Consider the following 144,179-nt stretch of genomic DNA (forward strand, 5'->3'; position numbering starts at 1 on the left):
GTGTGTCATTGCATGTGAGATGGTTCTCTTGAAGACAGCATACCAATGGGTCTTGGTTCTTTATTCAGCTTGCCACTTTGTGTCTTTTAATTGGGACATTTAACCCTTTTACATTTAAGGTTATTATTGATATGTGTGGATTTGAACCTGTCATAATGATATTAGCTGGTTATTTTTCAGACTTGTTTATGTGGTTGCTTTATAGTGTCACTGGTCTTTGTACTTCAATGTGTTTTTATAGTGGTCGGTAAAGGTCTTTCCTTTCCATGTTTAGTGCTTCCTTCATGAGCTCTTGCAAGGCAGGCCTGGTGATGAATTCCCTCAGCATTTGCTTGCCTGAAAAAGATCTTATTTCTTCTTCACTTATGAAGCTTAGCTTAGCCACATATAAAATTCTGGATTGGGATTTCTTTTCTTTAAGAATGTTGAATATTAGCTCCCAATCTCTTCTGGCTTGTAGGGTTTCAGCTGAGAGGTCAGTCTGACAGGCCTACCTTTGTAGGCAACCTGGCCTTTCTCTCTAGCTGCCTTTTAACATTTTTTCTTTCATTTTGATCTTGGAGAATCTGATGATTATGTGTCTTGGGGATGATCTTCTCATGGAGTATCTTACTGGGGATCTCTCCATTTCCTGAATTTGAATGTTGGTCTTTCTAGCTATGTTGGGGAAGATCTCATGGGTGATATCCTAAAATATGTTTTTCAAGTTGTTTCTATTCTCCCCATCTCTTTTAGGTACACCAATCAGTCATAGACTCAACCTCATTACATGATCTCATGTGTCTTGGAGGTTTTGTTCATTTTTTTTCACTCTTTTTCCCAATTTTTTTCTGCGTGTCTTATTTCAGAAGGACAGTCTTCCAGCTCTGAGATTCTTTCCTCTGCTTGTTCTATTCAGCTATTAATACTTGTGATTGTGTTATGAAATTCTTGTAGTGTGTTTTTTCTGCTCTATCAGACTGGTTATTTTCTTCTCTATACTGGCTATTTGTCTGTCAGCTCCTGCAATGTTTTATTATATTTTTCACTTCCTTGCACTGGGTTACAGGGTACTTCTGTAGCTCAGTGAACTTTGTTCCTATCCATGTTCTAAATTCTACTTCTGTCATTTCAGCCATCTCATCCTCAGCCCAATTTTGAACCCTTACTGGAAAGGTGATATAGTCATTTGGAGGAAAGAAGGCACTAACTAGCTTTATTAGTTTTCAGCATTCTTGTGCTGATTATTTCTCATCTCTGTGGGCTTATCTACCTTCAAACTTTGAGGTTGCTGACCTTTGGATGTTTTTTTTCTTTTATCTTATCTGATGACCTTGAGGGTTTTATTGTGATATAAGGTGGATTCAGCTAACTGGCTTCGTTTCTGGAGGATTTTAGGGAGTGAACTTTCAGCTCCCAACTCCTGGACTGCATGCTGTAATTCTGAGGGACTTGTATTGAGCCCTGACTTTCTTTTCTGGCTCCTTGAGGTTTGAAGGTAAATTTCAAACCTCATGCTGGGAGGATCAAGGTGCAGCAGCTACAACCAAGTACTAGTGGGTGTAGGAGTGCCTGCCTCCCTGTGGGCATTCACCACAGTGGTAGACGCAAGGCAGTTAGAGGGGGAGCAGGTGGTGCCCCTGATGGAGACTGTGCGTGCTGTTGCACAGGATGTGGTGTTAGTTTGGGATGAGGTGCTGGCCACATGTGTGGGAGGATCCCCTGTTCTCTGTGCACCATTGGCACAAAAGCAGGGTGCTGGCAGGGATGGGGCTTGCTGGCTCTATGCCCACCATGCTCCATTTGCAATGGTGGTCCACAGGGGTCAGAGGAAATATTGCACTTACACGTATTGGTGGGACAATTAAAGCAAAACCCACTTGTGCAAACTTGTGCCAACAAAGTGATGTGCGGAAATGCCATAGGCACAGGGGAAGCTGCAGTATGGGAAGAAAATGTGAGGGCTGGTGTGTGGCCTTAGGGGTTGCGTTACTGGAACTCTTCACTGGTCAGGCATGGTCCACTGGCACAGAAGCTATGGTATGGGCCCTCAGGCCACCTAAGACTTCCTTGTAAACAGGTGTGGCCAGGCTGGGGCACCAAGAGAGGCCAGCAGACTAAGGAGTTCTCAGGTCAGACCAGCCCTATCTGATGTGCAAGACTTCCCTGCAGAGATCAGGTTTGATAACTCCCCAAGGGCTAATGTCTTTTATTGAGCAAGTCAAGCCTAGGGGGATGGCCGTTCCTGGCCACTTCCCAACTACAGACTCTCCTGCACGAAACCCTCTGGGCACAACATGAGCTGGCTTGCTGATCCATCACTTTACTTGTCTCCTGGGGGCTCAACCCCAGAAAGATGCGGGTTAGCAATCACTCAGTGTAATCAGCCCTGGGTTGTGCTGTGGGCCCAAGCCAGGGGTTCCCTGTCTGGTGACAAGTATTGTGGGTATGTGGGACCCTACTGTGGGAGATGGACTTGCCCCATCTCCTTGGTTCGACTGCAGCCTATTGGAGGTGTAGACAAGGTACTTAGGATCTTTGCTCCTTTATTAGTTCAAGAGTAGCAAGAATGTTTCCACTGCAGAGGCAGTGGCAGAGAGGCTTTCACTTGCCCCTAAAGGCTCTGTGTCTGGGGAGTTGCTGAGTTGCTACTGGCTAGATCACTCTGGCAGGAAGTGGCTAGAGGCCCAGACCTGGAGGACCTGCCTGGTGAGGAGACAGGGGAACAGGTATCATGTAACAGTCTGGCCACTTCTCCTTAGGGCTGCTGTGCTATGCTGGGGGTCTACTCCCGTCCCTAGTCACCTCAGATTTTCTAGTACCTGGAGATATTACCAGTGAAGGCTGTGAAACAGGAAAGATGGCAGCCTGCCCTTCCCTCTGGGAGCTCTGTCCCAGGAAGGTATGGGCCTGTTGTCAGCCCAAACACACATGTAGGAGGTAGCTGGAGACCCGGGTTGGGAGGTCTCACCCATCAGGAGAAATGGGATCTGGGACCCACATTAAAAGGTAGCCTGGCCATGTTTTTGTAAAGCAGCTGAGTTGTGCTTAGGGTCCTCTTCAGCCCCCAGTCACCTCAGATACTCTGAAGCCTAAAGACTGGAACGGCTAATTCACCCAAACAGCAAAGATAGAGGCCCACCCTTCTCCCTGGGAGCTCTGTCCCAGGGGAGGCCTGAAACCTCTGTAAGCTGAAGACTGGTGGGGATAGCTGGAGACCCATTAGGAGGGTCCACCCAGTGATGAGGAATGGAATTGAGGCCTGCTTTAGAAAGCAGTCTGGCCACATTTTTGTAGGACAGCTGTGCTGTGCTAGGGTACCACTTCCAACCCTGGTCAACTTGGGCTCTCCAAAGCCTGAAGGCTGGAAAGGCTATGTTGCCCAAATAGCAAAGATGGTGGCCTGCCCCTCCCTCTGGGAGCTCTGTCCCAGGAGTTTTTAAATCTCTGTTGGCCAGAGAACACTGGTGGGGGTGGCTGGAGGCCCTGGTTGGGAGATCCCACCTAGTGAGGAGTAACGGGATTGGGGACCCACTTAAAGAAGCAGTCTGATCATGTTTTGGTAGAGCAGCTGTGCTGCGCTGGGGAAATCCCTTTTGTCCTCAGTTGGTTTGGACTGTCCAAAGCCCAAAGGCCATAATGGCTAAGTTACCCAAACAGCAGAGATGGTGGCCTGCCCCTGCCCCTGGGAGCTCAGTCCCAGGGAAGCACAAAGCTGTTGCCAGTGGCTGGCTGGAATTCCAAGCCAGCGTGTTATATATTGTGGAAGCAAAACCTACAAACCATCACTACTCAGCCCCTTGGATTCAGCCTCTTTCCTAGGGGTATGTACAGGGGTCTAACCACCCACTTTGCCAAAGTTGCAGCTAATTTTGCTGGGATGCCCAGAAAGCCAGATTATCTAAAGCTCCCAGGTCCCCATGCATGCATAAGTGGCTCCTTTGCTGAGACAGATAGCTCTGTGTGTCAAACTGAAGCCCCTGGTGGGCGGGTTCATGAGGGGCCCTCCTGACCTGAGGGTTGCAAAGATCCATGGGAGAAGCGTAGGTTTCCAGGGTTGCACATTCATTTACTGCTTCTCAGGGAAGGGGAGCTTCTCTTTGGCTCCCTGGGTGGGCCTTCACACGGCCTTGCCTTTCTCCATTCTCCTTGGGCTGAATTGTTTCCTTGATTAGTTCCAGTGTGAGTACCTGGATGTTTCAGTTGAAGGTGTTGTATTTACTTACCTCTTCCATTCCTCTCCATGACAGCCACACACATGAACTACTTCTAGTCGGCCTTCTTGGCCACTCTCCCCCAACCGCACTATTATGATGTTGCTATCTATCTCTTTTCTTAGGTCTAGCGAATTTTCAAGAAATCACCTCGTTAACATAAACTCAGATGTGGTTAAAAAGGGATTGTTATGAGTAATAGAAAATGCTCCTTTACCTTTATTGCTCTTATCACTTAGGAAATTCTAAGTGTTTTAGAAACTCTGTGTCAGAAATGGGACAAAGACCAAATGTATATTTTTTAATTATAAATCACAATATCACTGTGTCTAATTAGGCTTAGAATACTTGTGCTTTATACTTACCTCGTCCAATTTGCATAATGTTATATTCTCTTTCATTGTAGAAACAGACTGACATTCTCCAGAATGTAAAGATGATTATGCATCCTGTGTACTGTATTATGAAAGAGAGAGCAACCAATTTAATATAGCCTGGTTCATGACCATGAGTGGTTACTGCTTCCCATGTAAGAGCGTAATGATGTTTTTTATTGTCTTTATTGATGGGGATTGCCATATATATATAAATTTATGCCAGATCAATAGATAAAAACTAAGTACTATATGTTGTGTTGATGTGTTCAAATAAAACAACGCATTCACATTGCAGCTGCAATGGAGGCCACTTGGTTTAGTCTATAGTAGACCATTACCAGCCATAGAGTTTTTGCAAAAGCCATTCAAATGAATTTAATGGGAATGTCATGATAACCATCACACATAAATTATTGAGAAAGGTACTAATCCCTGCAATTCTACTCAGAATACGGTTTTGTTTCTGAAGTCTCAGAAGTGAGAAATTCTATGGGCATTCTCTTGTTTTTTCTTACCCTATGCTAATGACTCTTATTCCATAGGCGAAGAAACCAATACAAAAGTTTTGTCAGTTGCAAAACGTATCCACCCCCATTCAGCACTTAGAGATCAAGGAAACAACCACAGAGCGTTTTGGACTTGGGCTCTAGAGTCTTTTTATCACCTGGATCTACTTCAACCCACACCCTAACTGGGGAATCATCCTTCCTTTTATGTCTCCAGGGTATCCATGTCAAATTATATCTTGAGGCCCTAAAAAGGTCTAGGTATTTCCCCCACCTTTTGTACAACTATTCTGGTAAATGGCTTGTGGTCCCCTTGGGGAAAGATTGGTGGAGTATTTTATTGTACGTGCTTGCTGCAGCATTGCAGGCTCTCCCTTAAACACGGCCACCTCAGAAAAATGTGTCACCATGTTCAGCCCCCACACCCAGGAGGAAAGGAATTAAGATCCACCTCTTGAAGGTAGAAGTATCAAAAACTTGGTAGGCAAACTTTAAACAAACAAAATGTCTGATTTTAGTTGTTTCAGAAAATATCCCAAAGGTACTCTTTAATATATGTACTCTCTATTATCCTGTTTGTTGTTTTATTTCTGCTAGAATTTATGGGAACAGCACAAATAAAGTAAACTCCTGACTTTTTTCTTTTTCGCTGGATATTACACTTTTTGTATGTTTGGAATAGATATTATTTCCAGCAGGATCACCAGATTATTTCAGGTGGAAATCATCTATTTTAAAGTTAGGTACTCCAATAACCAGATCAATGTTTTAAAATTCTAGTTGTGAGGGTGTTTTTGTTATTGTTCATTTTATTTTTGTCAACCTCTCTGCAGCACACTTAGCCTACTAAACAGAGTCTCCAAGTAATGATCCAGCCATCTATATATATATATATATATATTTTAAAACTTCATAATTAATTTTTGCTGTACTTGTTTGAAAACTGTTGGAGTTTATTAATTTTCTCTTTATTTTAAACTATCACTTTCAAAGTGTTGTTTTGGTTATATTTTCCTGGTTCACTAAAACATGTGAAATATACATGGAGATGATGGCTTTGGGGCCATGTAAATAATACTAATTTCAATTTAAGTGATTATTGTTTGCATTACATAATTATCATCTCTGGGACTCTGTGGCCTTCACACGGTGAGGTCATCAATTCCTGGTGTTGATTGCTTTACATAATGAGCTTTTTTTTCTGTATTTTGTTCTTAGAATCTAAGTGTGTAGGGGAAAGGAGATAAATGTTACTGAGGGTCTGAATTGTATATACTCACTGTAATTTTAAGTTACGGCTTTTAAGGCCTAAGCTTTTCATCCTATGAACACTTTTAAATATTACCCAGTGTAGTCATAGAAATATTTGAAGCTTAAAAATATGAGTCTGTTGATTTGTGGAGAATCATTTTGTATGTCTGTAAAAGTTTTTGTAAAATTTTTGAAATTAATCTTTATGAACCTAGAGTAGAAACTATGAAAAAGAGAGAAAACTTTTCATGTATTCTACATTAGGCCAATCTGACTACATTAATATTACTCAGTATTATTCAATGCTTGTAATATCCTGGGTTGTTTTTCATTATATTTATTTAAGCCTAAGGAATATTTGCAAATGTTTAAAAAATAAGATAGCATAAATTAATTAATTAATTTTTTAAAAAAACAGCATAGACCCTTTAAAACAAAGGTGCAAACTATGTCTTATTTCTGCCTGCTCCTACTCCCATCTCCCATAGCCTCCTTTAACTATTCCTAGTTTTATTTATTATTATAGTTACCCTCACAATTATATGTACAGGTAGAATAATGCGATAGCTAATAGTGTGGAATCTGGAACTAAACTATTGGATTCAAATCCTGGCTTCCCCATTTATTAGCTTGACAACTCTGAGCATAACTTCTGGTGTCTCCATTTTGTCATCAAAAAATAGAGATGAAAGTATCAATCTTAAAAGTTCTAGTACTTTAAAATATTTTAGAATAGTATTTGACATGTAGAATAGGTATTAGCTAGTCTTATTACCTCCAGATTTCTAAATACTATAGTTATATCCCTATTTTTTGAATTATATATTTAGAATATTTTCTACTGATAAATGAAGATTTAACTCACATAACCCAGTTTGTCTGGCTGCTCCCTGCAGTTATTTCTGTGTATGGTCAGGGCATGGTTCCCCAGGTTCTCCTTTATTTTTCTGTCATTTCCTATCCCTTTACCGCTTTCCAGAAGTGTGTTGAAACCTTCCATAAACTGAAAGTTCTTCTTTTGTTCATTTTGTTAGCTTTTAAATAATATGAAATATTGATAGATTATCCAGTATCTTGAGTTTACAAGCCATACTTTTTTTTTTTAAAGAAATCAAGAGTAAGATAGAAGGGTAAACGATGTGCTTTAATTTTTTTATTGATATATAATATTCACACATTTTTATGCATTTGTATGATTTTTTTACATGCATAGAATTTGTAATGATCAAGTCAGGGTATTTAGGGTATCCATCTTCTAGAACATTTATCATTTCTATATGCTGGGAACATTTCAAGTTCTCTCTTCTAGTCATTTCAAAATTGTTCGAATCGTTGTTAACTATAGTCATCCTACTCTGCTATGGAATATTAGAACGTATTTTTTCTATCTAACTGTATTTTCGTCCCCATTAACCAACCCTTCTTCATCCCATCTCCTCCAAAGCCCTTCCCAGCTTCTGGTAATTATTATTCTACTCTCTACTATTGTGAGGTCAATATTTTTAGCTTTGACATATGAGTGAAAACATGCGATATTTGTCTTTCTCTGCTTGGCTTATTTCACTTAACATAAAAACCTCCAGTTCTATCCATGTTGCTGCAAATGACAGGATTTTATTCTTTTTTATGACTGATTAGCATTCCATTATGAATCTATATCATATTTCCTTTATCCGTTCATCTATGGATGGACATTTAGGTTGATTCCATATCTTTGCTACTGTGAATAGTGCTGCAATAAACAGAGGGAATGCAAGTATTTCTTTGATCTACTAATTACGTTTCCTTTGGATAAATACCCAGTAGTGGGATTGCTAGATCATATGGTAGTTCTATTTTTTCGTTTCGTGAGAAATATCTATACCTGTATCCATAATAGGGAACTAATTTACATTCCTACCAACAGTGTACAAGAGTTCCCTTTTCACTGCACCCTCTTCAGCATGTTATTTTTTGTCTTTTTAGTAATAGCCATTCTAACTGGGGTAAGATAATAGTTCATTGTGGTTTTGACCTGCATTTCCTTGATGATTAGTAATGTTGAGAATTTTTTCATATTCATGTTGTCCACTTGTATGATTTTTTATAAATGTCTATTCATGTTTTTTGTTCAATTTTTAAGGAGATTATTTATCTTTTTGTGTTGAGTTGTTTGAGTTTCTTGTATATTGTTTCTTTTGTTTGTTTGTTTGTTTTTGAGACGGACTTTTACTCTTGTTACCCAGGCTAGAATCTAATGGTGCAATCCTGGCTCACTGTAACCTGTGCCTCCTGGGTTCAAGAGATACTTCTGCCTCAGCCTCAGCTGGGATTACAGGTGCCCACCACCATGTCTGGCTACATTTTGTATTTTTACTAGAGATGGGATTTCACCATGTTGGCCAGGCTGGTCTCAAACTCCTGAACTCAGGTGATCCACCCTCCTTGGCCTCCCAACGTGCTGTGATTATAGGTGTGAGCCACCACTCCCAGCCAGTTTCTTATTTATCCTGGATGTGAGTCCCTTGTCATATGAATAGTTTGCAAATATTTTATTCCATTCAACTGGTTGTCTCTTTATTCTGTTGATTGTTTTCTTCGTCATGCAGAAGCTTTTAGTTTAATATAGTCCCATTTGTCTATTTTTTGTTTTTGTTACTTGTGATTTTGAAATCTTAGCCATAAGATCTGCCTAGATCAATGTTGTGTAGTGTGTTTTCCGTCTTTTCTTCTGGTAGTTTTATAGTTTTGCCCATTTCGGGTTAATTTTTTTATATGATGAGAGATAGGGTCTAGTTTAAATTTTCAGCAAATGAGTATTTAGTTTCCCCAGCACCACTTATTGAAGAGAGTATCCTTTCCCCAATGTATGTTCCTGGTGCCTTTGTTGAAAATCAGTTGACCACAAACATGTGGATTGTTTTCTGCATTCTCCATTCTATTCTATTGGTCTATGTGTCCATTTTCATACCAATACCATGCTCTTTGGGTTACTATGGAGTTGTAATGTATTTTGAAGTCAAGTAGTGTGATGTCTCCAGCTTTGTTCATTTTGCTTAGGCTTGCTTTGGCTCTTTGGGCTCTTTTTTGGTTCCTACAAATTTTAGGGTATTTTTTCCTGTTTTTGTGAAAAGTGTTCATTGGCATTTTGATAGAGATTCTATTGAATTTGTAGAACTCTTTGGGTAGTGTGATCATTTTAACAATATTAATTCCTTGGGTTCATGAGCACAAGATGCCTTTCCACTTGTTTGTATCCTCTTTAATTTCTTTCATCAGTGTTTTATAGTTTTCCTTGCAGAGATCTTTAACCTCTTTGGTCATATTTATTACTAGTTATTTTATTATTTTTTATAGCTATTGTAAATAGGATTGTCTTTTTATTTCTTTTTCAGTTTTATTATTACTAGTGTATAGAATGCTACAGATTTTTGTATATTGCTTTGTATCCTTAAACTTTACTAAATTTATCTGATTTAAGAGCTTTTTCATGGAGTCTTTAGCTTTTTCTAAATATAAGATTATCTCATATGCAAAGAGAGACAATTTGACTTCCTCTTTTCTAATTTGAATGCCTTTTATTTCTTTCTCTTTCTTGATTGTCCTGGCAAGAACTTCCAGTACTATGTTAAATAGGAGTAGTGGAAGTGGGCATCCTTGTCTTGGTCCAATTCTTAGAGGGAAAGCTTTCAGCTTTTGCCTATTCACTGTGATGTTAGCTGTGGGTTTTTCATGTATGGCTTTTATTATGTTAAGATATGTTCCATCTCGACCTGATCCTTTGAGAGTTTTTATTATGAAAGGATGTCAAATTTTATGAAATCCTGCTTCTGTGTCTATTTTGAGGTGATCATACGGTTTTTGTTCTTTATTCTGTTGATGTGATGTATTATATTTATTGATTGCATGTATTGAACCATCTTTGTACTCTTGGGATAGATCCCACTTGATGATGGTGTACCGTTATTTTTTATGGGCTGTTGGATTCAGTTTGTTAGTATTTAGTTGAGGAATTTTGCATATATGTTCATCAGAGATATTGGCCTGTAGTTTCCTTTTTGTGGGTGTGTGTATTTGTCTGGTTTGGGTATCAGGGTAATGCAGGCCTTATAGAATGAGTTAGGAAGAATTTCTTCCTCTTTAATTTTTTGGTATAGTTTGAGAACTGGTGTTAGTTCTTCTTTACAAGTTTGGTAGAATTTGAAAGGAATCTAGTCCTGGGATCTCCTTTGTTAGGAGACATTTTGTTACTGATTCAATCTTTTTACTTATTATTGATCTGTTTACTTTTATCTTTCTTCCAGATTCAAAACTGGTAAGTTGTACATATCAAGGAATTTATATGATTTCCCTAGGTTTTCCAATTTGTGAACATAGAGGTAGGTATTCAGAGTAGTTTTTGATGATCGCTTGTTTTTCTGTCATACCAGTTATAATGTCTCCTGTTTCATTTCTGATTTTGTTTATTTAGATCTCTCTGTCTCTTTTTTTCTTGGCTAGTCTAGTCAGTGGTTTATCCATTTTGTTTATCTTTTCAAAATCCTAACTTCTCATTTTTTTAGACTCCATTTTGTTTAGCTCTGACCTTGTTTCTTCCTTCGATTTCTGAGTATGGCTTTTCTAGTTCTTTGAGGTGCGCCATTAGGCTGTTTACTTGAAACTTCTCTATTTATTTGATGTGAGCATTTATTACCACGTACTTTCCTTTCATCGCTGCTTTTGCTGTATCCTATAGGTTTGGGTATGTTGTATTTCCATTTTCATTTGTTTCAAATTTTATTTATTTTTTTCTTTATTTCTTCATTGACCCAGTGGCCATTCAGGAACATGCTGTTTAATTTCCATGTATCTGTAATTTCCAAAGTTCCTGTTTTTTACTGATTTCTAGTTCTACTTCATTATGCTCTGAGAAGATTTGTGGTATAATTTTGATTTTTGAAAATTTGTCGAGACTTGCTCTGTGTTCTACCATATGGTCTACCCTGAAGAATGTTCCCTTTGCTGATGAAAATAATGTATATTCTGCAGATATTGAATAAAATGTTCTATAGATGTATTTTATCTTCATTTAGTCTAAAGTACAGTTTAAATATAATGTTTATTCATTAATTTTCTGTCTAGATAATCTACTGCTGAGAGATCTCTCCCTTTAGATCTAATAATTAATTTTCTGTCTAGATAATCTATCTACTGCTGAGAGATCTCTCCCTTTAGATCTAATAATATTTGCTTTATATATCTAGGTGCTCCAGTGTTGGGTACATGTGTAATTAGAATTTTTATATCCTCTTTCTGAGCTTATCCCTTTATCATTATATAATGATCTTCTTTGTCTCTTTTGACTCTTTTTAACCTGTAATCTGTTTTACTTGATGTAAATATAGCTACTCCTCCTTGCTGTTTGCATGGAATATCATTTTTTCAAATCCCTTTACTTTGTCTATATATATCTTTACAGTTGAAGTGAGTATATTGTAAGCAGCATATAGTTGGGCCATTTTAAAAAATACATTCAGCCTATCTATAACTTTTAAGTGGCAAATGTAATCTATTTACATTCATGGTTATAACTGATATGTGAGGACTTATTCCTGTCATTTTATTCATTGTTTTCTGGTTGTTTTGTGTATCTTTGTTCTTTTCTTTCTGTTTTGTTGTTTATGATTGTGATTTGATGGTTTTCTGCAGTGGTAACAATTGGACCTTTCTTTTCCTCATTTGTGTGTCGTCTGTTCCATAGGCAGCATGCTCAGGCGTTGTGGTAAGTAGTGCCAGGCTGGGAGGGCCAGTCTTCAGAACTCCCAGTGGTGTGCACAGGTGGAGGCTGTGATATGCAGGGTGAAGTGATTCCCAGGACCCCAGCAGAGTGCTCAGGTGGTGGCAGCAGTGGTGGCAGTGGGTAGGGAGAGCCTTTCCTCGGGGTACATACAAGTAAACTCTGGCCCTGCTGCTGGGGTAGTGGGGCAGGGTTGTTATTGGTGATAGCAACCATCAACAGGCAGTTCTCAAGTTTCAGGGAGCATGTGCTTCATCCTCTAGCAGTGGTGGAAATGGTGGCAACTGGGAGAGCAAGTTTCCAGGGTATATGCAAGTGCCCTGCAGCCCTGCTGATGGGGAGATAGGGTTTCCGTCAGGGGTATCAGTCCCGGGCAGGCAGCATACAGGCTCTGGAAGAGTATGCACTTCGGTTCCCTTTCTCTAAGGGTCAGTATCCCAGTGTACTACACTGTTCGTTACATGGAGTGCAGGACACTGTGTGTGCCAGAACACTAGAGACCCTGATGCTATGCTGGATCCAAACATCATTGCGCCACTGCATCCCTGTAGGTGGATGTGGGGAGGTGTTATTTGGGCTCCAGGGGAGTGGAGATGCAGAGGCTGTTGACCCCCATGGCAAGATGCAGCCTGGGGGAGGCTGGGCTTTCAAATGGTGTTGTGTTGCAGCTGCTTAAGACTCCAGAGGTGTGTGGGACCCAGCCTGTGCTCCCTCTCTGAAGCAATCCTGTTGCATGGTCTCCAGGAAGCTCCCTATGCTAGTCTCAGGGCCTGTGAGGGTCAGGGGCCTCTCTCACATCTAGGGTTGCAGAATTCTGCAATAGGAGTGTGGACTGCTGCAGATCTCTCACTTATACTTTCCCCATACTAGGGAGCCTCTTTGAGCTCCCAGCCAGTCACAGGTAAGCTGGCTGTCTCACTTCCATCTCCTTCCATGTCTGACATATTTCTTGTCACTTCTCTGTTGAATTCCAGTGTCGCTATTAAATGCTCTATTCAAAGTACAATTGTCTTGTTGTTTTGGTTCTTCTTTGTGGAGGAGATGAATGCTAGATGCCTCTCTTCAGCCATCTTGAGGCCCTTTCAATGTGTAATTTTAAGTGAATAGGGAAAGATAGAAAAAGCTGTGCAAAATTATATTAAAAGTAATTTAAAGTAATTTTGATGCTCAGCTTCCATATGTAAAATGAAGTGGTTGAACAAGATGACTTCTAAGATCCTTCAAACTGGAACATTCCATCATTAGAAAATGGGGGTTATTTTTCTTATAAACCTCTACTTTTTTTCCGTTAACTATGGTGGCCTAATCAGTTTCAATAAAGCACAGTCTATGCATACTGCTTTTCCTTTTGTTTCCTTACTAGTATTCATGTCTGTACACTAAATTTGAAAGATAACATAGCCTCCTACACTAGTATCTTAGCTGAGTCCCTTGCTTCCACTCTTTCTCTTATATTGTGCTACTTTGAAATTGCTTCCAAACACTCATTGGATAAAATCACAACTCTTACCATGGCCTACAAACCTTTTCTAATCTGACTTGTCTTTCTTCTATTTCATCTCCTATCAATCTCTTCTTCTTTACTACATCCTCATAATACTCATCGTCTTAGTATTTAATATCCAAAGCTTTTCCAAAGGTTTCCAAAAGCCTTCTCCTGCGTATTAACACTTGTAGTGTCCTCTGCCTAGAATGGTCTCCCAGATCTTTCTAATTGCCTTTTGAATCATGATGACTTACTAAGACAGATGATTTAGTTTGTATTAAAGAATATTCTTAAGATAATTCTAAAACCATGCTTAATGCTTTATATTATTCAGTAATGTTTATACAAATTAAATCAATTTGTATTTTAAATTAACAAACCATACCTTCAGTGATGGTCACCACCCAACCATATCCACTTATGTACTACATACATATTAATTATTCCAACTGTGTTTTTACTTTTCTAATACTTCTATTCTTCTAGCCATTTTTAGTGGTTTCTCCTGAATTAAGTTATCCAGATTTTATTTAGTATAGAAGAACCCAAATTTCAAAGGCAGGACAATGAATATGATTAATAGTGTCCATAAAGAAGTTCCTTTATAAGACATTAATTTTCTGCTCACTAGTATTTGTTGCAACCTAAGTTTTTTAAAAATAACAAAACACTGGTGATATATAGTATGAGTTTTACCAGAAGCTTATTGGTTGGCAGAAATAAATGTGATAGGTTCCATATTATACTTAGGGAGATACACTTTACATTAGAACAAAAGTTAATAACAATATATTCTATCCTTGGAAATGCAAAAGAGTGGATATTAAGTGTTCTCACCATAAAATAATCATGTGAGACATGGTGCATGTTAATTAGCTAGACTGAGCCATTCCACTGTGTGTGTGTGTGTGTGTGTGTGTGTGCGTGTGCATGTGTGTATATATATATGCAACTTGATGTGCATCATATGCAATGTGATGTTTTGAAGTATATTGATATATATGATATATCAATATATATATTCATGTTGCACATAATAAATATATATAATATCTGTCATTTTAAAACAAACAAAATTGAGAAAATATTTAAAAGTAAAACCAACAAAACCCAAAAACCTATGCCACTATTATTGTTTCCTTTATATCATTAAATTGTTTTGGTTTTATAGTGTCATCTGTTCAGTTTAAAATGCTTCTATGTCACATCAAATAATAGTATCAGAATATTAGGAGGAGTGTTTATTCTGTTTTAGTTTCAAAGCTTAGAACAGAAGACACGCATTGTACTGCAGGTCAGTATCAGGGAGATCAGGTTGAATCAAGAGGACAATAATAGAAAAGGCTGGTGGAATTAAGGATCCAAATTGTAGGGCTCTCTGTAGGCATAAGGCAAGACATGAAAATGGATATCGTGGAAGCAACTGAAATTTCAGGCTATCAATAATTGTAGAACGGACAGAAATGCACAAAGATTGAAGAAAATAGTGAAGCTCAGGAATGGGCAACGGGAGTTAGATCTTAATAAACATGACAGTGAGAAGTTTGGACCCCATTATCAAGAAAGAGGGGGACTCTTTATATTCATTGTGGAAAGGAGCCTGAGTTTACAAGGGGAAGAAAGAAGGAGCCCTTGAGTTATAGGTGATTGGTGAACATTGCATTACTCTCTGGGAGATTTACTAAGTCCTTATCTCCTAACCACCTGGCAGGAGTTAGCAGCAATAGGGCTCAGAGTAGGTGCCTTCAATGTCAGTGGGTATGTTTGTAGTAAATATGACCTTACAATCACAAAACAAAGAGTGCAAAGGAGGCCCCATTTCTTTATATTAACTCTAATTATATTCTGAGTACCCACGCCCCTGGGCTGGAGGTTAATTCAATCTCTGTGATCGTGAAGGTTCTCTTCCTTCCTGTCCAAGTCATGGACAAGTCCTGAAGTTTAATCTACACTTAAGCCCCTGGAGGCTGCTCTAGTCTACATTTCTCACTGATGGTTATTAAATGTTCAATGACCAAGTCTTCTTGGTGCTCTTGAGTTTATGGAATTCTGTCGCTTCAAAAATCCTTTATTGAAACCAAGAATTTTGATGCTTCTCAAGGCTCAGCTTGAAACCATTTTGATCCTACCACTTCCCCAAGGGTAATGAAGCTAGAGGAAGGTTTTCTTTTGGGGCCTTTTGGAGTCCTGCCCCTCCACCCTCCACCAAAGTCAACTTCTCCCCTTTCCTCTTCATGATATCAGGAATGTTTTCTCTTTGAGAGACGGCAGTGCTCTTTTCTTGCTGAAGACTTTCTCAACCAAGTTTCTCATCTGATCCACAAAACAATTCTCCAAAAGACAGTGTAGTAGAAATACCATTCTAGATGTATAAGAAAGAAATTATTGCACATAATGGATGAAAACAAAGGCTTGATTTTCTCGTGCAACCTCAGGACACTGTGTGTGCCAGAGCACTAGAGATAAAACCTAATAGTCTTTTTCAGGTGAAAAAAGACTATCAGAGATCTGGTGGTTTCTTCCTTTACATCACACTATCTGCGCACGTCACAGGGCCACACATTGTTGGAAGACCCAGGACTATGCTTTTCCATTTTAAATCAGTTTCCACCATCTTGGCAGCCTGCTTTCAGGGAGTCTGAAGTAGTGCCATCTCTCTGGCTTTCCAAAAGTCTTCAGCGACATTCAGAGACTTAACTGTCCAACTGATAGGCCTGAGGCTATGATTATAAAGTTGTTTCCATAAGTGCGAGACACCACTACCTGCTCCTGTGGTTCTTTTATCTTCTGTTCCTTCTGTAATGTGTCTCCCCTTATTAGCGGGAACCTGGGTCTTTGTCATCTTACCAGTCTCCTGTCTCCTTCCTAGAAGCTGGAGATTGTCCCCACAATTCTCACTCTTAAAAATATTCCATACTTTTAACATTTTTCTCCAGGTCATTAGCATCACTTTTTCAGTGAGCATTAGCTTTTACAAAAGACAGTGAGAGCAGTTGGCCTCAGGCAGCTTCTGTTTTTATCCCCTAAAAATGAATGTTTTTGACAAGAAATTTCAAAGCTCTTAGCATCTACTTGGAAGAGGGATAAAAGGAGATACAGAAGGGACAGATACAAACTAATATCTCAGAAAATTCTTTTTCTACAAAATTTGGAGCTTCATACAGGCAAGGAAAAGAGAATATGCTATTCTGTGACTTAGTGGGGGACCAGGCCAGTAATGGGCCAGGATTTTTGAGCCTGTAATGATAGCACAGAGAGTTCTTTGTCCTTCCGTCACTGTGCCTGATGCCAGAGGGCAAATGTTAGAAAATCAGCCAAGGTGATTTACAGGTCAAAGTATTATAGTGTGTCTGAGTCTAAGAATTAATGCTAGTGCTCCTAAGAGAAAAATTTGAGTTTAAGAACCAAGTAAAACAGATGTCAGAATATTAACAGTATGGTATAGTTGGTTGGAACAAAAAACTTCCAGAGATATAAGGTTAGAGCTGATGAGTGCAGCAATCCCATTTTCCGTTTTTATTAGGGAAAAATTTTTGAAAAGCCCAAGGAGAAGGGAGCCTACTGTGCATTTGTGTCTTGATTTCATAGGGTTCAGAAAAGCAAGTTACTCCATTTGGTTGCAATGTAGGCCCCTGATACCAGGTATATCACAGTAGGTATCAAACATGTAGGTGTGAATGGAGTTGTGAATCCCAGGATGGGATGTACCAAAGAGTAAGGAAGATCTGACTGGTAGATACCAGTCTCTAGGCTTGCTGTCTTCTATGAGCCGAACAACAGTCCCTACCATCAACTCGCACAAGAAATACTCACGAGTATTTTGTTTGATTTGTATTCATTAGATTAAATAAAATATTCCAAATGAGGTGGTCTATGTAAAGCCTTCATATCTGGTGCAAACAGATAATCAATATTCTTATATTAGGCATAGAATGTATTAGAGAATGTGCAAAGCAGCTCTCTAAGACCTTGTTAGGAGAAAATAAGTTCAGGAACTTTAGTTCATTGAAAGTGATTTTTCTGGTACGGAATCTAATACCTAGAAGGATTTATGAAGACAAAATTATGGAACCCAGTACTCAAAACCAGAGTACCAAAGTAAAAGCAACATCAGCGGCAAGGCCTATTATAGAGGCAGCATAATTGCTCCTTGATCCAGAACATGAGACACTCCTGTGACCTAGAGGTGTGAGCCAGCCCAGTCCAGTATATTGGAAATGACTGAGCCTCTGATGAAATAAGTGGTCCCAGCTCCAAATGCTAGGGGGACACCGTGTGTGAGAACCTGGAGAACCAATCTAGTCAAATGCAGTTATTTCAAGGAGGATGGAGAGTATCGTTTGGAGCTTAAGAGTGTTGATATGCCAATTTAAAAATAGGCTTGTCTTACACCAAAAATATCTGGATTCCAAAAGGAATGTGATTTTACTTCTAATCAGAAAAACTTGACGGTAAAGAGAAACACACATGTACTCATGCACAATGGCAGCTATGCTTCTGATAATAAAGTCCATAAAAACTTTTTTAACTGAGTTTTTTAATGTCGTTAACCAAGATAAGTGAACACAATGTCGAACTCTCAAAAGAATATGTTCTTACAAATTATCTTCCCAGACAGTTACATTGAATACATTTATCTTACACAAAAGTTGCTAAATAGAAATCTTGGGGCATATATAGAGGGCTGCATTAAAATGAGGAAGTAACAACCTCATCTTTAGAGTACTTTAACTTTTACACAGCCACGTTTGTTCATTTATACAGATGTGGAATCATGGATTGTCATCTAGCAAAAGAGACAATATTTTCATTTATCCATTTATTTTAGAAATACGCAGCACATTTTATATTCCAGGCATGGAGAGTACAAGAATTATAATCTATATTTTTGGCCTTTAAGAATTTCACAGTCTGGTGGAAAAAAACAGGCACAGAGAGAGAGCAGCATTAACACAAAATAGCATGACAACTGCAGGAACAGAAATACGCACAGGAAGCATTCAGGACAGGAAGGTCCCAGTTTTAGGGGTCCAGGAAGACACCTTTTAGGAAGTAACACTTGAGTCTAGAGGGCTAAGTAGGACTAAAGCTGGGAAACTAAAGACTCCTTTGCACATCAAAGCATTATTTATAGAAAACAGCAAAATAGCAAACATATTTGTATTGTTTTATTCAATATTAATATTACTAAACTGAAGTCTCTTCACACAACAAATATTCACAGGTGGTTATTACAGGCAATAAACCATGCTAAGTGATGTTTTAACTATTCCAAATTAAAACTGTTAAAACATATCAATTATTGCTTGGAAAACAGAGTCTCTAAGGGCTCAATCTAACACTAAAACTTGGTCATAAATATATAAAGTCACACACTTACTAGAATTACAGAATATTTAACATTGAAAAGAATATAGCAGAAGCAGCAATGAAATGTATGTATTTTGCCATCGTGTTCACTTATCCCAGTTAACCACATTAAGAAAAAATACACATACAATCTAAAGGGTTTGAAAGAGCCTCATCGAATAATGAAGTTTATGATGGCTTTAGCCAAACAAAATAAACCTACAGGTAACAATAAAATAATTTTCAAGTTCTTCCAAATAAATAGCAGAATACGTCAGCCACCCATGAAGAACATCTTAAAACCACATGGTTCCATTAAAACAGAAAACATTCCAAAATGTGTGGATCTCGATAATATGGGTTAAAATAGTTAAAATATAAGTGATATATTGCTCAAAATGTAACTGAATGTCTTAGTTAATAGAATGTAAGTAAAATCAAATTTATACAAAATTAATTTACCCCCTTCAAATCAAGAATATGTAATTTGTAATATTCTATTGAGAACTGTGAGGCAAATATATAATTTTTACTGAAAGTAGTTCTCCTACCCCTGTGCCTGCCTTGCCCCTATTCCCACTCAACACAGACCTTAAAAAAAGTTTCCTGGATTTGGGCCTGGGCTACATCAGGCTTTAAATATTAGACAACCCGAGGAAGCCTGAATGCAGAGTATAGAGTGACATTGTGTCTTCTGTGTGACTGGTTTCCTTCTTTGCATTGTAATTCCAGCTCTGTACTTTCCTGCTTTGAAATCTTACCGTCCCAGCTTCTTCTCACACAGTTCTCTTTGATCACTTTTTTTGGTCATTAACACCTGATCTCAGGCCCTTTGTCTTCCTTTGAATTGAGCAGTATAGTGCTATAATAATTTAAAACATGGCTTTAGCTATGAAATAAAGAGAGCCCTTTCTCCAAATAAAACTGAGCCTTAACATACTAATATCTCTATGACCCATGATTAAGTTTTACCTACCATAAAAATTAAATAAACAGTGTAAGTGTTTCTTTTCAAATGAAGGAACAAATGGAAATGACTCAAGAGCTCCTTTTCATGGGACAGGGAAAGGCCAATAGTAAAATAGTGAAATTTCACGAGAATGGGAGGCAAGGAAGTCAGAAGAGACTTCCATTTATTTCGGATTTTTGCCTAGGAAGAGCCCTGAGTCTTTGAGTCTTGCAAGGCTTTCATTCTGGGTGTTCACAGCTGTACTGAGCTCCTGCTCCGTCCCAAGCTTTATTACAGGCACTGGGTCATGCCACAGTGAACAAGACTGCAAGATCAGCAGGCCAAATATGTTTATTTCCGTTTAACAGAAAAGAGAACACAGGGAGCTTGTGCAAGTGAGGTTCCTAAGGTTCTTGGGGATGGTTTTGACAGAACTGCATCAAGACTGAACTTGTCATTTCTGAAAGCATGGATAAACCTGGAGAGAATTTTTTTTTTTTTTTTTTGAGACAGAGTCTTGCTCTGTTGTCCAGGCTGAAGTGCAATGGCTCCATCTCAGCTCACTGCAACCTCTGTCTTCCAGGTTCAAGCAATTCTCCTGCCTCAGCCTCCCTAGTAGCTGGGACTACAGGCAAGCACCACCATGCCCAGCTAATTTTTTATATTTTTAGTAAAGATGGGGTTTCACCATGCTGGCCAGGCTAGTCTCAAACTCCTGACCACGTGATCCACCTGCCTCGGCCTCCCAAAGTGCTGGGATTACAGGCGTGAGGCACCATGCCCGGCCAAGAATTGTTAAATAAAATAAGCCAGACACAGAAAGACCAATACTGCACAATCTTACTTATATGTGGAATCTTAAAAAGTGGAACTCAGAGGTAGAGAGAGTAGAAGGGTGGTTACCAGGGTGCTGGTAACCCCTCTTGGGTGGTTAGGAAGAGGGCTTGGAGTTCTTGGTTAAAAGATACAAAGTGTCAGTTAGACAGGGGGAATGTTTGGGACTTATATTATATACCATGTGGACGATAGTTAATAACAATGTATTGTATTTTTGAAAACTGCCCAGAGAGTAGATTTTGAGGGCTTCACCACAAAAAATGGATAAGTATGTGCAGTGATTGATATGTTAATAGGCCAGATTTAATCATTCCCCAATGTATAAATATATTAAAACATCATGTTGTACCTTATAAATATATAAAATTAAAAAATGATACTTCACCATATACAACAAAAAATAGAATTCAGAATTTCTCATTGCTGTTTGTGAACAGGAACTACAATTTAGACCTTAGACCTATGATTTTTATAAGACATTGTCATATCTTCTTCCATCTTGTATCCATTTATCTTTGCTTCTGTTACTGCTTCACCATCTTTCTCTATCCTTTCCTCTATTTTCCAGCACTTTTTGCACTTTGCTGCTGATATTGTATGTGTTGCTCAATTATTTTAAATACATAGACCCAGTCAGAAATTCCCATGGTAATCTCTACCCTAAGCATGTTGGCCACAATGCCAGGAAGGCAGGAGGTGTGTCAGCACATTGCATAAGTGCCTTGATCATGTAATCAGATACTGTGGTACAGGACAAAGTGAATAGAGGAAGCTCAAGGAACAGGCAAAGTAAAGGGGAAAAGAGGAAATGAACAGAACAGCTACCACATTGCACTGGAAGCCCAATAGATACAACCATGCTGTTATAGTTTGCTGATAGAAAGAGGTTTCAATAAAATTCCGAATCTAATCATGTCAGAAGTTATTAGGCCACTTGATCCATGATCAAAAGCAAGAAATAGATAGGTATTTTGCAACGCAGAGCACGCACCCTGAATTTAGGGTGTGTTTGTGTAGGTGCGGGGGGGTTGTCTGGTGAATTCATTGATATTGTTTGTACTTCATTTTTTTCTGAAATTCATTGCAGGTTTTGTCTCAAATAATTATAGGAGGATTGGGAAAGTCTGAGAATGTTCTTTCATACAGTCTCTGAAATGTCACTTTTTAAAAATTGAAAGGAAGGGGTTCCCCATTCATACTGGATTTTTCCTATTTTATGCACCATTGTCTTCTGATCACCTCCAAAATCACCTTCACTTAAGTTGACATATTTGGCAAAAAATGAGCGATCAGTACACTCTACTTTTATGTACAATAAATATTACAAAATGACTGTGGTGAGGGATAGTTGAGAAAGGCACTAAGTTCCCTCATCTGTCTCTCGTCAAACAGCCTGAAGATTATGACATTTTAAAAAATAATCTCTGTTGTCAGAAGCTTTAATGTTATCAGTTATCTGTACCCAAGACTTTGTAAATAGTGTTAGTATTGCAAAAAGAGACATTTTGGGAATGAGGTCTACAAAACATGTCAGCATTCAGGATATAAGCTCATTCTGTTTATTTCCAGCTTGATTTCTCTTGGAAGGAAATGTATTTATTCTCTTTTCATTTACAGAATCCTCCAGATAAAAGACAATTGTTCGTGAATCATTCTGCTTGTTCTCTCCATCAAGTTCTTGGCCTTTGAAACTAGTTGTTTTTTTTTATTTTATCAAAACTGTATAAATCTTGGATTTTGTAGATGATTTGGGAGAGGAAGGTACAAGAAGGAAAAAAAATGATCCAAATCTATGAAAGCAATGATTTGAAGTACTATTTTGTATAAGTTTGTAAGGAATCTTCAATTACTTAACCAACTGCCCCCAAATTGAATGAATACTAATTTTAAACTGAAGTAATACTCCTAAGATAGTTGTAAAAAACAGTTTGTGAGACAATGTCAGTTATATTTCTTATACTAACATATGTAAATAAACATTTGCATTTTTATTGCTATACTCTTACATAAACTAAAAGTGTAAATATAACTCTAGCAGGTAACCTAAAGTGATATTTCCTTGGAATAATATTCAAACCATTGTCTTTATATTGTGCTTCTAGTCATGATTTTCCATTTTACATATTAATAGTTTTTGTTATTTTCTCTATAAAGTTGAACACACTCTTTATAGATAATCAGACAAATAATTAAAATGGAAAACATATCTATATAATTTATTCTGCTATCTAAGGATGATCACTCAATTTACCTTTGTATCTTTCTTTCCAGTGAGATACTTATTATTACTTGAGAGTGGCACTTTGCAAAGAGCAACTGTTGCATAGCATCAAAAAATTAAAAAAAAAAAAAATTGGCCAGGCTCTGTGGCTCACGTCTGTAATCCCAACACTTTGGGAGGACGAGGTGGGTGGATCACCTGAGGTCAGGAGTTTGAGACCGCCTGCCTGCCTGACCAACACACAGCGACCCTGTCTCTACTAAAAATACAAAATTAGCCAGGCGTGGTGGTGCATGCTTGTAATCCCAGCTATTCAGGAGGCTGAGGCAGGAGAATTGCTTGAACCCGTGAGGCGGAAGTTGCAGTGAGCCGAGATCGCACCACTGCACTCTAGCCTAGGCAACAAGAGCAAAATTGTCTTCAAATAATAATAATAATAATTTAAAAAATAAATGTTATTAAAATTTTTAAGGGATCATAGATTTAACGTAGTTGTACTTCCTAAATTGATCATGACAGTCTAATCCTCTTCATTCATTTAGGCTTTAATTCTACTGGATTTACTTGTTTATTTGGGGTGGGGGGAGAATTTTTCTGATTTTCCAAATACCTTTTGTTATATTGCATTTTGTCTGCTATACCTAGATATTGATGAGAGCAAATATCTGCAGAGCATAGTAAAAAAACTTTGATTCGAAATTCAGGCCTTTTGTGCATCTCAAGTTCAAATTTATATAATGATGAGTTCAAGGCCAAGTTTAGAATCCATATAATTACAATCTAACCTTTCAGGGCCCAGGATTCTAACACCTTTTGTTCATATATGAGAAAATGTGACTTGGGTGTGGTGGGTCACACCTGTAATCCCAGTGACACAGGAGGCTGAGGCAGGAGGATTGCTTGAGCCCAGGAGTTTGAGACCAGCCTGGGCAACATAGTGAGACCCCATATTTACAAAGCAGTAAAAATAAAACTTAGCTAAGCATGGTGGCACATCATGTCTGTAATTTCAGTGATGGGAGTCTGAGGTGGGAGGATCACTTGAGCCTAAGAGGTCGCAGCTACAGTGAGCTATGATTGCACCACTGCACTCTAGCCTGAGTGACAGAGTGAACCCTGTCTGAAAAAACAAAATGGGGTCTTTGATCTCAAAGGTTAATTAAGGCAGCTGAGTGTTGAGAAGTCATTTGAGTGGCAGTGTTTGGAAAATATCTGACAGTGTATGACAGATTCATGGATAATCTATTAGACAATTATTCCCCATTCAGAACTGAAGTTGTAAGGGTAAAAACAGCTGATTACCAAGATAAGGAAGGATATTATAATCAAACAACATTTTGACAGTTGGTGTCACTTGGTCTGAGAACAAGGATAAAGAATAATACCTGGATGATAAATAAGATAGTTTCCTCATCTAGTCAATAATCTGCACTGTAGTGCTCTTCACATGAGAGATTTAATGAGGCTTAAGTGAAATGGTTAATGTGTTAGCTCTCTGACTGCTAATCAAATATATTATTGGGTACTTACTACTAAGCACAATGATGACTGCAAAGCCATAATCATTTCTCTCCAGGGGCTTCTAATTTAGTGGCTAATGAGAACTATAAGCTGTAAGGGAGGCATAGAAGTAGTGGTGATACAAGAATAGGTATAAACTGAACAATGAGGGGACATAAGCCTTAAGTTATGCTTTGGACATAAAAACTCAATGTGGTCAAAAGACCAAGAGTCTGATGGAGTCAGCTTCTAATTGCTGTAGAATCCTGAGCAAAGCATTTGGCTTTATGTGTGACTTGAGGTGGCTCTATTTATTAATTTGCATTTGTTTTGAATTAATTACTTTATGCATGTGTGTGTCAGTCTGATTTTCATAATCACAACTCATCCAAGGATTTTCTAAAAAGTCAGACCTACCTAGAATATCTGTACCAATGAACTCACGAAGAATGGCTCAACGTTGGAGAGAATGCTGAGATCTAAGGGAAAAGATACAACAGATCACAAGAAATTATTATGAACAGTTATATGCTAGCAATTTGCAAAAACCTAGATGAAATGGATAAATTACTGAACATGTGCAATCTTCCAAGATTGAATTATTAAGAAATAGAAAATCTGAACACATCTCTCAATTGCCTATACTGGTACCTAGAAATGTATTTTATTGCATTACATATTGAAACAATTCATTCGGTCAATTTCATGGAAAGCCTTCAATGTGACAGGCCCTAAGATGAACAAGGGTAAACTGGCTAACACTGAGTCATGACCTGCAAATAACTATGCCAAACCTCCAAGGGAATTTATATTGTAATGTGCCAAAGCTTCTATTTAGCATTAAGGCAATGGAATAGAGTTTTTATTTGAGCTATCATCAAGAAAAGTAGATGTGACCGTTTGGGACACGGTGTTGTATATGATCTCTTTGATCCTGCAGATATTTTAACACTACAATTGGCACATAGTAGCTAAATAAATTCAATCAGTTCTGTGTTGTGAATTGGTATGCATGTAATACAAACATAAAATTTAGCGACTGTTATTTCCTAGTGACCTCTGACCTTGGTCATTGCAGTTCTTATCTCATCTCTGATTTAGCCTCCAAATTCCAATATTCAAATATCCGTTTATATCATGTCTGTCCTCTATGTTAAGGTCTTTAGATTGAATGTCTAAAAGTGATTTACTGCCAAAATGGCAAAATGTGGATAAACATTGAAGCTGAGGTATGATCACCTGGGCTCATTATACCATTATCTCTACTCTCTTAAATGTCCACAACATAAAGTCAAAAGACAAAAAATAATAATGAAAGATATTTTAGATATTGTCTTTGTGAACAAAATGAGTATAAAGTTGACTTTTAACTGTACAGGAAGAAAAGTTTACAGAAAGACTGAGCAGGCCTAACTGTATCTGCTGTCGATCAAAAACACAAGTATCACAAATATTTTCTGCTTTATGAATTTTGCTTGCATTTAACAATCAATCTGCTATGTTTCTAAGTTTCCTGGAAGGGGTAATGTCACATAAACCTTAATCCAGAGTTAGACCTTGAAATCTTAGCTGCTTAAATCACTCATTGCTATATTGTGGTCATTGTTATTAACTTAAAATTCAAATCCCACAGGCCTGTGTTTCATTTTTAGCACATCACTTCTGGTAGGGACCAGATGTTTCCTTTAGACTAGATTATGGCTTCTTATTTGCTTCTCTTTTTTATCTTAAAATTTATACCTACCAATAGCTTCCATGCGGTCATTTGCAGGGCATTACAGTATAGAGTCCTTGAACTGGCAGCTTGGAATAATCTCTTAAGGACAAGGAAGGAAGCTCTAAGGGAATAGTGTGGAAAGGGAAAGAGAAGGAGACAAACAGTATATGGAGATACCAGATGAAGCTAAGAAAAAAATAGACAGCACACTCCAAACTTGCTTAATTGTGATCTCCATGCAAAGAAAAAAAAAAAAAAAAAGTCTATGGGAAACATTCCAATTTGCATTGTAAGTGTAGCTTAGTATTCAGGTAAACTTTTAATAATTGTCTTTAAAATATAGCTGAGTATTTCCATGGCTTAATATTCTCCTTGTATTATTAAATTTTTCTATTATGTATCATTTAAGGGGAAAAGCAAAAACACAGACAATGTTATTCACTGTACTTCTTTTGATGTAAACAAAACAAAATATATAACTTCTAGATAAAAAGCAAACTAAAAATATTAGTGAAAGTCCCCAACCTTAATTTTAAGAGCTTCCAAAATTGCTTACATGTGTGTTCTGTAATGCAAAAGGTGTTCAAGTTTATGGATCAATTAAGACATTAAGGTAATAAACCAGAATTAAAACCAAGTATTAGCATATACTTTATATATTAATTTTGGTCAGAAATATTCCATCAAAGATTAAAATTTTGTATCACATCTACAAACAGAAAGGCAAGGGTTAATGTCACTAACCTGAGCTCACTTCTTTCAGGAATCTATGACTACAGTCCCTAATTTTGATAATATATCAAACAAGTATGAACAGAAAATGTGTAAGTTTTCTTTGTCATCTAAGAGACTATAGTAATGAGTTATTAAATGGCTATTTGAAATGTATCTCACACACAATTATAAAAATATCTTGTTATATAATATTATTAGGTCTTAGATTTTTTGCTAAAAATGTTTCAATTTTGATAGAGATGAAATCTCTTCTCCTATGCCCTCATATTTATGACTGATTTCTGGCTATATGTTGTGTCACCTCCTGAACCATGGATATGACCACTGATTATAATCTGAATTTGGTAATAAGATACATGAACAGGACATGCCACCCCTTATCTTCCTCTAATTGTAAATTGTTATAAAGAATATACAATATTTGCTAAAATAAAAGTATTTCTTAGAGGTACCTAGATCATAACCCCAAAATAGTATGGCAAAACATATTCAATTTATAAACTTAGAGTTCCAGGGTAAAGCATACAGATCTGGCAATTTAATGCCAATTTGTGAATAAGGAAATGGGAGATCGTGGAAAATAATGAATTGCAAAGTTTAAAATAATAATAATAGAAACATCAAGGCAAAAGATACCACAGATACCTTGAATATCATTGTAAGGTTCTTTTTTACAAATCTGGGACACTTAGGTTTTCAAGGACAGTTGGAAATAATGAAGCAATGAGGAATTATAAGCCAAGATATGCCAAACATGAAGAGAATAAACCTTTGCACTAACCTTTCATACCTTTTCAGTGTCTTCCCAATTCTTACTGAATGGATACCTTGGCCAAGCATTTAACATTTTCTGTGATATTTCCTCAGTTTTCTTCTTTTTTTCCCCCCAAATTTGAAAATGATTTCCTACTTCTTGAGTTGGCAGAGCTTCAGGCAAACTTAATGCCTCTCTGCTTCATGTACATATCCCATATGTTTAAGGGCCTCCAAGTCTTTTTTTAAACCGTTTGCTCTGCCTAGAAGCTCATTTCTTTCCCTTTCCACATGTTCAAATCCTATCGATTTTTTCAAAGCTTTACATAATATCCTGTTATCTCTGCATTTCCTCATCTCATTCTGAGATGTCAAAGCAAATTATTTATGCATATCTTATGGTTTAATAATTAGCTACTTTCTATTATAACTCTCATCTGTCTACTATTATAATGCAGTTTTTCCCAACCACTGGTTTCCAATATTCAAGGATTAACAATAACAAAACTGGTAAATGTGTCTGTTTCCATTTCGATTTTAAAATCCATTCGGACTCTAACTGCTTAAAAAGGAAAACAGTTTGAGATCGTCTTAGTGGTTATCAAATGAGCACACATTCACCTTATCAAACTGAACAGTCCTAGCTGTAAGGAGAGGACTTTATTCAATTTTACATCGTTATTATTATTACTTTTAAAGTTATTTTAGATATCATTGGTTAAAGGTATCGGCAAATATAAGTATATTGAAAATCACAGTTGAAAGTAGAGAAATCTCTCTCTGTAAATTTACAACACCATCTTTATTGGATTTGAAAATTACATTCAGTTGATTTGTATTCCAACAAAGCAAGAAGTGTTGTCTGGTATTTCAAAACCAATTATCAAAAAGAAAATGTAGTATCATATATATATATATACACACACACATATTTAATGTTTTATTTATTAGCATAAAAATAATTCACATGGATGGAGAAGTATATTTATTAATCAAACTGCACCTTCTTTCTTACCTCATAATTAAGAAATTAAATACTAGAAATATGAAAAACAAAATAATACAATTTAAAGTGTGAAATACAAAAATTCAAATAGCAATTAATAAAAGAAGTGTTTATCTATATTTGATGACCAAAAAGGTAGTTAAATTTCAGGTTACTTTTCACTATATATTTGGTTCTAAAACACAGTACATTAAAACTTAATTTATGTGTTAACACATTATGCTTTTATTAGCTGATTATTTTAGAGTAAAATTTATTTGTTAGTATGAAAAAATCAAATTTAGCTCTTCATTGGGGTATTATTAAAGAATACATAATCCTTAACAATTTATTAATATAATTAAAAATCTAACTTTATCTTATAATATTAAAATGAATAATATTTTTAAGAACTGGAGGGTTTACATAAATATAAAAATGGGCCACAGGTCAGAAAATGTTTGGAAATATTACTTGAAAATAAGAATAACAAAAACTAAATTAATAAATGCTTTATGCTTACTGGGAAATGTAATATATCAACCAATAAATAGATAAGTAAATACATAAAGTGGAAGGAGAAAATAGCCCCTGAGGTCATCCTCTAGAAGTTGAGGACAACATCTGGCTGATAGCCAGCAACGAAGGAGAACCTGTCTTACTACCGTAAGGAACTCAATTCTGTCAACAATCTTGTGAACTTAAAAGGGACCCCAAGTGCCAAATCAGAATTCAACTCAACCAAAACTTTGATTTTAGTCTTGTGAGACACTGAGAAGAGAATCCAGCCATTCCATACTCAACTTCTGACACACAGAACTATGAGGTAATTAATGGGTATGACTTTAAACCATTCAGTTTTTGGTAATTTGTTATGCAGCGACAGAAAATGAATACATTAGGGGTGCTATTTTATTTTTTTTGCTATTCATTCCTATCATTTTATGTATCATGACAAACAATTTTTTTTTTTTTTTTGAGACTGTTGCCCAGGCTGGAGTACAGTGGCACGATCTCAGCTCTCAGCAAACTCCGCCTCCCGGGTTCACGCCATTGTCCTGCCTCAGCCTCCCGAGTAGCTGGGACTACAGGCACCCACCACCATGCCTGGCTAATTTTTTGTATTTTTAGTAGAGACGGGGTTTCACCGTGTTAGCCAGGATGGTCTCAATCTCCTGACCTCGTGATCCACCCGCCTCGGCCTCCCAAAGTGCTGGGATTACAGGCGTGAGCCACTGTGCTCGGCCAACAAACAATTTTAAGCTATGTATGGGACTATAGATTTTTCATTCCTCACAGATATTATTTCATAGAATTAAAGTTCATCATTAAACTGTAAACATTTTTCATTGTAAATTAATGTGAAAAGTAAATATATGAGAAATAGTTTATTCAACTGGCCAACAGATATTTCTGGTGTGTTTTCTATGTGCTGAGTAGTCTTCTAAGCAGTGTGGATATGGCAGTGAACAAGACAGTAAAACTTCCCTGGCCTCAAGGAGCTTACATTTTCATGTGAAAGATATTAAAGATTTTTAAAATACCAGACAAACTAATGTGCAATAAAATGAGGTAGCATAAATAAATAAATGCAATAAAGTGGGTTAGATGATAGAGTGTGACGACAGGTTATTTGAAATAGTAGCTAAATGAAGACAGAGAGCAGAACAGGCACACAAGTGTATGAGTGCAAAGGATTCTAAGTAGACTGAACAGCCAGTGCCAGGTCCACAGGCGGAATATAGTTTGGCATTTTCCAGAAGGGGCTGTGTATTTTGGTAGAGTACATGAAGTGAAATATGGTAAAAGATAAGGCTGGAGAACTAATCAAGGGCCAAATCATGTGACGTATTATAGATTCTGAATATCTGAAGATAATCTCTACTTCTGAACCCTTTATTAGAATACTTTGAAGACATTTAATATTTTAATATTTATCTTTTTCCCTTTTTTCAGACACTCTGTTGCCCAGGCTCAAGTGCAGTGACGCAGTCATAGCTCACTGCAGCCTTGACTTCCCGGGCTCAAGTGACCCTCCCATCTCAGCGTGCCAAGTAGCTGGAACTACAGGCACATGCCACTGCATCTGGCTAATTTTGGTTATTTTTTGTAGAGACAGGTCTCGCTATGTTGTCAGGGGAGCTGGTCTCAAACTCCTAGGCTCAAGAAATCCTCCTGCTTCAGCTTCCCAAAGTGCTGGGATTACAGGCATGAGCCACCGCACCCTGGCCTAATGTTTATCTTTTATAAAGACATACTTACTGAAGTTATCTTAGAGTTTAGTGTGTGAAGAAATATGATGTCTTCTGAAGGACTGCTACATTTTCTTGCATCTGATGAGAGATTTGAAACACAAAGCAGTTGCTTTGTGGTCCTGGCTGCCAGGAGACACCAAGCTTGAGCTCCAGTGAACTAACTGTCCTTAGCTAAGGTTTTGGGAAAAATTCATCTCCTCTCCTTCATGACTATTTTCTTTGTTATTTATTTTATGTCACCATTGATTTTATGTTATTCACTGCTGTTTCAAATACCTTTGGAAATAAGTACAATTTTAAAAAATCAATAAAATCACCACATTTGCCAATCTGAAATATTTCTTTCTAAAACCATGATTCATATGAAATCCATTTATTAAATAATTGTTTAGTATCTGGGAACTATCTGTTAAATTAAACGAATAAGCCCTCAATTACACCAATGAGGTTAAATATGTTTCTAAGTATGATAAAATAAGATTTAAATGGACAGGTAAAATAAAGCCTGATATGTAATATTATAGGAGGTCAATACAGGAGTGGTTTTTGCTGCCCAAGGGGAAATGAAGAAGATAGCACAGAAATAAGGTGCTGCCACTGAATCTTAAGGTAACACCACTGTGTGCTACTGAATATGGTAATGCTTGCTGTACACTGCCCAATACTAAAGGGTGTCGTTCATATTATATATTACCAAATAGTATCCAATTTCATACAACTTATTATTAAAATAGTAATACAATATATTATCAAATATACAATATTGTACAGCAAGCATACTTATAAATATATATCATGTATGATGCATTATATATACATCATACATTATACATGATATATTATATATGATATATATGTCCTATATATAATGTATATACATGTTATGACAATTATCTGGCAGGGTGCAGTAAAATGCCATGAAGAAATGACTTCTTTTATTTGCATTTACCCTATGGGCCAATGGTAGCATAAGCAGTCATTTTTAAACAGGGAAATACCCATTAATTTAGATTTGATTTGACCAGGTTGGATATTGGACATGTTATTATTTTTTCAATGCTTCAAGTATACACACCTTGTTAAGAATAACTGAATCTGGAGAGTAACATTCAGTAGAGAATGGAAAATTCTAGATATAAGAACTATTTGAAGCAGTGAGAGATGCAAAGTGAGAATGCAGGGACAATTTCATTGAAGAACAGATGATTCAAAACAGAAACAATAGGTGAGGGCCTTAAATACTGAGGAGTTGGAAGTCCATTATCTGGGCAATGAGGATTATTCATGTTTTATTTTAAATAAGTCAAATAATCAAATTTGGGCTTTCAGAAGATAAATCTGACAAATGAGAAGGGAGCAAATCTTCATGCAGGAAGATCAAGTAGGTTGCTATGGCCGTGGTCAATGTGGTGGTGATTGAAACCTGACTTAAGTGGATGCAGTGAAAAATAAAACACAGGAGACAAATACAAAAAAATATGGTGAAGTTAAAACTGTTAGAAATTGGAAGATGGTTAGGTGTATGGGTGACAATTTTAAGCTGAGTGACAGTAGTTATGGTGATGAAATTTATGGAGATTGAGAACACAGACTTAGAGATAGGGAGGGGGAGATGTGTGTTTAAGGCACCTGAGTAGAGATGGCCACAAAATGTTGACATGCAGTTACACCACAGTGAGTCAATCACACCAGAGTGTCCAAGAGTTCAAGGCCCAGGTCCATGGAGATCTAGGTCCAAGTCTGGCCATGTGGGGCACCGTAACAGTGGAGTAAATTACTTAACTTTTCTAAGCCTCTATTTAAATTGTAAAGCAGTAAATATTAGTATCACCCCAAGAATTAAAAAAAAAAAAAATTGAGAAAATAAACACTGTACCAGTATGTAGAAAAGTCGTAACAATGCTAACTAATCTTACAATTAGGATAAAATTTAGGGGTCAAAAATTAAAATTTGGAATTAATTGTGCAGAGGTGCAAAATTAGACCCACAGAGAAAAATGCATTATCAAGAAAGAGAAGATATAGGAAGAAAAGAAAAAATATAGCCTAGATCTTGATAGATACCTATACTTAGAATGCAGGTAGAGCAGTGTTAGACAGACAAAGGAATTAGACAAGGGAAACAGCAGCCAAGAAGGTCACTTTCTAATCTTTACATTAAAAAGTAGGCAAAAGTGAAAGAGTGATATATGAAGTGTATTTAAGGGCTGGAGGTCTCAATTGCAGAGCTTTGCTAGAACTTTTCAATCTACCTCAGGACCGTCATACTTAATCCTCCCATGTTTTGCTCTAAGAAAGAGGATGGAGCTATGCTTCACTAGATACAGCTTTGTACAATGCTTGTCAAAAATTACAATAAGAATTGTTTGATTGTTGCTGATTACTCTCTGATAACATTAAAACAAAGTTTCATAAACATAAGTGCTACAGCATGGAAGTAATAATGATAACAAACCAAGTCTCTGTGTCTGATTTAAAAACCAGTGGGACATCTGCTTGGCTGCTACCATAATTGGCTACTAGCCTGCTGTTTTGTTGTGCTGGAAGAGGGACTTTATGTCCTGTGGATATTATTTGTTCTTGGTCCAGGGGGACCCAAGTTTCCATTAGATTACAAGCTCTATGCACATAGCCAGATGTGTGCAAGACACTTGCATAATTTCTGTAAATCATGCTTAGCTTTTTTCCTTTTAGTATTGGGTTTCTTTTAGTTTCCTTTGGTCCTTTCTCTGTGAGAATTAACTAGTATCTCCCTGGACTCACAGTGTCTACAGTGTCACTTGGTGTGTTGTAACTCCCCTGCCATAGCCTTGTGAAAGCCTCCTATGGTAACCAAACTAAACAGATATACTGACGTTTCAATATCACTGTTCAATTGTGTTGACATTGGATTCAGTTCTATTCACTCATTCATTTATTTATTCTTTCATTCAGGAAATATCTTTTCAGCACCTGCAGTATACCAATCATGTAGCTAGATGTGTTCTCATTTGTTATCCAAAGAATGAATGTTCATAGTAGGGTATAGAATGATTTCTAGACTAGCTCCCATTTAGAGACTTCCTCAATTATTCTCATTCTCATTTCCTCGCACACCATTACCACCACTAAACCTGTTGATATTACTTTCTAAATATGTCTTAAATCCATTGGTTTTTCTCCACTTTTTTCTGCATCCTTTTAGGCCATGTGGCTATTACAGTCGATTGTAATTGCCTTGCTGGTTTCTCCACCTGAATTCTTATCTCTCTTCAATCTATTAACCATGCTGCTGTTGGAGACTTTTTCTTTTCAATGTAATTCAGATCCAATCGTGAATCTTCCCAGATTAAAATATTTCAAAGGCTTCTTGTTGTTCCTGGGATAAATCCTTAGAAACTACTGTGATATCTGGCCCATCTCTGAACTTCTGCATCATCTCTTATTTTCCCTTTTCTCTGTCATCCAGGGGCATTGGCCTTCTGCTTTCTGCTTTCAGTTATTTAAACCTACTGTGCTCTTAACTGTCCCTGGCTGGCTCATTTCAGTTGCTGCTCCCTTACCTTTGAATGCTTTCCTTAATTCTTTGCCAGTTAAAACTTACTCATTTTTAAATATTCTTTATTTAGCTCAATCTTGTATGTACATGTATATGGGAATGTATGTATACATATTTGTGTGTGTGTTTGTGTGTATATATATGTGTCTATGTATGTATGTATGTGTATATATTTGTGTGTGTACATGTACATATGTATATACACACATGTGCACACACATATGTATGCATACATTCCCATATACATATACATATAATATCCATACATATCCATATATTTACATATGTACATTATATATCCATATGCACACATATATATACAACATACATGTATGAATATGTGGATACATGTATGTAATAGATGTATGATCTATTAGAAAAGCCCCTCTGATCTCTCAGTCTAGCTTTTCACATTGCAACTTTTTTCCTCTTCACTAAACAATAATATACTTGAGAGTACAATTTTGACTCTTTACCATTTTTTCCCCAAAGGAGTAGCACAAAACGTATATATAAACAGAATTGCAATATAGCTTGCTTTTGAATGAAAAATGATTAACTGATAACCCAACCATCTTAAAAGGGAAGAATGCTGCTTTGGGGCCATACTGTTTCTTGCAAATTCTTGACAAGGCTTTTATAATTAATGAAGATGACAATAGAATGGAGGAAATAAATAAGAATATTAATTTAGCAATAATTTTAGGCTTCAAAGATTTGAAACATTACTCTGTTAAATTATTTTAATAGCATATATTTCCATTGATCTTCATTACATTTGAAGACCAAACACAGAGTAAGCACTCTTCCCTAAAGTCAGCTTTTTCAAACATACATAATGTTATTTTATTTTTAAATTGGCAGATAAAATTGTACATATTTATTGTGTAAAACATTGTGTGTTTTGAAGTATACATAGATTGCAGAATGACTAAATCTAGCTAATTAACATATAAATTACCTCACATAGTTATCATGTATGTGGTACACTTAAAATTCACTCTCTTAGCATTGTTTGAGAAAACAATATATATATTGAAGTCAGTTGTGAGCAGCAACAGCAATAAAAACTTTACCTTAATCTGATGTTTAGAATAAGGACATTTCACACATGCTAGATTAGAGCAAAGCAAGTTAAGCTGAGAAGACTAATAGTAAACCTTTGTCATAGCTTTCCTGTAGAAAAATGCTCCTAACGAAGGATGTGTTTGGGAGAAATTGTTTATTCCATAATAACAAACAAGCAAGCAAACAAAAAACCCTGGTAAGAAGAGTGCACTAATAGAATCACTTACATATTAGCCCTCAAGTATCTTTCAGAGCCTGAATTTATAGTTTAGGCAAGCTAATAATGACACTAGGGCATTTTTTTCAAATATGTTTTTCCTAAACACAAGTTAGCAAGGTTAATGTGTAAGTATCTTGTTGAATAATACTCATTGTTTTTCAAGTGGGCAGAGGGGTTGATGCCAAAATTTCTCTAGAAGGTCACAAACTGTTCCTTCCCGGTTGCATTTCAGAGCCAGGGGTTCAAGAACAGTTCACTGTTAACTCTCACACAATGGACAGAAATATACAAGTAAGGGGCAAATCTTTGATTTAAAATTTTAATTTTTAAGCATCATATTATTAATTTTAAAAGTCCTAAACACACTCAGCATTACATATGCAAGGATGAAGTCAATGTCAGTAATAATACTTGAAGCACATTTGGATGATGGTGATGGAATAGTGAAGGAAATTATCTGAAAGAGGAATAGCACTCAGAAGACTTCAGAGAAACAGGACATGGGAAGTGCTGGGTAGGAGTGAAAACATGAATCCTACTACTGCCTGTATATTGATGATGCTTTGCATATGTGCAGCTGAACTTAATTACTTGTTTTGCGAAAAAGATGTTCACACAGAAATGGGAAATTCTACGGTACTGTCTTGTGAAGGACATTCTGTCAACAGCTGGAAAGAGCTGCTATTAGCAACAGGATTGTTGGTTCAACTTTAATGGCTTAAAGTTATGCCAGACAACCTACTGGAAAAAAAAAACAAAAAACAACAACATCAACAAAAAAAAGTCCTAAGTTTCAATTGACATTCTGTGGTGAAATACTCAGGTTTGAAGACAGTTGGTGAAGAAAACTTCTAGGGATTCCCTAAATGGAGGGAGTCAATGGTCTTGTCTCAGTGATTTACCACAGAGCCATCATGCTTTTTAGCACAATCCACCACCACGTTTCCCTCTCCCTCACCACCTATCCCTATAAGCTCATGCCCAGCAGGGAGTAAACAGTTTAATGATAATGCATATGTGATTCATGGAAAGGAAATACAGGATCTCCTATTTTTATGGGACATAATCCATATTTGAAGATAACAATCCTTACAATGTCAGAGGCAGTCTATGATATTTACTGTGTTCATAGAAAATATGCATAGCTGTGTTCACTGAATTTTTCACATGGCTTCTTCTCTGATAAAATAATTTGTGTAAAAGTTCAAATAATAGAGAAAACTTTTACACACAGGAAACAACATTTTTTTCCTTAATTAAAAAGGTCACATTCTATAATATTTGGAGATATGTGACCCTACTTTTCATGTAAAGACCATCTGACCTAAAGGACCAATTCCTTGCCACCTGGTTGTCCCTCTCTATGTCACATATCAGACCTATGACTGGCTGAGAGGTAGCCATCAGGGCTGGCCTTCCAGAATCTGGAAGATCAAAGTCTGCTCATACAAACTGGCAAGGAGAACATGAAATGCATAAATGCAAGAAATGAAAAATCTCCCTTGCTAGAGTGGTGGCTTACGGATCTTCTCTTTTTTTCCTGTGTGAAGGACATAATGCTTCTGGGAATGTCCTGGTGTCATAGCAATACTCTTTAGGGACCATTTCTGTGCTTTCTGTAACTTTGTTTAAGCAACCAAAAAGCAAAAAAGCTTTGGACTTGCTCAAAGGGTGGCTAATCTGATCCAGACAAAGCATGGATGAAAGTCATTTTTAGCCTGCAACTATGTTGGAGGATGGAAAAGAAAACTTGCGTTTGGGTCAAAATTGTGTGAGTTAGACTCTCAAATGAATCAGTTATTCACCATGTGTCCATTATCAAAACTTAACCTTTGAGTTGCAGTTTCTTCTCTGGAAAGTGAGCCTAAAATGTTAATTTGAAAGCTTATTTTGGGATTAGAAAACGAGAATTAATTAGATGCTATCTACGTCGTAAAGCGTCAGGCACATGAACAGTGCTCAATACATAGGACCTATTATTAAAATATGATGAAAATACTGGTTATGGTAATTTGACAAAACAACCTTTTTTGTGAATAGTGGTTACTACTTGATACAGAATAGTTTTATTTAAAGAGTGCTAACTCTAGTCTATAATTTTCCTTTAATGTGATTCTGTAAAAGAAATTTTAATTGAAAATATGTAAATATCAGGAGAGCGATATGGCTTTTCCAGTTTCTCTGTTCACTTTGCTTTAGTATATAGAATTAGAGATTCTTAATATATAAATCCTAGAAATTAATTTAGAAATCCTGTCATTGTATCTTCAGAGTAATAACTTTCATCACAGGGTCTGTTTGGGCTGAGAGTAGAGCTTTATTCATGTTTACCGGAAGTCCTAAGCAAAATTTATTGTAAACCAAATACATTCTACCACCCTTCAAAAAGATTCAAAAAACAATAATTTAAACCAAAGAACTCTGGCAGTGCATGGCACTTTCTGCCTCATTAATTGAGGCAAACAAAAAATGACCAAATGACTACTGAAAACATAGAGGAGAAAAAATACTAAGAAAGTTGACAGGGACTCACCAACAAAAGTTACTGGAACAAAAATCTGTTTGTTGACTCAATAATAATCAATATTCATTTTTATGTTGTTTTATACTTAAGACAGGAAAATCTGAGCCTTTCTCTTTACTATCAGAGCAAATGGCAATCATGAAGTGAAGCTAATTTATTATTGATTATTGATTACTTGAATTTCTATGTTTCATAAATAGAGCAACCATCTGTTAAAGGGAATAACAGGTTCTAGCAGGGAAAGGATTAAGGGTTTTATTTTCTTCAACTGAGGCCCAAAAGGGTGAGATTTTTCAAGTTAACATTCATTCCATTTTGCTCAGGTGTCAGGGATCTATATTTATCTTGTGTTAGGCGTGCATCCGAAATGCTGGAAGTCTCAGGATGTCAATGGTTTTCAGATGTCAGGATAGCCTTAAGGATAGATGAAGGGTTGAGAGCCTGTGCCTCATTTCTGAGTTCTCAGCTGCTATGTCGTGGAAATCCTGTTTACTTTCTGCATCTCCTCCTGCAAGACTCTGGAGCCAGTCTTGAGGTCCTACATCTGCGAAAGCAAGCTCTTCTAGAAGTTGGTGAGCAGAATGCTTTTTGTTTAGAAGTGTGGCTGTAAATGTCTTTGTAGTTGATGCCCTGTCATCTAGTAAGTAACTATTATTTTGGGGCTCTCTAAAAAGGCAATTATTTTCTGATATAATAGTTTAGTCTGTGATGCTTCTTTTAACTTATTTGTAAGTTTTAACCAAATGGTTAAAGAAATTTGCTTTTTAACCCTTAAACCTTACATTTCCACAAGTCTCTAAATTCCATAGGATGCTATGGATTTCTAGTTGCCTATTTCATGTATTTTACTTAGAAAACATCAAAAAGTGTAAATTGATTTCAAAAAGTGTAATTTTACTTGAAACTTATTTTCCTTTAGATTTCTTGTTTCTGTTTTCTGATAGGTTTTTAAGAAGATTAATATTTTCAAAAGGATACTCTAAAAATCTGGCCAATTTGATTATCCTCTTCCAACCTGGAAAAGTTTGTATTTAAAATGAGACTAGAATTTGAATGACCTTCTTTCATGGGACTCTGAAAATGTTTTTTGGCTTGCTGTCACAACTGACAAATACATTTAAGAAATAATCTAAAAGACCAATCTTAATTTGACTCCTAGACAGAAGAAAAGAAAAATATTTTTATACATAAAACTTACTAATCATTAGTGATCATAAAAATTTTCTTGAGTGTGGGTGCTGCATGTCTTATTTGTGGGGTAGGGGGAGATTTTGTTACCTAGCAGAATTTTTGTTATACGGTGTGTTTCATAATATGACTACATAAGATCAGACAACACCGCCAAGAATGACAAAGTCGTTACTTACACAGAAAGTCAAGTTATGCATATTTTGAGACACAATTAAGGTTGATACAAAAAAAAAAAAAAAAAGCAATTCCTTCTGTTTCTCCATGCTATTCTACAAGCCCTGGAATGAATTAGATAGGCTTCTTTGCCTTTACAAAAAAGGTCACTTTCTTTTATTATTTGGGGAATGGTTGCTTGGTGCTAGACCGAATTCTGGGGAACCATTTAAGGCTAATACTTCCAAAGGGGTAAACTTCTTGTTCACACTCCTTGAGAGGACTCACAATTCAGATGGGATCTCTGTCTCAAAGAGAAATTGGCAAGCTATCTTGTTTTCAGTTATAACTGACTAAATAATAAAAGTGGATTTGTGGGGCAATATATGAGACTCCTGTAATCCTGACAAGAAGAAAGGAAAAATATTTTCAAATGATGTACTGTGCAATTACTAATTATTTGGAATCTGATCCTTTTGTAAAGTATAATGACAACTGTGGAATTAAGTGTTCTAAGAGTTCAAGAAAGCAAACACCTGAGGATAATAAAACAATTTCCACCTGGGAAAAAGATATGCTCTGGAACTCAAGAATTACTGTCAGGCAAAAGAAAAAGGGGGGTGGTTAACTGCTGACAAATCATTGAAAAAAGGCAGCTTAAGGTTGTAGAGTTGTAGAGTAGGATGATTAAATGGAAGGAAACGTTTCAGAGCAAAGAAATATAATATAAAGCTGTTGATGTAACTGTGGCTTATTTTGCTTTTCACCACAAATTACTGATTAAGATGACTAAGGAATTTAATCTGATATTCTTAGTATTTACAAACTAATAAAGCTTCAGGTTAAATTATTTGAAAAAAATCCCAATTTTGAAATAAATGCTATAAAATGAGTGAAAAGGAAAAATGTATTTGTCTGGTGTTTATGATTTTCCTAAAGATTGCAATTCAGATAAAAATTGTGAAGTGCATCACTTTATTGCATTCTGTGAGGAGCAAGTGGAGGTACTGAAGAGGGTGGGAATGAGGTTGGGTTTCCATATCATGTGACTGGAATCCTCAGTTATGTCTAATCCACAGTGATTAGTCACAAACAATACATGCTCATCAGGAAAAGAAAATGATCTCAAATGTAAGTGTGCAAGGAATAGAAAAAATATAGTCCAGTAAATAGTTTTAGTGTTGTATGTAGAAGTACAGTAATTGGCTAAGTCACTGGAAACTTACTTTCTTTGTTTGTTTTTTAACAAAGTATGCCGTTGGTTCCACAATAAGCTTTCAAGTCATTTCTTTATGGAAAGGGTAAAGTGAATTCTGATTTGTATCTTCTGACAAACCATGTGGAGAAGAAGTAACACGTTTAGATACGTGCTGGTTGGTACCCTGTTAAATAGCTAAAGATGTTTTGAAATATACCCAGAGACCTTTGTCACACAAACACTATCGTACAAAGAAGGAAATGACAGAAAATTGGCAAGCATTAGAGGGGACATAGGAGACAGCTTGGCTCATTCACCAAGGACTCCGGACTGTGCTCAAATGGAAAAGTATTGTTTGCCCTTCAGTGCTTGTGATGTTTAAAGGTGAAATGAGGATAGTTTTTAAAAATAAATTATTATTAGTTTCATCTCTTCATTAATGTTGTTCCTTCTCATTAAGTCTTATAAATATTACTTTTCTCATTTTAATTTTTAGAAAATAAAAAAAAATAGTCATGTCTTATTTTACAACCATGACTTAGTAAGAACACTTCAGTCTAACTGAAATTCATTTGGAGGTTCATTTGGTCCCATGTTGAAACTTCATTGTAACTTTATTTAAAATGTAGCAAATGCCACTGCAAGATCTACTTCTTGTATCTCATTCTGGTAAGTTTTAGAAATGAAGTAATAAACATTAGTGTGTTCAATACAATGATCTCATAAAATAGAACCCAAAGCATACTGTCTTTTTAGAGAAGATATAAAATTTTAAGTAAACTGGATATCTACTTTAAGACTGAGCCCTAAAACGTGAAATACCTATTTTGGTTGAATACATGATGGAGTTGCTATCTGTCAAATACCTTTATTCATTGACATACTCTTTCAAAAATATTTAATGAACACCTACACTGCTTTAGGAAATGCTATTAGAAATAATGTGCTGAACATTTATAAGAATCTAGGATCATTTTATAGGCGGTTTTCTGAACTTTGTTCATATAGAATGAAATTTTTGATGAAGGTTAACAAACAAAAACTGTTAGTAAATGGTGAAAACATATTCATCATTTTATGGATACTTTTCCCCATGACCCCACAACAACAGCTCCCTTAAAGTGTTATCAGTCTCTGGGGGAAAAAATGGACCAAACGAGTGACAGTTATATTTCCAGAAGGACTAGAAGGAAGATATTGGCAGAGTTGTTTCCATTGCTTACTCTAAGCTTCTCGTTATTGCATCATTTACTCTTAAAATGCTAAGTAACTTCACACAACATAGGAAGCCTCTCCAGAATAAAATAACTGTAGTCTGGATTCTAAGCTTTAGGACTGATAACTTCTTACATTATTTCTTCTTGAACTATTTCATCTGAAATGGGGAATAAATACTATTCTTGATTTTATCTTGGTCTCTTAGGGAGACTTTTAATTTCTATTAGCCCTATCCTTTTAAGAGCTGCTTGGTCAATAGGTACATCTAAGCAGATGCCATAGACACGGAATTACAGGGCAGAAAGATATGAGCTGTGATAGGCTTAATATACAGGGATAAGAGCATTCCTTACAGACCTTTGCTATTGCCTAGAGTTGGAGCACCCTGCTTGCATATAAACGCCATAAAGGTAATGGAGTTATTCCATTTGTAACTACTTGTGTTAATAACAGCAATGTCCCCGTGCCTGACTCATACATAATAATAACTCAATAGATTTTATTCATTTATTTAAATTATTGTCTAACTATTTCCTAAATCAAAATATTCATCTTCTTCTAAGGACTATGACTAAAATTTTAAGAATTTTGCATTATGGAAATAACTTAGATACATTTGTTTCTTATGTTTAGCACTTTTTCTAAAAATATCCAAATTGACGTAGCTCTCGACTATAACGTAATACATAGAGCTGTGCAACTTTTTTTTGTATTAAATTCTCAGGTAGTTTAATGGAATGTTACTACTGCTGTTCTTCCTAGCATGTCTGTGGGTTTGTTTATTTTTATAATATAAGACAGATCCTCTACTCATAAAATGAATTATGGGATTTAACAGAGAAATATTCTATAATTTATAAGACACTAAATATATAAACTCACAGATGCTGAGAATGTCTCAGTAAATCAGTTCATGAAACTCATTCATTTCACCTAATGCCTCTCACTGATGTCCTAGTCCTTTCCGCAGTCTGCATGCAAAACTTAGATGTGCTTGCTACTGTGTACAGTCTCTTAGATCTCTTTGCCGCATGTACTGAGTTTTGGATGAAGCCAGAGAGAAACATTTAGCTCAGTCAGTTTCACTCTGGGCCCAAGGGTCATCTTGGAGATTTGCTAATCTTTCCTCCAGGAAAGGGCTGTGATTTCTCCACTTTTCACTTCGTGAACAACCACAGCATACACAGTACTGTTCTTTGCTAGCCTAGTCACGTATCCCCTCAAAACCCTCTCTGACGTTTGGGGATGGTGGCCAGCTGGTGGTAAAAGTACAGGCATCACCCATTTTCTTTCTCCATCCCTTAGTTCCTCTCTGACCTAGACAGCTGCTTGAAAGTTCCTTCCCCTTCAGTCTTCCAATCTTTGCGTATTGTATCCTTGTACTACAGCCCTGTTATAATCATTCAACAAAATTCTGTATGGTTTACCAGCTGAAGTTGGGAAATACAGGATTAAACAAGGGGAAAAATAAATTCTATTATTAAGAGGCAAACAGGAAGCTTACTATAATTCCTCCCATTATCTTCTCCACCCCATTAATATTCCTCTTGAGTATTAAAGGTAGCATTTTGTTCTCTCAACTCTCCCATGCAAAACTTCTGTACATAGTAACAGCAAGAGAGTTTCTGAAGCTGAAATCCTGTAGAATAAATAAAAGCAACTGAAACAATCTGAATGGTCTTTTGAAGAAAAGAAGAAAAAGAAAAGCACTTAATTATTTACCATGGCAAAGCAACAGCTATGAAGCTTGCCTTTTCTTTTTTTCTGAGGCTTAGGGCTGGACATCAACTTTCAGCTGCTCTCCCAATGTTTACATTTTTTTCATAGCAAAAGCTACAAACAGAAGTGGAGAGAGTTCTTAGCACACTCTAAAACTAAGACCTACTGATTTTTTTACAAGTAAGGACGTGGAGGCTTGTAGAAGTTAGTGACCTTTTATGCCCTTGTCTAGCCATATTGCTTTCCTCAGTTTCCATTTCTGCAGATTTTCTAGGCTCCCATTCCCCATCCCCCACTTGCTAAGTGATATCAATTTTCATGACTTCACCTATAATCTGTATGTTGAGGAGACCCCAATCTACATCTTATGGCTCCAATCAGTCTTCTCAACTTCAGACCCATATATCTCCATGCCAGTAGGTCATGTTCTTGATGTGAAAGTATCTAAACTCTTTTTGTTGTTGTTGTTGTTGTTGAGACGGAGTCTCACTCTGTCACCCAGGCTGGAGTGTGGTGGTGCGATTTCGGCTCACTGCAACCTCCTTCTCCCAGGTTCAAGAGATTCTGCCTCAGCCTCCCAAGTGCTGGGACTATAGGCGCCTGCCGCCACGCCCAGCTAACTTTTTTGTATTTTCAGTAGAGACGGGGTTTCACTGTGTTAGCCCGGATGGTCTCCATCTCCTGACATGATCCGCCCGCCTCATCCTCTCAATGTGCTGGGATTACAGGCCTGAGCCGTATAACCTTATTAATGTGTTCTGATTCAAGATGTACATTTTTATGTTCAAAATTAAATTATAATCCCCAAGTGAGTGTCTTTTACTAGGCTTGAATTGATCCCAGCCTTCAATAATATATATGCATATAACATATCCCCTGCAAATTATTTTAAAATAAAATGGTTAAATTTTAATAGCTATTTATTACCTATGTAGTACCTGTAAAGCACTCTAAAAATAATTATGCAAAGTGCCTAGTATTTAATGAGAAGTAAATTATTGCCTGAGGCATACTCTCTACTGTTAGACTGCGTTATGTTTGAAACTTAGATCTCTAACTCCCCAGCTCTGTGACCTCGGACAAGTTAGTAAACTTCTTTGTACCTCTGCTTCCCTATCTGTAACACATGGATAATAAGCATACCTACCTCATAGGGTAACTGTCCAAGATAAGCAACTTAATGCATACAAAATACTCATAAAAGTGTCTTGCATATTGTAAATGCCATAGAAGGGTTAAATATTATTTAAGTTTTACAATACTTTTAAAATAAATAGTGTTATCTCCATTTTACAAATGAGTAAACAGACTTGGAGAGATTTAGAAATTGGCTCAGGATATTGCAGCCAGTTAGTGAAAATGCCAATATTAAACCCTGATAGAACTAACCCCACCCCACCCCACCCCTAAACCTGGTCCTGTATTTCCCCTCCAGTACCTCCTTTTGTCTTGTTACACTCAGGTGGGGTGTAGATTGGCGTCTCCTCAACATACAGATTATAGGTGAAGTCATGAAAATTGATATCACTTAGCAAGTGGGGGATGGGGAATGGGAGCCTAGAAAATCTGCAGTGTACTTTTTATGTACTTTTTTCCTCTCTACCTAGCTAATTAGTCACCAAGCCTTAGCTACTCATGCTACCTTCTAAATATCTTCCATATCCACTAAATATTTCTGAAATATTTCCTACGTTTCCTACCCCCACCCCCATAGCCACTTTTTAAGTTCAACTACATAATTTCCTTTCTAGATTATTTTGATAGGCTTCCTCTGGCCTTCCCTCCAATCCACTCCCCATGCTGATGCCAAGGCCATCTCCTAAACCCAAATTTTATCATGTACTCCTTCCCTAAAAATCCTTGAGTAGTCCTGTGTTGCTTTCAAGATAAACCCCCAAGAGAATGAATTCCAGGTAATCAAGGGACACATATAATATAAAGTTTGGTATATTATGTGTTAAATTACGGCATCATGTTTGTGGTCATTTGTGGCCACTTTTCTGGTGTTTTGTCTTGTTCTTCCAAAACTCATACACTGTACCGAAGTCTTACTGAATTTTGTTTTCCCAGTTGTATGTTTATTATTTTGTATGTTTTTTTATGTATCTCTATTTGGGGAAATGCCTATGATCCACTCTACCTTCTCCCACTCTGTACCCGGATCTTTATATGCAGTCGCGGCATAAGGAACCACTTCCTCCACCACTGTCCTTTAACACCTTCTCTCCCTCACCATCCACTCTACCCACCTGAGTGTAGGTATCACAGCCTGTTAGAAGTGTCTGTTTATGAATCTGCCTTCCTAGACCTGCTGAGAGCTACTTGAGCGGGGTGTCAGGTTTTTGTTTTGTTGATTCTCACGTTTTCTCCAATCAATCAGAAGTCCAAACTAAAAATACTGTAGGAATATATTTAAGTTTACTCTTGCAAGGGCTACTGATTAATAAAATATTTGCCAGTGTAACTGGGGGGAATAAAAGCATATATAAATAAAACAAAGTTGATGATTCAAACTGTGATAGCAGAATAATTTCACATGTAATCTGAAGATTTCAACAAGAGCTTGTTACGAGATGTAATACAGCATTAGAGTCAGAAAAAATAGTTGCAAAAAGCTTGAGTTAGTATTTGCCTGTCTTCTAGCTTGTGATCTGTTGGTGAGGGGAGCCAGATCAGAATTTGGTTCAGGTTACAAGTATAATCACCCAGCAGGTGCTTGCTATGTAGGCAAAGGGTTGAGGGCAAGATAAGATTAGGAAAGGACGTGCACTGTGAGGGGTGAGCGAAGCTCTGGGTCTGATCTAGGTTTAAATCCTTCCTTGGAAAACAAGGACTGGCAAGTGAATACTGGAAACTGAAGAGTGAGAAGTATTATCCAAAAGCGCACAGCTCACTTTTAACAGCTGATTAAATGAGCCTAGATTTATCACAGTAGTTCTCAAAAATTGGTGCATGAGAACGATAAAAAAATGTTTAACTTGGTATTCACAATGCCTTTTTAAAAATTGTTACTATATTGTCATTGTAATTATCATCATCATTACCCTTATTGTTTCCCTGAATCTATATTTGTGCTCTGTATGTCCCACCTCAGAGCCTAAGATTTTTAATCCCTTCTAGGAAGTTATTTAAAATCCACCTACAATTATTTTGGTAGCCATTTACTGAGAGGGTAATTTAGCTTCCTAATATTATGCTATTTTTATGTCATCTTTTATAAATACAAGAATAGTATATCTTCAGTGTAGTCACTGAGGCTTCTTTAGTGAAGTTTTAGTGAAACAGACTTAGAATTTTCCTCTATCTTCTTTTGAACAGATTTTGAACAGTTATATTTATTTATTTATTTATTTATTTATTTATTTGAGACAGAATCTTGCTCTTGTCACCCAGGCTGGAGTGCAGTGGCATGATCTCGGCTCACTGCAGCCTCTGCCTCCTGGATTCAAGCGATTCTCCTGCCTCAGCCTGCCGAGTAGCTGGGACTACAGGTGCCCGCCACCACACCCGGCTAATTTTTTGGATTTTTAGTAGAGACAGGGTTTCACCGTGTAAGCCAGGCTGGTCTCTCTCTCCTGACCTCGCGATCCAACTGCCTTGGCCTCCTAAAGTGCTGAGATTACAGGCCTGAGCCATGGCACCCAGAAAGATTTTTTTATTTTTTAGAGACAGGGTCTAGCTCTGTCAGTCAGGCTGGAGTGCAGTGGCACAGTCATAGCTCATTGTAATCTCAAACTCCCGGCTTCAAGTAATCTTACCCCCCTCAGCCTCCCAAGAAGCTGGTACTACAGGTACACACCACCATGCCCAGCTAATTTTTGTGGTTGTTTCTTTTTGTAGAGGCAGGGTCTCTATGTTGCCCAGGCTGGTCTCAAACTCCTGGCCTCAAGCAGTCCTCCCCACTGGACCCGGCAATCCACTGGAATTTTAGGCATGAGCCACTGTGCCCTGCCTTGAACAGAATTATAATAAAGCTCTTGGGTGTTTCATGGCCTTTCAGTGGATGCTCTGCCCCCGTATTCTGACCTGGCCATGTTTCTTGTCTCGGCCTGCTTCTTTCTCCCATACATGACACAGAAGCTCTAACCTCAAAATTGTTGTCCCATGTCATTTTGCACATCCATAATAATCTCTCCTGTTTCTCATTACTCTAGCATCTTCTAATTTTTCTTCTTTGAGTTTCTCTTTAGTCATCTTGAAAATTCTGAGAGATCGTGCCAGCATATACATCAGAGCCTCTTGATAGCACTGGAGTTAGGAGCCAATTTTCTTAGGTGCTTTATTACTGCCAATGTCATTTATTTAACCAAAGAACAACAGGAACACACCTGTAGTGAGACAAGTTCATTACTCATTGCAAAGAGAGAGAAGTGTACCATAGGGAACTGACAGTGACCCAGTAAGAAGATATTAGGAAAAATCTATTCTAGAATTTGGACTTTGGTTGTTGACTGGGGAGGGTTGAGGGGTGATACTGAAGGAAATAGAGGTTTACTCTGAATTGGATGTTGTCAGGAGGCAGGATAATCTTATGATTGGTTGCCTTAATCTTATCTAGGACAAGGGAAGACTAGACTGAAGCTGAAGCTGTAATTGATAAAGAAGCAGAGTCACTCATAGTAAGTGGGAAGGGAATGTGTAGTATCTGTGGCTTGGGCAGTGTTCATAATCATTCTGGGTTCAGACATAAAAGGGTCTCATTTTGTCTTGACTCATCATGATCACAGAATGGTGTTATCTAAAGTAAATGTTCTGTGAATTGTTTGTGTTCAGCAGAACAAACACCAAGGCCAAGCAGTGAGTGCTGGACCTACGTCCAGAAACAGCAAGACCTAACTCATAATACCAGGCCAGCTCCTGGATGAGGGGCTGTTTTCTCTTTACATTACAAAGTTCTTTGCTACTTCAGTAATTAAATGTGCACCCTTGAAATCCAATTTCTACTACTTTTGACTGTTGAAATAAGATTCTTTTAAATGTCCTTCTTAAGCTCTATAATATGCTCAATACATGGAGTACTTTAGTACAAAATATCATTCCTGTTATGCTAGCAACCTGAAAAACCAAGAGATCAATCTGTGTATAAAAATGATAATGTGCACAAATTGTTTGGGGGAATTGATTCTTTTCTTTGCACATATACCATAAAAGCTAATTTGTTATATAAATGAAAAAATGCCATTGGCACATATAAAATACAACAAAATGAAATTTTAATTACTCAAAGCTTCTTATGAAGAAATTAAGGGGTCTTTCTACTTAGTATATAGATGAATAGCATGCTAATCAGATCGTAGAATCCTGCAGTTGGGAATTATCTTACAACGTATTTCTGAAAATATGCACCTCTGTGGAATTTATACAAATGTGGTTAAATACATATACTCAACTTTTTATTTAGATATTCCAGCTATCACCTGAAATAGAAGAGATAATCTGACTTTTCTATTATACAACCATAGACTTTCTTTTGTCATTTTTATTTCTTTAATTTTCCACATTGAAGATATAATTGTATGTATTCACTGTGTCTTAAATGTATAAACATTGTGGAATGGACTCAATCTAGCTACTTAACATGTGTGTTATATCACATAGCTATTATTTTTGTGGTGAGAACACTTTACATCCACTAAGCATTTTTTTAAGAATTCAGACTTTCATAAGCTTTGCTTAAATAAAAAAAAAAATCTAGTAAGTGATTCAAGTCTGTGATTGAATAATATTCCATATATTTAGGTAGTATATGGATTGAAAATGAGTAGAAATATTGACAAATATCCCATGGTAATAATCTACTTTGTAACTTCTCATAAATCTGTAGAGGAAGTAGTGGTAGAGAGACAAGGAGAGATAAGGCTATAAATTAACTGGATTCCATAAGTCACACAAAGAAAAAGCATCTTTTCTTTATGGTAATGTAATAGTTAAGACATTTGTAATATTCATATGCGTACTACTTTATTTACATTATACATATATGCGTTTTAAACATGAGCTGCATGATAAATTCAAAGTTTCAGTGCCGTATGTAAAATTAAGTTTCTCTATTCTTTTTTTTGCAGGGAGGTGGGGGTCGGTCTTAAAATATGATAAAGGCAATACAAGAGAAATAGTGTGTTTTAACCTCTGCTGTATTTATCATAGTATCTTGTTAATAAGCTACTTCGATTCTATTTTGTAGAGTTTGTTCCTTCAGTTACTCTTAAAGATATCATCTAAACCAAGAAAGATGTCATTCTTCACTTCCTCCTTAAGGTCTATCCTTTCACAAGATCTTGCTTCATCTTTCCTATTTTGGAATAAAACATGTAGCTCTGTTTTATGTGAGCCAGAAATAATTTACTGAACAGGAAACTGTAGTTAAGAAGTAAAAATCCCAGTTAAAAATTTTAACTTTTAATGGGACAAAGAGGCATGAATCTTTTACAGATGAGAGATGCTTGTCATGGGCCTAAGAGATGGGGTTTATTTAAGTCTAGTCAGCACTTTTGATTTTTTTTTTTTTTTTTGAAATGGAATCTGGCTCTGTCGCCCAGGCTGGAGTGCAGTGGCCGGATCTCAGCTCACTGCAAGCTCCGCCTCCGGGGTTTACGCCATTCTCCTGCCTCAGCCTCCCGAGTAGCTGGGACTACAGGCGCCCGCCACCTCGCCCGGCTAGTGTTTTGTATTTTTTAGAAGAGACGGGGTTTCACCGTGTTAGCCAGGATGGTCTCAATCTCCTGACCTCGTGATCCACCCGTCTCAGCCTCCCAAAGTGCTAGGATTACAGGCTTGAGCCCCCGCGCCGATTCTTAAATTTGAATGGTTCAAAAGTTAAAAAAGAGTAGGATCCTGATAACCGAGTTGACTCCTTGTTAACAGTAATAAAAGGTAAATACTATCAATAAATATAAAATATCTACTAGTTACTTGGGAAGTTAAGATAGTACTTTTGGAATCTATTTTATACAGAACCAAATGCATATAATTAGCTAATATGCTTTTGGATGTCTCTACTCTAATATTACTGTCTGAAAAGTTGTTGCAGATAAACATTTATTATTTTTCTGAAAGTCAAAGGGATATTTTGTATGCCCGGCTTAGCAGCAGTTATCTATTTGAAATGAAAATAAAAGAGCATTAATGCCAATCAGCTTTCTTACCTGAAATATTCCTATACTTGATGTTTTTCCACAAACTTGTAACACATCACAGATATTCTTAAACTACTTGTATAAGTTATACCAGAATAAAATGGGCATCATTCTCTTTTTTGTTTACATCGAATCCTTGTTTCTGCAGAGCACATTCCTGTTGTGGAGAAACAATGGTGATTGTTTTTAATTGCAAAAACTACCCAGATTATTTCTTGGAGAGCCTCCTTGTTTTCCACTGGGTTTAGACATAGGTTCTCTTTCACTCTTTGTCCTACATTTTTAGACCATCATAATGTATTTACATTTTATACACCCAGTGGCCAACAAGAGAATCTATACATATGTTCACTAAAAAGCAGGTTCGTACAATTAGTTTATTCATTCCTTCTTCCTGATTAGGTTCTTCTTTACTTAAGTCCAGTTCCTGACTGCAGAATAAAAATGAAATTATCAATGTCTCTTGTTCATTAGTCTGTGGGGTTTTTTGCAAGGGAGCCCTCTGTGTCTTCATCTTTGCTGCTACTGCTTCGCAGCTCCATTTTTCCCTCAAATTCCCCACCATGACACTGAAGTACTTCCCTGATTCTGCCCTTCCTTGGAAACCAAATCTGGATTCCTGACCCCAATTCCAATATACCAGTTTATAATGTGAAGTGGGAAATTGCGGGATTAAATATTTCCTGATATCAGTTGAAAACTGTGGGTGCCTTTGTTATTTGCTCTGCTACTCGTTAGCTTTATACTGGATTTGTCACTTCAACTAATGCCAATATAAAAGAAATGCTAAGTTCTTTGTTCCTTTGACCTTTAGTGTTTTTTTCCCCCTCTGCTTGCATAGGGACATATCCAATTTTCATTACTTCTCTTCTATCTACCCCTGCTGTTATGTTCCAGAATGCCATCAAGATGAACGCTAACCAAAAGTATTTCTCCCACTTGTGATAATGACTCTTAGGGCTTGCTTTTCAATTTTACAGCCCTCTTTGCCATGGCTGCCACTATAAACTGCAAGCATGTTCCCTGTTAATCCAAACTTTGCCTAGAATGAGATCACATTCCCTTCATTAGGCTGAATACAAGTTTAGTTCAGGGTCTTGTGTTTTTCCAGCATTCATTTATTAGTCATCTAGCTGAATTTCTCAACCCAATTTATTGCTTTTCATGTGACCTTTTAAAAGTACAAACTTGTATCCCGTCACTCCCCCAACTTATAATTACTTAATTGTTCTATTCTGCTTACAGAATAAAGTTCAAGCTCCTTAGAATATCATGCAGGGGGCTTCAAGGTCTGGTATCCACCCATCTTCCTCACTTTTTGCCACTTCCCTGAAAACAATTTTTGTACTTTTGCAAGCATATCACTTCCTTTTTGCCTCTGAATTTATGCATGCTGTTCTTTCTGCTTCCATTGCCCTTTTTCCATCTTCTGTGATTAGAAAATATCTATTCATCCATTGAAGCCCTTCTGTTATTTTGCAATCTATCTCCTATCAACAAAATCACAATCTGTTCAAGACCATATTTTATTCATCTTTGTATGCCAGTGTCATGCTCAAAGTCTGGAGTATGAGGAAAGGTCAGTTCGTGTTTGAATAAACAAGTTAGTTCTTTAGCACATTTCCTTTCTCTTAACTCACAGCCTGGAATCGTATTATTTCTTTACTCTTCGTAATTTCTCCCAAAAAATTCTAAGGTGGCAAGCTTCATGAAAACTCTTGGAGTTTTCTCTAATAGTCTTACCAAAACAAATGGAAGACTCTTTCTTGGTTTCCATGATAGCTTTTCTTTGGTTCAGATTGATTAATTTTATATTTCACTTTTCCTTTGTGAGGATAATTCTGTTTTTAGGAAGGATAGAAGCTTGGACTTAATTTTGAATTTTGATTTAATTTTTATTTGTTTTTAAAGCCTTAACAGATATCATTTTCTTCCTTTAAAGAACTCTATCTTTCTAAGCAATAGGAAATCTTATGGTATTTCTTTGTTCTTTAGAGTTGATTCTATAGATACTCCTTGACTTTATGTTAAGGTAATATCCCAATAAATCTACTAAAGTTAAAAATATGAAAATATCATTGTAAAATTGCATTTAACACATCTAACCTACTGAATACCAAAGATCAGACTAGCCTATCTTAAATGTGCTCAGAACACTTACATTAGCCTACATTTTGGCAAAATCATCTAATACAGAGCATATTTTAGAATAAAATGTTGAATATATCATGGAATTTATTAAATGTAGTATTGAATTATGGTTTCTACTGAATGTGTATTGCTTTTGCATCATTGTGAAGTTAGAAGATTGTAAGTTGAATCATTGTAAGTTGGGGACCGTGTGTGTGTGTGTGTGTGTGTGTGTGTGTGTGCGCGCACACACATATGCACTTTGAGCAAATAATTGTGTTACCAAGATGGTATGACAGTCCAATATTTTAAAGTGATTACTCTGGAGAAAAGTTAGCGTTTGGTAAACTGATAATTATTTTCTAATATTTATTGTTTGACAAATACTATGAGAATAAATCTCAAGCGTTTTCTTAAGTCTACAGTTGTGACCAGTTGGGATGATTTTGCCTGCAAGTAACAAAACAATCCAAAAAAAAGCAGTTTCGGAGGGACTTTTTTTGTTGTTCATATAATAAGGAGTCAATAGACTGAATTAACCAGCTTGGAATCATCCTTAGGCTCACTGATATTAATTACTTCGTAGGGCTTTCGGTTGGTTTTTCTTACTGTTATCTTAAAAGTACAAAGTGACTACAGCCGTTGGAAGGATCATGTCTTTATATAACAATGCCTAACAGCAGTAAGAAACAAATTTCTGTCTTCTTTCAGTCTTTTAAAACAGAAAACGATCACTGCAGCTCTGTAGCTGACTTGTTTTTATGCCTCAGTGTCAGCATTTTGTTAGATACTTGGTATACATCTCATTATCAAGCTACTTGGTATACATCTCATTATCAAGCAGAATGTGGCTTAGACTAATCAATATTCAACCTGTGTAGCTTAGGAGAGGTTTCATAATCACATAGACATGAAATATCTAATACAAAATCAGAGCTCAGTGAGGAGAGATGAGGTGGAAAGAGTGGAAGTAACTTCTGTCACAGTACGTCCTATTCTAATTTACATGAGTTCAATTTTTGAAAATTAAAATATATGTATCCTCACACACAGGGGAACAACACACAGTGGGGCCTTTCAGAGGGTGGACAGTGGAGGGAGAGAATCAGGAAAAATCACTAATGCGTACTAGGCTTAATACCTGGGTGACGAAATAATCTGTACAACAAACCTCCATGACACAGTTTGCCTATGTAACATACCTGCATGTGTACCCCTGAACTTAAAAGTTAAAAAAAAATTAAAAATGAAATATATGTATCCTCCAAATAATTTTTAAAAAGTAAAATTGCTGTGAAGGGCCAGGCATGGTGGCTCACGCCTATAATCCCAGCACTTTGGGAGGTTGAGGTAGGTGGATCATCTGAGGTTAGGAGTTCGAAACCAGACTATCCAACAGGGCAAAACCCCATCTCTAATTAAAAAAAAAAATAGCTTGGCATGGTGGCAGGTGCCTGTAGTCCCAGCTACTTGGGAGACTGAAGTAAGAGAATTGCTTAAACCCGTAAGGCAAAGGTTCCAGTGAGCAGAGATTGTGCTGGTGCACTCCAGTCTGAGCAACAGAGCGAGACTCCACTCAAAAAAAAGAAAAAAAAATTGCTGTGAGAAAAACAAACTCTTCAAATATACATTGGATGCTGAAGTTTCTGTTTCTCACTTGGCTATGACATTCTTTTCAATTATATCTGTGCTGCGGTCTTCTAGTGCATTGTCATTAGAGAAAGGTGAAACTGATAAGACATTGAAGTACCAAAAGTTGGTCATGCCTAAATTCATTGCAAAAATTACTTAGTTTAGGACAGAATTTTATTCCATTTATGTAAAGATTATTACCATTTTCTGTCGTGCATAATACATATTCTTTCATGAATATTGTTAAAATTTTTATAAATTTCATAAATGCTTTGGTTTTTTACATTGTTTCATATGGATAGTAATAGATTACAGTGTGATATATATATTTAGACCCTGCATTCAGGGTCTGAATGTAGCAGCCAGCATTTAACTCTTAGCTCAGCACTGTTTGACCTTGGGCAATTTAGCTAACCTTACAGAGCATCATTTTTTGCCAGTTGTAATACTGTGAAAATAGTGACACTTAAAGAGTATTCTGAAGATCAATTTAGATCGTCCTGTGTTTTCAGAATAGGATATGGTTTGTGGTAAGCACTGTCTGCTCTGCAGTAAACACTCTCAGCATTAGCCATTAGTGTAAGAGAATGTTTTAGGGTGAAAAAGAAAATTTTATTTAAAATATTTTCATCTTTGCTTTCAAATGGAAAAAACTATTCTGTATTTAATTCCTTTAAGAATGTGTTACTTTCTATTTTATTGCGAACTGTTATTTACACCATCTCGGGTTTCTCATGTTCTCAGACCTGAATATAAGTATTTGATTTTTCTTACCCCTAACATTCACAGTAAGATGATATGCATTTATCCATAGTAAGAGGCATTGAATATATTAAAAGTCTTTGTAATGTTTACATAACAAAAGAGCAAAGAAATTCATAACTGCCATAAATACTTCCTAATATTTTAAGCTTGAATAGTTTTAGATTTAAAAATCATTAAAATGCTTTCAAACTTATATATAGACCTTTAACTTTGCATTCATTATTTTCAAAGTAAACTTGGATATGTTTATATAAGTCAGCTCTAAAGTTACCAAATAATAAAGATGGTTATAAAATACATCCAGTAAGTTCTTCACTTTATGGCATTATGTACAGTTTTTGTGCTCTGAAGCAGAATTTTTAGTCTCTATTAGTGCTTCTTCATATAAGTCAACATAGAACTTTTAGCAGTTTAAAACTAATTGCTTTTGAATTGGAAGATGAAAATTACACCTTTTCCCTAATAATGCCTGAACATAGCAGATGCTCAATTAATTTGAAATGACTTACTTATTTTGAAGTAACCACGATATCTTTTTTATGTTTTCATTCTCGAAGTCCCTGGCCTCTGGTAAAAATTCCAAATCTTTCTATGGATGGGGAAATATCCTCTGCTTTTATCCCTCCTCTGCATTGACCAATAGATGGTAACTGATCTCTGATTCTTGTTTGAGAAAGAGACTGGAATATCATTTTCTTTATGGAGCTTGCCATCTCTCCTAAAACCTTCTCGCTTTGTAGATTGTGCTATAAACTTTCCATGATAGTACCTATTGTGCTAGTTTATAATTTTCTGAATTTCAGTGTAAGCTTATTACCATTAAGCTAGGGTGTTATTGATTTTATTTATTTTTAAATTCTCTGGACCCAGAAATATCTGGTTTCAAGAATAATTATTAAAATAAATGACTATGTGAATAAATGTTTTAACTGAAATCTGTATATGGAAATAACAAAAATAATTTTAAAACGTCAAAGTTGCATAGATAAATGCATCTGTTGAGAGATTTATGTTGACAAAAGGCAAGGATTTAGACTTGAACCAGAAAATGCCTGTCCTTTACCATGCATTCTGCCTTAGTCTGTTTTATGTTCCTATAAGGAAATACCTGCGGCTGGGTAATTTTTAAAGAAACGAGGTTTATTTGTAACTCATGGTTCTGCAGGCTGTACAAGAAACATGGCACCAGCATCTGCTTCTGATAGCAGCTTCAGGAAGCTTCCACCCATGACAGCAGGGAAAGGAGAGCAGACATTACATGCAGAGAGAGGGAAGGAAGGTGCCAGACTCTTTTTAACAATCGGATCCCATGGGAACTATTTAATAATAGAGTAAGGACTCATTCATTACCAGGAGGACATCACCAAGCCATTCATGAGGGATCCATTCCCATGACCCAGAGACCTCCCATTTGGCCACACCTCTGACATTGGGGATCAAATTCCAACAAGGGTTCAGAGGGGACAGCTATTCAAACTATATCATATCCTTATGTTTTCCTACTAATCTTTGATATCACCACCAACTGGATGCATAACCTCAAGGTCACCTACTGCATACTACGGGCATACCTCATTTTGTTGTGCTTTGCAGTTATTACTATTTTACAAATTGAAGGTTTATGGAAACCTGGCTTTGAGCAAGTCTATTGGTGTCATTTTTTTCATCTGTGTGAGCTCAGTTCATGTCTCTGTGTCACATTTTGGTCATTTCTGCAGTATTTCAAACTTTTTTGATATTATATCTGTTATGATGATTTGTCATCAGTAATTTTTTATGTCACTATTGTTTTGGGACACCACAAACTGTACCATGGAAGACAGCAAACATAATATTGTAAGTGTTCTGACTGCTACACTGTTCCCCTTTCTCATTACCTCTCCTGGAGACACCCTAGTCCCTGAGACATGACCAGATTGAAACTAGGTCAATTTATAACCCTACAATGGCCTGTAATGTTCAAGTGAAAGGAAGTGTCACACATCTCTTACTTTAAATAAAAAACTAGAAATAATTAAACTTAGTGAGGAAGGCATATTGAAAGCTAAGATAGGCTGAAAACTAGGCCTCTGACACCAAACAGTTAGCTAAGTTGCGAATGCAAAGAAAAAGTTCTTGAAGGAAATTAAAAGTGCTACCCCAGTGAACACACAAGTGGTAAGAAAGTGAAACTGCCTTATTGCTGATAGAAAGTTTGAGTGGTCTGGATGGATTAAACCACCTACAATATTCCTGTAAGACAGAGCCCAATCGAGAGGAAGGTCTTTACTCACTTTCATTCTATGAAAGTAAAAGAGGTGAGGAAGCTGCAGAAGAAAAGTGTGAAGCTCACAGAGGTTGGTTCATGAGGTTTAAGGAAAGAAGCTATCTCCATAACATAAAAGTGCAAGATAAAACATCAAGTGAAGAAGCTGCAGCAAGTTATCTGGAAGATCTGGCTAAGATCATTAGTGAAGGTGGCTACACTAAACAACAGATTTTCAATGTAGACAAAACAGCCTTCCATTGGAAAAAGGTGCCATTTAGGACTTCCATAGCTGGAGAGGAGAAGTCAATGCCTGGTTTCAAACCTTCAAAGGACAGGCTAACTCTCCAGTTAGGGGCTAATGTAGCTGGTGACTTTAAGTTGAAATCGATGCTTACAACCATTATAAAAATCTTAGGGCCCTTCAGAATGATTCTAAGTCTACTCTGCTTGAGCTCTATTAATGGAACAACAAAGGCTGGATGCTGGCACATCTGTTTATAGCATAGTTTACTGAATAATTTGAGCCCACTGTAGAGACCTACTGCTCAGAATAAAATGATTTATTTCAAAATACAACTGATGATTAACAATGCAGCTGGTCATCTGAGAGCTTTGATGGGTATGTCCAATGAGATTAATGTTGTTTTCATGCCTGCTAACACAAGATCTGTTTTGTAGCCCAGAGATCAGAGTCATTTGACTTTCAAGACTTATTACTTAAGAACTAGGAGGCTGGCAGTCACTTGAGGTCAGGAGTTTAAGACTAGCCTGGCCAACATTATGAAACTCTGTCTCTACTAAAAACACAAAAATTAGCTGGGCATGGTGGTACACACCTGTAGTCCCAGCTACTCAAGAGGCTGAGGCAGGAGAATTGCTTGAACTCAGATGGCAGAGGTTGCAGTAAGCCAATTTTGCACCACTGCACTCCAGCCTGGGTGATAGAGTGAGACTCTGTCTCAAAACAGAAAAAAAAAACTATAATTTCCATGGATAGTAATTCATATGATGGATCTGGACAAAGTAAATTGAAAACCAACTGAAAGTAATTCACCATTCCAGATGCCATTGATAGTATTTGTGATTCATAGGAAAGGTTGAAATATCAACGTCAATAGGAGTTTGGAAGAAGTTGATTGCAACCATCATGGATGACTGAGGGTTACAAGACTTCAGAGAAGGAAACAACTATAGATGTGGTGAAAATAGCAAGAAAACTAGAATTAGAAGTGAAGCCTGAAGATGTAACTGCATTGGTGGAATCTCATGATAAAACTTCAGTGAAGGAGAAGTTGCTTTTTTAATTGAGTAAAGAAAATGTTTTGTTTTGGGTTTTGTTTTTTGTTTTGTTTTGTTTTGTTTTTAAGATGAAATCTCCGGTGAAGATGCTATGAACACTGTTGACATGATGTGTAGGGAAAAACTCTCTAAACCATGTTTTTCCTCTGCCTCATGCCACAGCAATCATCACAAAAGTGTGGGGGTTTTCCACACACACCAAGCAGCGAACACCAGTTGGATGTCCTCCAACTCAGTTCCGGTACTACCTACATGGAAATATTTACATCCTACAGGTTGGCAGCTTCGTCCCCAAGACTGCCCCCTTCTTTCAACACTAGTCACAAGTCCAAGCCTCCAGGAATACCAACCAGCTTCGAACTGGGGTTCTCATTACCCTCTCTTTGGGTTTGATTAATTTGCTTGAAGCAGCTCACAGAAGTCAGGGAAACATTTATGTTTACCGGTTTATTATAAAGGATACAAATGAAGAGATGGATGGGGCAAGGTATGGGGGAAGGTGTGTGGGGCTTACAAATGGAGAGATGGATCGGGCAAGGTATGGGGGAAGGTATGCGGAGCTTCCATGCCCTTCCTGGCATGCCACCTCCTAGGAACCTTCAAGCATTTAGCTATTCAGAAGTTCACCAAACCCAGTCCTCTTGAGTTTTTATGGAAGCTTCCTGACTTCAGCATTCCTTCCCCCAGGATATAGAGTGAGACCCTCTCTGGGGAGTCTTGAGACTAACAATCAGAAGGGAGGGGAAAGATTAGTGTCCTGCCTTGGGGCAAGTGAAAGGAGGGCTGGAGGGAGATTCTGCTTTCTGAGGCCTGATATACTTGATAACAAAAAGTCTGTAACTAGGGCTATGGGAATTACGAACCACAAAAGGTGGACAAAAACCAATATATATCATAACACCACACATGACAACAAAGAATATAGAATATTACATAAAGTTGGTTGATGAAGCAGTGGCAGGGTTTGAGAGGATTGTTCCAGTTTTAAAAGAAGTTCTACTTTGGGTATAATGCTATCAAAACAGCATCGCATGCTATAGGAAAGTCAAATGATTTTTCCAAGTGATGCGGCAAACTTGAATGTCTCATTTTAAGAAATTGCCACAGCAACCCTGACCTTCAGCAACCGCCACCTGGATCAGTCAGTAGCCATCAATATCCAGGCAAGATTCTCTACCAGCAAAAAGATTATTATAATTGTTAGCATTTTTTTTTTTAGCAATAGGTATTTTAAAATTAAAGGATGTACATTTTTTTAATGGTATGGCACACTTAATAGACTACAGTATAGGGTAACCATACTTTTTTATGCAGTGGGAAATAAAATTTGTGTGACTCAAGTTTATTGTGATATTCACTTTATTACAGCAGTCTGAAACCAAACTTCCAATATCTACAGAGGATGCCCATATTCTGGGCATGTTTACATTGATCTAATTTTCCTAAAATTTTCTTGTGTTATCTCATCTGTAAACATGTGACTAGCAATAATTTATAGAATGCTTTGGGACAAATAGTACATGGAAGCCTTTAACATGATAGCTGACTCATGCTAATAGCTGAATAAATATTTGTCCCCTTCCGTATCCTTTGATAGAATTTTTCAAGTTGTCTCACATGTGAGGGAAGAAATAAATAAATGTATTAGAACAAAAATAAGGTATTATGTTTCATAATTTAAATAATTTAAAGGTCATTTTAAAAAATCCAAAGAACACTAGAGAATCAAAATAATTTTAAAAATTAACTTAATACTAGTAACAGGGCACTAGTAACAGTGTATGGAAATGAAAAAGAGGTATACATTATTCCGGTTATCCAGGAGCTTAATATTAAGTTAACTAGTGAGAGTGGCAAGAGACAGCCAAATGCCTAGGCAGATAGCGGCAGGTCCCCGCTGAAATCCCACCTCCAGCTGAAGACAGTTTAAAGTCTGAAAGCCACACTACAAGTTAAATCCTCAGACTAGATTGAGAACTTTTCTTCCTGTTTGGCGTGCTTTCCTCTGATTGATCCCCACCCTTCACCTATTTTACAAATACCTTCCCTTTCCAAATTGGTTTTTCTACACTGTCATGCCCACCTTTGAGTGGTGTCTTTGCTTTAATCTTTTTCACAATCAGCACACACTCCCCATTTGGAGTCCATAAAAGGCCCCAGACCCAGTCACATGGGGGACTTTCCCACCTTCAGGTAGGGGGACCACCCTTGCATCTCCTCTCTGCTGAAACCTGTTACATCACTCAATAAAATTATTCTCTGTCCTCCTCACCGTCCAATATTCACCATATCCTCATTCTTCTTGGGCATGAGATAAGAGCTCAGGAAATGATGAATGCTGGTATAAGCTGAGACACGCCAGTGTGGCCAAGAAAGGCCCAGGTGGGGCATGGCTGGCAGAGGGTCCCCAGCTTGCAAAGTGACCAAGAAGAAAAATCCTACATCACTAGCATTGCTGAAGGAGAACAAAGAAGAAGAATGGCATACACCAAAAATTAAAGCAATTACTGTATCAAACATTACAGCAGAACTTGGAGAAAGATGTTAAAAAGAGATAACAAGTGGAAATAGAAAAAGGAGTGAAACAAAGCAATATTCTAGTTACATTTTTTAAAATAATCATTAGGATGATTAGAACAAGTGTTTGTAACTCTGGGGGTCTCTGAACCCTCATTTGTTAAATGATCAGGACTAGATATCTAGATATCTGCGGTGAGAAAATAAGAAAGGAAAGACAAGAAATGTATTCTACACAGAAGTAGGGGAAAGTTCCTTAAACTGTGAGTCACAGCTATTTATATCTGAACAAATGTGCATTTCCTATTAGTGCTGGAGACTTTGTGGTCTTCTACCCATGCATTTACATAAAGAATTGTCCTCTGTGTATAATCTGCATCTCTAGAATGTGAACTCCTTGAAACTACCTAGCAACGCTTAATTACCTAGGCCAATTTAGACAGCACTATTGAGTTGTCTTGGTAAATACTGGTAACTTCAAAAACCAAGAATGCTCTAAAATCTATAGCTAGACAACAGGCAATCTCTGACCTAAACTTTAGACAACAGTCCTTGGTAGTTTTTTTTTTACTCTGTTAGTAAAAGTAGAGACTTAACTAGTAATATTCTAGCCAGTTCATAAATCATTAATTTCTCTATTGAAAATCTCACTGTTAGTATTTATTATGCCAATCTTCTGTTCTAAAGAGATAAAAATTAACTAAATTTTGGACTTCTATTAAAGGCTAAGGACCAGCTCTAGACTGAATGTTCTCAACCAGGGTAACTGTCCACTTCATGAAAGTAGACTAAAAGTACCAAACTCTCATATATACACAATAATATGTATCAAAGTATTTGAAGTACCTTATAGAGATCCTCACAGTAAGGGTCATGTTTTCTTCCACTTTGTGGCAGAGTTCTGAGCACACAGTGACCATGTGATAAATATTAATTCAGTATGTGAGTGTATGAGGATGTATGTTATCAGTATTCTCAGAGAATGACTGCCTTAAGTGTTCTGGGAAAAAGCCAGATTTCTGGTCTCATTTAGCATACACTGTAATTAATACTTATTTTGGGGGTGCATTTATTTTTGTTTGATTTGTGTTGCATATATAACATTGTACCCATCAAATATTGCTTAATTCTTTCATATTGCAAAAAAACAGCTATTATAAGCCTGAACTTGTTAGTCTTGCAGGGCCCTGCCCAAGGTTGCCCTCATCCCCAACTTTCCACAAACTGGAATATTCACTGATGCTTTGTTTCTTCTCCCAGACCAGTATACATGTTGTTATGTGGTTCCTAGGAGGACTGTAAAGTCCTCTAACAAAGACACAGGATGGAATGAATCAAGGGAATTGCTATGAGAAAGAAGGAATATCCCTGGAGAGGGGACTGCTTCTGTGTGCTTTTAGACGTCACAGAATAATTGTTTCCTTTTTTAAAGGAAAGAACCAGGGTGAAGAGCGCTGATTTTCAAAGTTGGAGAGGTTAACAAACACTGGTTGCAGGATTTACTTTGGTTTAGGAATACCACTGTCTCACAGGAGTGTCAATCAAAATTCCACAGCCATTCTTGGACACTAGGAGGTGGGACTGACTGATATACAGCAGTGATTTGACCCAGCACTTGGGGCAAACACAACCAGAGTCTTCGGTGTTAATTCCCTGGTCTTCCCAACTAGCATTTTGAAAGTGCATTAACATTTCTGGCCTTGCGCTCTTTCGTCGGACTTCTAACGGTAATTATGCCTGTGTAATCACAGTACAGTTACTTAATCTAAATATGTAAGATTTCACACTTTGCAATACTTAAAATTTCCTACTTTGTTCTGACTTTTGCTTTGTTCTTGTCCAGTTTAATAGATATTTGCATTTCTCTCTCTTCTATCAGGGAGTAGAATTTATGGTATTGTAGGCATTTAGGCAGCCTGTTTCTAACTTTTAGATAAGAAGTTGTATCTAAAAGAAAGTAAAGGGAGTGGGTCAAATGACTTTTACTATGAGTTCTCAGTAATTATTATGTTAACAAGTGGTAAGAGGGCATTCAAAAATATTTGAAATAATGTAAGCGCTTCAACACACATATGCTTATATGCATACAACAGTGGAGGACTATCTTAATAGGGCAAATTCGTGTGCAGCTATCTTTTACCCTTAGGAATACATATATGCTGCCAGGCATGGTAATCACAGCACTTTGAGGCCAGGAGTTTCAGACCAACCTGGAAAACCTGGCAAAATCCTGTCTCCTGTCTCTACCAAAAATACAATAATACAATACTAGGATAGACTTCCTAGTCTATCCTAGGAAGACTGTTAAGTTATAAATAGTCATTTTTTAGCCAAAGATGTATTATAATGAATATGATTATAAAAATTTAGATTATCTTATATTGTAAGACAGAGCGGTTGACTTCTCAATGTTGGAGCAAGCAGAATCCTTCCCCGCTTTTGATGTTTAACAGTGACAAGGAGAGGTCACAAGCAGTCTCTGCTGCTGGCATTCCTGGCATGGTTACAGTAGTCAACAGTGACTACTGTGACTTGTTCGAGAGGTGACTTTGAACATTTATTTTACTTTCAGGTTAGAGAATTTAGTCCTTGTATTGGATTGGCTTGGGCTAGTGAATCTTGGATACAACAGCCAATAGGATATATGAAGTAGTGTTTTAAAAAATTAACCATTAAAGACAGTTTTCAATTTGCAAACCATTTCTAACATGTTTTCCATGGTAAGAATTAGCTACACAGAATGATACTGTGAAATATAGAAAAATGGGGAGTACTGGAACTAGCTAAAATTTGACAGATTACAGGTGTAATTGTTTTGCTGGTCACACATGATTATTTCTACTGGTTACATTTTATTTGGACTTGTATTGTGATACATTGTTCTATAGAAACAAATTGTATGCCTTAACTTTGTTGTGATTATCTAAAACAGTTGGAAACTGAGTCTGATGTATTGAAAGAGAGTACAAGAGGTCATGGTTTGCCGCAGTGGGCATTGTGTGAAGACAAGGGACTGAAGACGGTGTTTATAGACAGACAAAGGAAATGCTACTGCATGCTCATTCAAAAAATCATAACCTTGCTTGTACTTCAGATCTATGTAATTCTATTTGTCATCTGGATGGCTAGTATTGTGACTCAAGTATTCAGTGTTATAGACAAGCTGCGATTAAATATTTCAACAGAAGACCTCAAGGAATTACTGATTTACAATTACCCATATTACCTATGCTACAATAATTAGAAACAAAGAAATTGAAGTGATGTACTATACAGTAATGCTACTAAACAGATATGTGTTTATATTAAAAGGCAAGGAATTTATGAAGGCTAGTATTATGTAAATGACTGTCTCTAAATAGTTGGATGATATATCGCATTTTGTTCATTGATTCAACAAATATTTGTCTGCCCAATACACACCAGGCACTGACCATTTTCTGTAACTAATTTCATCCACTTAGCACTGTGAATAATCCAATAATTCCCCAGGACAAATATTATTATTCAATAAATTAAATGAGTATCAATACAGAGGGGTATTTCATGGAGATCACTGCTCTCTTGGGTAATCAGGGGATCTGCTATTGAGTTTGGTACCACAAATTTTTATATTTTTCCTTAAGGGATGATGAAAGATCAGTGGACTCCTAACTATCTGCAGTCTGTGGAGTCTCAGGTTGCTTAGAAACTCAGTGACTATGGGCTTGCTATGGCAACTCAATTTATCAGTGACTGCAAAACTAACTTAGCTGGCATTGTGGCAAATCTCCATATTTTGCTGGTAAGAATATTCAGATAAGTTCTTCTATCATACTAGTATTTATATTATTTACCCTATTGAGCTAAATATTTATCAAATTTTGAAAATAATAAATTATGATTTATAATGGTCTAGAACTACATGAAAATGAAGCTTAAATTCTGAATGTATTTTTAGATTTCAAATTTATACTGTCTGCCGGTTACCAGGCCGTTGCCTTAGCTTAAATCTACAGTATGTGATTTGTAATTTGTACTATATTAAGAGCACGAGAAAATAAAACTAGTACAGTCTATTATCTATGTGCCAATAAAAATGCTCTGCAAATTTAACTTTAATACTTCAATTAATAGATAAATTTATGTATATATAGTATAATTTAATAATTTTGTTTTACATTACAAACTCTTTATTCATATATAAGTGTAAGAGATTTTACAGTATTATGTATTTTTAAAATCTTATGTCTTAAATAATATACCATGTAATCTGATACACAAATGTATTAGAAAACCAATTTACTTAAAAAGCACATTTTTGCAATCATGGGAAAGACATTAGGGAACATATTCTCATCCTTTGTTTGAGTATTTGTTCCCTGTAGTACATTTACAACAATTTTGCCCGTTCTGATTTTAGTCATGCTTTTAGATTTTAATAACAGGTTCTATTGTTTTACTCTCTATATAAACTACAGTCTTCTCTGTACCTCTTCGTATGTAAGTATTGCATTCATCTTATCTCCCTATTGATTCCAACTTTTGTTTTTATCACAGTCAATAGCAGTAGAGCCAGGATTCCCTCCTGAGACAGACTATTACAAGGTTCTATTTTCTGTCCTTTACTCCTGGGTTTTGACATTTATGCATTTTGTTTTGATATGTAAGACTTCATCATATTAAAGGTTCTCTTGAGATTGAAAGAATCAGTCTGACTCGGGTTTTTACAGGAGAATGCTACATTTGATTATATTTTAAATTTTTCTTTATATTTTATCTATTGCCATGTAATTCTGCAAATGATGAAATTATTTTTGAATCCTGTAGTACATCAGTACAACTAGGCTATGCCCCAGTGGATGATATGTCTCATCTCACAGATGGCAACAGGTACAAAGACAGAACTTAGATTATTTTATTGGAATTAATTCTCATTGGAACAGAAAACCCAATTCCCAGGGGTCCTTGTTTAAGCCTCCAGTTAGCACATCATATTGAACTCCTCCCTTAACAGAGGGGCTTTTTTTAAATTGAACTACAGACCCACTACTCTCTAACAGAATAAATGAGCAGTCCAGAACACTCAACAACCCAAAGGAACCAAACTCTTATCAAGGGATCATGTGTGTTAGCCTTTAAGGAGATAGTAGTTTGGCAGGTAAAAAAATTCGGTGGTAGAGTACAAATATTCAGAAGACTTGGAAAGGATTTTCAACAGGCAAAAGCAAAACAATACAACTATTTAATGGTACACATTTGATGTTTAATCATGCTTTTTGGTGTGACTGAATTATTTTAATGAATTTTGCAAAACTTTAATCAATATGTCTGTTTCTGCCAATGGATACAAAAACACAACTGGTACATTGCATCATTTAAAATATTTGGGAAAAGCTCATTGTGTAGAAGTACGTCATTCATTCTTGTATTATAGTTTATAAATACCTGTGAAAGGGAAGAATTAAAGCCCTTCATAAGAATATTTTCTAATGTGAAATAATCTATTTACCTGTTTACTACATTGAGATTTTTGCTTGGAAAAGAGTACATCTGTTCTTTATTCCATTACATGCGTGGTGTCTATTACACATAAGAAATGCACATCTAGAAAATCATCAGTGCATTTAAACTTGATCAGATACTAGGATAAATAAAAGTACCTCTTCTCCTACAAAGGTATTTAACATATACATGCATGCCTTTTAAAAATCTATGCTGTGATACCTAGAGTTATAGTTCATTCAGAATCAATTAAAAAAAACATTTGAGCACCTATTATGTATCAGGCACTATTTAAAACTCTGGGGTATTATGCTAAACACTACCAGCATGATCCGTGGTAATAATGTTATAGGGAGTTTCATTGTGACCTACTCTCTTGCTACTTATGAATGAACAAATGATGAACTGAGCTATTTTGGAATCCTTTGTATAAGTGGAACACTAAAATATTCTAAAGCTGTATAAATGAGTAAAATATAGTCACATGGTATGTTATATGTGCTTCATGTTATATTAATATCTATATTTGTTACATAGAGTGTAGAAAACCATGTTGCAGAAACATCTTTTTTCTCCTCCTTTAAGAGACCTACTGGTTAAGCCATGTTTCTTGACTGCACTTATGAGCTAGAAGTTTAAGTGTTTTAGTTTATTAAAAATACCTGTAATCTAATGCCTATGTTTTAAATAGAATCACAAGGTATCAGTTTGGGTGTTTTCAACCTGCGAACCCCAAATACCTGGGACAGATCCCAGTTAATTTAGAAAGTTTATTTTGCCAAGGTTGAGGACACACGCCCATGACACAGCCTGAGGAGGTCCTGACGACATGTGCCGACAGTGGTCAGAGCACAGTTTGGTTTTATGCATTTCAGGGAGACCTGAGACATCAATCAACATATGTAAGATGAACACTGGTTCAGTCTGGAAAGGTGGGACAACACAATGCAAACACAGGAGAACTCAAAGTGGAGAGGGGGTCCCAGGTCATAGGTAGATAAGAGACAAATGGTTGCACTCTTTTGAGTTTCCGATTAGCTTCTCCAAAGAAGGCAATCAGCTATGCTTTTATCTCGGTGAGCAGAGGAGTGACTTTGAATAGAATGCAAGGCAGGTTTGCCCTAAGCAATTCCTAGATTGACTTTTCCTTTTAGCTTAGTGATTTTGGGGTCCCAAGATTTATTTTCCTTTCACAAACCTAAATTAGCTGAATCAATAGGAGGACAGGTTTGCCCACATCATTGAAAACTCCAGTGTTAGCACTCTTCCAGCACAGGTGGATCAGATTGCTGGCTCTTCTTAACTTTCTCTGCTCTCTCCTTATGTGGATGGTAGGTTTGACACAGGCTGGCTTTCCTTGAGGTTGTAAGAGGGCCTCCAGCAGCACGGCTCTAGGCTTCCTCCTCCTTATACATAAGCAGTGGGGATTAGAATAGAGAATAGATGATGATAGCAAAATCAATTCCCACTGCTGTTCAACAAAGGAGCACATTTTCCTGAGTGATGGGGAAATGTATGTTCCTATAACACTCGCTGTTTAATTAAATGAGAATATTAAATAGTACCTTGACATTTTTAGAGGCAATACCACATTAATAGCTCCACATCAACATATGGAGAAACTTTTGAATCCTTCCCCCTGAACTTAGAGTTAGAGGGCATCTCTGGAAACTAGCCAGCCAAGACTTTCTGGAATGCCTTGAGGAAGGTACTCCTCACTACACAAGATGAATTATAGATCTGGAGTTGTGAAGTCTTGAAATGTTGCTTTCTTTTCTCTGGAAAATGCTTAAGCATATTGAATTAGCCCTTAGAGGTTATAATTCAGTTAACTGAGATGGCTGAATTTTGTCAGATTTATTCATTGTGCTTCATGTGTACAAATAGAAGGAAATCCCTCAACATACACCTTAACACTCATGTATTGGATTATTCTAAAATAGACATTGCCTATTAGTTAAATTTTATTCACCTAGGATGGGATGAAGATTGTCTGGAGACTGATATATTCAATAGCAGCCTTTTTTTTTTTTTTTTTTGATATCATGAAAAGAAGTTTTCTAGGTAATTAATTTGCATCAAAGACTTAAAAAGAAAATCACTGCTATATTTCTTTTATTTTTCCCCTAACCTAGATGACATGGCAGATAAGCAAGGGAAAAATTAGTAAATAGCACAAATTTCATCTTCATTTTTTGAATTTTAATAGTTTGAAAAGTCAAAATATTTAATACTTAAGGTGCTAAATGTGAGGTTAGGAGACTAAGTGGCAGAATAACGTTTAGTTTCGGAAATATTTTTTGATGATATTTGAAGACCCCTTATTGTGTGTCAAACTGTCATTGGGGTGGTATGGCCATCAAAACAAGGATCTGTTAAGTGGATAAAATGAGCACATTCATAAAAGGAGAAGAGCTAATGAACTTACTGTTTCTTCTAATTTAGAGATATTTGTGTTTTTCTTTGTGGAATTGTATGAAGTTGATTTGGAGACAGTTACAAATTTACATACCTAAAACCAGGGACCATTTTGAAAGAAAATTAAGATAAAAATGAGATATCAAATAGCCAAAAATCAACCAGAACAGACAAATGTAGGATAATCAAAGAAGAAAAAATTAAGAGAAAAGTCTATACTGAAAGCTTATTATACAAACCAATCTTGGGATGTACTTTTCTATAGCATAGGAAATACTTGATGCTTTTAATGTGGGATTCCAGAAATGGTGTGGTTTCCATGTTTTTATGGATTTATTTCACCTCAAATTTTTGTTCACTGCAGGCTCCTTTCTTCCTGCCTATTGTGATTACCCAATTTTCCCAGAGGGGTTGTTGAAAATGAGAGGAAAACAGGCCTAGCAATTATCTTGGATCATGTCCAGAAAATGTTTTTAGTCCTTGGAATACATGGAGGATGCCACTCCAAGCCTTGTAAATGCAGCTTGGGAAAATAAATATGCTTAGCGTATTCACTCTGAACACGAAAGCACAGTGTGGTTAACAAAAGGAGTATTGCAGAGTATGCCAAAACATAGGAAACATAAACATTTCAATTCAGATTTCTTATCTTTACCCATGAACTGGGGCCCTGTAGAACAGGACAGTTTGCATACCAACATACCACAGCTGAAAGACCTCGGGCTCCAAAAGCCAACAAAACATCATGTCCAAGAAGTCTCTGAGGATCTAAGTACAAAATGAGCAGTGCAAAAGTAGCAGGGCTAGTGGTGTCTTTTGAGAGTGACATTCTGCAGCAATTAAGATTCCATACCTAATATTGTTTACTTAATTCACAACCCCAGAATACAAAAGAAAAGTGACATTCAGAATCTGAAATGGGATGATCACAGTATACATGTTTTGAGTCCTTCCTTGTTTGCTGGAGAACAATAAAGAGGAGAGACACTTTCATAAAGACAGGGCTCATAACTAAACCTACCTAGGAAAGTTAGAAGGATGAAAGGTTTCTTTCTGCATAACCACGAGATGAAGTATTTTATCAAATCCATTGTAATTGCTCCATAATGTGAAGCAAACTTTAAATGCTGCTACTTAAGTGTCAGGGCTAAAATTAAGGGGTAAGTCAGACCTCTCTATTATTCAAAATTTAAATGTGGAAATTCCAAAGGGAAGGCTTTACTCTACTGCTGATAAGTTTGCAATGTTTTTTTTTTTTTTTTTAATTCAAGAAGATAACCAGCTATCACAAAGACACATACAGGACAGTTGAAGGATTTCAATGTTTTAGGATGATTCTGAATTTCTAAGATATTTGTCTCATGTATTATGATAGTCTGCCACTTTTCACTGTCTGAATTCTAATATTTTCTAGAATATACTCATGTAAACATGATATAAAACAAAGTGATTTAAATAATTCATAACATTTCCAGAAAAAAAACATTTCTGGAAGTTTTATATATATTTTACATATATACATAAATGATATATATTAACAATGTACAAAACACACATATATGTATTTTTTTTACAAAGTAATATATAAGGCTTTGTTAAAACCAAAAATGCATTTAGTGTAAGATGTTCCCACTGTTAATTCTATAGATGCTTAGAAATCTTAAGAATATGTGTCAAGTTACTAGAACAGATTCATTTGAGAAGTAGCACTCCAAACTAAACTTGTTGGTCTCTTAGAACTCAGAAAACTGAAGCTTGTCCAAGAGCAAAACCTTCCCTTAAGGTTTCTGAGAACCAACCTGGAAAATGATGTTATGGTTTCACTATAGGAGTTGATAGATTGTTTTACATTCCTTTGAAACTATTAGCAGAAGCTGCTGTGCCACTCAACTGCGCGGTTTGTGCCAAATAATTCTGTGAAGTCTCAGGGCAGAATGATCACTTCTCTATTTAAAAAAAAAAAAAAAACAAAAAAGGCATCAGAGATGTATTATTTCCTGTGTTTTTTTAAAGTTATTTCTGTATGCTTCTTAGAAACTTCACCCCACAAGCTTTAAGAAAAAATGTAATCAGGCATGCTTCTGTGTCCCTGGAAAACATTTGTGTGTGTGTACACATGCATGTCTGTATATGCATTTCAGTCTTTTAGGAAGCTAATGCCCAAGCTTATTTATTTTATTTTATTTTTAAGACTCCACTTTAGGGACTACCTTTTTAGTCCAGGGCTATCATAATATTTCTCAGAACTAAAATTTGTGGTACCCTTAATTACAATGAATTTTTTTATCCTTCTGCCTGGTAAAATTCCAAATTAATTAATAGCTATTTTTTTTTCCTCAACGTTTAAACAATGTGGTACTCATCAACTAAATGCTTGTTTTGCCTATGAATTATTGATTTTTTTTCCTGCTATTTCATCACACCATGTTTTGAGACCTAGTTATTCTTTTACCTAAATGTTTCTGTTTTTCCTCTAATAATTTCCTATCTACTGTACGAACACAATTTACCTAACTATGCTGACTATGACATTTCCTTATGTTTCTTACCATCATTTAAATGTTGACTAATTTTTTTTCCTACTTAGAGAATTGTTTTTGCAAACTGTTCAAGTAAGAATTAGGTCTGCCAACATTTTCAGATGGCCTGTAAAATTTGCATATTGATTTGGCCATGCCCACATGAGAACTATCTACATTTACAGAAGTGCTCTCTTTAATGTTACAAGCATGACTTCTATTAAACATATAGGTAAGATGATTTTCTATTTTTAATGGAGTGTGTTTGTTTTTATCCTGGCTTTTGATTCATTAGTCTGTGTGGTTTAAGTCTAAACAAAATTATTCTGATATTCAGAATTTCACCTTTAATAATGTTTTTGAATTTTCTTTTAAAGGTGATATTAGAAATCTCCATTTCAGTCTTTCAACATTTCACTGGCATTACATGATGCTCTTGTCTTTTGCAATTTAATATTCAAATTACATAGATTTTTTATTACTGCATGTGAAGTCCTTCCTCAACTTACAAAGCAGTTAGAACATACTAATACTTTAATACTTCTTTAAGTAATGAGCTAGCAACTGAAAATGTTCATATATTACATATATATAAGCATAAGTGTGTACAATGTGCCTAAATGTTTGTATGTATAAATCTCCATGATTAGTATTTCCTAAAGACTAAAGTGATAAATGTTGCCTAGTTTTACATTGGTAGCTAATGTTATGAGATAGTTCATAGGTCGGTAGTATGAAATTTTATGTTTTATTTAACCTAAAATAATTCTGTTGATTGCCACCGACATATGTTCACAGTTCATTGTTTGTTGTGTCTAGATATTGTTTTGCTCTTAATGTAATAATCAGGTTAAAATTATTCAACTTGTGCAAAGATTTTGAGAAAAATATGTAAAATTTGATTTTGATCAAGGATAAATGTATCCTTTTTTTTTTTCTTTCAAGAAAAGAGTATAAGTCCTTCAGTCAGTCTGTTTGGGTTACAGCCCTTGTTCTGCCAAATAATAGCTATGTGAACTCAGCTAGTCATCTAAAGAGCCTAGCAAAGAGGCCGAGGCAGGCAGATCACAAGGTCAGGAGATCGAGACCACCCTGGCTAACACAGTGAAAACCATCTCTACTAAAAATACAAAAAATTAGCTGGGCATGGTGGCGGGCACCTGTAGTCCCAGCTACTCGGGATGCTGAGGCAGGAGAATGGTGTGAACCCAGGAAGAGGAGCTTGCAGTGAGCAGAGATGGTGCCACTGCATTCCAGCCTGGGCGACAGTGAGACTCCGTCTCAAAAAAAAAAAAAAAGAGTAGTGAGGGATGATTAGTCAGCAAGGTAATAAATGTGAAATACTTAGCTCCACACATGACAGGTAGTGAGCTTCTATTATGTGTTAACTGTGTTATTGTATGATCATCTTCATAATTTATGAGACTTTGTTCACCCATTCAGTCTAGAATTACAAGTTATACTAAAATGCTTCTTTTCATTTGCTGAACTGTTAAAAAAAAATCACTTAATTTTCTTTTAAATGGTATCTACTACTATAAGATTTTCTTGTATCTGTATATAACTTTACATTTTAAAGTTTAAATCTACTATCTGATATTCAGCTTAAAGGTAAGTAGACTTTATAGGTTATCCCATTTAACAAGAAAGGACAACAGGAATACAATGATTTTTATGTCTTGCCTAGTTCATAAATCCTATTGCTAATAAAGGAATCACATGGGTCATGTGATTCCTCTTCCAGAACTCTTGTCATGCATCTGTCATTTGCTTCTCAAATATGTTGCAATATTTGTTACTCAACTTACTGTACTCTTCCTCTTTTATTTCACAAGTGTTACATTCCATGAATCAGCTTATCCAAAAGTACTGTTAAAAGGATTTTTTTTAACTATACAAATGCTAAATGAAAGCTTATTTATTTATTTATTTATTTATTGTATTCTCAAAGTGGATAAAGGCTTTCAAAGCATAATACAATCCTCAACAGGAAATGACTCAAAGTTTATGGAATAAAAATGTAAACATTTCTGTAAATTACACATACAAACAAAAAAGTAAAAATTGTCAAAATAAAAAAAAATTTGTCAAATGTCTGAAGACTATTTTCCTACTAATTATTAAGAAAGGGACAAAGCAATTTATGGGAATAAAAAAGGTGAAAAGGATATTGTTACAAATGTTTAAAATAAAAATGGCAGCAGGACATCATGGCTCACGCCTGTAATCCCAGCACTTTGGGAGGCCGAGGCGGTCGGATCACGAAGTCAGGAGATCAAGACCATCCTGGCTAACACAGTGAAATCCCGTCTCTACTAAAAATACAAAAAAATTAGGTGGGTGTGGTGGCAGGCACCTGTAGTCCCAGCTACTTGGGAGGCTGAGACAGGAGAATGGAGTGAACCCGGGAGGTGGAGCTTGCAGTGAGCCAAGACCTCGCCACTGCACTCCAGCCTGGGTAACAGAGTGAGACTCCATCTCAAATAAATAAATAAATAAATAAATAAATAAATAAATAAATAATAAATAAAATAAAAATGGCTAATATACTTTAGAAAATTATAAAATTACTGAGGGAAGGTTAACACACACTTAACGTGTGTTACTTCTGAGGAATATAATTGGGGATTGATCATTTTATACTTTTCTATAATTTTCAATATTTCTTTCTCTCCATACTTAATACATTTTCTAAAATAAAATTGTGCATAATAGCCAGTGATGGCCATGGCAATTATTTGTTGTTTTTGTTTTTGTTTTGTGAGACAGAGTCTCACTCTATTTGCTTCTCAAATATGTTGCAATATTTGTTATAGTGGTGTATAGTGGTGCAATCTCAGCTCACTGCAACCTCCGCTTCCCAGGTTCAAGTGATTTTCCTGTCTCAGACCCCTGAGTAGTTGGGATTACAGGCATGTGCCAACACACCTGGCTAATTTTTGTATTTTTAGTAGAGAGAAGATTTCACCATGTTAGCAGGCTAGTCTCGAACTCCTGAACTCAAGTGATCCACCCACCTTGGCCTCCCAAAGTGCTGGGATTACAGATGTGAGCCACCAAGCCCAGCAACAATTATTTGTTAAACAAAAACTGTGTCAGGCTCTGTGCTAAATCCTTCATATTATCACTTTTAATCTTTACAGCAATTCTGTGAGGGAGATATTTCTACTATGTTTAAGAGAGGTTAAAGTAGTTAGCAATAAGTCATATACTTAGGAAGTGATGAATTACAAATTCAGACTCAGATTCCATTCATTTTCCTAGCAGATGTTCTTAATCCAAATCAAACCATTGCATATCCATGGTATGAACAAGCAGCATAATAGTTTCTCATTTCCACTCATTCTCACTACTTGTAAACCGTTATTATGGTTATAATAGTCTTGTGTGTGTCTGTTTATTCAACTTATTACCAACTATGGGCTTGTTCTATACTATGGGGGTTCAGTGGTGAATTAAACAGAGAAGCATCCCCCTCCTCAAAAATACAACATTCTAGCAGGTGCAAAGACAGGACAAAAACAAAAGTCAATTGGCAGAATTTCTTTGATGGTGATAAGTGACCTGTGGAAAATAAAGCAGAGAATGGAGAGGGGAGGAGGCTTGTAGGAAGTGGGGGTGATGAAATGGGGAGGGTTGAGTGCCTAGTAATTTTCAGGCTCCTGTCAAGTATTGTACACTTCTCATCTCAGCTCTTATTATTACTCTTTTATTGTTTTCTCTATTCTTTGATTATGAAAATGAGAGCAATGAATATTTTAATTAACTTGATTGTGGCAATCATTTTACAGTGTATACACATGTCAAAATGATTCATACCTCGATAAATCTGGAAAAAGAAGAACAAGCAGTTAACTTCCAATTGCAAGTCAATATAATTTGGACCCGGTAGCCTGAGGATTTAAACTTACATCCTTCCGATTTCTAACCCTATGTGATCTCCCGCAAAAAAAAAAAAAAAAAAAAAAGATTTGTGTCTAAACTGACTGAAGTAGATTGAAAATTATATCCTGTCATTCTAATAAGTTAATCTAGTGTTATAGTGGATTTACATAAAGGTATATTCTCACATAAAACACACCCCTTCATAATATAGTGGGTGCACAGTCTTTTAAAAAATGAAAACCCCAACACTCTTTACTCTAAAATAGGTACAGCATTTTATTGTGTTATTGTTTAAGGTATATATTTTTCTCAAATCCACAGTGGCAGATTTGACTCAGCTATGTGCTTTCGGGTCTTGTATGCTAAGCTACTCAGGAACTGTTGTCTATGGGATTGAACACTTAACAGCTGTCTCTGGGAATGTAAATTTGATTCTTTGGACTACTCATGGGACTCTGTGACATTTTCCTCTCCAGTGACAGCAGATTTGAATGGCATTAGGCTACTGATTAAATAATACCCAAGTAAGTTTAATGTCAACTTAGGCATCTATTTTGCATGTATTTTTTTCTGAAATATCTTTCTCTGATTGTGATCATATTTTCATTATACTTTAGTCTTTTGCTATGTTTAAAATATGCTTTTTTAAATTGGTCTTATCTGAACCCTTGTGTTGGTAAGCTCTTTCTGAATTGTCCTATTAGAGTGTGAATGCGTAAGAATTAAGATTGAGAAATAAATATATCAAAGTAGCCTAAATACAAAATAGCTATCTACAAAATATTCTTAACCAAAATAATATTCGTCTTTATACTACCGTTTTATGTCGTGCCACCAAGAAAAAAGGTCACAGTTATTTAAGGGAATTACCTTCTTAAGTTTCATGAAATCTCTGTGAGTTACTCTTTTCTAACTGAAAGAATACATTATAAAGAGATTGCATACAGTCATTTTTACTTAATCCTAATTAAGTGGTCTGAGACTTGAAAACAAAGTAATAGACTTACAATATTTTTATGACTTCTTATTTTTTAGATAAATGTGTCAGTAAAAAATTCCTCGGGAAAAAAAAAACAATGCTCGAGGAGGAAAGAGTGTTTGGGGTTCTTTTTCAGTTGTGTAGCACTACTTGCAAATGAAAGGATTCATTGTGTGCCTTACATGCCCAGAAAAGACAGCATGAGCATTCTAACTATAAGGACTGGTTTAAATATGATCTAATGAACTAAATATATTTCTGCCTGTTATTCTTAGGTTGCTTTACTTCTAAGGTTGTTTGAATGCATTTATCCAGCTATCCTATCAAATATATGTCAGGTTAACCCTGCAAAGGTTTTCCTGTATGATTCTGAGAACAGGGTCTTGATAGTGAAGGTTCTTTCCCCAAAGTGCAAGGCTTTCTATTTTGATTCAATATCAACATAATACTTTTTATGAAAGTGATTTAAGTACTTTTTTATATTAAAAGATTATCCTCAATAGTAATTCTACTTAGATATATTTCGGTTGAAGAAATTTAAGTAATTTATTTTTTGTAGGAGGACTGTGCTGTGATCATGAAGTTTTTGCAAAACTAACAGAAATGATAAACAGTTAAGAGTTCCCAGCTAGAACAATAGGCTGTTTCCTTTTTGAAAGTCAGTTTGTCATCCTTGCTGATTGACAGTCTCCAATTGTTTTCAAAATTATTAGTCTCACAGTATTTCAGAATTACACTGTATAAAAAGTACATTAAATTTAAACTTAATGAAATAAGTTTTACAAGCTCAGTCAAGACAGGGAAGTGAGAATATGATTATTCTTCTCAATTTACTCTTTTCACCCCCGGTCTCAGTTCAGCCTCTGAGAATATGTTAGGGAAAGCTCAGCAAGTGAGTTCCCTTTGTTTTTCTGGCCTCTGTCTTAGTTGGATGGAAAATGGCCAAAAAAAAAGAAAAAAAAAAAAGTAATGCTGAATATCTCAGATATAGGTAATGGGTCTTCACCAGAACATAAAAATAGACCCTTATTAGCCATATCAGTAATGTGCTATGTGGGGATTTTTTTTTCTTTCAGTTCCTCTGGCAACAAACCACACACTGGGATCTAACATTGTAGAGTGCTTTTTTTTTGCTTTTTTTTTTTTTTTTTTGGGAGGGGGGTGTGGTTGCATATTTAAACTCTCACACATTTATGTAATGAGGACTGCAGTGTAGGACTTTTCTGCAGAATACCATTTGATCCTATTAAGAATTGTCCAAATGTTGGAGCATTTGATTGAAAAATCCATCTTAGCCATTTTAAAGGTAAGTTGTATGATTTTTCTTTAAATAAAAAAGATTAAGGGATTTTTCCCATCACTCAGATGATGGGAGATGACACTACTGTATAAATACTCCTAAGAAGTTATATAACAAGGACAGGAAAAAAGGTAGTAACTGTTTGCTTAGTCACTAGGCTTTATCTAAAAATCAGGTTTGCATTATTTTCAAGTTATCAATCTTCCTATATTTTATGCTTAAAAAGTACTAAAACCATACCCAATGGCATTTCACATCGTATGTATAAGTTGATATTTGAAGTGATTTACAATCCAATTTGGATTATTATAAAACTTTCATTTTATACTTAGGCTATTTATACATGATGTTTAAATGATGAAGATCATTATAATGCAGACCAATATAATGAGGTTAGATGTTATAAATGACTTACAGCTCTTATGTCAACATGTTCTCTAATATGCAATTGTTAACTACTTATCAGTTTACAGAGTCATTAACTTGTTTAATTTTCAATCTGAACTGCACAACTTTTGGTGTACCTGACTTGCTCTACATGATCAAATGCAATGTGTATTTTGGATATGTGCTTTTTAAGTGCTTTTCTGTAATGAACAAAGATATTGTCATTGCTACTGGGAATAGCAAAGTATATTACTTTTAAATAATCTGAAATTTAATTCAGTGTAGATTAGTAGAATAAAAATAAATCAAAATTAATGTTTATTTCAATTCAGGAAGCTTATTACAAATAGTACTGAATTATTAGATGATGATATCAAGTTGAAGTATAAATCAATTTGGAGGAATTAACTAAAAGCCTCAAATTAATTATATTAACTAAAATTATAAATAACTATAAATGGCATAAATTCTCTAGAGTACATCCCAGTTTCTGAAATCAAGTAGCATATTGAAACCTGTTTTGTAAAGATTTGCATGTACTTTTTAGTCTTTTTCTGTGTGGTTTTAAGTCAGTAATGTGTGTTGAAGCTAAGAAAACATTGCTTTAAATATTAGTTCACAAGGAAACCAAAATGAAATATTTAAAAATGTTTGTTATACAAAAAGTCCAGTGGTCCTTTGGAGTTTATAAGAAAATAAGAAATAAAGTAGAAATCTTTTAATTTACCAGGCTCATTAGTGAACCATAACAATAAACCAAACAGAGAACCATCAGATAATGGGTTAGCCTGGGAAGAATATTAATTACAATGGCAGGTACTTGCACAGAGTGTACTGAATTTGGAATTCACCTCAGAAGTTATAGTTGCCAACCTATTTTTCTCTTAGGGAATTTTTTTTAACCTTGTTTACTTCAACACATTTGAATCCTGCATGTGTATGTATTTCCTGTGTGTTTCCTGAAAAGGAAAGTTTAAGATAATTCTGTAACTATCAGATAGTTAATTCTGTAACTATCCTCAGATCTAATCAGGAGATGTTTTTGTTCACTGGCCCAAGATGTGGCTAAAACTTGCAAGTAACATTGTTCTAAACTATTGGCTGTCTTTCCATTTGCATATTTTAATTTCATACATATATGATCACATTTCATTATAATCTGTTTTGCAAATAATCATTTCTACTTTTGTAAAATATACACATTTATTAGATTTTTAAAACGCTTGGCCAATATTAAATGCCGTTTTACTATTATGGCTTGAAATGACACTTCATAGTAATATTTCAAAATTACAATAACATTTTCTATAATAGAAATATTTATACATTATTTTACTTCATTTCATTTAACACTTGCAGCCTCCTTTGATGTAAATAAACTCATTTTAGAGAAAACCGTATCACAGACAAACTTCAATACTAACACCCAGAACTGAATCTACATTTCTTGGCTTCAAGGCCCAACATTTTTGGCATTACAAACCTTATAGTGTCTGTTTATAGAGGAATTTGGGGTGTGGAAAAAAGACATTAGCATTCTTGTCTAAGGTTCAAAAATTAAGAATGGTTCTACATAATACTCTTTAAGTCAGTATGAACTTAAAAGAATTTCAAACCTGTAGTAATCCCTGGTTCATGAGTCTTTAAAAGATGGGACTTGTTCTAGAAGGATCCCAAGTATAATATATAAAGTCGAGTTTATTTATTACATTAATTTTTTAAGACTACCATCAAAACAAGTTTCAAATTGCAATATTTGAGAAGTATATAATTTTATATTACAGATGTCTATCAAGTTTTTTTTCTGTTATACATTTTTACCTTCATATATTCTGATAGGATGGAAATGGACATGAGATAACTTCAGTAAGATAAGGTATTGGAGATTTCCTAGTCCAGTTACTTGAAAATTATTTGTGGAGCCCATGGGTTCTTTGGAGATGACTCAGAGCCCGAGTGAAGTGTACCTGGAAAAGGGAAGAGGCACAGTTTCTGCTCCTTTCTTTTACCAAATAGCTCTTCTTTGAACTATCTTTGTATATTGGTATTGTGCATAAAATTTACCTTGAAAGGAGAATTCTATCTCTAAACACAATTTTATAAAGAGTGACCTAATGACCTTATGTTGATGAAACATAATTACAGTTAAGTGATTGTTTTATACCCATTTCTACTACCTTGAATTTGAATCTACATTTTTACTTATGTCTAGGGAACTGTGTCTTTATAAATATACATAGTCATGATAAGAATCTGAATAAAGTTTAATTTTAAAAACTAACTTCTATACTTACGTAAACTGTTGAATGAATTCCCCCAAGTCCTACAAAAACTAGATTTTATGGACAGACACTGTATTTTTTAGGTAAGGAACTCTCTGTATCAAGAGAATGGAAAACAGAAGAGTGTGGTCTGGTTTTCTATCCTAAGAAAAAGTGGGAGGAAGGCTTATAGATAGAAAAAAAGAAAATTTTAGCTATCTACTGATCAGTAAGAAAACGTCATTTAGGTCTGACAATTATCTATGGTATAAGTACCCTGGAAATGTAAAACTTTTCAGATTTCATAGTTTACATCCCAGCAGATGTTACTTCAGGGCCATGCCTTTTCTGGGTGGAGTTTCCCAGGGAACACAGCTTTATAAACACAAGGGATTAATTATAGATGCTCCGGAGACTTGCTCTAATATTCTGAACTATTTACTGAAGAGGTTTCTTATATCTCAGCCTAATGCGGGCTTTGCAAAATACAGAGACTTTACAAAAGTCTCTGTTTCTACTGGGTTCCCAATATAGTGGAAGGGTATTTTGCTTAAAAGTTCATTACAGAAACACTGTTGACCTGACAACCAAAAAAGAAAAAGAAATTACAAGTTATATTTTTCCTCCCTCTTTCAAAGATGACCTAATGGAATAGGCTCCACTCATGGATTCTACAAAAGGAATAGGATTTATAATCTATAAACTGGACAGAAGGCAACTGAGCTACCTATAGAATCAAGAAAGCCATGAAATTAGTTGCCTATTAAAACATGTCTTCTTATTTTCCCGTTCTTCTTTATACAAATCTCAATTAGTTTTCTGTATCTTGGCTTTCTAAATTTAAGTACTTTAAGCAGGAAGTAAATTATTACAGATACAGTATCAATATCTTCTCTGTTTCTTATAAAGAACAAGTAACAATTAGTAAAGAATAAAATTTAATCTACAATTAGCAAATGAAATTAATTACCTATTTTAATATATAAGGAGTTTTGTTATTAAGAAAACTGAGTAAGCATGACCCAAATTTTTTATGCTCTAGACGGCTAAATTTGGTGGAATGGTGGAGACAAACTACATTCTTTCTCTGAAGATAAATATAGGTGGAAAAGCTGTTGACTGCCATGTGCTATTTAACCTGAGCTTTTCTCTTTTGTATTTGGTACACATCTTACGTAGTATGTTTGGTCCTCCTTTGCCTCAGGTGAATAAAACTAATTATAATTTTGTCATACGCAACTTAAGGATAGAGTATGATTATAATAACAATACTTCATTACTCATGGTATCAAGGCACTGAGTGATAAATGAACCCAACTAGTGTCACGTATTTTGCCTATTCTTAGGAACAGGGTAGAAACTTAATAAGAGGGAATCAATCAGTTCAAAATTTGAACAAATAGACAAGTTCAGTTTGTCTAGCTCTTTTTTCAAAATAGCACATGGATTTGAAGTTCTGTTAGGTTAATACTTGTAATTTTGCTTATATCATCCTGACCAATGTTAAATTAAGAACTGTGTAACCATAGAATTCAACAGAATAAATTACTAGGTACTTCTGTTTTCTAATGTATGTGACGACAGCAGTGGGATGTGTACACTATCTCACTTCAGTTTTAAGTTCACAGCAGACATAGGCAGTACCCAGGCCTGTCCATTGCTCAACATATCTAGGCTCAGAGTCCATAGAAGTTATAATAATTACTTTTCAGGTCTAGAGAGGGAGCCATTGGAGAGCATGCACTACTCCCTGGGTTCTTCGGTGGTTACTGTTGGAACTCTTTACCCCTTGCAGAAACTCTTCTCTGTAGTGCATGGAGCTACTTGAATAAAGAAGAATGATTTGGGAAAGGCCAGATAGATTTACAACTAGGTTGTGGCATAGAATCTGGAGAAGGGCAAATATATGCATATATACCTATTCTAACTGCTATATATTTATAATTTTAAATCATTTTGTATCACATTTGTCAGAGTTGCAAATGATATTAATATTGAATGAGTAATTTTTAGTGAAGTTTATGTGGAACATAAAATAACTTTCCCAGAGAGATAACTTAATCCTTGAGTTATATGTGTTTTAAATAGATTTTCATACTATATTAACAAAACTGGAATATGACACTGGGGGTTTCCTGCTGCATTTTTTATATGGGCTCATAAAGCTGTGGGTTTCTACAAAGGTTTTCCTAGAGCTTCCTAGCAGTGAGGATAAAGAGTGTTAGGCAGGAACAGGGAGACAAAGTTAGGAAACAGAGTCTCTGGGTTCCAACCACTGTTGTGGAATCACAGTCATTTTACCTAATAGACTTCCACATAAGAATTGAAGAACCAGTTCAGCTGCTTAAATTAAAAATGGCTGATCTCATTTTACACATGAGGAAATTGAGGTGTAGAGAGATTACGTGGTTTGCCCACTTTCATTTAGCAAGACAGTGACAAATCAGTCTTTGGCTTAATCTTGTCCCCTAATCTCAATTGAACCAGCTGGGATTCCTGTATTTTAATTGTTTCCTTAAGTATAACTTGCGGAAAATAGTTGGGGATGGTCTATGAAATGGGCATTCAATAAAACATTATGTACCTAATAAGCTACTCTAAATCTTATTATCAGTTCACAACATACAGAACACCAGCATGACATTCTCTAGTTAGCAATAACTATGGTTGCTTAAAAGATGGTTTCAAGAAAAGTTTCAAGTGCTTTACAATTATACGTTGCAAAGGATATTCTATTTGACAATATCCAGTCCTCATTACCAGCATTAAATTACTCGTTCCATTGCATTAGGACAGCCACGGACAAAGCCGTATGAGGTAGCATGGTATATGATTTCCAAGGGCAGGGAAAGCTATTGTTACCAGTCCACCCCTGCACAATTAATAAAAAGCCAGCCCTACTTGCTCAGTGAGACATAAAATTCCACAGGAAAAACAAATCAAACAAATCACTTGTTTAGATTTATGTGTGTTCCCTTTACATTAGAGAAAAATGACACTAAAGAACTAGTCAGTCTTCTTAATCACCAAAACCTTGATGTAAATGAAGTTTATTGCATCCTATGGTTTATACTGAAAAGTACCCTATGTAAGGGAGTAGGCAAAGGGGAATCCCAAAGGTGAAGGGAACATATGTAAATAATAAAATTGGCAAGAAAAAAAATTTTTAACATTTATTCCTACGTTTTTGGGGAAAATATCATTTTTGTATTCTTTTCTCAGCTCTACAAGTCATATTTCTGAAAAACCATATGATTATTAAAGTGGAAATAAATACTAATACAATCATAAGAGTGGTACCTCTGTTGCAAGAGAGTGTGGAGGGAAAACCTGAAATTATAACAAACCACAATTTTTAATACAATTACAACATTAACAATATTCTATGTGCCCTTTTTTGACTGTAGCCTTCATTCTGTTGGCACATATGTTTTCTTTGGCCATGAGCATTTCAAAGTAGAGAATAATTGTTTATAGACTATAAAGCGCATTCTGACTATAAATGACAGGCCAACTCCATTATTGACAAAATGCCATTACAACAACAACAACAAAAAAGTTCAAATAAATGAGTTTTCAAATACTAGTTAGAATTAACTCTTATTATTACAATAGGATCCACTCATTTCACAAATTGTATTCTTTCTTCCAATCTTTATTATTTTATTTTATTTTATTTTATTTTATTTTATTTTATTTTATTTTTTGAGACGGAGTTTTGCTCTTGTTGCCCAAGCTGGAGTGTGATGGTGTGAAACTCTTCACCATAACCTCTGCCTCCTGGGTTCAAGCAATTCTCCTGCCTCAGCCTCCCAAGTAGCTGGGATTATAAGTGTGTGCCACCACGCCCGGCTAATTTTGTATTTTTAGTAGAGATGAGATTTCTCTGTTTTGGTCGGGCTGGTCTTGAACTCCCAACCTCAGATAATCTGCCCTCTTCAGCCTCCCAAAGTGCTGGGATGACAGGCGTAAGCCACCACGCCCGGCTCTTGCAATCTTTATATAATCACATACTATGGCTGGGCACGATGGCTCATGCCTGTCATCCCAGCACTTTGGGAGGCTGAGGTGGGTGGATCACGAGGTCAGGAGTTTGAGACCAGCCTGACCAACACGATGAAACCCCATCTCTACTAAAAATACAAAAATTAGCTGGGTGTCGTGGTGCACACCTGTAACCCCACCTACTCAGGAGACTGAGTCAGGAGAATCACTTGAACCTGGGAGGCAGAGGTTGCAGTGAGCCAAGATCACACCACTGCACTCCAGCCTGGGTGACAGAGACTCCATCTCAAAAAATAATAATCACACATTTTATAAAGATACCAAACAATAGATTGACAAACATATGCTAACACAAACTACCTGATTTTAACAGAATTAGCATCAACTGCAAATGACAAAATAAACTATATTGTAGTTGAATATTTAGGGGAAAATTATTTGAGATTAGTAAGAAAGCAATGCCATAGTTGAAACAAGGAATCCTCTACATTTTATATTTTCTTCAAATTCTTTACACCTGTAGGCTATTCAAAGTCATTAATAATAAAACTGAAAATAAGATATACTTATTTAAAATAATTCCATGTTTTAAACAGTTTTTAGGACAAACAATTCAGGCCTGAACTCAGTATTCATGAACATTAGACTTTCTTTCAACAGTTATTTTAAGTATGGTGATATTAGAGAGTGCCCCAGTATAAAATTTCTGGGAATTTTTTTTTGTATTTACCCATGCTTTTCTCATTTTCACAGATAGCTTTCAAATGATTAGAAGAATTGATTATTTCTGCAACTCATCAGTTCATTTCCTGTAAAATTCATGTCTTGCTGTTGATTTGTGAATAAGGTATAGTAAATAAAACATCTGTTACCATACTTGCTTATCATTTAATGGAAAACACATCAGTCAACCCACATTCGGTTTGCAGGAGAACTCAAGATAAGGTGTGGAAGGCTGTGTTGGATGTGAGGATGCAACAAAGTTGCTGAGATGAGGGTGAGAGTTCTCCTTAGATAAGGTTTCAATGTGTTAATCATGTGTAGAAAGAAAGTTAAAAAGGAGGAATTTGAAGAAATTCAGATATGACATTATTAGTTCTGTCACTGGTAAGCATTAGAAGCAAGAAAAGGGAGGTGGACTGAGTAAGTCACTTTGGTGAAACAAAAAGAAAAGCATTTGTTTATTTACAACTGGCAAAATGATCTGTTTTAGTGGGTGTTTTCTTTGTACTTTGATCTTTTTGTACTGATATTAAAGCTTCTGTTTTATTATCTCTTTCTAATGATAGAACCAGACCTTGTAGAAACCACCTTAATCGTATCCAGGAGTTTGCAAGAAACAGGTGCTTAACACTAATTCACCTCCTGAACAAGAAAAATGGGCTGTGACCGCAACTGTGGACTCATCACTGGGGCTGTCATTGGTGCCGTCCTGGCTGTGTTTGGAGGTATTCTAATGCCAGTTGGAGACATGCTTATCCAGAAGACAATTAAAAAGGTACAAGTAGTCCAAAGAATATGCCTTGTCATTTTGATTCATTCTGTCTTCTCTTTTTTTGCTTATATTTACCTGCTTTATATTTCCTGGTAACTGCTAATTTGTATCTTTGACATGAAGGTATTTATGAACCACTGCAACTCTATATGATGTGACTGTATGTGAAATGTTGTAAGTATAATGTATATTTAACACGACTCCATTGCTATCTTAAATATAAATACCAAATTCTATTAAAAGCTGTCTATAGGTATGCATGTTAGAAATAATTGTTTTAAGTTGTGTCCAAAGAGCATGTTGGCATGCTTTTGAATGGGAAATAAGTGAGTATATTCTGTAAAAGCACATTTATAAAAGAAGTTGTACTTTAGTTAATATTGACAAAAGTAAAACCGTGTGTGTGTGTGTGTGTGTGTGTGTGTGTGTGTGTGTGTGATGTGTTTAATACTGAAACAAATCCTTATTGTTAGGTAAACTTGTTGTTTGGTAATACACTGTTTAGTAATCCACTATTTTTATATATGTGTAATCTCATTATCTCATAAATATTTTCTATTTATGAAGCTTCATATTTGAATCTTAGAAAAAGGCTTTCAGAAATATGCAGAACATATATTAGTATATAACAAATTGACTATAGTGTGAAAAAACAGAATGATTGAATAGATGGGCTTTGCACAACAATCTAGAATTAATCTCCCCCCAGCCCCCACAGCTTATTTGAATTAGCTACACACTCATTCATCAGAAATGCTGATTGATAGAGGGAAGACGAGAATAGAGGGAAGCAGATCTGCTGAAGTTCTAAATGAGGGATGGCAAATTCAGATGGCTTCAGGAGTTTGGATACAGGGGTTAAACAAAATGTAAGGTGCCAAGAACAAGATAAAATGAAGAACAGGAACTGCTGTGAACTAGACTGTGTGTTTCCTGCCAGAAGACATAAATGTTCATTTTATTAAACATAATACTGGCCAAATAAAACATGAGTTCTGCCTTCAACTCTCTACCTGGTTAGGATGGCAATGACCTAGACAAAGGGTTAGTAAGCATAGTGCACAATGGAGAACAGCAGGAATTGAATTTTTATTAATTTTTTATTGCTATATTGTTACCATTTTTAATATTTTTGATCCACAATTGGTTGAATCTGCAGACCCGGAACCCATGAATACAGAGGGCTGATTGTATTTATTGCTAACATATTGCAGAACTTCAGCCTCATGCATTTAACTGAAAAAAACATGTAAACTGATAGTATCCCCTGCCTTGGAAGTCTTAGTTTTCTTGATAGTATTTTGATACAGGCCAATGGAAACAGACAGGTAATAGTGAGGTATGGGGCTTATCTAATAGTGAGATGGAGTGGCTGTTGATCTGACATCCTTCCTACTCTATAAACCGTGTTCTCACCCAGATCTGATGCAGAGAAAGCACAAGATCAGTGTCTGTGTTAACACACAGACTATAACATCATTTGGAAAAGTTTTCCAAAATAAAAAATCACAATAATCTTCCAATGCATAGCAATTTAGACTTTTTTTTTTTTTTTTTTTTTTGCTGACACAAAATTATTGGTCAATAACTGAGTATCGATCATTTAATTTTTTCTTTGTCATGCAACAAAACTGGTACATGTAGATTCTTCTGGATAGCATGTGAGGGGCTAGCATTTATTGTAATTCTTTAATATTTATCTTTATGCTCATAATAGTTAACCATGAGAAAGTAAGTTTTCTGACATCAAAATGTGCTTTTATATAATGACTAAGAGAATAAAATCATCTCAGCTATTGTAAGCTAAAACCACGGGAAGGTATATTATAATAAAAAGTACTGAGACCTATGAGACTCTAGAATTGAATTGGAAAAGTAAATGCTGTAATACTTTGAAAGAGAAATCTCTCAGAGTATTCAAGACAGTTTAGGAAAAAGGTAGTACTTGGTTCAGATTTTAAAGAAGTGTAGAATTTTGAAAGTCCCAAATAACTGCAGTAACCATGTCAAAGGACTGATTGATAGTATGAAAAATCCTGTGAAAATGCTATCAAATGCAGTGAAGATGGAAGAAAGAAGGTAGAGAATGTGCCCGGAATACTGTATTAACAGGAGAAAAGATTAGAAGTTAACATGGGGTTAGAGTTAGGAAGCAAGCTTAGAACATCAGGCAGAAAAATACTTAATTGATGATATGATACACAATAGTTGTCGGTATGTTTTTCAGCAAGTGTAAGACGTAATAAAACCTGCATTTAGAGATTAGATGGCTAACATTTAATTCTTACTAATAGTTTCCTATATTCTAGTTCACTTAATCTTCAAAAATATCTCTGAGAAGTTGCTGTTATTTCACCCATTTTACAGGCACAAGTCCTTAAATCAACTTGCCAGCTCACCTAGCCAATAGGGAAAGAAGTCATTCTCCAAACATAAGCAATCTGTAGGAAGAGCCTAGATGAAAAACCTAGCCTTGAACACTACTCTACAGCAGAAAGGTTGCAAAGTGAGGATACCAGAGATAGGAAAACAAACAAATAAAAAACTGTAGGATATGGCCACTTTCAAGGAAAATACGAGATTCCCTTTTAGAAAGATATTTGCATAATCTGCACATTACATAACAAAAGGTACACTGGTCTGGTGTGGTTGAGTATATTAAAAAAGCTGATAGATAATAGGATGAAATGGAAGCTTGGAGAGAGATTCAATTAGAGAGAGGAGTAAAAGCATCAAACTCAAGATGTCCAGTGAGTTATTGATAGAAGGTATGTATATACCTTACAAAGTAAAACAGGTTTTATAAGTGATGTGTTATGAACGTCAGTCTGTGTTTCAAAGTTCAGAGTTCAAATAGATTTGATCATTGCTATAGAGATTACAAATAAATCTAAACAGTAGATTCAGAGTTTTAATGGAGAGAGGAAAAAAGCAGAATAATTATTATAGAATTTGTACATAATTCAGAGGCAGGAAGACAAAAGTAGAAAAGGAAGAGAATGATCTTATATGAAGAAACAGAAACAAAGAGTGCAATCCTAGAAGTTAACAGGAGGCCAGAACTCAAGGAAAGAAAGGATCAAATGTTCTCAGGCAGATGAAAATTAAGAAAATAATGATTTGAGAACATGGTCACCAATAATTTTGAAAGTATACTTTGAGTAGTGTGATAAAGAAGGGGGAATTAAATCAATGGAGTGCTTTTCCTTCTTGTTTTTGAAATAAGAATTATCTGTGCAATCTTTTACAAGGAAAACGGGAGATTCAGGCTTCCCAGTGTAGATTCAAACTCAAGGAGGTGTGGTACAACAGAGATTTATAAAAACTGTCAAATGACAGAGCACATTGTAAGCCCCCTACATGTCCATAGACTAAGACTCATCATCAAAATCCTTATATTGGTCAAGGTGTATGGTACATTTAAGGCTAAGCTTCATTGTGCTCTCAGATTCCTACACAACCATGTTGACCTTGTCAATTTTAGTTGTATGAAGTAGGTGGAATTTTGTTTAAATAGACTGTTTCTTTTTTCTTCAGTTTACAGATTATTTTTAAAATGATACTGGCATACGTATATCTTTGGCATACAGTAGGAGTCAAATATTTGAATTTTGTGTAAACCTAGAGAGCCAAGTGTCTTACTGCTGCCTCAGAAATACTTACGGTAATGCTATTTCACAAACATATGAGTTTTGGTACTGGTGACTTCGTATTTGTGTACCATTAAAACTCATTTAATATTACTTTGTTTAACTGACTAATAGAAAATTAAGAAAGCTATTGTATACAAGTGATTTTTGCAAAAAGAATTAAACTGTTTAATTGAGAATGATGAGAAAATCATTTCATATTAAGTGTAGAGTTGGAGTGCTCTAATACCTTCCAATTCTGAAAGATGGCATTATCATTTGAAATAGTCTAAAACAGTTCAGAAACCTCATTTATATTTTATTTTTGCTCTTTATTTTCAAGGGATGTCTCTGGTATCTTCATGCTTTTTATGGATTATAGCTGCAATCTTTCTTACCAGTATTTTTGACCATGATTCTTAACAGAGTAGTGTGCAGCCAGCAAGTTTATGCAGTCTTTCAAAGAAAACTGAAAGTCAATAGCAAGAGCTGCCATGAATGTACAAACTACCAAAGCACTGTGGACAAGGGCCAAAATTCTGCCACCATTTACAAAAGATAATTTATCACTTGACATTATTAATGTCAGTTGATAAAATGTTTAGTGAATATTGTATAACATAACACAGGTATGCTAAGCAGATTAATGCAGGAACAGAAAACCAAATACCACATGTTCTCATTTATAAGTAGGAGCTAAATATTGAATACACATAAAGAAGGGAACAATAGACACCTGGGGCTAATTGAGGGTGGGAGGGGGGAGGATCAAAAAACTACCTATCAGGTACTATGCTTATTACCTGCGTGAGGAAATAATCCATACACTAAACCTCCCACAACACACAATTTACCTATATAACAAACTTGCACATGTACCTCTGAACCTAAAATAAAAGTTGGAAGAAAAAAACTACAATTTAAATAAATTTTAATTTCCCTATGAAACTAACCATAGAACACCAAAAAGGAATTATGGGTTTCTTTGTTCCTATTAGAGAACTAGTATTAAATATCATCATTCAATTAATGATACCATTATTTCCTACTCCCATTCTTGAAAACAGTGATCCTTCTGTAGCTTGTAAGAAATGCCTTCAGAGAAAATAAATTTAATGAATCATTAAAATGGCTATACTTGACTGGGCACAGTGGCTCATGCCTGTAATCCTAGTTTGGGAGGCCAAGATGGGCAGATCACTTGAGCTTAGGAGTTTGACACCAGCCTGGGCAACATGGCAAAACCCCATCTCTACGAAAAATACAAAAAAAAAAAAAAAATAGCTGGGCATGGTGGCACATGCCTGTAGTCCTAGCTTTTGTGGAGCTAAGGTGGGAAGATCCCTTGAGCCCAGGAGGTTGAGGCTGCAGTGAGTTACGATCACGTGTCTGCACTCCAGCCTGGATGACAAAGTGAGACCCTGTCTCCCCCACAAAAAATTTGTTTGAATAGTCCATATTTTAATCATGTAATTTGTTTACATTAACTTTATAATGTATGCTTCTGGTGTTTCCAGATATAAAATAATTTGTACTTTTTCATAGTATTTAAAAGCTCAGAAAGAAATGACTGAAATATTAAAGATGGTAACATTTGTTTTATATTTAATAAGTAAGAACAAATCAAAATATTTAAATTAAAATAGCAGTATAAAAAGGAATTAAACACTACATATATTTGCATATAGCTGTAATAACAAAGTCACTTAAAGACAACGTTTCAAGAAATAGCAGACAAGCATATATATTTCTTCCACTAGTCCAATTTAATATCAACATAGTTTACTTTTCATGCTAGACACAAAATCTTCCATTTTAGGTACTTACATGAATTCTTGGAGGCTAATTTCTGGGTTTCAGAAACATAGTAAAGCTTACTACTCCAATACATTTCACCAAATTTTATTCTGGGTTTTAGTTGATGATGATGGTCTGAAACTAAAGCCATTTTCAGATTCTCTGCACAACTGTCACTAAAATTCTAATTCATTCTCTTCTCAACTTACACACACTTGCATAATGCAAAAACATGAGACTTTCTTTAAACATGGGGAAATGATTCTCTTTAGGCCCAATTACAAGCAAATGGTAGCAGTTAGTGGGAAGGGTGGAAGCTATTTTTAGTATGCTTCTGGTTTTTAAGGAAGTTTTTACTTTACTAGAAAGATAAGTATTATGATTAAATAACAGAAAAATAATTGTCACAGGATATTACATAAGTTATTGGCACATGACTGGCTTAAACAGTAAATGCTACGAACCAAGCAATTAAAGCAATATGAGAAGTAAATGGTATTAGAGTTCTTCTTCTAAAGGATGGATAGAATTTGTAAAATACTAATAGCTGACATTTATTGAATGTCTGGTTTGTACTAACACTGTTCTAAGTATTCACATTTATTGATCCCCATAACAATCTATGAGGATACATAAGCCACATGAAAATGACAAAATTCAACCTTTTTTGATTTTCAAAAATACTAATTTTGTATGGTTCAATCTAACATTGCTGTTATAATTTCACAGATAAGGAAAGTGAGGTACAAAGAAATTAAATAACCTGCTCAAACTTAAATGATTGTTATTATTAAGTGATCAAATTCATAGCATCTAATTTCATTGTTGGCCACTTCAGTCTATGCTTTAGGGAAGAAGCCACTATACTTTGTTAGGGTGGGGATAGGGTAAAAATTCTAACTCATAGATTAAAATCTGCTAAACACACATCTGTCTCTTGATAGTACCTCGTAAAGTCCTTAAAAAGTGAAACAAAATGTTTTCTACATTTGTACTCTACTCCATGCATAGCAAGACATGAAAGTTGTCAGTCATGTAGATGATTATTGTAGTTGCATGAAAACAGTATTCAAGTGAGTGTATGACTACATATAGGATATCATGGTCCCAGCAAACATCTGTTTTCAAATTAATGAAGCAGAATAGAAGTTTCAAAGTCAATGCTTTCAACTCAGCTATAGACCATGCTATGTGAGAGTCACCAGGCTGAAATCCTGTTGTTATTGGGGCTGGGTAGTCTGCATACCTAGAGTCAGGGACAAATATACACGTACACATTAGCCAAGTGATAAAATCTTATACTGCTTTTTCTGTGTGCATACTTATCAGCTTTGTACTTCAAATTTAGTAAAATATTTGCAAAATCAGCTAGATAGTCCAAATCCAATTTAAAATCAAGTTCTTTTAAATTCACAGAGGACATAACATCTTTTGTTTCTTGTGACATATTTAGTCTTGGTATTCAAGGAGTGACTACAATTTAATACATATAGTGGTGGTAGTATCAGAAGCATTGTATTCCTACTTTGACTACTTCAATATTTTTCTCTGTGTCTCTAAACAAATCATGATGCTATGGAAACTATACAAAATTGAAGTGAAAGGACCTGATTTTTCTATTATCTGCTAGTAAATTTATCACATAACATTGAGTCAGACATCTCTTTTCTCTAGAACCCATTTTCCACCTCTAAAAAAATGGATGGGGTTAGATGGTCCCGATTCTAACAGTTGATAATCCAATACACTCATTTCAACCCTGTGTTTCACCTTTGCCTTATTTGTTGCAAGAGATATTTTTTAAGGGAAAAGTGATTTGTGGCCTTTAGAAAAATGGTCTCATACACATACAATGTCTTTTGGTGTTTAGATGGACACTCATTGTAGAGTTAGGAAGGCATTCAGTCCTGTCAAGTACATTCTGTCACAGACTCTCTTCAATTCTATAAGAATTGACTGAGTTTCTTTCATTAAGAGATATTAGGTCGGTGCAAAAGTAATTGTGAATTTTGTCATTAAAGTCCCAAAAACCGTAATTGTGTACAAACCTAATATGTACCTTGAGAGGCACTTGATGAATAACAGGTATTGGTTTTGAGCATTAAGATTCTAAAAGTGTGAGGATAATAATGTGTGTGTTTGTGTGTTCTCCCTTCTTAAGTCTCTTGAAATGGAGAAATCAACCATTTTCAGCTTCTATTTAGCTTTGAGCTTCAACATCCTCATCAAACATATTTACATTTAGAAGAATATCCATAATACTTTAAGCAATTTTGTCTTACTGTTAGACTTAGTGTGGAAATAAGTCTTTTTGGGAGCAAATAAAAAGTTTTTCAAGGACAATTTGTTGTAAAAAGTAATAAAGATTCCATCACTCTAGCAGGTCCAGTGTACCCCGTATAAGTGGATTACAGCAGCATTGGATTTTGTAATTCCATTTTAACTTGGTGCCCAGTTCTTCTCTAAGGAATTCCCTTATTCCCTGCATTAAGCAATAAGTAAAATATCCTGAAGATATGAAGCTTAATTTGAGTTCTACCAACTAAGTGCAGAGGGTGACAGAAACAAAACAAAAAAAAAGACAGTCATAGCATGGTGTAAAGGAGGACTAGTCTAAGGGTCAGGGATGAGGATTTTTGTCATGAATTCACTACTGTTTGCCTAGGCTGTCCTTGGGCCAGTCGTCTGGTTTCTCAGAGCTTCAGTGTGCTCTACTGGAAAATGTGATCATGTTCAATGTCCTTTCCTAATCTGTCATTCTGTGAAGTGGTGCTTCCAGGTGAAGGAAACAAATAGGTCAGAATGTTCCTGTGGTCATGGTTCTCTTTAGGCTCATTTTCCACGAAATAGTTGCATTCCTCTTCCTCTAGCACACTCAGGTTAAGCTGGAGTTCTTTAACCTGGGCATTCTTCCCAATACTTCATTGGAAATACCGCCTGCTTCAAAATCACCTTTGTTTGCACTATCTACTACAGTGTAATAGACTTCTGGCTCAGAGAGTGAAAGCTGTGGAAGAAAACTAGAAGAATATTTATGTTAACTCCCTTATTTTACGGATAATGAAAGTGACCCTAGGGAGGGTTGATGACTCTCCACCCAGTCCCAAAGCTCCTAAAGCAAGGAATCGAGTTCCTAATATAGGATTTTTAATTCTCTTATTGGTGTATTTTCCACTTGTCTATTTTTAGCAAAAGGAGTATCAGTGATTTTTAGTGGATTTCACAAAGGAGTAATAGGACAGCTTTCTTGTCCTGTTTTTTTCTTTAAAAACTACAACCCAATGATGGTGAGTGAGGCTGTTGTAATTTTTAGAAACATATGCTAATGGGTTGTTGCAAATATAGTGAAAGTTAGGGGCTGTATGCAGTGGTTCACACCTGCTGTAATTCCAGCCTTTTGGGAGGCCAGGTCAGGGGGATTGCTTCAGCTCAGGAGTTCAAGATCAGCCTGACCAATATGGTGAAACCCTGTTTCTACTAAAACTACAAAAACTAGCTGGGCATGGTGACTAGGTGAGAGGATCACTTGAGCCTGGGAGGCCGAGGTTGCAATGAGCCAAGATTATACCACTGTACTCCAGCCTGGGTGACAGAGCAATATCTTGTCTCAAAAAAAAAAAAAAAAAAAAAAAGGGTTGGGGAAGCCAGATTGAGCAGCATTTTGAAGACGTGATGTCAAATTTGTGTTCTTCATGTAGATATTTTTATTTTCTTAATGTAGTAAGTGTTAAGTGCCATCCCCTGGAGTGTCTAACTCTTGAAGGAAAAGAAAAAGCTTCCTATACCACTAGATTTTTCACTCAGTTTTTGTGTTTGGTTTCATCAATCCAGCTTAGGGGCAGAGAAGAAGTTCATGTTCAACTCAGTAGAACTTTTTTGAACTTCGGTAAAATTTGCTTAATAAATCATGTTGACTGTTGCAATATTTTCAAACGGTCACTCTAAAGCTGCCAAAGGGTCACTTTAAAATTTGCCTTAAAATCAATAGTCATGTCTTCACTATTACACACTGATTCTCTTTGTAAAAGGCTAAAAAGACTGCTGTGATAATAATTTGTTGAACACATTTCTGTTGCAAGTGTATGGCAAGGTTGCAAAAGTTCTCATGAATGAGGCACTTGAGCTTGGTCCTTTTATTCTGGCTGACTCAAGACTACAAACAATCGCCCAGAAGTGCCTGTACTTACTACAAAGACATAACCCAAACTTATTTTCTTTTTCATAGGAAGTTGTCCTTGAAGAAGGTACAATTGCTTTTAAAAATTGGGTTAAAACAGGCACAGAAATTTACAGACAGTTTTGGATCTTTGATGTGCAAAATCCACAGGAAGTGATGATGAACAGCAGCAACATTCAAGTTAAGCAAAGAGGTCCTTATACGTACAGGTGAGTGAGTCCCCACAAATACGAGGTACTCTTACCTTGAACATATATTTCTGAGAAGTCTTCTACTTGAAAAATGTCATTGTATTGAAATGTACTTATTATTTTCTTGCCAAAAATATTCTTTAGAATAGTTTTCCTATCTGTGTAGCATCCTAATCTAAGAATTTAATGATTTTAAGGTATTTATTTTCAAAAAACTGGAAGATATATACATTATCCAAATATTTATTAGACAGTATATAGAAAAGTTAAACATTTTATTATAAACTTACCAGTATCAAATAACTTCCCTATGTTTATGAAGTTAGTGTTTTGTTATTGTGCATATATTCTCAACAACTCTGAAATATTCCTGCTGAGAAAAAAAAAATCAGTTTTCACATCTTGAAATTTAAAGCATATCTTAACAGTGGTTCTCAAAGTATAGCTGGGCCACAGCAATGTGCTGGGCCAGCTGCATCAGCTGCATCAGCATCAACAGGGAATTGGGAAACAGGCAAATCCCTACACCTCATCCCAAAACAAATGAATGAAAGAGTTGAGGCCCACTAAAGAGTTTTACAAACCCTGGGTGATTTGAATACACAATTTTTGAGAACCACAGTGCTCAATTCATTTTTCCTAGCTGCGGTACCTACTCAGGATTTATATTCAAATTAACTTCCAGGTCATATAGATGTTTACATTGATCTATTTTAGTTTCACTCTTATATTTTCTCTAGTGTTGAGACTGAATATTTTTATCTTTCCTCTGCCTTCCCTAATAGTTTAATACACTTTTGAACAGAATCTTAGAGTATTAGAACTAGAGGAAATGATCAGCCAGAATCTGTCATTTTGTGAATTAAAAATGCCTGATCTAGTGGATGTGAGGTCACTTGTCTGTGTTCACACAGATGTAGGTACTAGTAACTCCCAGATTTTTATATACATTTTCTCCTATTTCAATTATAGCCTCTATCTTTTTCACAAAAAAGGGGAAAAAAGGGGGAGATTAAGGTGCTAAAAACATCACCTTAACCAAGGATTAGGAATATATTTATGGTATCCATATGGAAACATAGTTATGTTCTGCTATAGAATTCATTACCTAAATGTGTATTTTCCCTCACGGATAATCACAACTAGTTATACATCATGATTAGTTCTTATCATAAAATTTTGTATTTCCAGTGATTTCTTATAATTTATAGTTTTAGTATCTTTATCTGTTTTGGTTATCAGATGATTGTATAATTTTCCTTCCTCTCTAAAGCATTACTATGCTTCCACATTGAAAACTCACACTCAAAATAAAATGAAATAACAGGCATGTTGTGAGGGTGGTGCCTACTACCATAGCACATGACATGGAAGCCACAGAGGGCCTCGGTGCATGTCCTGTCTTAGCAGTTTTACCCGAATCTCCTCCTTTTTTTTTTTTTTTTTTTTTTTGTAGACAGGGTGTCGCCATGTTGCCCATGCTGGCCTCAAACTCCTGGGCTCCAGCAATCCACATGCCTTGGCCTTGCAAAGTGTTGGGATTACAGGTGTGACCCACCATGCCCGACCATATTTTTCACTTTTAAATATATTATTTGGGATATGAGAAAACATGTTATTGAAATAGTTCTCCTCTGGTAGTTGGTAACTAATCTATATTTTTTTCTTAGAGCTTTTAACCTGTCTCTCTAAGGGACAAAAAGGGAATGTGTTAGGTATATTTGATTTGCTTAGAGAGGCAATGGAGCAAAGACTGGAGAAGAACAGTTGCATTTACAGCTAAATTTTAGAATCCATAAATAGCTCTTTCTATGACAATTTTAAAGGGATTCTTGATTAATTATAGGTCATCTTGTCTCATGATGTCACCAAAATAGTCTTTTATTGTTCGCCTGAGTGCCTTAAATAATGGAAAAACAACCAGTACCTTTTAGAAAAAAGTTAACACTTTGATAGTGTTTGTGTTGAGCTAAACATGCTTTTTCATAATTAATTATACCCTAAATCCATCTGACATTGGAAGTATGTGAGAATGTCCTTCCTCAAACAGAACCACAGGCTTTATTTGGCCAATGGCTGCTAAAGTAAGATATGACCTGAATCAAACCACGAAATTGCTCGGGTTTAGATCTTATGCGTGTTTCTACCTACACCAACTCTACGAAGATGCTGTAATTCCTTCAGACTATCCTTAGATCCATAATTCATTTTTTAAGTTACTTTGCTTTGAAAAGAACATAAAGTAATCTTGAGAAAAGTCTAAATTCCTTCCCTTGACCTTATACACAAACACATTCCAAAACTTCCATACAATCTAAGTTTTAAACAAAAAATTCAGTAATTATGTTCCCTTTTTAAAACAACATTCTAAAGACAGGGCTGTTTAAGGATTTTTCTTTTAGTGACTGCCATCTACTGGTATAATGTTGTCAGTACCCGTGACAATCACGTTGCTATTGTTTTAATATATGTGCATATTTCTGAAAATTAAAGTACTTTGATTTGAAATATTAGTAATATGCACACTAATTTAAAATACAATTGTCCTGAGTGCTGTTTCAGATTTTTATATTCTTTGTCTGCAGTACTTCAAGAATAATAAAGTTTTAATAAAATTATATTGAAAATATATTTCTAGCCAACTTTGAATCCTCTTTTTAAAGAATCGGAGACATTTATTTAGTAAATATATTTACTGAGAACTCATTATATACCAGGTATGATGCTTAGAGCTACAAAACACTCATAAACTCCTACTCTGTAGGAATTTACATTTTTATCATAATGAAATAAAAAGGGTTTTTAAAAAATTCAGTCCAACTGTTTAAGTCTTTACCTTGGCTATTTACTCACTTCACAGACATTCAAATATGACAGTGCAATTATGATGTATATCTTATTTCTTCTCAGTGAATATCTTCCACTTGTGAAATGTATTTTTCCTGTAATAATCACCCTTCACTACATTCCTAAAATGTAGTTGGTACTTTGCAGCCTAGATATGTTAGAGTCAGGAGATTAGAACTAACAGAAGTATTCAATATACTTGAGGGGTTGGGGAGGTTGTTCTATAACCCTTAAAAATGGAAATGATATTCTCTTATCTCTAATTCTCATTAAAGTACTGAAAAAGGGAAAAAGCAGTGCTGGATAGGTTACATATTTTGATCATTCTTTCTAATATAAGAAAATGTGCTCTAAATATTCCCCAGCTGAAGTCCTTGTACTTTCTCCTCCTTACCCTCAGGATAAAGTCTGACATTTGAGTATTATATGCAACTGTTTTATGTTTGAGATCTTTCTTATTTCAGCTGCTTTATTTCCACTACTCTCCTCACCTCTTACTCTGTAATCCAACCACACTCAAATATCTGCATTTCCCAAAATATATTATGTTCGTTCTTATGCATGCTACCATCTGCCCTACTTTACCTAACTAAACTTCTATTTGTTACATAGACCACTTATGTAGACTTGTACTAAAAAGTGTCTTAACCCTCACCCCTACCCTGACCATTCTAAATCTGGATCTGTATCTGTTTTGTGTTTTCCCATGGAGTCTCCATTATAGCAATATTCCTTCTCCCTCACTATTTTAATTTCCAGTTTACCAGTTTAAGACCCCTTCTGATTAGTTTGCTAGAGACCCTGGCTGATTTCTCATTTTAACACCATTGCTTCCATAATATCTGGCATATTCTATATGTTCAAAAATCATTTGTTGAATGAATGAATGACATTTGAGATTTAACGTTCACATATGACAAATGTTTTGAATTTTGCTTACTTCTGTTTCTTTAGAGTTCGTTTTCTAGCCAAGGAAAATATAACCCAGGACCCTAAGGACAACACAGTCTCTTTCCTACAGCCCAATGGTGCCATCTTTGAACCTTCACTCTCAGTTGGAACAGAAGCTGACAACTTCACAGTTCTCAATCTGGCTGTGGCAGTGAGTAGACAAACAACAAAGTTACCTATTTTAAAACACTCTAGAACTCACTGTAATTAATCCTATCATTCGAATTATTAGGTTTTACTTATTTTTCCATTTTTGTCATAAATGTATTCCCATATCATTATTTTGAAAGGAGGCATGGTCATTTGGAAAGTGAAAAAATCGTAAGAATCAACTGCATTAGAAGACATTATTTTTTGTTGAAACATTCTCTATACTTAATTTCTTTTTTTTTTTTTTTTTTTGAGACGGAGTCTCGCTCTGTCGCCCAGGCTGGAGTGCAGTGGCCGGATCTTAGCTCACTGCAAGCTCCGCCTCCCGGGTTTACACCATTCTCCTGCCTCAGCCTCCCGAGTCGCTGGGACTACAGGCACCCGCCACCTCGCCCGGCTAGTTTTTTGTATTTTTGTAGAGACAGGGTTTCACCGTGTTAGCCAGGATGGTCTCCATCTCCTGACCTCGTGATCCGCCCGTCTCAGCCTCCCAAAGTGCTGGGATTACAGGTTTGAGCCACCGCGCCCCGCCTAATTTCAATTTTATAATAGATTACAGGAAGATGCTTAGGAAACAAGTACAACATTTGTTTCAGTATGTCTTTAAATGATAGACTTTTAAGTATGTGAGCAATTGTATAATAAAAGGTTTCCAAACTCTGCCTGTGAGAAATCAGGCAAATTTTACCATAAGCAATAAACCATTTCAAGCTTTCCAGACAGTCTCCATAGCTGTACCAGCCTGGCAATAACCTTTAACCAAACAAAGCCAAAACAAACAAACAAAAGCACTTTGCAATTTGTTGCTGCAAAATGGGGAGAGAAAAGAGTATATAAACTTGATTGGAATCACAACTGTCAATATAATTTAAGGGAAAATAAAGTCGATAAGGTTGACGGTGTCTATTGTTTGGAAAGTCGAATTCTGCTGTTTGCTTGGAGCTCTAGACACCACACCACTGAACAAACATAAAACTCCGCCGAGTCTCGCTATCCGCCAACAGAGGGTGCCGTCCAAACTCACGGCAAATAAACGGCATTTGGTGCTCACCATCCGCAACACGAGGGCGTTTACGTGGATGAAGTACAATTTTTCAGTAAGCTCAGCAAAAACCCTTAAGGGGCAAAAATGAACTCTGCATTTTAAGAAAAATAGAAAATGAAAACACAAAATCCTAAAAAGTATATGAAGGCTCTGCATCAGCACACTGGCATCAAACCGCACATCCACAGCACATCCTAATTCTATGGAAAACAATCCTTGCTTACCGGAGGTGCATGTCAAAGTTCAATAGCTTACCAATATCTTCTTGAGAGTAGGCCAAAAGGAAACAGAAAACCCACATTAAAAAAAGAAGCTTCTTTGCCTAAACATTTTCCTGAAGCTGAAATTGAAATGGAGAGGACGTCAGTTGTCCTCGTCATAGTCTTCTTCGTCCTCCCCAACCTGGGACACCGGGGTCTTTACCCTGGAGATGCTGTACGGAGACCTGTTGGAGCTTGTGGTCAGCATTTCACCCGCACCATTGGTCAGGTCACTGGCAGAGAGCCTCGTGCCATTAGACGTGGAACCTGCCATTGTGATGAACATGCCTGCAACAATTGCCTGCACCATTTCTGTCACATATGGCTCCAGAGCCTTTCGGACCAGACCTCTGGCTTTTTGTTTGTTTGTTTGTTTGTTTAAGTTCTGGGATACATGTGCTGAACATGCAGGTTTGTTACATAGGTATACGTGTGCCATGGTGGTTTGCTGCACCTATCAACCCGTCATCTAGGTTTTAAGCCTCGTATACATTAATGCATTAGGTATTTGAGAAGACCAGTTTAAGTGTATCATTAAATAAATAGATCTTAACTTGGAATATCTTCTTCTTGTGGCTGGCACTGAGGCAAAGAAATGTAATCATCTAGGAATCAGAAAAATTATACTTTGAGTTTTGGTAGGATTTGGCAGTAATTTTAAAGATAAGCTTCAAAAAGTCTTGTATTAAGCTCAGTATTAGTATTTAATCCATTTATTTGTTAAAATCTAATATTGTATTCCTGTCTTAAACAGTGACTTTTTTTTCTTGTAGGCTGCATCCCATATCTATCCAAATCCATTTGTTCAAGTGGTACTCAATTCGCTTATTAACAAGTCAAAATCTTCTATGTTCCAAGTCAGAACTTTGAGAGAACTGTTATGGGGCTATACGGATCCATTTTTGAGTTTGGTTCCATACCCTGTTTCTACTAGAGTTGGTATGTTTTATCCTGTAAGTACCAAATATGAATGGCAATATTATTACATTTTAATTGAATTAATTCAATGGCATTGGCAAGGCATAATTTTATAATTTAGCTCATTAGTCTTATTGCTGATCTGGAGATATATATCCGAACTTTTTAAAAAGTCCCCTTCCCATTGTAGCTTCAGCTTTCCTAGTCGGGAAATTCATCTGAATTTAACAATTAAATTTAAACCTGAAGATCAGATTTAATCAGGTTTCTACTCATTTATAAATATACAATTTGTTTTAAATTAGCTGGTAAGCTAGTCTGTAAATCTTTGAGTGCTGTTTTTGGCTTTTATTTCCCTTTTCACATAATCAAGTTTAATACCATATTTTTATTTGTTTTAAATATACTCCTCACTCCTCCTTTTCTAGACCTCTTACACATTTAATTTTTACTTAAAAGTTAGCCTAATGTTCACATCTCAATACTGATAAGCTAATAGACTTCATTTTAATGGGGTCTGTAAATAAGAATTTTTAGTAGTCCACAATGTCATGAGATGGCAGCTTGAAGATTAAGGAAAATGTGAACTTGGTGGTATACTTCATTACAGCTTAATGTTTTGAATTACAAATAGGATAAGCTAACTATTGAATTGGAAGTTTGACTATGACTTCATTTGGCACTATATGTGAATATTATGTTCTCTAGTTCATTGTTTTACTTTTAGATGCTGTTAGGATGACAAGGTTATATATCAATTAGATAAGAATGTAGAAAGCCATAACGAATCAAATTCGTTCTCATTTTAACTCAATACTCATAGCTCTTTCTTTGGCTAATGCTTTAAATTGTGGATGCCTAATTTTTATCATTTTAGTAACCACTTATTAATGGTCATAACATTTAGAATACCCCTATAAATCATTGTTCTTATAGGTTTGTTCAATGTCCCTCACCTCAACATAGTAAGAATAGTGATCAAAATGCCCTCATTGGCTTAATGATGACAAAGAGTGCTAGAGTTCACATCTTGTCAGCTTCTGATATGTAGCTTCTTTGTCTCAGCATCTAGCACTTATTTCTAGGCACCTTTCACAATTTTTTTAAGGCCAATATTTTAAAAAAAATGTATTGCAGATGTATTTCAAGTTATATGAGTAACCAGTGATTGAGAAATGTGAAAGTAAGTTATATATTGTATAACTTTGAAAAAATGATTTGTTCTAGAAGCAAATTTTTCCCATACATATATTTTCAGTACAACAATACTGCGGATGGAGTTTATAAAGTTTTCAATGGAAAAGACAGCATAAGTAAAGTTGCCATAATCGACACCTATAAAGGTAAAAGGTAGGTATTCGGGTAAAATGTGCATGTGTGTTACTAGGGTACTCTTAAACAGGAATGGTATTCATTTAACGTCTCATAAGACACAGACACCAAACTATAGAACAGACCTGGTTATAATTCAGCTCTGGAAACTCCTGTTCTGCTAGGTATTAACCCTTTAGTTGTGGCAACTGGTGCGTTCACACCAGTGCATAGCTGCTGACTATCAGCTCCACTTTAGGGTTTGGTTCACCTTTCTGCATAGGTTATGTTACATAAATCCCCAAAGGGACTATTTTTTCATCTCTGCTACATATCCAGCATTATAATACAATTATTCTTACAATTAGATACCATAAATGAAAAGATTAAAAAAAAAACTGATTGTCTAGTAGATGGAAACTTTTTTTTTTACTTTTTAAATCGAGCAGATCAAATTCTATATTCCAGTGCCATGACCTAAATGTGTCTATAAAGATGGAAGCATGGAAGCTTAATGAATCCAGGCAAGTGCTTTCATGACCTTCCCCCTGCAAACAGTCTTTATCAATGCAAAAATGGAATGAATATTTCAAGTGCAGTTCTACAATGTACATACAAAATGTAAAAATGAAGACTATGCCACTTTTAAAGTGGTAAAATAAAAAATCAGCTTCCTAAGCCATTATTTCCTTATTTTTCCCTAGTTTTGGCCTATTCATCTAAAGAATTTATAATTTATCATAAATGTAAACTAGGAAGAACCCTAATATCAGGGGAACGAACAAGCTTTCTTCTCCATAAAGTTAACAATTGTGTTTTAGACCAGTTTTTTTTCTGAAAAAGAATGAAGTGATCAAAACCAAAAGACACAAAATGTTTTTATGAATCTAAAGTAACCCCTACCTCAAACTGAGTCTATCTAATAATTGCATTTAACAGCTAAAATATTATTAGTGGATTACTTTCTCTTCTAAAGAGTCCACAGTTACATATTTTTAAAGAAAAGTCAGTAGACGGAAAAAAACACTTCTAAATATTCATTTAAGAGGAAATCACAGCAATTTTTTATATTGAGACATAACGAACATTTCACTAATATTACAGAGATGTGGAGGGGAGTTGCAAAGAGCTCCTAATTAGAGTAAGAATTTCACATCACTTTAAGATTATAAGGTTGATTTAACTCATGGCAAGACTGAACATGATTAACCACTTATTTTGTTTAAAAAGTATGTAATGGCTTGTCTTGACATGTCACTGTTAGGAGTAGAAAAAAAGTTTTTCCATCACCAAAAAGGTGAGGATGCAGGGGAACTATTACTATTGTTTTTATCACTTTCAGATATATATAGCTTATTTAAACAACAAAGCATAAATTAATAAAATCTTTCCTACTTTAATGTTAGTCCATGTGAGAATTAAAGAGGGGAAGGGGCAGGAATATAAATCAATCGTCTACATGTTTTAAATGTTTGCTGATCCAAACATCAACTTCTTTCTTTCCTCTTCCTCGCTTCTCTCTTCTGCCTGCCTTATACTGAGTTTACTTCAGTTACCCATTTAACACTTTCCATCTATTCATTCTGAACACTTATGCTACTGAGCGAGTAATTCATGTATCCCATTGGGAAAAAAAATTCTCCCCTAAGTAGAGATTTAAGTTTCTGATAAATGTTTTTAATTTTTTCCCTATTCCAAGACGTTTCTAATTAACACCTGGCAGTTTTTATTTTATGATCTGGCCACCTAATGGCATCAGGTACATTGCAATAAGATAAAAGGTTCAAACAAAACATGAACAGAATTAAACATTTCTTAAACTTAGTATTGTCACATTTAAATGCATCATATTAACAGAAGTATTGAATTATAATAGAAAAAGTAATGTAAGAAAGGTATTCTTTAAATGAGAATGTTTATTCATTGTCTTTTTCTATTCTTAAGGAATCTCTCCTATTGGGAAAGTTATTGCGACATGATTAATGGTACAGGTAAGAATATTTGTTTTGTGGTCATCACAGTGAATCCACCTCCCTTTCCCACAAATCCACCATTATACTGACAGTGTTCTGAAAGTTGAGGGTGTGTGTTTACTTGCCTTTATATCCCCACAACATAATTCAGAGTCCCTATTTGTATATTGGCTTAGTAAATGTGTGTTCAATGTAATGGGATTTGTGAAGATTAATCATAAAAAATTAGCCCTTACTGCATGACTCAGAGAAATGTTTGCTTTGAAAAAACTTAACTGTCATCCTGGCAACAGAAGTAAATGGTAAAAAAACAACAAAAAACACTTTACTTTTCAAATCTTTTATAAATAGTATACAGATAAGTTAGAATTGAAAGAATAAAAAAAAGTTAATTACAAAAGAGAAAACATATCTAAGCAAGGCTTATAGCTGAGATAGAATAAAGTTGCAAGACAGAAACATCCATTTTTGGGTAAGGTGGTCAGAATAAGAGAGAAAACAAAAACAAGGTCAGATGTCTTCTTAACTATGAAAAATATATGTAAAAAATGAGCATTCCAAATTAGAATTGGGAAAAAGAGCTATAAACTTAGATTTAGGGTATGGTTAGATCAGGCTTATTCTCCTTCAGGATAAGCAAAGTACAGATATGCCTATTAGTTTAAGAATTAAGATTTTTAAAACGCAATGGGAGGCTGGTCATGGTGGCTCACGCCTATAATCCCAGCACTTTGAGAGACGAAGGTAGGTGGATTGCTTGTGCCCAGGAGGTTGGGACCAGCCTGGGCAACATGGCAAAAATCCCATCTTTACAAAAAAATACAAATATTAGCTGCGCATGGTGGTGCATGCCTATAGTTCCAGCTACTTCGGAAGCTGAGGCAGGAGGATCACTTGATTCCAGGAGGTGGAGGCTGCAATGAACTATAATTGTGCCTCTGCACTCTAACCTGGGCAACAGTATGAGACCCTGTCTCAAAAAAAAAAAAAAAAAAAAAAAAGGAAAAAGTCGTGGGAATCAAATATCATGAATCAATATCAGAGGCAAGCTTTCAACTACTAGGAAACAAAAGCACGAAGTTCACAAAATTAGGGAATATCCCATAAAGACAGTTAAGTAAAAATGAAGCACAGAGAATGTTTTCTTTGCCAAAGGTATGATTATTGACTTCCTATGCATATTTATTTCTATCATTGCCTGGTAGGAAAAAAAAAAAAAACAGCAAAAACACTGTTGAATTTGCTTTGCAGGAGTTTTGTTTTGTTTTGTTTTGTTTTCTGAGATAGAATCTGGCTCTGTCACCAGGCTGGAGTGCAGTGGCGCGATCTCGGCTCACTGAAACCTCTACCTCCTAGGTTCAAGTGATTCTCCTGTCTCAGCCTCCCAAGTAGCTGGGACTACAAGCGCCTGCCACCACGCCCAACTAATTTTTGTTATTTTCAGTAGAGACAGGGTTTCACCATGTTGGCCAGGATGGTCTTGATCTCTTGACCTTGTGATCCATCCCCCTCGACCTCCCAAAGTGCTGAGATTACAGGCTAGAGCCACCGTGACCAGCCAAGGTTTTGCAGGGTTTTAAGCCATAAGAGTGGGTAAAGAAGTTATTTTCTAAGTAAAGCATTTCTGGAAATAAATTTTCAAGTCCTCAATACTACCAATGCTAGTAGTTGTATAAGCAGAATACTTAGTCCTTAGATGCAGAGATAAATATACTGTGTTACTCCTAGTGAAGGATTCTTTATGGGTTTAAGGGGTGAAATCTTTAAAAAGAGGATTCATTGACAATAATATAAATGCATGAGCATCAGGCATGATGTTAAAAATATCTAGGGTGAAAATAGACCTGAAACAAACTAGGAAAAGAGGGAATTTGGACAGAGCAGGGGATGATCCCTGTGAGAGAGATTCTTGCTTATGGCACTAGGGAAAAGAAAGTAATAAAACAGTAAGGTTCTAATGTGTTTTCATCATAATTTAGAAGTGCATCCTCTTTACCTTCTTCAGTAAGTTTGAAAAGACTTAAAATGGAAGTATTGGTATACATTTAGAATGTTTATTTTGGGCGGTGGGGGGAAGCTCTGCACATAATCTTCAATGATATTTTAGATAATGATCTTAAAAGTTTTTCAATGTATTTTTCTTTAATTATTAAGGAAATGGGAAAGCAGGTGTTGGCAATGCCCATATGGGGGCTTATATTTCACTTGTCACAAGAGTGTAAAGTAATGAAAATAAGGTCACAAGGTTGACACACTTGCCAGAGAAAGAACCTGCAATGCATAATTGAAGATGAGACTTACCATTTAAAATTTATTCAATGACGACTCATATTAGTGATATTCATGTGAGAAGTACATGGAAGAGTTAACTAATTATTTCTTCATATATCCAATGTTTGCCATGGATCATAGTTGTAGCAAAAAGTAAATTCAATAAATGACTTTTTTAATATACTTTCAAAGCATTTGAAGTTCTGTTTAGTGAGAGAACTTTAGTAAGTATTTTTAGAAGTATTCATCAGCCATAGGGCCAATGAAACACAAAATCACTACAAATAAGAAATGTGGACATAGCAGGAGTTCCAAATGAACTTCCCTGGAAGAAAAGTGCCACTCTGCTGGTGGGGTGGGGCATTTCAAAAAACAAACACAATGTTAGCCTTGACATTTCATTTTATGTTTAAGTTTCTTTTATTTTGTACCATTAAATATGTATAGTATGTAGATTTGTTGTTGACTATAGCAGCCCCTAGCCATATGTAACTGTTAAGGACTCAAAATACGGCTAGTATGATTTGAAATGTGCTGTAAATATAAAATGCACCGTGGATTTTCAGATTTTAAGAATTTAAAATATTTTATAATGGTTACATGTTAAAATATTTTGAATATTAATAAGTTAAATAAAATAGCATTCGGTTTGGTTTTGTTTGAGACAAAGTTGTCCACTTGTTGCCCAGGCTGGAGTGCAATGGCACAATCTTGGCTCACTGTAACCTCCGCCTCTTGGGTGCAAGCAATTATCCTGCCTCAGCCTCCCAAGTAGCTGGGATTACAAGTGCCCACTACCACACCCGGCTAATTTTGTGTATTTTTGGTAGAGATGGGGTTTTACCATGTTGGCCAGGCTGGTCTCGAACTCCTGACCTCAGGTGATCCACCCGCCTTGGCCTTCCAAACTGCTGGGCTTACAGGCTTGAGTCACCGTGCCTGGCCGGTTATTTCTTTTTACCTTTTAAAAATGTTGCTGCTAGATAAATAACTTAGGTAGTTTGCATTATATTTCTACTGACTACACTGGAGGAGAGATTTCTAGGTTTTTTTCTAGAACACATATTACATCTAATCATTTGCCACTCGATTTTTAAACAGATGCAGCCTCGTTTCCACCTTTTGTTGAGAAGAGCCAGGTATTGCAGTTCTTTTCTTCCGACATTTGCAGGTAAGAGAAAAACTGAAGTATGTCTGAGTCAGACCCCAGGTGACAAAATGCAGACCAAGAAACTTTATTATTTTTCTCAAATAATGATTAAACACAGCATAGAAAATTCATAATGTTTATTAACTCTGCAAAATATTCTTCTATATCCTCCAATTTTTAATAGCGTAAATCATTTTTTTGCTATTTCTAAGCAAGAACCATTTTGCCTCTTTGAAACTAAACTAGTAGTCTAATAACAATGAAGTCCAGAAGAGTAAGTCCAGTCTTTCTAAAGACATACAGAGAAGATGATGCAGATGTAACAGAACTGTGTTCATGTGCTCTGCTCAAATTTGTGGGGCCCAGTAGATAACCCACGAACACTGGAGCCTTTACCACTACCCTCGAGCCCAAGCTCTGTCCCTAAAGACTGTATGATGGTGGGTAAGCATTTAACATCTCGGATTTTTTTTCTTATCTGTAAAATTTAAGACAGCAGTATTTCTTCATATAGGTGTATCTGGGGATTAGAAAAAAAATGTGTATTGAACCCTATGGTTCTATACAAGTAGACACTTGGTAAATGATGGAAATGTACCAGGTATATATCCAGCATGTATATGCACACACTCCAGTGAGTGGTCTTTCTCTCCAGGACTAATTAAGCTGTGAAAGAAACTTTATTTCATTTAAACTGATCACAAATAAAGTATTTGAAAGAAGTGCTATAAATATTTACTAACTTTGGTATAAATAAACATGGTACTTCACAAACAAGAATAGTTCATACTTGGGTATTGAGTTCTAGTATGTGTTAAAATTTCCCAATCACTTTTTTTCCTAAGAATGAAACAAGAATTTAAGATAGAGTGTATGATGTTTGTAAGGTAAAGCAAGAATAAGAAAAAATGAATCTCCAGAATGTAAGTTCAGGTTCCTGGAATGCAGCTCTTTTTTCTCTGTATTTAGGTCAATCTATGCTGTATTTGAATCCGACGTTAATCTGAAAGGAATTCCTGTGTATAGATTTGTTCTTCCATCCAAGGCCTTTGCCTCTCCAGTTCAAAACCCAGACAACCATTGTTTCTGCACAGAAAAAATTATCTCAAAAAATTGTACATCATATGGTGTGCTAGACATCAGCAAATGCAAAGAAGGTGAGTAAATATCCTCAGCAGCACAGTCCATATCATAATTTGTGATATTCTTTAAAATGAGACCTTTACCACAAAATCCCTTTGCAAGCAAAATTTAAAATTAAAGTAAGAAAGTAATTAGGGCAGAATGGTGGCAGAAAATTTTAGTGCTGATTTTGTATTTTGGGAAGGTCCCAAATATGTGTTTCAGTGTTACAAAATTTAGTTAAAACCACACTAGCATTTCTTTGTGGCTGCTTTTAGATTTAGGGTGAAATGAAAATAATTCCGAGAACACTTTGCGCATCCTGTTATCCATCTGTCATTGTTCTAACTTTTTTCACTAGAAAATGGTACAGGTAAATGTATTTTCAGTATGTATCTAAAGCTAGAGTTAAACATAAAATTTGGAGGCTAGCTTATACTGTACATATTTATCATACTAACATGGGTGTGGAGGAAGAAAAAAAAAACTACTGTTAAATAAATTCTTAGTCCCTAGACATATTACTGCCTGAAAGCTGAACATATATAGTTGAAACTTTGGGTTCATCAACAAAACTTTATATATTGAAAATTAATACTGAAGGGGTTTACAGTAGAAATCAACTGATATAATTCTTCCCCACCCATGTTAAAAACCAAATATGTATTTTTTTTTAATTTAAGAAGTTTTAGTTTTGTGGAAATATTTTTTGAGTTATATATGAAATGAAGGAAGCTATTAATTCCAATTGACTCTTAAAACTTGTCTTCAGGGAAACCTGTGTACATTTCACTTCCTCATTTTCTATATGCAAGTCCTGACGTTTCAGAAACTATTGATGGATTAAACCCAAATGAAGAAGAACATAGGACATACTTGGATATTGAACCTGTAAGAAAACACATTATTGATCTGATTTGGTTGCTATTTTAAACAATACAATTGAAATAAAAATAATCTTGGAGATAACACTAATCATAGTTATTGAATCACATTCTTTTAAGTTACTGAAAATTACGTCGATTTTTTCCTATTGTTGTTTATGAAGTGATTCTAATTGGCTTAAAATATTTATATAAAATTATGCTTATGAGGAGTTATTGTATATTATGTAAAATTCAAAGAGTGAGTGTATGTGAATTTGACTATACTTATTGTTAAAATTTATAAAATTGTTATAGCACAACAGTTTTAATCTTTATTTTTGTATTTTCCTTTTCAAAAAGTAAATGAAATTCTAGAATTTTACTAGTCATGTTTTAGTTTAAACAATGACACAAGTAGTATTATAACTAATGATACATGGATTCTAACAGCATATATATTTGACCAGGAATTATCTGAGATCTTATATTTTGTTGTTGATTTCTTTAAACCATTTCAAGTAAATCACAAATCTAACTAAAACCTTGACATTCGATTGGGCAAATAAATTGTGTATCTATATGGATGCGTGTGTATACAAATATAACTATATAGAGAGTTTTAAAAGTTTCAAGTAGTCCTGTTTAACCTTAAGTTACTACCTTCTCTTCTGCTGTAAGAAAAATAAGTTTTGAATAGTATAAAAGAATGTTTTAAAAAGTTGGTAATTATTTAGTTGTTCTCTTTTTAGATAACTGGATTCACTTTACAATTTGCAAAACGGCTGCAGGTCAACCTATTGGTCAAGCCATCAAACAAAATTCAGTGAGTCTCTTGAAAATGGTTATTTTGATAAAATCTGTAGTATCTTCTTGTAAGAACATGAGTAAATCTATGTAAGTGGAAAGAACATCCAATATCAATTATCTTTTGCTTAACATCACCAAACAATCATTATTAAATGCTTATGACAAATTTCACCTATAGCTTAGTACCATATCTTGTGTTTATTGAAATGGTACTTGCACAAATTTTGGAATAGTTTTATTTGAGCGTTTGATAGCATCTCTCATTTTGTTAGCTGCCCAAAAATTTCTATGACAATAATTGTTGGAATTCATATTTTAGTTCCCCGAGAATTTATTGAAAGGGAAAATCCACACTTGGGAAAAAAAATCAATGTGATTAGAAGACACATAAGAGCAAAGGAAGTAAAAAACAACTATATTAAAATGTGCATGAGTCATTACAGGAACAAGACCAAATTCGCAACAGCAACTAATTTCTGAACATTTATTTTAAAGTTTGTTATGTATAAATATTAGTTTATATGTTCATAATTATTTTCAATGTATATTACAGAGTATTAAAGCGTCTGAAGAGGAACTATATTGTGCCTATTCTTTGGCTTAATGAGGTTTGTATTTTCAGCTGTTAGTTATTAAAACAATAAACAAGCTCTTGATGTTTCAAAAGAATGTATAGTATTTAAAGCTATATGTATTTCCATTTCCCATATGGACGAGTAGACATTTATTAAACCTATTTGAGATAACCTAATTGCACAAAAATATCAAGTTTGCGTTAGTTTTCAGGTTTTAGAAAACATTTCCTATAAGATTTTCTTCAAAAATTCATCTATTAAACATGTTTTCTTCTTGTAACATTTGTCTTAAGATAGTCTATCCTATTGCCTGACAAGGGATTTTTAGTATAAATCCATGCATTGATTAGCTATAAAGTAGGAAAAGCATTGAATAAGTCTTTGGAGCAAGTGGAACTGGTGACCCTTTGTCATGGGGAAACACCCATTGGGAAATCATTCTGAGATCATTCTGAAGAGGGCTACACCCTATCTGGCACTTAATTGCCTTTCTTGACTTGCAAAATTCCATTGACTTGTCTTGTAGACACTGATGACTAACACCAATAGAGGTGTTAGAAAAAAGGGTGATAGGCAATTGAAGGGTTTGAATATTTTGTTTTACTAATATACCCAAATAATGTTGATTATTAACTTGATTACAGACTGGGACCATTGGTGATGAGAAGGCAAAGATGTTCAGAAGTCAAGTAACTGGAAAAATAAACCTCCTTGGCCTGATAGAAATGATCTTACTCAGTGTTGGTGTGGTGATGTTTGTTGCTTTTATGATTTCGTATTGTGCATGCAGATCAAAAACAATAAAATAAGTAAGTACATACCAAAAAATATTGCTTCAATAATATTAGCTTATATATTGTTTTCATTTTATCAAAGAGAAGTTATATATTAGGCCATATATATTTCTAGACATGTCTAGCCAATAATCATTTTTAAATATAAGTAAATAAACTTATAAATATTATCAAGCAGATCACTAAAGTATACCTTTAATTCTGGGAGAAATGAGATAAAAGATGTATTTGTGACCATTGTAACATTAGCACAAATATAGCACTTGTGCAAAACTTGTCCAAAATTGACTGGTTCATTTCTCAATTATATAGCTAGTTATATATTAAATTATCTGATATTTAAAAATAATTGACTAGGAAATGGTTTCATAAGAACAGGATTGCTGCATGTAGACATGCTGGCCATGCATTTTCCAAATCTAGAAAAGTCCTGAACGAAAATTTGAATATAATAGTATCAGGAAATAGGGGAAAATAATCTTTGACATAGTAAAACCAAGTACTCAGAGTTTAGAGGAAAAAAGAGATGTGTACAAGAGTTCTGGCAGAATTGTAGAGAGACTTTAGGCCTCTGTGCTTCAGATATTATTGTCCATGCACTCTTATACATAAAATGGAAAACCTTTTTTTATTTATCGCAGGCAGCATTTGTGTCGCCTGTGGGGGAGAATTTTTTACTTTCTCTCTATTTTTCTTCACCTCAAGGCAATGTAAATAAAAGCAGTATATGTGCTATAATAACTTATTTAGTTGTTTACTATGTGCCAGTACATGCTAAAGATTCTATATCTCATCTAATCCCTAATACAATTTCATGATTTTCCAATAGCCTGGATTCATCGGCATCCATTCTATCTTCTAGAGGTTTTCCATGAAATTATAAATTTGAATTGTCTATTACCAAAGCATAAATCAGTTAAAGTGGAATCTGGGGACCCGTAATTTCCTTTTGTGAGATTGAGAGCTTGTGTTTGAGAAGGCAACCTAATATTTGGTTCTAATCACTTCTACTACTATTTAGTCACCAAAAAGACAATAATTCTGCCTCCAAACTATTTGGACAGAATGTCTTCAAAATACTAGCCTAAAATATTCACATTATAAAACATTAAATATTACCTTCAATACCTGTCATTAGCCTACTGACAAATTATGACTAAACAAAGGCATTTGTATGACTATGTAATAGAAGAGATCATCCACTGAAAAGTAAAACAAAATAACAAAAAAACTTGTCCTAATGGGAAAGCATACTTAATAAAAGGAAATGCAGAAGTCATAAACATGTTTTGTAAGTATTCAGAATTAAAATTATGTGATACATTTTTATGATTGCTTAATGATTCTTGGATGTCAGATTCCTTGGGTCTATTTATAGCTAAATTATAATGAAAAATTCAAGGCTTGCTGGAGCAACTTTGTCAATGAATATATTAGTTTTGCTTATATATTTGATTTTTATAAGGAAAAATTACTGCCTTTTTTTTACAAGCAGAGAATAAACTGTTGATTACTTGATTTACTAGATTTAGAAGAATCACAAAAGATATAGATTTTCTTAAGCAAAGTTCAGCTTTTAATATCATAAGAATTATATCTTTGGGCAGATTTGTGAACAATAGGAACAAGTAAGAAGATGGGTATGCAAGAAGGAGCAAAGTGTAAGATGGTGGAGCTAATGTGTGGTTTCACTCAGGGGGTAACAAGGAAAATAACCCAATGGTCCTTTTGAAAGTAGTACATACACTTTTACATGGAAGTTGGTCTGAAGGGTGTGGAAATGCTGGTCCAAGGCAGATGTACTCTAGCTACCATTCCTTGTCTGGTGTGTGCTGGTCTTGAGGGTTGAGAAGCACCCTTTTTATGTGCCTTTCTGGAATAGGAATGTGTTTTGCCTTATTGGTGAAGCCCATTAGATAACTTCTCTCTGCAGCTAGAGAAATTGAACTGATTAATAAACAGTATGATATCTCAGATATAAAATTTAAGTATTATTCATTGTAATATTCCACTGCTTTCTGATTAGTAATATTTCCTCCACTTTACAGGCAGCAAATGATTCTTCACATTTATGCACTAGCTACGTCATGACCCTGGGTAATACCGACCTACAGGATGAAAATTGGATATGCTTTACTTTTACAAAGCACATCTTATCTTTTAGTTGAAGAAATGGTGGCACTATTTCTTTTTTTGTATTAAGCAACTGCACATTTCAAAAGGATTATTGAGATGTTATGAAAATCTCTACCTTGCACAAAAATCTCCAGCAGCTTTTAAAATTCATCATTTCCACAACTGAATTGATTTCCATTTCTACAGACCTGGCTCAAGCACAAACCAGTTTCTTTGTGTTGTTCTGATTCAACAATTGGTTTCTGGGTGGCCAATTCAGAAGAGTGGACATTCTCAACAAATCCTAGGCCGTGCATTCCTGTCATCCTCTTCCAGGGGAAAACACCATCATCCTTCAATTGCAACAGTCTCCAGGACCATCAGCATATTGCATTTCATGCACACCAAATATTTTTAAAGACATTTATAAATAATTCGCTTATGACTCACATTTCTCTATGAATTCCTTCATACAGCAAGTATAACTCTTTTCTTTAAGGGCTTATGTATTTTGTCACTGATCATGCAAATGGACAACATTTTAGCACACTTTATTCATATTTTAAGGACTTTTATTCTCTGTTCTGCAACTCTTCTGGAAATAGAGTAAATTTTGCTGTTTTTTGTACTCAGTTGCAACTCATGCTTGGCATCTTCAGAATGCTTTTCTGGCATTAAGAGATGTAAATGATAAAGGAATTATTGTATGAAATATTACAAAGAGTAGAATATGCATTGTTATTCATTGTAATATTTTTTGCATCATAATCGCCTCATAAAGACTGGTTTCAACCATTAAAAAATGTTCTTCCTTAAATTCCTGTGCGTTTTCTAGTTCCTGTTGTATCATAAAATGTTTATCCTCATTTTCTGTCCGAAGTATATTTTATCTGAATCAACATTTCTTTATAAATCCATAGTTCTTGCTGAAATATGCTTTCTAAATTTTGACCACTCTAGGCTAATTTTTTAAGTTAATTGAAGAACAAAAAAGACATTTGGTTTCATCCTTTACAGCAGTAGGACAATTGTAAAGGTTTTTGCTTTTTCATAAGGAGACACATTAATAGGTAACCCTGCTTTCTTTAGCAGGGATTCACTTATTTCTGAGAGTGTTAGTCCTCCTAAAAAGAAAGGGAAGACAAACCAAATTCTATCTATCTTGTGTTTTACCCACAGAAGGATACAGGACAAAGGAGTAGTAACTGGCCTATTTGGATACTAAAATTGAAAATAACTTAGCCTCCTTATGAGAGCTGCCAGGGTAAATGCTGAGCATTCCTTTGGAAAAGCCACAAACCAAGATTCTACCTGTTTGGAAAGATCTTTTGAATCTCTGAAGGCGCTTAAAGCATAGTTAGTGCCTCTCCTTTTAACTGGGAGGATAAAAGTATCTGTCCAAGATAGATATTAATATGTAAGATAACATTGTAGACATGTTATTCTGATAATACAAAAGTTTTATTTGCATTAGAATATTAGGATATTTGTGGACATGTCCACCTAATATAAAGTTTTTTTTTTTAATCATCAAGACATGTAGGGCTGAGTTATGTAATGTAGAAACTTCTAAAGATAATTGGATGAGAATATACATATTGACCTGTATATTATGACTAATCATTACTCAGATCTTAATACAGGGATGATCTAATAGCATTTAGATATCAGAAAAGGTTTTGACCTATATGTCTTTAATATTGTTTGAATACATGTATAATCTTTATCATTCCTCATTGTTTCATTTCTCAAATTCTGTAAAAGGAATACAAGAGGGAAGAATTCATACACAAAGACAACAAGATTAAAAATATGCAGTAGGAAAAACAATTACTTAAAGAAGGGGAGGTTTTTTTACATGAAATCTGGGGTTTGGAAATGTGTGTGTGCACACGCATGTGCACTGTGGTGGGAGTGGGGCAATTTGGGGAATATGTTACATGTGTGACTTTGTTTTGCCCTGGTGAAGTGAATGTTGTTCAGAAAGGGTAAATGTTTGGACACTTGCAATTGCTCATGGATGACTTTATATGTTTTAGTCTTAGAAAAATTGTACCCTTTGGTAGAAGCACATTTTCTTTCCAAAGTTGGTTATTAACCACAGAATTATAGCAGTTACTCATAACAGGTTTGAAAATCAATAGCATCTGCAAATGGATTAACAGATTAGAGAATCAACAGCATCGGAAAATAGGTTAATGCATATTGCTTCTAACAAGTGCATGAAGAAATAGAAGAAGCTATGTAGCTCTCGGTCCTGACAGAAAGGGGTGAAGGTGGGTATCATTTCAAGAAAAAAATATAGCTATGCACACAATGGTTATCTCTGAAAATATTTGTGTTAAGTTGTATACATGGCCAGGCATGGTAGCTCACGCCTGTAATCCCAGCACTTTGGGAGGCTGAGGCAGGTGGATCATGAGGTCAGGAGATCAAGACCATCCCGGCCAACATGGTGAAACCTCGTCTGTACTAAAAATACAAAAATTAGTGGGGTGTGGTGGCCCATGCCTGTAGTCCCAGCTGCTCAGGAGACTGAGACAGGAAAACGCTTGAGCCTGGGAAGCCGAGGTTGCAGTGAACCAAGATCACACCACTACACTCCAGCCTGGTGACAGAGCGAGATTCCATCTCAAAAAAAAAAAAAAAAAAAAGTAAACACGTACAAATCTCTTAACCTGTTATCAATGTCTGAGCTACATAATTATCTTTCTAGTTGGAGTTTGTTTTAGGTGTGTACCAACCGACATTTCAGTTTTTCTATTTGAGGTGTGTACCAACTGACATTTCAGTTTTTCTGTTTGAAGTCCAATGTATTAGTGACTCTTTGGCTGCTCTCTTCACCTGCCTCTTGTGGCCTGTCTACAATTCTAAATGGATTTTGAACTCAATGTTGTCCCTTCTGGTTTCCTGCATATACCAACAGCATTACCTATGACTGATTTTTCCTGAGCTATTTTCACTGAGCTGAGCTAATGAACTAAAACTGAGTTATGTTTTATATTTGTATCAAATACATAAAAGGAACACTCTGCTTTTTCCTTTTGTGGTTCAAAGGTAAGCTGCATTTTAAAATATTTCTGAAAATAAATACTTTTGTTATTAGAAAAAGGATTTTGCTTTATATTTTTATTTTTGAATGTAGTTGACTTCCATATTGTTTGATATTGTTACTATAGTTTTATATGAGCTATTATCCTTTCATGACTTTTTTACATATCACTCCTGTTTCCTTTTTCCAACTGTTCCCAGATGCTAGTAGTATAATCTACACATTGCAAAACTTTTCATTCTACATACTCATGAATGGAGCTGTGACATAGCTAGGATTAATATAAATATTTTAAAATTTTGCTTTAATTACATGAATCTTAGACGAACAGCCTCAACATCACCTGGGAATCTGTGAAAAATGCAGAATCTCTGGTCCTACCTGAGAACCACTGAATCAGAATCCACAGTTTAACAGGAATCTTTAAGAGATTCACAGATACACGAACTTTTGGAAAAGCCCTGATTTAAGTCACTGAAGTTTGACTAGCTGTAAGAGTTGTATTTGACCTGTTGCTGGTGTTAGTTTGATGTATTAACAGAAGGACATAAGCATACTGAGATGAGGGGGAGGCTCATCAGACCTGAAAATGTTGCTATAAATATCCCACTAAGTTTTACAATTTGCCCTGTTGAGCTTGTAAATGACATTTTCAAACAGTAATAAAGCTAATCTATATGGCAGAGTAGAGGGTGAAGTGGTATTAAATTTTATACTCCTTTGATTTGCTGGAATGTGTTACTTGATCTACTTGACAGTATTAATGACAAATATATTTGCTACATGTAAAGTAAGGGATAGGTTAGGAGCAGATAAGGGATACTAAAATTGGAGACAGGTCCTAGACTTTATTTGAGATAAAAAATTATTCATCTGAATAAAGAGATTCTTCAGGATTGAGTAGCTTTCTGTTTTATAAGTGTATACTGAATAATAGCACTGGAGTTTTACTACGAGCACAAAACTGAGTTAGATTGCTAGATGGCCTGCTTGCCGCATGTCTGCAGTGGAGTAGGGAGCAGAAGCAAGGCAGAAAATAAAGAAGAAAATTCAAAGAAGAGTATTTACAGTGGAGAAAGTCTATACTGTTATATAGAAGTGAATGAGGAAGGCTGGGCACAGTGTCTCATGCATGTAATCCCAGCATGCTGGGAGGCTGAGGTGGGAGTATGGCTTGAGGACAGGAGTTTGTGACCAGCCTGGGCAACATAGCAAGACCCTGTCTCTACAAAAAAAAAAAAAAATTAAATTAGCTGCATGTGATGGCATATATCTGTAGTCACAGCTATTTGGGAGGCTGAGGCAGGAGGATCCCTTGAGCCCAGGAGTTTCAGGTTGCTGTGAGCTACGATCACACTGCTGCATTCCAGCCTGGGCAACAGAGTGAAACCCTATCTCTAAAACAAAGAGTGAATGAGGCCAGTAGAAGAGAGCTGAGCTTGGGACTGACTACCTAGGCTTAAAGTGCCACTTTGGCAGGTGTTCCTCTGCCCTAATCCTGTCTTCATTCTACACAGTTGAGGACTAGGACATTTGTGGAAAGAGGAACCTACATAACAGAGAAGGCTCTGAAATAAGTGGTGGGTAATTTCACATACTCTGCCACATTAACATTAAATAATTCAGTTATTGGAGACTTCTATGGAATCATCTTAGAATGGCAATACACATGAAAAGGGTTTATATATCTTTGGATATAGACTAGGGAACAGAACCAATTTGAAATATCAATGTAGGTTAATGTTACAATGTCCTCATAGATATCTGAAAAATTATTTTTAAATGCTGTGATGAGTTTGTGAAACTATATCCATACTGGTTAATTTAGGAATGTTTCTTTCTCCACTTTCATTGCCTTTCCATCTTAGCCCTGCAGCCAGCATATTCACAGTTTGTTTAGTAGAAGTACAAGTCAGCCACAGGCATCAGCAGAGTAATCAAATGGACAGTAGGATTACTTGGACTCTGAAATTTCTCTGGCAGATAATATATTGCTAGAAAGTATTGCTTTGCTATTTCTGTTTTCCATATTATTTAAGGACATTTGGCTTTGCTAATAAAGGAAACAAATGACAAGCATAGATGAAACTAAGTTTAAGGAAGTAGAGTAACACGTCAGATATCAAGGAAAGCATTTATTGAACAGAGGAAGAGATGGAATTATCAAATATACATAAGCCACTAAATGTGCATAACATACTACATTTATATGGGTCAAAGAGGTATCCCACTTGTCCCCCTGCTGGCAACATGAAGAAAACAAATGCCGACACATCTGTTCAGCAGGCCTCTGGTTCTCTACAGCTGTGACCAGGTATACTTTCCCTTGTGTCTCTCCAATATAGCAAGAATTAATTTTGACTCTAGACCCCTTCTGTATTTTGGACTCCCATGCTTATACTCCAAATCTGGTTTTAGTATCCTCGCCATTAAAAGAGAAAGTTGATGAAACAGAGAGACAGAATATATTAATATTACGTACTTCAGGATTCATATATAGTGGGACTTCCACCCTCCTTGGTACTCTGTCCTAAACTTGTAAATCTGTTTTCTCTTTGCCCTAGCTTCTCACTGTGTATTTGAAGTTGATCAATAAATTGTGATATTTAATAATCTTGAGTTGTTCTACTATTTTTTTGTTCCTTTAGGACAGAGCTCTCGGATAGTGCCTGGTAGTGTACTTAGAGGGAGGCTAACATTCCCTCTAAGTAATTTACCATGCAACAGCTATGTTTTACATGTTGGGTTTAAATTTAAAAAGTTTGCTTATAATTCAGCATTCAAAATATGAAGTACAGCAGGCTTGCTAACTAAATAATGAATTATAAATATCATATGCAGTCTAAGGCCTGAATGGCAAATACATTTCTTTTACCAATCATTTGATAATTGCTTGAAATCATTTAGTTGAAAAAGTCTTGAATTGGTTAAGAAAGATGCATAGACAGGTCTAAGATCTGTGTGGACAAAAGGCCAAAAGAGTTAGCAAGGTCTATCTTGGGAAATGTAATAGAGAAAGTCCTGTAGTCCTTAAGAGAAGAGAAGGTCTCTAAAGGTAATTATGAATTGGGTGAGTTGATGTGTGGGTTTAATCATTGATACCATCAAATTAGTTAAACTTTTGTAGTCAACTATTATAATTCATTGCCACACTGTAGAACTATCTACTAACAAAAAGTTCAGTATGTATTAATAGTAGGGTTCACTTCTAAACATTAAAACTACATTTGACTCAGCTTAATATACACATTGAATAAAATATTTATCTGACAAAAATGTAAGCAAGAAAACAGTTATCGGCAAATTTTCTGTAAAGGACCAAATAGAAAATATTTTAGGCTGTATAGGCCATACAGGCTCTGTGACAACTACTTGGCACTGTCATTGTAGCACAAATATAGCCACAGACAATATATAACAAATGGTCATGGCTGTGTTCCAAGATAGACTCTCTCTCTCTCTCTATATATATATATGCGCTGGATTTGGCACACAAGCCACAGTTTGTTGGTTCCTAGACCAGAAGGTGCTGGAACTTTGTAGATTTTGACACAATGGATAAATATTTGAGTGACTTGGTTAGTCTGAAAGTTTCCTATTGTGTTAGCCTATCATAGCTATATAAAGGATATACCATTCAGAATTGGGGGCTACTAAAAAATAGATATTCTTTAGTTGATTGAATTTCCTTGCCATGCCAGGAATGGAACTCTTCACTTTTGGGGATTAGAAGCCCAGGTTACCATCTAAATGAGGGTATTCTGCTTAATATTATCTCAGTGATTAAGAACTGTTTAAGTCATGAAGTCCTTGCCCATGCCTATGTCCTGAATGGAACTGCCTAGGTTTTCTTCTAGGATTTTTATGGTTTTAGATCTAACATTTAAGTCCTTAATCCACGTTGAATTAATTTTTTTATAAGGTATAAGGAAAGGATCCAGTTTCAGCTTTCTACATATGGCTAGCCAGTTTTCCCAGCACAATTTATTAAATAGGGAATCCTTTCCCCATTTCTTGTTTTTGCCAGATTTGTCAAAGATCAGATGGCTGTAGATGTGTGGTATTAATTCTGAGGGCTCTGTTCTGTTCCATTGGTCTAATCTCTGTTTTGGTACCAGCACCATGCTGCTTTGGTTACTGTAGCCTTGTAGTATAGTTTGAAGTCAGGTGGCGTAATGCCTCCAGCTTTGTTGTTTTGGTTTAGGATTATCTTGGCAACATAGGCTCTTTTTTGGTTGATGAACTTTAAAGTAGTTTTTTTCCAATTCTGTGAAGAAAGTCATTGGTATCTTGATGGGGATGGCATTGAACCTATAAATTACCTTGGGCAGTATGGCCATTTTCACGATATTGATTCTTCCTATCTATAAGCATGGAATGTTCTTCCATTCGTTTGGGTCCTCTTTTATTTCGCTGAGCATGGTTGGTATTTCTCCTTGAAGAGGTCCTTCACATCCCTTGTAAGTTGGATTCCTAGGTATTTTGTTCTCTTTGAAGCAACTGTCAATGGGAGTTCACCCATGATTGGCTCTCTGTTTGTCTGTTATTGGTGTATAGGAATGCTTGTGATTTTTCCACACTGATTTTGTATCCTGAGACTTTGCTGAAGTTGCTTATCAGTTTAAGGAGATTTTGTGATGAGATGATGGGGTTTTCTAAATATGTAATCATGTCATCTGCAAACAGAGACAATTTGACTTCCTCTTTTCCTAATTGAACACCCTTTATTTGTTTCTCCTGCCTGATTGCCCTGGACAGAACTTCCAACACTATTTTGAATAGGAGTGGTGAGAGAGGGCCTCCTTGTCTTGTGCCAGTTTTTAAAGGGAATGCTTCCAGTTTTTGCCCATTCAGTATGATATTGGCTATGGGTGTGTCATAAATAGCACTTATTATTTTGAGATACATCCCATCAATACCTAGTTTATTGAAGAGTTTTTAGTATGAAGGGCTGTTGAATTAAAACAGCAAAAGCAATGGCAACAAAAGCCAAAATTGACAAATGGGATCTAATTAAACTAAAGAGCTTCTGCACAGCAAAAGAAACTACCATCAGAGTGAACAGGCAACCTACAGAATGGGAGAAAATTTTTGCAATCTACTCATCTGACAAAGGGCTAATATCCAGAATCTACAATGAACTTAAACAAATTTACAAGAAAAAAATCAAACAACCCCATCAAAAAGTGGGCGAAGGATATAAACAGACACTTCTCAGAAGAAGACATTTACACAACCAACAGAAACATATAAAAATGCTCATCATCACTGGCCATCAGAGAAATGCAAATCAAAACCACAATGAGATACCATCTCACACCAGTTAGAATGGTGATCATTAAAAAGTCAGGAAACAATGGGTGCTGGAGAGGATGTGGAGAAATAGGAACACTTTTACACTGTTGGTGGGACTGTAAACTAGTTCAACCATTGTGGAAGACAGTGTGGCGATTCCTCAAGGATCTAGAACTAGAAATACCATTTGACCCAGTCATCCCATTACTGGGTATATACCCAAAGGATTATAAATCATGCCGCTATAAAGACACATGCACACGTATGTTTACTGCGGCACTATTCACAATAGCAAAGACTTGGAACCAACCAAAATGTCCATCAATGATAGACTGGATTAAGAAAATGTGGCACATATACACTATGGAACACTATGCAGCCACAAAAAAGGATGAATTCACATCCTTTGTAGGGACATGGATGAAGCTGGAAACCATCATTCGGAGCAAACTATCACAACGACAGAAAACCAAACACCGCATGTTCTCACTAATAGTTGGGAATTGAATAATGAGAACACTTGGACACAGGGTAGGGAATATCACACACCGGGGCCTGTCATGGGGTGGGGGAAGGGGGGAGGGATAACATTAGGAGAAATACCTAATGTAAATGACAAGTTAATAGGTGCAGCACACCAACATGCCACATGTATACATATGTAACAAACATATGTGCACATTGTACATATGTACCCTAGAACTTAAAGTATAATAATAAATGAACTGTTTAAATCTTGAATTGGCAGGGCACTCCCATCTCCTCAAATATTCTTTTTACTTGTTGGACATTTAAAATTTTGATTTACTTTTCTTTTTATAGAAAGACATTTGTAAATTTAGGTTTTTGTATTTTAAAAAATACTTTCTCAATTAGGTCTTTTATTATTACCTCTATTATAATTGTTCTGGTTTCTACCTTGACTAAATATAAAATCCTTAGGTTACATTTCTTTTTTCTTAGTGTGATGGATACACATTTATTTCTCATAGCTGGGTTTGAATTCCAGGCCCACGCCTCACTATGTACTTTTGAGAAAGTTAACCCCTCTGTGTCTTAGTTTCTTCCTCTGTAAAATGAAGATACTAGCACCTTTATTACAGAGTGGCTCTGAGGATTAAATTAGTTAATGCATTTAAAGTGCTTCTAACAGTGAATGAAATAGAGTAAGCACTCAAATATTAAGACCATGCAACTTTGATAAATCATAGCGACTATGAATTGATGGCTTAATAACTGACATTTCTCCTTTCCCCAAATAAGTAGCCCTGGAAAAATTGTTCAAAGTACTCAGTCTTCAGGAAAGTGCTGAATGTTGAACATTACCATGTTGTGATGATAATGGATGTCCTGGATTTGAATTTACCCTACTAATAAGTTAGTCTGTACTTTGTCATGGATGTTGGCAGAATACACATGATAATCCCGGGACAAAAACAGAAGACTTTGTTATTTACAGCACAGTAAAAACATGAGCATCAGTGTCTTTTCCATCAGTTGCCCCCACTTTAAGTCTTACAGGGGCCACGCAATAGGGCCCAGGTCCATGCTCCACAACTTGTGGGTTTGTATCACAGCTGAGGAACACTGAGGTTCCAAAATCCAGCACTTGGAGGAAAAGCAGTAAGCAAACCATCCTCTTGTTTAAGAGTAGGGCTAAGACATTGCTTCATCCCTCCTAGTTTATCACTAGAAACATATACCTAAGAATAGGCCCAGGCAAGGAGAAATTAGGACCTTCCTTTCTGGGCATATGCAGCAAGACAAGTAGGAAAATAAGCCCAAGGACAACTGTGTTTTCCAACAGTATTCCAGGTGTGATATTTGGTTAATTTTTTTGCCCTTTCTAGCTTTATGAAAAAAGTTTGGTAAATTCAGTTAACAACATTAAATTGATGTCTTCTTAGAAGGCTTCTCAGAGCCTTTACTGTACTATAAATATCTAAGAGGAAAAGTTAGTGTTTAGTGTTTAGTAAAGTTTTATGACCATGGATTCCTTTTCCTTAAGAATAATTACTTAGGAAGGCAGGGTACATTAAAAAAAAAAAAAAATCTTGGTTGTTACTATTCTGCTTGCTTCTAATTTATTTCCTGACTTCTCTTTTTAATTACTGTAAGATAGCCATACATTTATTTGATGCATGATTATAAAGTTCCTAGGCCAATAAGGGGTACATATAAAATACCCAATATTTGAAATGCTGATGGTGTTCCCTATTCTGTGGCTTTCACTGACATGCTTACCTTAATCATCTGACCATAGTATTGACTGCATTGTTTTATCTTTGTTTACCACATGATACCTTTCTGGACTACACAGATGCTTTTTGTAAGCAGAACACCAAATATTCCTTTAATTTCCTGCTGTGCTATTCTAACATTCTTCTCTCACTCTTACATGTCAGATATCTTACTATTTAATCTTTCTTTATATTCAATACTTCATTCTCTGGCAAACTTTATTCAACATCTTAAAACGTTGGTGCTAATCTATCGTTACTTACAGGAGTCATCTGTTAATGCCATGAAAACTTTTGTTCATAAAAAGAATTTAAGGAGCACTCTTAGCTGTTGCAGAGACAGCAGTGGTCCTTAATCTTCTCTGCCCCCTGCATATTTCAGACCCCTACAATTAAAAGTAATAATGCAATAAATACTGGCCAGTTGTCTGTGGATGGAAGTATCAGGCAATGAACATCAGGGGCATTGAAGAGCTATCACATCTTTGTCAACTGTTGCAATAACTGACAGTACAGAAGAGATCACACACTGCCATCAGCTTGGCTTCTTGAGTGACTGTGTAGAGGGCACCGCCAGATCACAAATTTGAGACATGAGATTTGAGAAGAAAGATTTTCTTCAGTTACGTTATTGCAAAAAGTGTATTGGTTTTACCATATTTTACATAACAAAAGATCCTCCCCCAAACTGAAAGGTTTTCAGGTTGTCTTTGGAGCTGCTAATAACCTATGCAAAATCTGTGTTAATAAATTTTGAAACTTTGTAGATCCTGATATTTGAGAATTTAGAATATGCTCTAGCAATGTTTACTAAATAGTATCCTTTAGAACACTAATTTTGGGATATGATAACAGATACTTTATGGAAAATTTGGTCCACTGGTGAAATATTTGGGTGGGTTGCTACATATATAAACATGATAAATGTTCCAATACATCATTATTCTTTTAAGCCAATGTTTCTAAACTTAAGGATGGAATATTTTTTTTTTTCTATTAGATATTTGGAGTGGTGACTTACAGGATTTGGGAAATACCAAAATAGAGAAAAGTTTACTACTTCTCAGAAGGGCTGCCATGTGATATAAGGATTCTGTATATTCCACATAGGTTAAGAATTCTAGGAAATATGGGTACAATACCAAGAAGATAAACCTGAATCTTAAATTCTGAATCATGGCAAAAACTTCTGTTACACATAAAATTTTGAAGCAGCAAAAGGGAGAAAAATACAAAACACATTATATATACATGCACATATATACAGTCACATGCATACATATGTACACACATACATATATACATGCTCATGTATCTGGAGATGAAAGTCTTACTCTACAGAAGCCACTCTTGAAAGTCTGGAAGAGATGACTACACCACCAGATATGCAGACATTAATAGAGAGACACATAAAAAAGACAAAAGGAGGAAACATGACACCATCTAAGGAACACATTAATTCTTCAGTAACCGACCCAAAAGAAATGGAAATTTATGAATTGCCTGAGAAGGCATTCAAAACAATAATCTCAAGGAAATTCAGCAAGATGTAAGACAATATATAGTCAAGGAAATCGGAAAACAACTCATGATCTGAATGAGAAATTCAACAAAAAGATAGATGACATAAAAAAGAAGCAAACAGAAATATTGAAGATGAAGAATTCAATCAATGGAAGAGAGACAATTAATGGCTTCAACAGCAGACTGGATCAATCTTTTAAAAAAGAATCTGAATTTGAAGATACATCTTTTGAAATAAGTCAGAAAAAAGGAAAAAATGAAAAAGAGTAAAGACACCTACGGGAATTACAGAACACCATTAAGCAAACATATATTCATATTATGGGATTTCAAGAAGCCGAACAGTTAAGGAAAGGGACAGTCAGATTATTTAATGAAATAATTGCTGAAAAGTTTCCATCTTAGGAGAGATAGGGCATCCAGATCCATGAAACTCAAAGGTGCTTGAATAGATTCAACACAAATCTGTACTGAGACGCATTACAATCAAACTGTCAACAGTGAATTACAAAGAAAATTCTAAAAGTAGCAATAGAAAAGTGTCAAATCAGGCACTTTGGCAAGATGGCCAAGTAAGAACAGCTCTGGTCTGTGCCTCTCAGGGAGATCAATGCCAAAGGTGGGTAATTTCTGCATCCCAACTGAGGTACCTGGCTCATCTCATTGGGACTGGTTAGACAGTGGGTACAGCCCACAAAAGGCGAGCCAAAGCAGGGTGTGGCATTGCCTCACCCAGGAAGCACAAGGGGTCAGGGAACGCCCTCCCCTAGCCAAGGGAAGTCATGAGGGACTGTGCCGTGAGGAATGGTGCACTCCAGCCCAGATACTACGCCTTTCCTATGGCCTTCACAACCACCACAGAACAGGAGATTCCCTCAGGTGCCTACACCACCAGGGTCCTGGGTTTCAAGCACAAAACTGGGCGGCTCTTTGGGCAGACACGGAGCTAGCTGCAGAAGACTTTTTCATACCCCAGTAGTGCCTGGAACACCAGCGAGACAGAACTGTTCACTCCCCTGGAAAGGGGGCTGAAACCAGGGAGCCAAGTGGTCTAGCTCAGTAGATCCCATCCCCACGAATCTCAGCAAGCTAAGATCCACTGGCTTGAAATTCTCGCTGCCAGCACAGCAGTCTGAAGTCAACCTGGGATGCTGGAACTCAGTGGGAGCAGGGGTGTCTGCCATTACTGAGGCTTCAATAGGTGGTTTTCCCCTCACAGTATAAACAAAGATGCCTGGAAGTTCAAACGAGGTGGAGCCCACCACAGCTTGGCAAAGCCGCTGTGGCCAGAGTGCCTCTCCAGATTCCTCCTCTCTGGGCAGGGAATCTTTGAAAAAAAGGCAGCAGCCCCACTTAGGGGCTTATAGATAAAACCTCCATCTTCCCTGGGGCAGAGCACCTGGGGGAAGGGACAGCTGTCGGCACAGCTTCAGCAGACATAAATGTCCCTGCCCGCCAGGGCAGCAGATCTCCTAGCACAGCGTTCAAGCTCTGCTAAGGGACAGACTGCCTCCTCAAGTGGATCCGACCCCTGTGTATCCTGACTGGGAAACACCTCCCAGCAGGGGTCAACAGACACCTCATAAAGGAGAGCTCCAGCTGGCATCTGGAGGGTTCCCCCCTGGGATGAACCTTCCAGAGGAAGGAACAGGCAGCAATCTGCTATTCTACAGCCTCTGCTGGTGACACCCAGGCAAACAGGGTCTGGAGTGGAACTCCAGCAAACTCCAGCAGACCTGCAGCAGAAGGACTTGTTAGATGGAAAACTAACAAACAGAAAGGAATAGCATCAACATCAACAAAAATGATATCCACTCAGAAACCCAATTGGAAGGTCACCCACATCAAAGACCAAAGGTAGATAAATCCACAAAGATGAGGAAAAACCAGCACAAAAAGGCAAAAATTCCAAAAACCAGAATGCCTCTTCTCCTCCAAAGGATCACATCTCCTCACCAGCAAGGGAACAAAACTGGATGGAGAATGAGTTTAATGAAGGGACAGAAGTAGGCTTCAGAAGGTGGGTAATAACAACTCCTCCAAGCTAAAGGAGCATGTTCTAACCCAATGCAAGGAAGCTAAGAACCATGAAAAAAAGGTTAGAGGAATTGCTAACTAGAATAACCGGTTTAGAGAAGAACATAAATGACCTGATGGAGCTGAAAAACACAACACGAGAACTTCATGAAGCATACACAAGTATCAATAGCCGAATCGATCAAGTGGAAGAAAGGATATCAGAGATTGAAGATCAACTGAATGAAATAAAGTGTGAAGACAAGATTAGAGAAAAAAGAATGAAAAGGAATGAACAAAGCCTCCAGGAAATATGGGACTATGCGAAAAGACCAAACCTACGTTTGAGTGGTGTACCTGGAAGTGACGGGGAGAATGGAATCAAGTTGGAACACACTCTTCAGGGTGTTATCCAGGAGAACTTCCCCAACCTAGCAAGACAGGCCAACATTCAAATTCAGGAAATACAGAGAACACCATAAAGATACCCCTTGAGAAGAGCAACCCCAAGACACATGATCATCAGATTCACCAAGGTTGAAATGAAGGAAAAAGTGTTAAGGGCAGCAAGAGAGAAAGGTTGTGTTACCCACAAAGGGAAGCCCAACAGACTAACAGTGGATCTATCTGTAGAAACCCTACAAGCCAAAAAAAAGTGGGGGCCCATATTCTACATTCTTAAAGAATTTTTAACCCAGAATTTCATATACAGCCAAACTAAGTTTCATAAGTGAAGGAGAAATAAAGTCCTTGACAGATAAGCAAATGCTGAGAGATCTTGTCACCACCAGGCCTGCCTTACAAAAGCTCCTGAAGGAAGCACTAAACGTGGAAAGGAAAAACCGGTACCAGCCACTGCAAAAACATGCCAAATCGTAAATACCATCAACACTATGAAGATACCATAACAACTAATGGACAAAATAACCAGCTAATTGATCCTAATGACAGGATCAAATTCACACATAACAATATTAACCTTAAAGGTAAATGGGCTAAATGCCCTAATTAAGACACAGACTGGCAGATTGGATAAAAAATCAAGACCCATCAGTGTGCTGTATTCAGGAGACCCATCTTATGTGCAAAGACACATTGTAGGCTCAAAATAAAGGGATGGAGGAATATTTACCAAGAAAATGGAAAGCAAAAAAAAAAAAAAAAAAAAAAAAAAAAAAAAGCAGGGGTTCCAATTCTAGTCTCTGATAAAACAGACTGTAAGCCAACAAAGATCAAAAGAGACAAAGAATATGCAACAAGAAGAGCTAACTATGCACCCAATATAGGAGCCCCCAGATTCACAAAGCAAGTTCTTAGAGACCTCCATCAGACTCCCACACAATAATAGGGAGACTTTAACACCCCACTGTCAATATTAGACAGATCAACAAGACAGAAAATTGACAAGGATATTCAGGACTTGAACTCAGTTCTGGACCAAGTGGACCTGATAGACATCTATGAAATTCTCCACCCAAAAACAGAATATACATTCTCCTCAGCACCACATTCCACTTATTCTAAAATTGACCACATAATTGGAAGTAAAACACTCCTCAGCAAATGCAAAAGAACAGAAATAATAACAGACAGTCTCTCAGACCACAGTGCAATCAAATTAGAACTCAGGATTAAGAAACTCACTCAAAAATCACACAACTACATGGAACCTGAACAACCTGCCCCTTAATGATTACTGGGTAAATAACAAAATTAAGGCAGATATAAATAAGTTATTTGAAACCAGTGAGAACAAAGACACAACTTAACAGAATCTCTGAGACACAGCTAAAGCAGTGTTTGGAGGGAAATTTATAGCACTAAATGCCCACAGGAGAAAGTGGTAAAGATCTAAATTGACACCCTAATATCACAATTAAAAGAACTAGAGAAGTAGCAGCAAACAAATTCAAAAACTAGCAGAAGACAAGAAATAACTAAGATCAGAGCAGAACTGAAAGAGATAGAGACACGAAAAGCCCTTTTAAAAAAATCAGTGAATCCATGAGCTAGTTTTTTGAAAAGATTAACAAAACAGATAGACTGCTAGCCAGACTAATGAAGAAGTGAGAAGAATCAAATAGGTACAATAAAAAATGACAAAGGGGATATCACTACTGATCCCACAGAAATACAAACTACCATCAGAGAATACCATAAATACCTCTATGCAAATAAACTAGAAAATCTAGAAGAAATGGTAAATTCCTGGACACACACACCCGCTGAAGTCTAAACCAGAAAGAAGTCGAATCCCTGAATAGAACAATAACAAGTTCAGAAATTGAGGCAATAATTAATAGCCTACCAACCAAAAAAAGTCCAGGACCAGATGGATTCACAGCCAAATTCTACCAGAGATACAAAGAGGAGCTAGTACCATTCCTTCTGAAACTATTCCAAACAACAGAAAAAGAGGGGCTTCTCCCCAACTCGTTTAATGAGGCCAGCATCATCCTGATACCAAAACCTGGCAGAGACACAACAAAAAAATAAAATTTCAGGCCAATATCCCTGATGGACATTGATGTGAAAATCCTCAATAAAATACTAGCAAACCAAATCCGGTAGCACATCAAAAAGCTTATCCACCATGATCGACTTGGTTTCATTCCTGGGATGCAAGGTTGTTTCAACATACACAAATCGATAAATGTAATCCATGACATAAACAGAACCAATAACAAAAACTACATGTTTATCTCAATAGACGCAGAAAATGTCTTCAATAAAATGCAATACCCCTTCATGCTAAAAGCTGTCAATAAACTAGGTATTGATGGGACATATCTCAAAATAATAAGAGCTATTTATGACAAACCCACAGCCAATATCATACTGAATGGGTAAAAACTGGAAGTATTCCCTTTGATAACTGGCACAAGACAAGGATGCCCTCTCTCACCACTCCTATTCAACATAGTATTGGCAGTTTTGGCCAGGGTCAGGCAAGAGAAAGAAATAAAGGGTCTTCAGATAGGAAAACAGGAAGTCAGATTGTCTCTGTTTGCAGATGACATGATTGTATATTTAGAAAACCCCATCATCTCAGCCCAAAATCTCCTTAAGCTGATAAGCAACTGCAGCAAAGACTCAGGATACAAAATCAATGTGCAAAAATCACAAGCATTCCTGTACACCAATAATAGAAAAACAGAGAGCCAAATCATGAGTGAACTCCCATTCAAAATTGCTACAAAGAGAATAAAATACCTAGAAATACAACTTACAGGGGATGTGAAAGACCTTTTCAAGGAGAACTACAAACCACTGCTCAAGGAAATAAGAGAGGACAAAAACAAATGGAAGAACATTCCATGCTCATGGATAGGAAGAATCAATATCATGAAAATGTCCATACTGCCCAAAGTAATTTATAGATCCCCACTGAGCCACCATTGACTTTCTTCACAGAATTAGAAAAAAACTACTTTAAATTTCATATGAAACCAAGAAAGAGCCTGTATAGCCAAGGTAATCCTAAGCAAAACAAACAAAGCTGGAGGCATCACGCTACCCAACTTCAAACTATACTACAAGGCTACAGTATCCAAAACAGCATGGTATTGGTACCAAAACAGTTATATAGACAAATGGAACAGAAAAGAGGCTTCAGAAATAACACCACACATCTATAACCATCTGATCTTTGACAAACCTGACAAAAACAAGCAATGGGGAAAGGAGTCCCTATTTAATAAATGGTGTTGGGAAAACTGGCTAGCCATATGTAGAAAGCTGAAACTGGATCCCTTCCTTACACCTTATACAAAAATTAACCCAAGATGAAATCAAGACTTAAATGTAAGACCTAAAACCATAGAAACCTTAGAAGAGAACCTAGACAATATCATTCAGGACATAGGCATGTCTAAAGACTTCATGACTAAAATACCAAAAGCAATGGCAACAAAAGCCAACATTGACAAATGGGATCTCATTAAACTAAAGAGCTTCTGCACAGCTAAAGAAACTATTATCAGAGTGAACAGGCAACCTACAGAATGGGAGAAAATTTCTGCAATCTATTCATCTAACAAATGGCTAATATGCAGAATCTACAAAGAACTTAAACAAATTTACAATTAAAAAAAATCAAAAGGTGGGCGAGGGATATGAACAGACACTTCTCAAAAGAAGACATTTATGCAGCCAACAAACACATGAAAAAAAGGTCATCATCATTGGTCATTAGAGAAATGCAAATCAAAACCACAATGAGACACTATCTCATGCCAGTTAAAATGGTGATCATTAAAAAGCCAGGAAACAACAGATGCTGGTGAGGATGTGGAGAAATAGGAACACTTTTACACTGTTGGTTGGAGTGTAAATTAGTTTAGCCACTGTGGAAGACAGTGTGATGATTCCACAAGGATCTAGAACCAGACATACCATTTGACCCAGCAATCCTACTATTGGGTATATACCCAAAGGATTATAAATCATTCTACTATAAAGACACATGTACATGTCTGTTTATTGCGGCACTATTCACAATACCAAAGACTTGGAACCAACCCAAATGCCCATCAATGATAGACTGGATTAAGAAAATGTGGCACATATACACCATGGAACACTATGCAGCCATAGAAAAGGATGAGTTCATGTCCTTTGCAGGGACATGGATGAAGCTGGAAACCATCATTCTCAGCAAACTAACACAAGAACAGAAAACCAAACACCACATGTTCTCACTGATAAGTGGAAGTTGAACAATGAGAACAATGGACTCAGGGAGGGGAACGTCACACACTGGGACCTGTCAGTGGGTGGTAGGGTAGGGAAGGCATAACATTAGGAGAAATACCTAATGTAGATGCTGAGTTGATGGGTGCGGCAAATCACCATGGCACGTGTATACCTATGTAACAAACCTGCACATTCTGCACATGTATCCCAGAACTTAAATTTAAAAAAGGTATCAAATCAAATATAATGAAGTCTGCATTAGACTATCAGTAAATTTCTCAGCAGAAACCTTGCAGACTAGGAGAAAGTTGGATGACATATTCAAAGTTATAAAAGAAAAAAAAAACCTTTCAGCTAAGAATACTATACTCAACACAGTTGTCAATAGATGAGAACAAACTGAAGGATTCATTATCAGTAGAATTACTTTACAAGAAATGCTTAAGGGAGTTCTTAAAGTGAAAATAAAAAGACAATAATTACTGTAACGAATACATATGAAAGTATAAAGCTCACTGGTAGAGGTAAATACATAATCAAATCAAAAATATTTCAATACTGGAATGGTGTATAAATCATACATTTCTGTAATATAAAGATGAAAAGTCAAAATGGTCAGAAATAACTAAGATTATCATAAGTTGTTATTAAATATACAATATAAAAAGATGTAAATTTTGACAAAAACAAATTGTGGTGATGGGAGGGACAAAAGTCTAGAGCTTTTATGTTCAACAGAAATTGAGATGTTATCTGCTTTAAAAAGTAGATTATAAGGACGGGCATGGTGGCTCATGCCTGTAATCTGAGCACTTTGGGAGGCCAATGCAGGCCGATCACCTGAGGTCAGGAGTTCAAGACCAGCCTGGCCAACATGGTGAAACTCCATCTCTACTAAAAATAAAAAAGTTAGCTGGGTGTTGTGGCATGCACCTGTAATTCCAGCTACTTGGGAGGCTGAGGCACAAGAATTGCTTGAACCCTAGAGGCGGAGGTTGCAGTGAGCCGAGATCACGCCATTGCACTCCAGCCTGGGTAACAAGAGCAAAACTGAGTCTCAAAAAAAAAAAAAAAAAAAATTAACTACAAGATTTTATACATAAGCCTACTGGTATCCACAAAACAAAACAAAAAAAGATAGCAGATATACAAATGATAATTAGAAAAATCAAAGCTTAACACCTCAGAAAATTATCAAATCACAAATCACAAGAAAGGAACAAAAAAAATCTATAAAACAAACAAAATGAAATTTTAAAATGTCAGTAAGTCTTTACCTATTAATAATAACATTGACTGTAAATGGATTCAATTCTTTGATCAACAGAGTGGATAGATTTTAAAATGATCCAACTATATGTTGTCTACAAGATAGCCACTTAAGATTTAAGAACACACACAACCTGAAAGTAAAAGGATGGAAGAAAATATTTCATGAACATGATAATCAAAAGAAAGTAAGGGTGGCTATATTTACATCTGAAAAAAAACTTCAAGTAAAAACTTTTGCAAGGGACAAAGATGGTTTAATGATAAAGGGTCAATTCATCTAGAAGACACTGTCAGTGTATGTGCACACCACATTTAAGCACCTACAGACGTAAAGCCAATATTAACGGACATGAAGGTAGAAACAGATAGCAATACCATAATAGTGGGGGAATTTATTATCTCACTTTCATCAATGGATATATAAACAAGACAGAAACTTAAGGAAATACTGGACTTAAATTGTACTTTTGATTAAATAGACCTCACAGGCATACAGAGCTTTGCATCCAACAGCAGCAGAATATCCACTTTTCTCCAGTGCACATGGAACATCCTCCAAACCAGATCACACAGTCCATGAGACAAGTCTTAACAAATTTAAAAAGATCTAAATTATATCTTGCATCATTTCAGACCACAATGATGAGGAACTAAAATCAGTAACATGAAGAATATTGGAAAAGTCACAAATGTGTAGAAATTAAACAACATGCTCCTGAACAACCAATGGCTCAAAGAAGAAATCAAAAAGGAAATTTATAAATATCCTGAGACAAACAATAGAAATACCACATACAAAAACCTATGGGATACCAGCAAAAGTAGTTTTAAAAGGGAAGTGTATAGTAATATATGCTTACATTTAAAAAAAGTTTCCGAATAAATAGTCTAGCCTTACACTTCAAGGAACTAGAAAAAAAACTAAACCCCAAATTTGCAGAATAAAGAAAATTTTAAAAATCAGAATAAAAATAAATAGGGAATAGAAAAACCATGGAAAGAACTGATAAAACTAGGAGTTTTTTGTTTTTTTGTTTTTTGAAAATAAATTGACAACCATTACCTAGTCTAGAAAAAAATATATAGAGACAGAAAACAAAACAGTGGTTACTTCCACTGCAGGGGTGAATAAAAAGAAGGAAATAGGGAGATGTAGGTTAGAGGATACAAAGTGGCAGATACGTAGGAGGAACAAATCTAGAAAACCAATGTACAACATGAAGACACTAGGAAATAAAGTTGTACTGTGTTTAAGGGATTCATGCTAAATAAGATTTTTATCATTCTTGCCACAAAACAAAAACGGGTAACTGTGAAATGAAGAATGTTAATTTACTTTACTGTAATAACACTATTACTATGTGTATGTATCCCATAAGATCATGTTATATAACTTAAATATATAAAATAAACTTTACTTTAAAAAATAGCAGAAGGGGACATCAGAGAGGAAGTGAGAGCATTTTTTGCTCAGTTAACTAAGGTAAAGAGTTAAAATGATTCCTTTATGACAGTACCTCTCATTTGTTATGAGAATGTGCTGAGAATCTCCATGAAGGAGCTATGTTATGTAATATTTTTCAAACTTATTTTTGCAGAGCAACTTGCAGGACTGGCGTTCTGCAGGGCAGACTTCGGGAAATGGTCATCCAGACAAATTAGAGTCCATATGCCATATGTAAGGGGGGAAGTACTGTTAAAGCGCATAAGACCAATAGACAGGAGCTTCAAATTTAGTCCAACTGTTGATAATTTTATTATTGGACTTTACTGCTTCATCTATAAATTTAAGGAATTTTGAGCTAAACAAAGTGTTTTGATCTTGAAAATTCTAAATATTTTTAAAAGCTTGGGCTAGTTATAATATAGTGTCATAGAAAGTTATCCCTAAGCAAAGAAAATTGTATGGTTGCTCTAGAAATTCACTGATGATATTTTCAAGTCTGAAGTTATTCAAGACATTTTAATATATTGCATATAAGATTTATTTTGAAATTTGTCCTCTCACTTGAGTGCCCTATTTAAGCTTTTGTTCAGATTAAAATTGAAACTCTCCTCAAATATTACATGACTGGCTTTAGATATCCTGGGCTTGACCGATGCTTCTCAAATTTTAATGGACATTATATCACCTGCGTATGTGGTCAGAATGCAGATTCTGATTACATAGGTCTAGAATACTGTCAGATTCTGCACCGGCCACGAACTCCCAGGTGATCATGCTGCTGTGGGTCTGCAGGCAGTGACACCATAACACCAACCTGAGTTTTAATTCATTTTCTACGACTGCTCGTCATTGTGAGACTGATCAAGACAATAAATATTTCTGTTCCTCTGTTTACTCATTGTCAAATAGTGATCGCACACTTGCTTTAATGGCCTCACAGAGCTATTGTGAAGATAAATGAGATTTTATGTGATGATCTTCTAAAATTTATAAACATCTACATTGTTCTTTTTTTCTAACAGTGAACCATTAAATGGTTCACTCAATGGGTATTTTCAAATCTTCTTGCTCATGATATATGTGATATACGTCATCATTTTCTGATTTTTTTTTACATAATTATGTCTCTCTAATAACTCACTGATCCATAGGAATGCTTATTAGGGGACTGGAATAGTTAGATATGGGGAATAAAGGGAAAATATAGATGTTTAAAAATCATAGTGATTTTTACTATATCAATTACTATATTTTACTATACTGTAAATACTTTACTATATTAAATAAAGGTATAGTAGAGTCAAACATTTCATTGCTGAAAGTGACTTCACTTGTGCTATCCCATATTTAAATGACTTCAGTGTGTGATAGAGAAAACAGTTTTGAAAAGACAATTTTCCTAGAAAAGATAATTGTCTTAGGTCACACAGCATGTTAGTCAAGAACAACGTTGTACCAAAATTCAGGATGACAGAAAACTTACTGATTTTTGAGAAAAGAAAACATCTGTCACATAAATGTGCTTAAATATGGTGAAGATGAAGATTTTGATTATATTTCAGAAACAGATTGGACAACCTAATGCAGGGAATGCTATTCTAACATGTAACTTGTAAGTTGTCAAAATTCCACTAGATGGCAGATAAAATCCGATGTTAAATACAGGAGCGTGACAAGGAGCAAAAATGGAAACAGGCAATTTCTTTATTGAAAGACTGGGCCTCTGACTTTGGCACATTTATTCAGTGTATTGATAGAGCGACTATCACTAATTTAACATATAGAGATAGGCTTCATATAAAACATTTCCTATTCGTTTTTTAAATAGAACTAATGACATGTCTATACACGCATGTTACTAAACGGGAAATTATTTGATATAGTGAGAAAGCATAAAAAAGGACTTGAGTCCTGGTCATAGTCTTGACACTAAATAAAGAAGTGACCTTGAGTAAGTTATCTCACTTGTCTGAATCTCATCTTCTCACCCATAAAATGTAGACAATAAATAATAATGCACTACTAATTTGTAGGGCAGTTGAGGTTGTACGGAAATTGGCTTTATAAACTCCAAAGCACTACACAAGTGTTAGTTACTGTTATTTCAAAGCTCCTTTTCCCTTTCTTCACTGAGGCGGTGGACCGTGAGCCTCAAATCAGGTAAGCCCTCCTTCACCAACCTGCCACTCTAAGCCCTCTCAGTGCCCTCAAGCTCCGGGAATCAACATCTTTCACTCATTCTGGCTAGTGTTTATTTTGGCTGCTATATGCCTTTGGACTTCTGCAAGTTTCTCTGCTCTGGTTAAAACAGTTTGCTGCTCTATTACTGAGTGTCATAAGGACTTTTGTTCCCTCTGTGGGTTAAAGTGTCACTTGGTGCTCATGGGAGAAAAATCAGGAAACTTCTTCATTTTGCTGGAGTCACTTAATTTTCAAATCTATGTGACAGAAGCCACATAGTGCCCTACTTGTTCCTTCACACTTTCTCCGCCCTTCTAGGATTTTTTACAGCAAGTTTATTTCTCTCTGCTGGTACAGTCTAAATTCCAGTAATTCAAAGACTCAGCAACAGTCCAAACTCTATGTCCTCATGAATAATATTGCAAACCACATCTCAGCAATAACGTTTAGTTTAAGATTCAAATTAATGACTACAGTCTGACACTACATAGAATATCTATCACAGGCAACACTTGAAGAAAATGTGTGCTATCCCATATTTAAGAGGGGATAGCATGTGACTTGTCAGATCTGTAGCTGCTTAGCAGAATCGCTGTAGAATATTTCCCAACGAAGGTTGTATCCACGGCTTATTACTGGGGGAGAATTGGTCACATCCATTAATCAGAGGTTGATCTAGAGACTGCATGCAGAAATAGAGGGAGTTTTGCATGATCTATGTAAAAACATATCTGCCACTTACAGGCTGTTAGAAAGGTATGTTCTATTGTGGAAACTTTTCCCCTATCCTTTTGCTAAGAATTGTTCACAATGCAACTTAAGATCCTCGACTGTAAACATTATTATTAACACATACTTGCCCTCATTTTTGAGGGGGTGAAACTGATCCACTGTGATTTCTCTCTGGTAGCATGCCATTCCCAATTTTCCAGTAGTGACCCTGTATTCGAGCTTTCCACTTTTTCCTACCCATCAAATTCTACCTCCTGAACTTGAATTTACACTGAAACATAAATACTTGATAAGTTCAGAGTAAATTAATTACTTCTTCCAAAGCTTTTCACATTTCAAAGCAATCAGAACAGGATAAGGCAGGAAGAGGAAGAAAGGTAGATATTTTAACTGGCCTTTAAGGCCCCCAAAATTCCTGCTGCCCTCTCCCCTTCACCTCCCCCAGCCCTGCCCCACCACACACAGAAGACTGAGGTTTCCTAGCATCTTCATCTATGTACATATTTAAATTTATTTTTGTTACTAAATGGTGACAAATAACTAGACAGAGTTGCAAGAAACTGAACAATTATGTTTGGAATGACTCAATCTGAAGCATAGGCAATGCATGTACATTTAACTTTAACGGCTTCAGGAACACATCTCAAGGATATAAGTAGCCAGCCTTCAGAGCAGAGGCAATTGGGCTACAAATAAAGGCCCATATGATTTTCAGCTGCACACGGTGCCCCATAAAAGTTAGGACACTCCGGCTGGGTGCGGCTCACGCCTCTAATCCCAGCACTTTGTGAGTCCAAGGCGAGCGGATCACGACGTCAGGAGAACAAGGATATCCTGGCTGACAAGGTGAAACCCTGTCTCTACTAAAAATACAAAAAAATTAGCTGGCGTGGTGGCGGGCGCCTTTAGTCCCAGCTACTCAGGAGGCTGAGGCAGGAGAATCACTTGAACCAGGGAGGCGGAGCTTGCAGTCAGCAGAGATCGCGACACTGACTCCAGCCTGGGCGACAGTGAGAGACTCCATCCCCCACCCCCTCCAAAAAAAAAAAAAAAGTTAGGGCACTCCATATAACAAACTGTGCTTTTAATTGAAAACTCCGAAGTTGAAAGTGGCAAGAACAGATCATCTAAAATGCAAAGGCTACTATGTTATTAAACAGCTTTTCACTTGAGCAACCCCAGAATGAATGGCGGCAGAATCATTTACATAGACTGAGCACTAGAAAAGAGGCTAGGTGTTGAATATATGCGGTTATATACTAATAACCTTGTCTATTACAATGCTATTACAATGCTACTTTCAAGCTCAAGTTTGGGAATACTGGTAATTATAGCAGGGTCTAAAGCAATATAGAATGGGGCTTCTGATAAGTTGAGAGAGAACCTTGGCATATTCTGCTCACCCCTCCTAACATCATTGGTTAGAGACTGAAGGACAGCTGTCATCCTGTCACAACATGCCCAAAGAGCCCACAGGTGTCACCCTCTAACTCAGAGCAAACAGACTACCCTGTCAGCAATTTCTCAGATTGCTTTTCATCCACCAATAGGCTTATTTTCATGTACTGCCATCTAAATCTCTTCATTTTTGTGTCAGCGTAGAAAGTATTATCCTTTTTATCTGAGGTTAATTCTTCCACCTAAGCAAATGAGTGTGCTAAAATATTTTCTATCTTTAAACTAAAACAAAAATCCATCCACTATTGGAATTCTAGGCAAGTGGTTATAACCACCATTATCATCCTTATGTGGAAAGGATGTTTCTATCTTGCCAACCTCCTCACCCCCTACACCACAGTCTATTCTTAACCCAGCAGTGAGTGTCCCTGTTAAAATATTGTTCCATGTCACTCCTCTGCCTAAAACCCTAACTCAGGGTATAAGCCAAAGTTCACAAAACGTCCTTCAAGATCACAGGTAATTGGTCCACCTTCCACCTTTAACTCTGATCTTACCTTCTATTCCTTTCCCTGTGCATCACTCAGTTCCAGATTCCCTAAACAATTTGTCCAGTCTTGCATATGCCAGGCACACTCCCACTGCGTGGTCTTTGTGTGAGCTTCTCCCCCTGCCCAAGGGAAGATCTACATTCCTATATATACTCATGACTTTCTTCTTCATCTCATTCAACATTTTTGCTTAAAACTAACCTTCCCAGGCTGGACGCAGTGGCTCACGCCTGTAATTCCAGTACTTGGGGAGGCCGAGGCGAGGGGATCACCTGAGGTTGGGAGCTTGAGACCAGCCTGACCAACATGGAGAAATCCCATCTCTATTAAAAATTAAAAAATTAGCCAGGCGTGGTGGTGCATACCTGTAATCACAGATACTTGGAAGGCTGAGGTTGGAGAATCACTTGAACCTGGGAAGCAAGTTTGCAGTGAGCTGAGATCTCGCCATTTCACTCCAGCCTGGGCAACAAGAGCAAAACTCTGTCTCAAAAAAAAAAAAAAAGTAACCTTCCCAGAAGGTCATCCCTAATCACTATTAAATTTGCATTCTACCTCAAGTCCACCCTTTCCTCTTTTTTATCCTTACGCTTATCTCTCAACAAGTTGTGTCCTTGCTCTCTCCCTCCCTTTCTCTCTCCAGATAGATAGATAGATAGATAGATACATACATACATACATACATACATACATAGATGAAGTTTGCGTGCAATGAAGAATTGTGTGTATGTGCTTGTATATGCAGAAAGAGAGGAAGAACAGGAGAACATTTTAGTCTATTTGTATGTGATATAAGCCCCAGCTCCTAGAGCAGTGATAGGCTCATAGTAGATACTCAGGAAATATGTGTTGAATGAAAGGAATAGTGATATTGGCATAGACTAAGAGAGCTGACATTGGAGATGGAGAGGAGTGGATAGATTTGAGCATATGAAGGAGACAGAAACGTCAGGATTTGGTGAGTAACTGGCTATGGTATGTTAGAGGGGGATGAGCTGTCAAATGAGACTGAGAGGAGACAGAAAACCCAGGAGAGGAGTGATGTAGGGGGAGCCAAAGGATGTACTCCTCCTGGGGTTTCGGGGAATAGTTAGTATTAATAGTATCAAAGTGAGATAAGGACCAAAAATACACTTCATTGGATCTGGTGGCTTGAATAACACTGTGAGAACAAGTTTGATGTAACTCAAATGTTCTATGATTACTCTCCCACCATGCTGCTTCTTACCAAATAAGCCTCCTTTTTCCTCCTCTCTCTGACCAGCAGCCATATAAATGCAGGCAGATACTTCTAACTCTTAGTATGCAGCAGAAGTGATGTTGCATGACTGCCTAGGATGGGTCATAAAAGGTGATGCAGCTTCTGCCTGGCTTTCTCTTTCTATTCAGACATGTCCCTTTGGAACACTGGCCATCATGTCATCAGCCTGGCTATCTTGAAACTACCATGCTAGACAGACCATATAGAAGTAGAGAAATGCCTATAGATCCCCAACATGTCCAGTCTCCAGCTGTACGAGTTTTCTCAGCCCACTTCAACATGGGAGTGAGGAGGCTTTTGAGATGACTTCAGCAGCAATCGCCATCCCATTCTAACAACAACAGACACCTGTGCTAGTCAGCTCAGCTTCCCTAACAAAATATTATAGCCTGGGTGGCTTAAACAAGCTATTTATTTTCTCAGAGTTCTGGAGGCTGAAAGTCTAAGACCCGGGTGCCACTGTGATTGGGCTCTGCAGAGGACTCTCTTCCCGGCTTGCAGACAGCTGCCTTCTCGCTGTGTCCCCACACGATACAGGGAGAGAGCTAGCCCTGGTGTCTCTTCTTATAGACAGTACCAATCCCGTTGGACCAGGGTCTCACCCTTATAACCTTATAACTTCATCTAACCCTAACTACCTCCGAGAGGCCCCATCTCCAAATACATTACATTTGGGGGTTAGAGTTTCAATTATGAATTTGGGGGTAAGGAATGGACACAAATATTCAGTTCGTGAACAGAAACTCCCATCTGGAATACCTACCTGAGGCCAGTCCACACCAGAACCATGAGAGATAATAATGATAAAGGATCATTGTGGTTTTATGCACTAAATTGAGGATACTTTGATATACAGTAGAAAACCAGAACTCTGGCCAGGCATGGCAGCTCACACCTGTAATTCCAGCACTTCGAGAGGCCGAAAGGAGAGTACTTCCTGAGCCCAGGAGCTCAAGACCAGCCTGGACAAGATGGTGAAACCCCATCTCTACAAAAATACAAAAATTAGCAAGGCGAGATGGCGCACGCTTGTGATCCTAGCAACTTGAGAGGCTGAGATGGGAGGATTACTTGAACCCAGAAGGTAGAGGTTGCAGTGAGTCAAGATCATACCACTGCACTCAACTGTCTCAAAAAAGAAAGGAAAAAAGAAAACCAGAACTCCCGTTCATCTTTCAGACTTCTGCCAGCTATTCCTGCAGAGAAGAACTTTCTGCTCTTCACCACTTCTTTCACCCAGGTACAAGGTAACTATACATCCTTTGTGTTCCCCCAAACATTTTATTTTGCTTTAACATGGAGTTTTCACAAACGAGTACAATTGTATTTCCTACGAGAATTGCTGGAGGAAGACAATATAGAAGTCATAAAAAATGTTGAAAAGATAAATAAGCATTTAAAACCTACA

The 144,179-nt window shown here is 36.1% G+C and overlaps 1 protein-coding gene and 1 long non-coding RNA gene across 10 annotated transcripts; one reads left to right on the forward strand and one right to left on the reverse strand.

The window, feature by feature from the left end:
- The first annotated feature begins 38,568 nt into the window (after positions 1 to 38,568).
- CD36 (CD36 molecule) lies at positions 38,569 to 115,924 on the forward strand. Of its 8 annotated transcripts, XM_050785232.1 has the most exons (17): positions 63,024 to 63,152; positions 71,915 to 72,078; positions 76,053 to 76,255; positions 85,417 to 85,510; positions 85,953 to 86,161; positions 95,810 to 95,970; positions 99,754 to 99,901; positions 101,979 to 102,158; positions 103,382 to 103,473; positions 105,379 to 105,425; positions 108,780 to 108,849; positions 109,798 to 109,985; positions 110,723 to 110,841; positions 111,566 to 111,639; positions 112,177 to 112,231; positions 112,843 to 113,007; positions 115,041 to 115,924. In XM_050785232.1, exons 5-16 carry the CDS (start codon positions 86,042 to 86,044, stop codon positions 113,005 to 113,007), a joined length of 1,419 nt encoding a protein of 472 aa, XP_050641189.1. In that variant the 5' UTR covers positions 63,024 to 63,152; positions 71,915 to 72,078; positions 76,053 to 76,255; positions 85,417 to 85,510; positions 85,953 to 86,041; the 3' UTR covers positions 115,041 to 115,924. The 8 variants fall into 8 exon arrangements, with proteins under 8 accessions (XP_050641188.1, XP_050641192.1, XP_050641191.1 ...); XM_050785235.1 differs by lacking the exons at positions 63,024 to 63,152; positions 71,915 to 72,078; positions 76,053 to 76,255 and adding exons at positions 38,631 to 38,791; positions 48,257 to 48,317; XM_050785233.1 differs by lacking the exon at positions 76,053 to 76,255.
- On the reverse strand, positions 67,840 to 101,970 carry LOC126951244 (uncharacterized). 2 transcript variants are annotated; one of them, XR_007724401.1, is made up of 4 exons: positions 101,201 to 101,970; positions 80,219 to 80,364; positions 71,127 to 71,273; positions 67,840 to 68,315 (listed from the first exon to the last, which is right to left on the reverse strand). It is a non-coding gene; the product is annotated as an uncharacterized LOC126951244 (long non-coding RNA). The 2 variants fall into 2 exon arrangements; XR_007724400.1 differs by lacking the exon at positions 101,201 to 101,970 and adding an exon at positions 96,243 to 97,016.
- Positions 115,925 to 144,179: the final 28,255 nt, after the last annotated feature.

Source organism: Macaca thibetana, chromosome 3 (assembly GCF_024542745.1).
Source record: "Macaca thibetana thibetana isolate TM-01 chromosome 3, ASM2454274v1, whole genome shotgun sequence".
Classification (NCBI taxonomy): domain Eukaryota; kingdom Metazoa; phylum Chordata; class Mammalia; order Primates; family Cercopithecidae; genus Macaca; species Macaca thibetana.

Excerpts from the sequence above, each read along its gene's own strand:
- CD36 (XM_050785231.1), top strand. The coding sequence starts at position 86,042 with ATGGGCTGTGACCGCAACTGTGGACTCATCACTGGGGCTGTCATTGGT. Across the intron at positions 105,426-108,779 it reads CGACATGATTAATGGTACAG|ATGCAGCCTCGTTTCCACCT; the intron begins GTAAGAATATTT and ends ATTTTTAAACAG. Across the intron at positions 108,850-109,797 it reads TTTTCTTCCGACATTTGCAG|GTCAATCTATGCTGTATTTG; the intron begins GTAAGAGAAAAA and ends CTCTGTATTTAG.